This window comes from Thunnus thynnus, chromosome 23 (assembly GCF_963924715.1).
Source record: "Thunnus thynnus chromosome 23, fThuThy2.1, whole genome shotgun sequence".
Taxonomy (NCBI): domain Eukaryota; kingdom Metazoa; phylum Chordata; class Actinopteri; order Scombriformes; family Scombridae; genus Thunnus; species Thunnus thynnus.
The window spans coordinates 65,681-209,859 of NC_089539.1; the positions used below are offsets into that span (position 1 = coordinate 65,681).

The following is a 144,179-nucleotide window of genomic DNA, read 5'->3' on the forward strand; positions in this document are numbered from 1 at the left end:
TGAAATATTTCACAGTTTGAATGGCTATCGGTCAGACAGAGAGCTATCTGATTGGCTATCTATCAGACAGAGAGCCAATCAACTGTGAAATATTTCAAATGATGCTGCGGTGGATCGGATAATTCGTCATTCATTTGTAATTCAAAAATTAAAAAACGGTAAATCTGTTATTTGTTTCAAAACAAAAAACAAAAAACGTTTTTGGCGTCAGAATCAAATAACGAAAAATATATCAAAACCGGCCCGTTTTTGGTTTTGCCGATTCGTTTTATCGTTATTCCTTTTTGGATTGAGAATCGAACAGATCTGCGGACATCAAGATAGCGACTACTTTAGCCTACCCATGATCCTCAGCGACCGTTTCTATGGTGAAGACGCCAGCGACAGCCGCGCGTGTGTGTAAACGGGATGAAGACGAGGTTATAAAACTGAACTTTACATTTCACATCCCTCATTTAAGCCCTACATTTCATGAGCAGTTTCAGCACACACAGAATGGTAGTTTATGTTTCACCCTGGCTGTTTCCCACTTATTTTGCCTCAAAAAAGACTGTTTTCCGAGGAAAGGTACTTCCCATGTAATGGAGCAGAAATGAGTGTTTTTTTGGTGACAGCAGGTGGGGCTGTGGGTTAGAGTAAGGGTTAGTATCTGGATCTGTCATGTCTGGCCTTTTCCCACATATAAACAAAAAAGCTTAAAGTCTGGGATTTCAAATTCACTTCATCCCTGGGGCGCGTAAAATCTGTTTTTTTTTTCATTGAAAGAACATCATCAAACAGTTACAACTACGTGGTTTTATGATAGCAGCGTTCATAGCAACCACCATAGCAACGATAGAAAGCCTGCAAGAATCTCCGTAATAACTGACAAACTAAACATCATATACATTTATAATGATAATAATAATAATCTTTATCATAATATTAAAAATAATGAAATAAAATAGTATTAAAATTAAACTGAAATTTAAAATCTGTTTACAGAATAGCATAGCTTTGAAATGGGCTATAAAAGTTGAAATGAAATATTGACTGTACAAAGGAAATATGGACTGTGCTATGGACAAAGAAACGAAGTGTATGAAATATATGAAAGTGACAAGAGAATAAATTAAACATAAATGATTAATAAATAAAATTAATAAATAATTACATTATGTAACAATGGAGGTTGAATAAAATGCACAATCTAAAGTCCAGTTTGATGAATATTACGAAAGTGAAAGTGTAGGGCTTAAATGACAGATGTGAAACGTAAAGTTCAGTTTTATAACCCCGTCTTCATCCCGTTTACACGCGTGCGCGCACGCGCTCACGTATGCACAACGCTGGAGTGCTTTATAGGATGCCGTGAATATTAATTGACGATGACTTTTTTAAGAAAGATGATTTTATATTAAATATACTCAGCCACATATTCATGGCAATATATTATTAAATGAGAAACTTCACATTTTACAATCACAGGCTATAAAATACCTTTTCTTAACAGAGATAGTGGCGTTTGGATGCAGGTTGCGGTGGACCGCGGCAATTTGAAATGGAATGAAGCCCACTGACGGCAGACAGCCCAAAACAGTAGTCGAATGTGCCACATCCGCCCACAACACCATGCTCTTCCCTAGCCTTCCACTATGAAAAACCTGACAAAACTTTATTTCTCCGAATCGAAAGAGAAATAATTATGACTAATAGACTTAAGATAAACATTTTGTTTTGTTGAGTTACTAAGGACACATTGGTGTTTTTGTGTTGAGAAATGTTAAAGATATCATTAAGATATCATTAAGACCTTAACATGGTCACAGTGAGGAAAACACTTCCGGCCGGCGGGTATTCCGGTCAACCAATCGCAGAGCTTCAAATTCTGTTTACCGCACAGTTTATGGCTTATTGAATATACTGTACATACACACATTATTTTCCTTACAGTTCAATGTACAGTACAGGATGTTGATCCCGATCATGACCAATAATCTGCAGTACTACATAATGTTATACTGACTATATGTTAAGGCTGTTGCTGGCGTCTTCATCATAGCAACGGTCACTGAGGATCATGGGTAGGCAAATGTAGCCGCTTCCGCTATCGTACAAAACTGACAAAATACTTGATTTCTCAGAATCGAAGGTGAAACAAATAAAACGGATTTCCATAACCATATCAAGGAGACCTTCATGTTTTGTGTAAAGAAATGTCAAAGATATTAAAATCGACAGTGAGGAAAATACTCATATGTATCCTCTTCGGTCCGCCCACCGGACTGGTAAAATTAAAATAAATAAATAAAAACAAGGATAATATCTCATTACTTAGTGCTATTGTGCGTCCCAAATGAAAAATGAAAAATGGAATTTGCAAAAACCAAAATTGCACGATCATTTGTATTTGGATTACTGGATTTTGGGTTAGATTTTTCGTTATTTGATTCTGACATTAAAAACGTTTTTTTGTTTTTTGTTTTGAAACAAATAACAGCAGAAAAGGCACTTCAGATGTCATGGAGTGGAAATTAGTGGTTTTTCATCACATATGAGCCAGAATCATCCAAAATCACTCATTTCATGAGCAGTTTCATCATATACAGAATGGTATTTGGATCTGTCATTTCTGGCCTTTTCCCACGTACTGGGGCTCGAAAAGGAGTGTTTTGCCAGGATAACAACAGAAAAGGCACTTCCCATGTCATGCTGCAGAATTTAGTGGTTTTTCATCAGATCTGAACCTGAATCATCCAAAATCACTCATTTCATGAGCGTTTTCATCTTATGCAGACTGGTCATTCATAATCTCTCTTTTGGCTGTTTTCTACTTACTGTGCATCAAAAAAGAGTGTTTTGCACTTTTCATGAGCAGTTTCATCATGCACAGAATGGTATCTGGATCTGTCATTTCCTTGCCTTTTCGCACGTACAGAATAGTACTTCATAATCTCTCTTTTGGCTTTTTCCTACTTACTCTGCGTCAAAAAAGACTGTTTTGCGAGGATAACAACAGAATAGGCACTTCCCATGTCATGGTACAGAAATTAGTGGTTTTTCATCATATATGAGCCAGATCATCCAAAGTCACTCATTTCATGAGCAGTGTCATCATACACAGAATGGTATCTGGATCCATCATTTTTGGCTTTTCACACGTACTTGGGCTCCAAAAGGACTGTTTTGGTGGATAACAGCAGAAAAGGCACTTCCCAGCTCATCATGCAGAAATTAGTGGTTTTTCATCATATATGAGCGAGATTATCCAAAATCACTCATTCTACATCAAAGTGAGTGGTTTTTCATCAGATCTGAACCTGAATCATCCAAAATCACTAATTTCATGAGCATTTTCATCTTATGCAGAACAGTCATTCATAATCTCTCTTTTGGCTGTTTTCTACTTACTGTGCATCAAAAAAGAGTGTTTTGCACTTTTCATGAGCAGTTTCATCATGCACAGAATGGTATCTGGATCTGTCATTTCTGGCCTTTTCGCATGTACAGAATAGTAGTTCATAATCTCTTTTTTGGCTTTTTCCTACTCACTCTGCGTCAAGAAAGAGTGTTTTGTGAAGATAACAACAGAATAGGCACTTCCCATGTCATGGTACAGAAATTAGTGTTTTTTCATCATATATGAGCCAGATCATCCAAAGTCACTCATTTCATGAGCAGTGTCATCATACACAGAATGGTATCTGGATCCGTCATTTTTGGCCTTTTCACACGTACTTGGGCTCCAAAAGGACTGTTTTGGTGGATAACAGCAGAAAAGGCACTTCCCAGCTCATCATGCAGAAATTAGTGGTTTTTCATCAGATCTGAACCTGAATCATCCAAAATCACTCATTTCATGAGCACTTTCACCTTACGCAGAACAGTAGTTCATAATCTCTCTTGTGGCCGTTATCCACTTATTCTGCTTCAAAAGAAAGAGTGTTTTGCCAGGATAACAGCAGAAAAGGTACTTCCCATGTCATTGAGCAGAAATTAGTGGTTTTTCATCAGATCTGAACCTGAATCATCCAAAATCACTAATTTCATGAGCACTTTCACCTTACGCAGAATAGTAGTTCATAATCTCTCTTGTGGCCGTTTTCCACTTATTCTGCATCAAAAAAGAGTGTGTTGCGAGAATAACAACAGAAAAGGCACTTCCCATGTCATTGTGCAGAAATTAGTGGTTTTTCATCAGATCTGAACCTGAATCATCCAAAATCACTCATTTCATGAGCACTTTCATCATATACAGAATGGTATTTGGATCTGTCATTTCTGGCCTTTTCCCACGTACTGGGGCTCGAAAAGGAGTGTTTTGCCAGGATAACAACAGAAAAAGCAATTACATCTGATTGACAAGAGCCGTGACACTGTTTACATATGTCATCGTGCAGAAATTAGTGGTTTTTCATCAGATCTGAACCTGAATCATCCAAAATCACTCATTTCATGAGCACTTTCATCTTACGCAGAATGGTCATTCATAATCTCTCTTTTGGCTGTTTTCTACTTACTGTGCATCAAAAAAGACTGTTTTGCCAGAATGAGAGCAGCAAAGGTACTTCCCATGTCATGGTGCAGAAATTAGTGGTTTTTCAACATATATGATCCAGATTATCCAAAATCACTCATTCTGCATCAAAAAGAGTGTTTTGCCAGGATAACAGCAGAAAACGACTTCCCATGTCATTGAGCAGAAATTAGTGGTTTTTCATCAGATCTGAACCTGAATCATCCAAAATCACTCATTTCATGAGTAGTTTCATGAGGCACAGAATAGTAGTTCATAATCTCTCTTTTGGCTTTTTTCTACTTACTCTGCATCAAAAACAGTGTTTTGCCAGGATAACAGCAGAAAAGGTACTTCCCATGTCATGCTGCAGAATTTTGTGGCTTTTCATCAGATCTGAACCTGAATCATCCAAAATCACTCATTTCATGAGCACTTTCATCATACACAGAATGGTATTTGGATCTGTCATTTCTGGCCTTTTCCCACGTACTGGGACTCGAAAAGGAGTGTTTTGCCAGGATAACAACAGAAAAGGCACTTCCTATGTCATCGTGCAGAAATTAGTGGTTTTTCATCAGATCTGAACCTGAATCATCCAAAATCTTTAATTTCATGAGCGTTTTCATCTTATGCAGACTGGTCATTCATAATCTCTCTTTTGGCTGTTTTCTACTTACTCTGCATCAAAAAAGAGTGTTTTGCAGGGATAACAGCAGAAAAGGCACTTCCCATGTCATTGAGCAGAAATTACTGGTTTTTCATCAGATCTGAACCTGAATCATCCAAAATCACTCATTTCATGAGCACTTTCACCTTATGCAGAATAGTAGTTCATAATCTCTCTTGTGGCCGTTTTCCACTTATTCTGCATCAAAAAAGAGTGTGTTGCGAGGATAACAACAGAAAAGGCACTTCCCATGTCATTGTGCAGAAATTAGTGGTTTTTCATCAGATCTGAACCTGAATCATCCAAAATCACTCATTTCATGAGCACTTTCATCATATACAGAATGGTATTTGGATCTTTCATTTCTGGCCTTTTCCCACGTACTGGGACTTGAAAAGGAGTGTTTTGCCAGGATAACAACAGAAAAGGCACTTCCTATGTCATCGTGCAGAAATTAGTGGTTTTTCATCAGATCTGAACCTGAATCATCCAAAATCTTTAATTTCATGAGCGTTTTCATCTTATGCAGACTGGTCATTCATAATCTCTCTTTTGGCTGTTTTCTACTTACTCTGCATCAAAAAAGAGTGTTTTGCAGGAATAACAGCAGAAAAGGCACTTCCTATGTCATCGTGCAGAAATTAGTGGTTTTTCATCAGATCTGAACCTGAATCATCCAAAATCACTCATTTCATGAGCACTTTCATCATATACAGAATGGTATTTGGATCTGTCATTTCTGGCCTTTTCCCACGTACTGGGGCTCGAAAAGGAGTGTTTTGCCAGGATAACAACAGAAAAAGCAATAACATCTGATTGACAAGAGCCGTGACACTGTTTACATATGTCATCGTGCAGAAATTAGTGGTTTTTCATCAGATCTGAACCTGAATCATCCAAAATCACTCATTTCATGAGCACTTTCATCTTACGCAGAATGGTCATTCATAATCTCTCTTTTGGCTGTTTTCTACTTACTGTGCATCAAAAAAGACTGTTTTGCCAGAATGAGAGCAGCAAAGGTACTTCCCATGTCATGGTGCAGAAATTAGTGGTTTTTCAACATATATGATCCAGATTATCCAAAATCACTCATTCTGCATCAAAAAGAGTGTTTTGCCAGGATAACAGCAGAAAACGTACTTCCCATGTCATTGAGCAGAAATTAGTGGTTTTTCATCAGATCTGAACCTGAATCATCCAAAATCACTCATTTCATGAGTAGTTTCATGAGGCACAGAATAGTAGTTCATAATCTCTCTTTTGGCTTTTTTCTACTTACTCTGCATCAAAAACAGTGTTTTGCCAGGATAACAGCAGAAAAGGTACTTCCCATGTCATTGTGCAGAAATTAGTGGTTTTTCATCAGATCTGAACCTGAATCATCCAAAATCACTCATTTCATGAGCACTTTCATCATACACAGAATGGTATTTGGATCTGTCATTTCTGGCCTTTTCCCACGTACTGGGACTCGAAAAGGAGTGTTTTGCCAGGATACCAACAGAAAAGGCACTTCCTATGTCATCGTGCAGAAATTAGTGGTTTTTCATCAGATCTGAACCTGAATCATCCAAAATCACTCATTTCATGAGCACTTTCACCTTACGCAGAATAGTCATTCATAATCTCTCTTGTGGCCGTTTTCCACTTATTCTGCTTCAAACGAAAGAGTGTTTTGCCAGGATAACAGCAGAAAAGGTACTTCCCATTTCATTGAGCAGAAATTAGTGGTTTTTCATCAGATCTGAAGCTGAATCATCCAAAGTCACTCATTTCATGAGCAGTGTCATCATACACAGAATGGTATCTGGATCCGTCATTTTTGGCCTTTTCACACGTACTTGGGCTCCAAAAGGACTGTTTTGGTGGATAACAGCAGAAAAGGCACTTCCCAGCTCATCATGCAGAAATTAGTGGTTTTTCATCATATATGAGCGAGATTATCCAAAATCACTCATTCTACATCAAAGTGAGTGGTTTTTCATCAGATCTGAACCTGAATAATCCAAAATCACTAATTTCATGAGCATTTTCATCTTATGCAGAACAGTCATTCATAATCTCTCTTTTGGCTGTTTTCTACTTACTCTGCATTAAAAAAGAGTGTTTTGCAGGGATAACAACAGAAAAGGCACCTCCTATGTCATGGTGCAGAAATTAGTGTTTTTTCATCATATATGAGCCAGATTATCCAAAATCACTCATTCTGTATCAAAAAGAGTGTTTTGCCAGGATAACAGCAGAAAAGGTACTTTCCATGTCATGCTGCAGAATTTAGTGGTTTTTCATCAGATCTGAACCTGAATCATCCAAAATCACTCATTTCATGAGCACTTTCACCTTACGCAGAATAGTAGTTCATAATCTCTCTTGTGGCCGTTTTCCACTTATTCTGCATCAAAAAAGAGTGTGTTGCGAGGATAACAACAGAAAAGGCACTTCCCATGTCATTGTGCAGAAATTAGTGGTTTTTCATCAGATCTGAACCTGAATCATCCAAAATCACTCATTTCATGAGCACTTTCATCATATACAGAATGGTATTTGGATCTTTCATTTCTGGCCTTTTCCCACGTACTGGGACTTGAAAAGGAGTGTTTTGCCAGGATAACAACAGAAAAGGCACTTCCTATGTCATCGTGCAGAAATTAGTGGTTTTTCATCAGATCTGAACCTGAATCATCCAAAATCTTTAATTTCATGAGCGTTTTCATCTTATGCAGACTGGTCATTCATAATCTCTCTTTTGGCTGTTTTCTACTTACTCTGCATCAAAAAAGAGTGTTTTGCAGGGATAACAGCAGAAAAGGCACTTCCCATGTCATTGAGCAGAAATTACTGGTTTTTCATCAGATCTGAACCTGAATCATCCAAAATCACTCATTTCATGAGCACTTTCACCTTACGCAGAATAGTAGTTCATAATCTCTCTTGTGGCCGTTTTCCACTTATTCTGCATCAAAAAAGAGTGTGTTGCGAGGATAACAACAGAAAAGGCACTTCCCATGTCATTGTGCAGAAATTAGTGGTTTTTCATCAGATCTGAACCTGAATCATCCAAAATCACTCATTTCATGAGCACTTTCATCATATACAGAATGGTATTTGGATCTTTCATTTCTGGCCTTTTCCCACGTACTGGGACTTGAAAAGGAGTGTTTTGCCAGGATAACAACAGAAAAGGCACTTCCTATGTCATCGTGCAGAAATTAGTGGTTTTTCATCAGATCTGAACCTGAATCATCCAAAATCTTTAATTTCATGAGCGTTTTCATCTTATGCAGACTGGTCATTCATAATCTCTCTTTTGGCTGTTTTCTACTTACTCTGCATCAAAAAAGAGTGTTTTGCAGGGATAACAGCAGAAAAGGCACTTCCTATGTCATCGTGCAGAAATTAGTGGTTTTTCATCAGATCTGAACCTGAATCATCCAAAATCACTCATTTCATGAGCACTTTCATCATATACAGAATGGTATTTGGATCTGTCATTTCTGGCCTTTTCCCACGTACTGGGGCTCGAAAAGGAGTGTTTTGCCAGGATAACAACAGAAAAAGCAATAACATCTGATTGACAAGAGCCGTGACACTGTTTACATATGTCATCGTGCAGAAATTAGTGGTTTTTCATCAGATCTGAACCTGAATCATCCAAAATCACTCATTTCATGAGCACTTTCATCTTACGCAGAATGGTCATTCATAATCTCTCTTTTGGCTGTTTTCTACTTACTGTGCATCAAAAAAGACTGTTTTGCCAGAATGAGAGCAGCAAAGGTACTTCCCATGTCATGGTGCAGAAATTAGTGGTTTTTCAACATATATGATCCAGATTATCCAAAATCACTCATTCTGCATCAAAAAGAGTGTTTTGCCAGGATAACAGCAGAAAACGTACTTCCCATGTCATTGAGCAGAAATTAGTGGTTTTTCATCAGATCTGAACCTGAATCATCCAAAATCACTCATTTCATGAGTAGTTTCATGAGGCACAGAATAGTAGTTCATAATCTCTCTTTTGGCTTTTTTCTACTTACTCTGCATCAAAAACAGTGTTTTGCCAGGATAACAGCAGAAAAGGTACTTCCCATGTCATTGTGCAGAAATTAGTGGTTTTTCATCAGATCTGAACCTGAATCATCCAAAATCACTCATTTCATGAGCACTTTCATCATACACAGAATGGTATTTGGATCTGTCATTTCTGGCCTTTTCCCACGTACTGGGACTCGAAAAGGAGTGTTTTGCCAGGATACCAACAGAAAAGGCACTTCCTATGTCATCGTGCAGAAATTAGTGGTTTTTCATCAGATCTGAACCTGAATCATCCAAAATCACTCATTTCATGAGCACTTTCACCTTACGCAGAATAGTCATTCATAATCTCTCTTGTGGCCGTTTTCCACTTATTCTGCTTCAAACGAAAGAGTGTTTTGCCAGGATAACAGCAGAAAAGGTACTTCCCATGTCATTGAGCAGAAATTAGTGGTTTTTCATCAGATCTGAAGCTGAATCATCCAAAGTCACTCATTTCATGAGCAGTGTCATCATACACAGAATGGTATCTGGATCCGTCATTTTTGGCCTTTTCACACGTACTTGGGCTCCAAAAGGACTGTTTTGGTGGATAACAGCAGAAAAGGCACTTCCCAGCTCATCATGCAGAAATTAGTGGTTTTTCATCATATATGAGCGAGATTATCCAAAATCACTCATTCTACATCAAAGTGAGTGGTTTTTCATCAGATCTGAACCTGAATAATCCAAAATCACTAATTTCATGAGCATTTTCATCTTATGCAGAACAGTCATTCATAATCTCTCTTTTGGCTGTTTTCTACTTACTCTGCATTAAAAAAGAGTGTTTTGCAGGGATAACAACAGAAAAGGCACCTCCTATGTCATGGTGCAGAAATTAGTGTTTTTTCATCATATATGAGCCAGATTATCCAAAATCACTCATTCTGTATCAAAGAGAGTGTTTTGCCAGGATAACAGCAGAAAAGGTACTTTCCATGTCATGCTGCAGAATTTAGTGGTTTTTCATCAGATCTGAACCTGAATCATCCAAAATCACTCATTTCATGAGCACTTTCACCTTACGCAGAATAGTAGTTCATAATCTCTCTTGTGGCCGTTTTCCACTTATTCTGCATCAAAAAAGAGTGTGTTGCGAGGATAACAACAGAAAAGGCACTTCCCATGTCATTGTGCAGAAATTAGTGGTTTTTCATCAGATCTGAACCTGAATCATCCAAAATCACTCATTTCATGAGCACTTTCATCATATACAGAATGGTATTTGGATCTTTCATTTCTGGCCTTTTCCCACGTACTGGGACTTGAAAAGGAGTGTTTTGCCAGGATAACAACAGAAAAGGCACTTCCTATGTCATCGTGCAGAAATTAGTGGTTTTTCATCAGATCTGAACCTGAATCATCCAAAATCTTTAATTTCATGAGCGTTTTCATCTTATGCAGACTGGTCATTCATAATCTCTCTTTTGGCTGTTTTCTACTTACTCTGCATCAAAAAAGAGTGTTTTGCAGGGATAACAGCAGAAAAGGCACTTCCTATGTCATCGTGCAGAAATTAGTGGTTTTTCATCAGATCTGAACCTGAATCATCCAAAATCACTCATTTCATGAGCACTTTCATCATATACAGAATGGTATTTGGATCTGTCATTTCTGGCCTTTTCCCACGTACTGGGGCTCGAAAAGGAGTGTTTTGCCAGGATAACAACAGAAAAAGCAATTACATCTGATTGACAAGAGCCGTGACACTGTTTACATATGTCATCGTGCAGAAATTAGTGGTTTTTCATCAGATCTGAACCTGAATCATCCAAAATCACTCATTTCATGAGCACTTTCATCTTACGCAGAATGGTCATTCATAATCTCTCTTTTGGCTGTTTTCTACTTACTGTGCATCAAAAAAGACTGTTTTGCCAGAATGAGAGCAGCAAAGGTACTTCCCATGTCATGGTGCAGAAATTAGTGGTTTTTCATCAGATCTGAACCTGAATCATCCAAAATCACTCATTTCATGAGCACTTTCATCTTACGCAGAATAGTCATTCATAATCTCTCTTTTGGCTGTTTTCTACTTACTGTGCATCAAAAAAGAGTGTTTTGCAGGGATAACAACAGAAAAGGCACTTCCTATGTCATGGTGCAGAAATTAGTGTTTTTTAATCATATATGAGCGAGATTATCCAAAATCACTCATTCTACATCAAAGTGAGTGGTTTTTCATCAGATCTGAACCTGAATCATCCAAAATCACTAATTTCATGAGCATTTTCATCTTATGCAGAACAGTCATTCATAATCTCTCTTTTGGCTTTTTTCTACTTACTCTGCATCAAAAAGAGTGTTTTGCCAGGATAACAGCAGAAAAGGTACTTCCCATGTCATGCTGCAGAATTTAGTGGCTTTTCATCAGATCTGAACCTGAATCATCCAAAATCACTCATTTCATGAGCACTTTCATCATACACAGAATGGTATTTGGATCTGTCATTTCTGGCCTTTTCCCACGTACTGGGACTCGAAAAGGAGTGTTTTGCCAGGATAACAACAGAAAAGGCACTTCCTATGTCATCGTGTAGAAATTAGTGGTTTTTCATCAGAGCTGAACCTGAATCATCCAAAATCTTTAATTTCATGAGCGTTTTCATCTTATGCAGAATAGTCATTCATAATCTCTCTTTTGGCTGTTTTCATCATGGAGCTCTGCATCAAAAAAGAGTGTTTTGCACTTTTCATGAGCAGTTTCATCATACACAGAATGGTATCTGGATCTGTCATTTCTGGCCTTTTCGCACGTACTGGGGCTCCAAAAGGAGTGTTTTTTGAGGATAACAGCAGAAACGGTACTTCCCATGTCACTGAGTAGAAATTAGTGGTTTTTCAACAGGTCTGAACCAGAATCATCCAAAATCACTAATTTCACGAGCAGTTTCATCATACACAGAATGGTATCTGGCTCTGTCATTTTTGGCCTTTTCCCACGTTCTGGGGCTCGAAAAGGGGTGTTTTGCGAGGATAAAAGCAGAAAAGGCACTTCCCATGTCATGGTGCAGAAATAAATGATTTCTCATCACATATGAGCCAGAATCATCCAAAATCAGTCATTTCATGAGCAGTTTCATCATACACAAAATGGTTTCTGGCTCCGTCATTTCTGGCCTTTTCCCACGTACTGGGGCTCGAAAAGGAGTGTTTTGCGAGGATAATAGTAGAGAAGGCACTTCCCATGTCATCATGCAGAAATGAGTGTTTTTTTATCATACATGAGCCAGATCATCCAAAATCACTCATTTCATGAGCACTTTCACCTTACACCAAATAGTAGTTCATAATCTCTCTTTTGGCTGCTTTCTACTTACTCTGCATCAAAAAGAGTGTTTTGCGAGGATAACAGCAGCAAAGGCACTTCCAATGTCATCGTGCAGAAATCAGTGGTTTTTCATCATATATTAGCCAGAATAATCTAAAATCACTCATTCTGCATCAAAAAAGGGTTTTTTTTCCAGGATAACAGCAGAAAGACACTTCCCATGTCATGATGCAGAAATCAATGGTTCTTCATCAGGTCTGAACCAGAATCATCCAAAATCACTAATTTCACGAGCAGTTTCATCATACACAGAATGGTATCTGGATCCATCATTTCTGGCCTTTTCCCATGCACTGGGGCTGCAAAAGCAGTGTTTTGCAAGGATAACAGTAGAAAAGGTACTTCGATGTCATTAGTGGTTTTTCATCAGATCTGAATCCGAATCATCCAAAATCACTCATTTCATGAGAACTTTCACCTTACACAGAATAGTAGTTCATAATCTCTCTTGTGGCCGTTTTCCACTTATTCTGCATGAAAAGAGAGTGTTTTGCCAGGATAACAGCTGAAAAGGTACTTCCCATGTCACGGAGCAGAAATTAGTGGTTTTTCATGATATGTGAACCAGAATAATCTAAAATCACTCAGTCTGCATCAAAAAGGGGGTTTTGCCAGGATAACAGCAGAAAGACACCTCCCATATCATGGAGCAGAAATTAGTGGTTTTCTGTCATATTTGAGCCAGATCATCCAAAATTACTTATTCTGCATCCAAAAGAATCCAAAATCACTAATTTCATGAGCAGTTTCACCTTACACAGTTCATAATCTCCCTTTTGGCTGTTGTCCACTTTTTCTGCATCAACTTTGTCCACTTTGGACAAACCACAATAGAGTTGAGTTTAACAGCTTGCTCGGTATCTACATCCACAACAATGAAAACTTTCGAATATTATCATCTTATGAGAGATTACATCTCCAACGGTGTATTTCACCCCAGTCTTTCCAGGATAGAACGAAGTGAAATGCGCTGTGCCGCTTCCAACTTTATAATTAAAGGTTAAGCTCATTCAGCCAGGTTAAGGTTAAGTTAACAATTTCCCAGGCAAATTCATATATGGTGACCAGTGGCGTTTTTACATGTAAAAAATTGGTGGGGCACTAACTACTAGGCTATATACCAGGAAAACTACAGTACTTGCTCTTGCTACTGATGTGTTTTAGGTCCACAAAACACATTTGACAACAAAGTAGCTTCTAGCAGGTCTTGGACACATATACAGAGGAAGAGAGAGAGAGTGTGTGTGTGTGAGAGTGAGTCAGACAGAGTGAGTGAGTGAGTCAGAGAGAGAGAGAGAATGAGTGAGAGTGTGTGTGAGTGAGTCAGAGTGAGTGAGTGAGTGAGAACCCAGAGCAGAGTTTTGTCTTTCGTTTATGTTTGTGAAACTGGTGACACGGCGCAGCTAGCTTAAAAATGTTTGTGAGTTATTACTTATTTATTGAGTTTATTATATTACAGCAAAGGTATGACAGCTGGGAGGTAAAGTCAACTAAAGCAGTGATGAGACTTACATGGATGAATGAGTAAAAAACATATATTTTTTCTATGTGCCCATAGTGATTTAACTAATTGAAATGATTTGAGTCATGATTCTTACCTCTGTTCAGCTGCAGTTCAACTGATGGAGCACAGACTCAGAGAGAGAAGCTATTATTATTATTTTTTGTCATATCTATAATTTATTTCATGTGAATACAAAAGATGGGAGTCTTCATAGATATCTGTCCATGTGTGAGGCAGAACTCATTGCTGCAGAGAGGATGGAGTTGAAACTTATCTAAGAGTAAAGAAATACAATTAATACATTAAAGAGTGGATTCTTCCCACTGAGGGTATGTCATCTCACCTGCAAAATGCAATGAAGGCCATTGTCAATTAAAACCATTTGAACAGTACATAAGTCACATCATGGTCTTCTAAACACAACACTGAAGCCTCAAAGCTAAAGCTCAAACCACACAAATAGCCGCTCCAGAGGTACATATAACTGAGTAGCAATGTTACCATTTTATTAGCCAACATGGTTGTTTCATGGTGCTGTTTGACGTGCTACCAGCAGAGATTAGTTTATGTGCTATAAGAGCACCAATGTTAACTCTGTCATTGTAAATTTATTGAAGAGAATCCGTCCACTTTCACAGCTTCTATCTTCTCTTGGTTCCTCCAAAACCTAACAAAAAACAAAGATGTCATGCAGCCAACTGTTCTTACAGCATATCTGTGGATGCTAATACACAGTTGAGACATTCATTTTACCAACTACTGTAACATGAGTGAGACACTGTGTGAAAGGCCAACATGTTACTACTTAGGTGATGCCTGCTGTTTAATATGTGGCTGTTACGGCTGGCTCAAACACCGAACATAATAATGGAGACCACACCAGTAGTAAAGTGCTACATGTGAATTTATTACAGAAACTTAATGAAACATGAATGAATAAAGGAAGGCCGGATAAAAAAAGTGCTGCTGCAGCAGGATGGAGAGAGAGAAAGCTGAACAAAGAGGACCGGCTTATATAGACTCAGCCCCACTAATCAGCACAGGTGCCTGTCAAACAATGATCAACCTAGAGGGAACAGGAAACACCAAAATAAAACAGGATGTAATAGTGGTTGATGTAGTTTTGCTTCCAATTCAGACACTCCACTTCACACTTTCAGGTCCTTTATCATTGTGCGAAGTGGGTTCATTACATTAATAAAAGCTGCAAGCAGTGTTGAACTGGCCTTCGCGCCCTTGCGCACGTCAGGCCGCGGCGCAATTGAAGGGCTTCTGGGACGGGCATGTAGATGTCTTCAGATCTGGGCTGTTTTCAGACAGTGCAAGAAGGAGATAAACATCACTTCCTTTGTCCACTACCTTTGTCCACGCTGTTGGCGCTGCTTTACTGAAATTTCGTAGGGGGGCGCTATTCAGCCAGTTTGCATCACTGATGGAATATTGTCATGTACATGTGTTCAGGCCTGGAGTCTTATCAAACATGTAAAGTTTGGTGCAGACTGGAGCATTTACAAAAAAGTTATAGCAACTTCCTCTGTCATGGCGAAACATCAAATCTCAACAGTGTGAGGAAGAGAATTTTCTGCAGGGTGAGACATGGCTGCCTGCTCACACCTGTCATAAAAATCATGCAAGTTTTGTGCCCATTCACTTGAATTTCAATTAGTAAATTGAAAACCCTTGATGAGTTTGTGTGTAAAACAAATTCATTTCCTAATTTTCATCAAGTCTATTTTTAGGAATGTAAAGACTTTTAACTAGGGATGCACGACATTGGATTTTTGCCAATATCCAATATGTTGATATTTCCAACTCATTGTGGCCGATTGCCAATGCCAATATATGCACATTTTTTTACCAGCTGGCTGAGGAGGCTATTATGCACGTAAGCATAGATTATACTATGATCAAGAAAGACAATATATGAAGGAAGAACTTAGGAAGACTGAAGTTCAGTAGCTGAGCATTAGATTCCCTCATATTGGCTATGGTCTTTCTTGAGCATTAGTACAATATATGATTGCATGTGTAATAGTCTCCTCAGCCAAGTGGGAAAAAATATGTTCATATATGAACATCGGCAATTGGCAAAAATGACAGTCAAAAAGTAATCGTGTTAAATAATTGTGATCCAATATTGAACAAGATAATCGTGATTATGATTTTTGCCATAATCGAGCACCCCTAAAAACAACATAAATTGTGATTTACACACACACAGAGTTTAAATATGTATGTGATAAATTGTAAATATGTATGTAATTAATTGTTTTCTTTAAGAAACTGTTACTTGAACATTTTTCAGTGTGCCCCTAAAGTTATATGTGGGCTCCTAATTTTTTTCATTTAGGAGCACATGTACTCCTTGAAAAAAAAGTAAGGATTTAACACTGCTGTCGGATGTGTAGAAACACTAAGTAACTGGAGTGTGGCGCAGTCCAAGGGCTTCTGTCACAGGCATGTAGATGTTTTCAGACCTTGGCTGACAGGTCTTACTTTACCCATCCCATTCTCTCTCTCTCCTTCTCAGCTGGAGAGAAGGTTTCAGAGTACTCCTCTTGTGAAATATCCTCATAAAACCCATGACTTTGGCCAAATCATATATTAAAAATCACATTTTTTTGTAGGAATTTTCGTCGCAAATCCATTGATACAGGTTTGAAAGTGGTCAGACTTATAGTTTGGCACTAAGTCCATGTTTTGAGCATGTTTAGGGGGTCAAATTTAGGTGAGAAGTCCTGCACACGTCAGGCTGCAGCGCAATCGAAGGGTCACTGTCACAGGCATGTAGATGTCTTCAGACTCAGGCTGTTTTCAGACAGTGCAAGAAGGAGATAAACATCACTTCCTTTGTCCACTATTTTGCCTGCTGCTGGGGCTGCTTCGCTGAAATTTCGTAGGGAGCGCTATTCATCCAGTTTGCATCACCGATAGAATATTGTCATGTAGACGTGTTCAGGCCGGGACTCTTATCAAACATGTAAAGTTTGGTGTAGACTAGAGCATTTACAATAAAGTTATAGCAACTTCCTCTGTCATGGCGAAACATCAAATCTCAACGGTGTGAGTATGAGAATTTTCTGCAGGGTGAGACATGTCTGTCTTGCTCACACCTGCGTCATCAAAATCATGCAAGTTTTGTGCCCATTCACTTGAATTTCAATAAGTAAATTGAAAACCCTTGATGAGTTTGTGTGTAAAACAAATTAATTTCCTAATTTTCATCAAGTGTATTTTTAGAAAAAAAGACCTTTAACCCACATGAACTGGTCAAAGTTTGATTGAAATATGTACCGTCAAGTGTGTCGAGACAATAAGTAACTGCAGCTTGACACAGAAAAATACTCATATATTTGAATGGAGAGTGTGAGCAAACCGCTAGCTGCTTGTGCCTTAATAAAGGAAAAACTGCAGTACAGAGCTACAAATTTTAGTTTTGATGGTATTTTTCTACAGCACTTTATCACCAAACTGTCACCCTCACTCCATTTTTTTCCCTTCCCCTCATAGGTCATCCCCACTACTGAATTATAAATATAAGACCAGTAATTATTGTAAAATAAATGACAATAACACCAAACTTCAAACAAAGTTTGTATATAATGTACTGTATTTATATAGGCCTTTCTGCTGTATCCTACAAAAATGAGCTGCATTCAACCCCCACACCAATGGCGGCTGGTGATTCAAAAAACTGGGAAGGACAGGAGGAAAACCAACATGGAATCTTACAACAAACCACATCAAACTATATCATTGTCCCCCACCTGATGAAATCGGAGGAGTGGGGGGCAATTTTATGTGCCAATAAAACAATTTGCTTTTAAAAACAAAAACCCCTGGGTGGTGTAAAGGCTGCTTCTTTAAAGACATTTAGCATATACATATTGTTTCTAAACAAAGAAGAGCTCATTTTAGCCATGGAGTGGTTCAGATGTGTGATTTTACCAACAAAGTGAAGTTCAAATTTATAGTATTGTTCTATTGTGACAACAGATTTATGTTCTCATCAAAAATTGACAATATATCACATGATTTACATGTGTTTCCTGTGTATTTTTGTGGTATAGAGAAATATATAAAGTACCACAAAGCTTATAATCTGATATGGGTTCAGATCAGTACTGAATACTAGAACGATTGAACACTAAAAACATTCACAGATCTAAAAGTGTAGGTTCACATAAAAGTATTAATGCATGTATCAAATACATGACTTACACACTCTTATCTATATGCATGACATACAAAATATAGTCATTCAAAATATAAGCTGACATGTTAACACTTGTTATTCTAGTTACTTTAAGCTTATTACTCAATATACGGTTCAGCTTAAACACGAGCAATGAAGAAATTCTCACAAGCAAGCAGCCAGACCTCCTGCACACTCATTCACTAATCACACAACATCAACAGGTGACTGAACCACTCAATTAAAAACTGGATCAATTCCAAATGAATGAGTGAGTCCAAACAGTTCACTGTAACTTCAACAAGCAAACTACCTACAGCACATTATATGATCTCTGCTGCATTCTTGTTAAGGAGATGAATTCGCACAACAGCCACAGAGACATTTAACAATCAGAGATGAGATAGAGAAGCTGTATCTGACTCACGTTATCTGTTGTCTTCTTTCTTTCATGGAGATGAAGTATCCATGTCATAACACCTATTTGTGGCTGTTGGTCATCTTGTTTGTTATTTAACAGAACTTCATGGCTGCTGGTTAACCAGTCTGATATCATTAGCAACAATGACAAACAAACTAACTCTCCTGGTTGTTTCTCTGGTTGCTTCTCTCTCCACCCTCCTTGGGGGCGTCCTGCCGCTGCTGCACCACACAGTCCAAATCCATTCTCCTGTTAGTTTTACAACAGTCCTTAACAGTCCTTCCATGGATGTATAAAGAGTCCTTCAGGCTGCTACAACAAGCTAACTGTTGCGTTGGCTAACGCAAGCAACTATCTACTGCTCTTATCTACTGCTGCTACTCTGCTTTACAGTGGAGAGAATTGAAGATGAAATCTGGAAACTATCATTGGACCAACACGATGTCAATATTGCATTCTGGTTGTTGCTTGGTTAGGGAAGACGTCCTCACTTGGAGCGTCATTTTACGTCTTGGCCAATCATAGATTAGCATGAAAAAAAATGAAGTACATTAAATTGATCCATGAGGAGATCCCGCCCTGCGGAGGACAGCAGGAGCCTGTCCTTCTCTGTCCCCCACTCCCCCCCACTATCCCCCACTGCCCCCTACCACCACCTCACACACGCTGCCCATTCTCCTCCTGCCCTGCAGGTGTCGCTGTTGAAGCATTTTAACCAGAATTTCATATGGATTTTTTCCAAAGAAGAGAGAAAAAATATTTTATAAATACTACTGGGATTTGGTAATGGTTTATTTCAACCAAATATTCTTTTTTATATTTTGATCTTCCTCTTGCCTCTCAAAAAATAGAGGAGGAGCAACCTCCACTGCAATATACCATATCAAAATATCGATGGGGTGCTTCCTGACCAATGTCAACAGGCATGAGATATGTGTCCTGGAACATACAATGTTGCTGTCTATCACACAAAAGCTCATCTTCTGCAACCACCACTTTCTACATTAGTATCACTCATATTTCCTAAAACACCAGTATCTTGTTCCCTACAAAACTCATTTAGCCACGCTTCATTAAACTCTACATTTTTATAATGTACATTTGTGCACATCTGTTTTAAATATTGCAATGCTTGCTTTATGTGCATAGTGTCAACAAACTGATATTCATAATGCCCTTTATAAGTTAGTTTAGACTTCAATTTTAGATGCAACAAAGATCCTTCTATATTAAAACGGGGAAACAAATCGTTAGTCGGCACAATATTTGCTGGAACACGTCACCATTCCATGCACTCAATTTTGAAAAACTTTAGGTAATGATAACATTTTCATAAATGGTATATGTAAAGCAATCAAATTTTGTTCTAAGCTATTCAAACATGCCAATTCTGGTGGTATGGGATGAACTCTCAAATTGTTCGTTGCACATTCAGGTGGCAATTCACCTTTATTATATTATATTATTATTATATCTTATAATGATAGTGTAACAAATCATTAACATTTGGAGGATATGACTTCTGGCCAATTGGCATATCCTAGGCCCTGCAGTAAGTTATGTGAAGTGGACAGACTTGGTCGCCAAGGAGATAAACATCATATCTCTACACAATGTGTTGGGCTGAAATTTACAGCGGATGTTCCTGGAGACGCAGGGACAAACATGTTCAAATTTCAGCCCTCAAATCATTAGCATTTGGGAGATATGGCCTCTGTCCAATTGACAAAGAGCTGCTGCCTTCCTGTCCTAAGCCACACTGAGGAAAGCAAGGGTGGCAGCAGTTCTCCATAACTTATTCAACTGCTGTCAAAGCCACCATATATATACAGAAACCACACTGAGGGAAAAATGCAGGATCTAATATTATAGGTGTCTGAGTTACCTGAATTATACACTTCTTCAATGGCAGGGAACTAACATATCAATGATCTTGGATCAACATCAGCTTCAAAGTAACACCAGGAAACAGGAACATGCCAACACAGGCAGTAAAGAAGACTGATTGCAAGTTAACATGAATGTAAACAATGCAGGCATCAAATGTTTACACAAATGTCTTTGCAAATGTTTTATGTGGAAATGCATTCAACACATTTTTTAGTTAGGGATACACAGTGCACTTTGGTGAGTGGCACTGAATGACTGAATTTTAAGAAAAATGTACATTTTCAGGGAACCTTTAATCTTTAGATTATCATACAAAGAGACGCTAAGACACACAAAACATACAAACAAATAAAACTCCTGAAGGTGGAAAAATTGCAGCTAGATTTATTACACAATCCACAAGACAATATATGGTATACATTAATCAACTGAGGTGACAATACGTAGGTCCCAAAAATTTTGTAACTCAAAATTTATATAATGTTAATTCAATATTATCAACTTAAAATGAAAGATTGATGCTAATGACAAAACTTAAGAAGAAAAAAATTGTCAAGCACTGTTTGATCTAAATCCAGTGCACTCTCCACACCTACAAATATTACCTGGAGGAAATATTACTGTCCTGGCCAGGAGGCTCTGAGGTTGAGGAGAATCAACACATCGCAGGGAGCCAAGCAGTAAACCCCCAACTCATTCAATGCATATTCTGGTGGAGGATCCCCTCCTCCTGCCCAATCTCTCATTTCTTCCTCTGACTCTTTAAGGAAATTCCTTAGAAGAATAGCAGAGCCCACATTAAGACATAAGATGATACACGCCTCCTTAACACTGTGGACAGAAAGAGAGAGCAGATGGTGAAAAAATAATCATAATTCTTGTAGAAACATAGTTATCACTTTCACTTGGGCTATTAATCAAATTATCTGTCCTTTACTCCTCATAAAAAAATTTCAGTTGCTAAGTGTTTTGTTAGTATTTTTCCACTTCACTATTTTTCATTATTATGATCATTCCTATCTAATCCGTCATAGCAATAGCAAAAACTGTTACACACAAGCAAAAGATGGTTCTCCAACCACAAAATGTTGTGGAAAGCACATCCATTTGTAGCAGTGGTGCCACCAACCTAGTAATAGAGGTAAGATGCAACATAATATACACAGGAAAAGCAAAACACAGTAATATCTTTTATCTCCCCACCTTATTTCCTAATTACTCTAATTCTTATTCTAATTCTTATTCTAATCACACCCCCAAAACTCTTAAAATCACTCAAAAGTGTATTTTTCTTATTGATTCTTCACTGCGATGTTTGAGCTTCACTGTGCCGACTGATATATGTCTGGAGAGGTGGAGGTGTTGAAGGTGTGGGTATGTATAGCTGCATGTCATCATTCAACTGCTGGCTGTCAAGGTGGTGTCAAGCAAATGACGTGGGCTTCATAGAGAATTGAGCGAGCTTCTGCGTAAGAGCTGGTCTGATTAGGAGAGATGGCATACATGCCACATTGGATGGAACTGCTCTCATATCCAGAAATATTTATTGGTTTATTAGTAGACAACCCATGAAAACCCAGAGTTGAGACCAGGAGGCAGAGAAGCAGTCCTACACACTTTTCTGTGCTTCCATTTTAGTGCAGTTACCCACCCAAAGCCACATAGAAACTATGTCTGGCCCCGACCACTTAAATCAATTAAACTTAAAGTAAACAAAAGCAGAGTTATTCATAAAAATTTTATAAAAAACAACTCCACCTCTGCAATAGTACAACAACACAGGAGAATTAAATGTGGACTCTTAAACATTAGATCTCTGTCATTTAAAGCCGTATTAATAAATGATCTAATCTCAGATTATCGCATTGATTTATTTTGTCTTACTAAAACCTGGCTGTGTCATGAAGAATATGTTAGCCTGAAAGAATCCACTCCCCCCAGTCGTATTAAAAAAATTCTCAAAGCTCACATTCCTCGAGACACCGGCTGAGGAGGTGGAGTTGCAGCCATTTTCGACTCAAGCCTAATAATCAACCCTAGACCTAAACTAAATTATAACTCATCAGCCAGCCAGTTGTACTGCTTTCCATCAACACTGAATTCAATGCCATGTCTCAATACAGCAGAGGACTCTCATGCTAGTCTTAGCCCCTCCCAAATTGATCATCTTGTTGATAGTGCTGCAGGCTCACTGTGAATGACACTCGACTCCATCGCCCCTTTAAAAAGCCCTAGGTTCCTTTTCAGCAATTTGGCCAGGCTGACAAAGAGTCATAACTTTATTGATCTGTGTATTCCTATAGCTGTCAGTAGCAACGACTTCATGAGCTTCTTTAATGATAACATTCTAACTATTAGAGACAAAATTCATCACCTCCTGCCCTCAACAGGCACTGACCCCAAACACAGGAACCTTAGAAACAGCTGTAAAACCTTATATATATTTAGACTTTTTCTCCAATCAATCTTCCTGAACTAACTTCAACGATTTCTTCATGTAAGCCATCAACCTGTCTCTTACACCCCATCCCAACTAGGCTGCTTAAGGAAGTCTTACCCTTAGTTAGCACTAAGCACTAAAACTTACTAGATATGATCAATCTGTCTTTAGTAATAGGCTATGTACCATAGTCCTTTAAAGCAGCTGTAATTTAAACTCTTCTTGATTCAGGCATTTAAGCTGACTATAGACCTAAATCTAACCTTCCCTTTCTCTCTAAGATCCTTGAGAAAGTAGTCGTCGATCAGTTGTGCGACTTTCTACATGACAATAGTTTGAGGATTTTCAGTCAGGATTTAGAGCACATCATAGCACAGAGGCAGCACTGCTGTAAGTTACAATGACCTTCTAACTGCATCAATGACCTTCTAACTTCAATGCATGTGCATGGCATAAAAATATAAAGACAAGCCCACAGGCATGCGTGTGCTGCATGCCGCACATGCCGTTCAAGTAGCACTACAATATGCATGTGCACATGCACATGTACTAAAAGTACACCCACGTGATATTTCAATGACTCCTTTCATCCCCCACATAAGCACACATGTATACTTACTGCTTAAAGAAATTCTCAGGTCTTTTGCAGTAGTGACCAAATAGAGGAAATAGGTTTCTCGTCATGTCAAACTGAAGCTGAGTTGCCCCACCATCACTGAAATGATTAGACAGGATCACCTGACAGAGAGACACATGAATATATTGAGCCTATCTCATTGTAACTGCATTGCTGCAAACTGATGTCTAGCGAACATAGTGCATAGGTGAACAATGTTATTTAATAGCAGTTGCAAGATATAAATACATCTCTTGCATTCATTTTAAACCTCAATGTACAATAATGCACTAATAATAAGAACCTGATGGACAAACTACCAAATTTACAGTAAGAATCCTCTAATCACTTGTAAGACACTTTTGCAGGATTTTAATTTTAAACCACCTCATCCACAAACATTCAAAAGTCTGCTAGAGACAGAGCTTCTGACCAACTCACAGAGCTTATGCTAACTAGCTGGCTTACTACAGCTGACAAATTTTGCAGTTAACAATTATCATCACTGTTGCTGCAGTTGTCACCTGCTGAAATTGAGAAGCCTGCTTTTTTCTACTTCTGTGAGAAAGGAACCAAATGTTCCAAAAATGACTATGACTTTATAGTTGCCACTATTACCATTATACGCTGCATATGTGCAGTGCTAGATTGGACAGCTTGGCAGACATAGCAACCATTACTAGGGGGTGGGGCTTAGTAAATGGTCATTTGGCTCACTCATTCAGTCAATATCTGTGAATAAAATATTATTTGAAATAATCCTCGTAACACTGCATGTCCCAGATATTACCCAATTGTCAAATTTTGTTATCCTTAATTATCACCGCATGTAAACAAAAATGGATTAGCTAAAATATACACATAATTTGCAGTTAATTAATAATTTGTATCAAAATTTGTTATCAGTCCAGTTGTGTCACCTGTCTTAGTTTTTGGATTGACTGTCAATGAGTAGCATACTGCAGACTTATGAGAAGTAAATTGTTTGATCCTTTATGCTACTATTTCGCCATTCATATAGCAAGGCTACTCCCCAACACATTGCCACTCAGCCAGCATGACATCTTTTTTACATTAGCTATCCCTCACCTATACATGCAGACCCAGCTGCAGTTTCTCCAAAATCAAAATTTAGAGTCAAAATCTAGATTGAACAGTGCTGCTTGAAAGTTTGTGAAACCTTTAAAATTTTCTGTATTTCTGCATAAATATGACCTAAAATGTGATCAGATATTTACATGTCCTAAAACTAGATAAAGTGAACCAAATTAAACAAATGAGACAAAAAAAAAAAAAAAACTTTTTCATTTATTTTCAGTGACTGGTGTGACCCCCTTTTGCAGCAATAACTTCAACCAAACATTTACTGTAACTTTTTATCCGCCCTGCACATCAGCTTAGAGGAATTTTAGCCCATTCCTCTTTGTAGAACATTCTCAACTCAGGGATGTTGGTGGGCTTCTTTGCATGAACTGCCTGCTTCAGGTCCTTCCACAGCATTTTTATGGCATTAAGGTCAGGACTTTGACTTGGCGTTTCCAAAACATTAACTTTGACGCTCCTACAGTGAGGTGTCATCATAACTTATTGGGATATTTTGCAATCTATTCCTCTGTCCTGTGGTACGGACGAGCCCAGGTACTAGAGCAAATCACTGATCCAGTGGTACGTTTATCTGCCACCCTGTTTCGGACAATAGCAGGTCTCCTCTTCATGCTGCTCCTGCTCTCCAGAGATGTTCAGCTAAATCATGGACCAGTGACCCCTGAAGCGCTGCAGAACATCGGTGCTGATTTGTGCCTGAGAGTGTCTGGGACTCCTCTGGTGCCGGTGATGAATGAGCATCAACTTTCTGAGCCGGGCTTTCTCCTGGACTTTCTCTGTCTGACTGAAACATGGTTGAAACAAACAACTCCTGCGAGTGTGTTCATGGTGCCCGGATACCAATGTTTCAGAAGAGACAGGCCTGATGGAAGAGGAGGAGGGGTGCTTTTTTATGTGAGATAGAACATCAAACGTGAACATGTGGTTTACAATGCGGGTAACACGTTAGAATATGTTGGGATAAAAATAATGTTATCCCAACAAATGTCTTTTAACATCATAGATATCTATAGGCCCCCTTCTGCAGATGACACTATCTTCTATGATCAACTCACAGAAGTCTTGAAAGAGTGCAATTTTAACATAGGATTATTATTTATGGGTGATTTTAATGTGAACTGGGAGGATAAAACTAAGAGGAAAAAACTAAAAATGATCACAGAGAAATTCCAATTAGAACAACTAGTGAAAGGCTCAACTAGGATTGCAAAATGTTCCAATAAAAAAACTGATCTGATATTTACTAATAAACCAGAAAGAATAACTACAAGTTATAATTTAATCACTGGCTTATCAGATCATAACCTAACCCTATGTGTGAGAAGACTGACTAAAAATAGATTTAGGACCACGGCAACTAAGACAATGATCCCTCAATGCATACCCAGAGCTAAGCAAGAAGAATTTGTTAGTGAAATTAACAGCTTGAACTGGGATGATGTACTTTCCTCTGATGATCTGGACTATGGCTTAGATACTTTTAACTCACAGAATCAACTCTGTGAGGGAAAGATTTAATGTGAGGATACAGATAAAATCTAAAAATAAAAACAATTTGCCGTGGTTTAATGAAAATTTGTGGAAACTAATGAAATCTAGAGATGCTGCACTAAGGAAGGCAATTAAAACTAGAAGAGACACTGACATGCTGATTTATAAAGGTTTAAGTTACAAAGTTATCCAAGAGCTAAGAGAAACTAAATCTTGTTTTTATCTCAATATACTGAATGAGGCAAAAGGCAACAGTAAATTGATCTGGAAAAACATCAATAATCTCACAAGGAGGGACCCAAAATTTTTTAGGAGATTTTAAACTCAAAGTACATGGAAAGTTAATTGAAGATCATCTTACGGTTGCTTCTGTCTTTAATATTTTTTTTCTTGAGTCTGTATATGAATAAGAAAAAAATGTATGAAAAGGAAACTGGATGCTACAGGCCAGGTTTTCGTGCTGGTAGATACTAATGAGTTACAAATAAACAAAATCATCAGCTCCTTACAGAGCTCCAAAAATTTTGGTCCACATTGTATGCAATTTGGCTTTAGAGCAAATCATTCCACCGAAACTGCTACCTTGCACTTAGTAGAGCAAATTAAATCAAGACTTGATAAAAGATGAGTTAGTGCTGTATTTTTAGATCTGCTTAAAGCATTCGACACAGTCAATCATGATGTTTTAACATCTAGAGCACTGGCATGGATGTCTTCATATTTATCTAATAGGATACAACGTGTAAGGTTTGTGATGCACTGTCCAGTAACGTGAAGTGCACAATAGGTGTTCCACAAGGGTCAGTGTTAGTTCCCCTATTATTTAGCCTATACATTAATACTCTCCCTCAACAGTGTCATGATGTAGAAAAAAAACAGCTGAGTTAGCTGCTGCTAAGCTAACAATTGCATTGGAAGGGATCACACATTGGCTTGATCAATCATGTCTGAGTCTACCATGGTACAACCTCCTAACACTGATATTCTCATCAAAGATGAAAGGACTGACACAGTCACTGATTTTAAATATCTTGGTGTGACACTGGATCCAAATTTTGACTTTAAAACATGTTAAATAAAATGGTTAAAACTATTAATTGTACTTATTAAGTATGACTTAGCAAATTTTAGACATTAGAAACTGTCTCTCTTTGGAAGCAGCCAAGATATTTATCTATTTATGGGCAGGCTGGAGAAACAGCCATAAAACCTTTTGAGTCCTTGTACAAACAAGCTCTAAAAACTCTGGACAAAAAGCCAATGCATTTCCATCACTGTAGGGTACTAGAGAAATACAATTTACTGAGCTCTGAGAATTTCAGATTATTCTCAAATTTGTGCCTAGTTTATAAAATTTTAAATGGTTTAGCCCCTCATCCACTTTTTGTACTTTGTGTACACTTGCTCAGTGAGTTCTATTAGATCCTCCAGAATATCCTCTACACAAGATTGTACCATACCATTTTGTCGCACTGTATTTGGGCAGTCAGCTTTCTCTGTGAAAGCCACAACTCAGTGGAATGTCCTACCTGATGATGTGAAGAGCTGCAGTTCCATCAGTACGTTCAAAACCAAATTAAAAAATCTGCTAAAAACTACTCAGCTCTGTAACCACTGAATCTCATCTCATGGTCTTCTCATAAACACAAATAATTTTGCTTTTAATTTGAGAAGCTTACATTATTAATTTCTAGTTGACATTGTGGATTTATGTGATGTGCTATTGTGTGTAACTTTGTATTTTGTGTCCTGTGTTTTTTTTGGCTTTGTACTGTTTTTATATTGTGCTGTTACATGTTTTAATTGTAAGGGAAAGCAGATGAAAATTAGCTTTAAGCTAACTCTGGTGCAGTGCATCAAATGTTATCATGTATGTTATGTAAAACTGTACATTGTTCCAATAAATACAATACAACAAGTTTCTTCTGCTCTAACCATTCTTTGGAAGAATGACTTGTGTGTTTGGGGTTGTTGTTTTACTGCATGACCCACTTTCTGTTGAGCTTTAGTTCACAGACAGATACCTTGACATTTTCCTATAGAATATGCTGGTACAACTCAGAACTCATAGCTCCTTCAATGATTGCAAACCGTCCGTTCAGAGGCAGCAAAGCAGGCCCAAACCACGATGCTACCACCACCATGTTTCACAGATAGATGGGTTAAGGTTCTTATGCTGGAATGTAGCCTTTGCTCATCAAGCCAAAAAGTTTGATTTTGGTCTCATCCATCCACAGAACACTTTTTGAGTTATCTTCTGGTTTATCCACATGGTTTGAGCGAACTGTAGACAGCAGCAATGTTCTTTTTGGAGTGAAGTGGCTTTTTTCCTTGCAACTCTGCCATGCACACATTGATGTTCAATGTTCTCCTGATGGTGGACTCATGGAATATTGACTGTAGCCATTGCACGAGAGGCCTTTAGTGTCATAGACATTACCCTTGTGGCCTCCCAGAGTATCACATGCCTGCTCTTGATGTGATTTTTTGTTGTTTGACCATCCCTGGGGAGGGTAACAATAGTGTTGGATGTCCCCCATTTGTACACAATTTGCCTGACAGTCGACTGGTGGAGTCCAAACTCTTTAGAAATGATTTTGACACCCTTCCAAGCCTGGTGAGCATCAGCAACTCTTCTTTTAAGATCCTCAGAAATATCCTTTGTTTGAGCCATGACACACTTCCACAAACCTGTGTTAGGAAGCTCAGACTTTGATAGTGAAGACCCAGATTTCTCTTCTTTGCATAAGGCAGGGTCTCCGAGACTCACACTTGCTTGTCATCCCATTGATTGAAACACTCAACTCTAATTTCCTCTTCAAGTCAACTGATAATCCTAGAGGTTCACATATTTTTGCCATGCACAAATATTAACATTGGGTCATTTTCCTCAATAAATAAATGAACAAGTGTAAGGTTTTTGTCTCATTTGCTAAACTCTTTATCTAATTTTAGGACTTGAATGGAAATCTGATCATGTTTTAGGTCATATTTATGCAGAAATAGAGCAGATTCTAAAGAGTTCACATAAACTTTCAAGCAGCAGTGTATATATGTCACTATATAACATTTTAGTTATCTAAACTGTCTCTGAACAGCTTGACTATATGATCCCTGCTATGAAGTCTGTTTTTAGTACGGTCTACCTATATTTCATATTAATATGAAACACAAACAGTGTAGTTGATTAAGCAGGTACTAATCTCTTACATCCTGGTAGAGAAAGTTGTCAAGTCTCTCCGCAAGGCCCTGCCAAGCCTGCTGGAACAGGGAAAGACTCAGGATCTGCTGAAGGTTCAACAATCTGTCCCTGACACAAAGCATCATGGGACATGCTGAACTAGACAAGGACATGGTGGACTGGTCCTGCTGGGATGGTAGAGAAAACCACCTAAAGAAAAGACAGAGATGAGAACAAGCATGAAAGAGAAGAAATCCATATAATAATAAGATTAAATAAGATAAAATAAGATAATCTTTATATTCTTTGGTTGCTCTACTCAGTGAAATTAGTAAAACAAACACTATGTAAAGAGAAAATAATCAATCTTCAAAGCAATGTAGGAGACACAGACTGTTTCATATTTTCTTAATCTGCTATTTTAGATCTCCTCTACCTCTTACTGCTCCATTATACTGATCTTTCTGCATATTAAAAGAGCAACATGTCCTCTACAAGCTTTGCTGTGGTTTTAGGCAGTCAGCATCTGAGACTATATGTAGTTTCTTAAAGAGTTATGTTTTGTGCTTCAATCAGGGTTTGTACACAATTTGAAATGAATTACTATGACTTTTCAGGGATTCATTGTATGGAATTTGCCTTAGTTTTCATTCCGTGAATACCTGAAATATATGTATGTGTTATAACCACTGTATATATACAGGGTTAAGGTTACAAAACTTTCACTGTAATATTACATACATAAACCCATAGTTAATACCAAGCTATTACTTTACTTCATCATTACCTCTTCATTATTAAAATATCACCTCACTATTACCTTGTTATACCAAAGTGTAATGTAAAGCTATTATATTACATCCTGAGTGATCCTGTTAGCATGTTAATGAAGTTACCATTTATGTGCAGTGTGCTTAGAGGTGTAGTGAGAAGCGTAATGTGCATAGAGGCATAGAGTGAGGTGTAATGTGCATAGAGGTGTAGTGTGAGGTGTACTGTGCATAGAAGCATAGTGTGAGTGAAATGTGCACAGAGGTGTAGTGTGAAGTGTAATGTGCATAGAAGCATACTGTGAGTGACATGTGCACAGAGGCCTAGTGTGAGGCATAATGTGCATTGAAGTGTGTGAGCTGCCAGTGCTCTGTCTGTACAGCTACACGGGACGTGTTCTGACCCAATGTTGAGTGTAGGTCACCCAAGTAGCAGTGTGGAAATCATCACATTCCATTGTATGTCGACTCTCTGAGCTAATCAGCTATTCCGGGGCTCCTGCTAACTAGCCACATGCTGCTAGCTCTCTCCACCTACAGCAGCCCCACATTACACTGCATAGAAACACAAATGAAGTACTAGCTGCTGTCTTGCTAGCATGCTGCTCACCCCACCACTCCTTTTTAGTCACTATGTTAAACTAATCTATACAACACAGAATGGAAAGGATGTACAATGAATACAGAAATATCAATCACTAATTTCCTTCAAGTAATAAGGTGGTTGCCATAAGTTAACAAGACACTACTATGATGGTTAGGGTCAAAATGCCAAACTCGACACTTCAAAACAGGAATCCACAAACCAATGGGTGACATCACGGTGACTATGTCATTTTTTTACAGTCTATGGTTGGACCCACCTAGAGACTAAGACCCGCACCAGCTGACGAGCCTAGAAAATGGAACTGAAAATTTCATCAACCGCTGGATCAGCTCCACACTATTTGCCACACAAGGACACACACATCTGGGGCATGTACTACGAAGCAAGTTCAACATACCCGGGATATCTTTTCGTTAGCTGGCTTCACTGAATCTAACATTGGCCCTCCAGATAACCAGTGCTATGAAGCTGGCTATCAACTAGCTCAGTCAACTCTGGGTTTCCCTATCCAGCTACAAGCGCATTCATGTGAAAGAGACGGGGTTGTTAATTACAAGTGACATCATCAGAAGAAGTACTTCGTATTTTATGAGATGAAACAGTGATACCAAGTACCTGTGGAAAACTTCTGTCTTAGGGACAGCAAAGTCATATTGAATGAAATGAAATGTACACGATAGCCTGTAATCATACACCAGAATAACAGGATGTAGAAACACTAGGAATAATTTCCATATACTAGAGCTAGACTAAGCCCTAAAATACATGTAGGAATTATTATATATGACTTAAGTATAGAGTGAATATTTTTTGCTATTTAGTTGGATGATGAAGAAACCATTCTGAATATGTAGAAAAAAACAAAAGACACAAAAAACAAACAAACCAAAAAGTAATGCCAGACTGTTTCTGCTAACAAAGCAGTGTTGAGGTCTATCTTACCGAAATGTTTCATTTATAATCATGGGAGTCAATAATCAGTGTGTGGATTATTTTTTCTGATAAAAGATAATCTTTTGTTTTTAGTTCCAATTATCATCACACAGTTGTTTCATGTTATTCTGAGCTAGTGATGGAATCAGAGTGTAAAATCATCCACACTGTTAGCTATCACTCTGGAGATAAAATAAACTTTGCACAATTAAAATGCAGCTAAAATCATCATTATGTGTTTAGTGCCGTAAACTATCTCACCGTTTGCTGGAAACTCTGCTTTAAAACCAGAGTGGAAACAGAAAGCCTGGAATAATATAATGTTTGTACTGACCTATAAAAATATGTATTGCTCTTTTTTACTTGTCACTTTATTGTAAACTCATGTTGGAATCCTGTAGCAATGATGACATCTTTTTTCCATTGGTCTCATTGATCAGTGGTCAGGGTGTTGACATGTTGTGATCCGATCCTCTGAAGTTAACCTGTTCTGGAGCAGGTTAGCTGTTCAGCGTAAGTTACCGTTGCGATGTACCCCAGTATAAAGTGAACCACCGTCGTAATCCTGAAAACTCAGAGCAACACCTGAAGTAACCTTGCTAACCCCAAAACCTGCTTCATAGTACAGGCCTCTGGTAACTTGCAAGTGCAATCATAAAGTACAGCTGACATCTAGGCAGAGTTAGCTAATGGATTGTGTGTAAATTGATGCTGAATAATTATTTTAATGCTGGATGCTTGGTAGGACTTTGTTGTAAATTTATTTAGTTTTTAATCTAGTCTTTGACGAACTAGAGTTTGCTGCTCAATTTTTAAAGTTATGCTTTCTCTCACTTCCTCTACTAACATGCTGCATACATCCCCATTCCAATATTGGAATCTCAGTGTAAGTAGGGAGTTAGTATTGTAGTAACCACCAGTGGTTCAGACCAATCAGTGTTACGAATCCAGCTGCCTTGCAAGGTAAGACAGTGATAGATAGATGGTTCATCCAATCACCTGCCAAGTATTTTTTGAAAGTGCCTGTCCTTTTCCAAACAGTTTCTATGGATGACTTCTCAAATGGTTCCGTGTAACAAACCATCTGGTGTGTCCTTGATGGAAACTTAAACTTCCCACCTGGTGCTCATAATCCTTTGAGTTGTTATCTCTCAACCAACTCCAATTACCTTCATTACATTATTATTCTGTTATATATATACAAATTGCAGATCTGGTTGTAGTATAATTATAACTTAAATTCAAACACTAGTAATTTTAGTAGATTTTCCATTTATTTTGATAATTTTAATTACTGATTTAAATTCCAGCTTCTGCTGTTATTTAAGCAACAACTACTTAATATTTTAATCTGAGCAGCTCAAAGTTACCATTGGTTCACAGGCTTGTGTTGACAGTTTTTATGGTATTGATCAATGCTTTCATGTCAATTATACCACAATATACATTTTAGGCTACACTGTTCTTATCATACCCACTCCAGCTGCATATGAAAGGGCTTTCTTTGTTAAAATCACTCGGAGACCATTTAATATGGTACTCATCAATAGGCTGTTGTCTCACCTGTCTTGGTGGTATGGTTTGGCTTTTTCTGTGATTTCTCTCATAATCCCATCCAGCAGTCTTCCCATCATGTCTCCTTTCAGTCGCTCCAGTAACGCCAACAGACCTTCAAATAGAGAACCCTCCAGAGAAGCCAGACGACCCACCTCCATCACCCCCAGGCCTCCTAGTACCACTTCCTCACCGAGTGAAACTGCTGCCTGCTGCAGTTGTAGGAAAAACTGAGGAATAGAGAGAATAAAGGATGAACAGGATAAAGGGTAAAGATAGGTATGAATGAAGGGACTGGTAAACACAGGTTTTAGGTTTTAGGTGAAGCTTGTTCTCACATGAATGTTATGAGGTTATTAGTAACTCTGGCACAAAGTGTGTGGCACCAAAGCGTCAATAAAGTGCTCTGTGCACCTATTGCCCCTGGCAGCATGGCCATGTGTTCAATGAAACTTTGCACAAGGAACCTATTTGAAAACTAATTTCAATTGTGCTGAGAAATAGCACAGTTTAAAAAGCTAACTTTATAAGAATTTGTAACAATATACTCATGTGCTTTTCTCCATTTGTATAAAATTAGATGTAGTCTCAGATTTCTATAGACCTAACTGATAATTAAGTTAATAGTTTATCAATTAGTAAACGTGGTTGCTGGTAAAGTTAATCAGGATATTCAGGGTGAATATTGTGCACAGGTGAGCCAGTCTTTCCAGAACCCACAAGCCACCTGACACATCCTGGCATCATCCATGGCCTTTTAGCAGTGCTCCAAACTGAAGTAGACTGAGAGTGGACATGTATGGTACTTCTTCTCTGTACAAGGGTTTAGGAATGTTGTGATGAGCTGGGAGCTGATGGAGTCGCCAATTTCAGTTGTAGACTTCATAGTTCAATAATAAATCATAGATGTAAAGTAAGATTTAGTGTTGGAGCTATTCGTTTTTGTAATATTTAATAATTAAATATTTATTTATTTATTTTGTTGCAGTTTTGTTTTGAAGAATATGGTTGAATTAGTTTGATTATAACATTAGTATTATTATTTTAGTTAATTTGAGTACTTGTTAATGCTTTTGTTTTGAAAGCCCTGGGCAACTTGGGCACACCAGGTACATCTACATACATGGGAGGGCAAGTATAATACCAGCAGGCAGCAGGAAGGATTTATGTTTTTTTACCAGTGCAAGATAAGTGGCAGGCTCCATTGTTCTTTGTCTGTTTGCTTGCTGAAATGGTAAAATAAACCGCACAAAACATCATGCTTGCCTGGACAATGGACTTATTTTCCCTGTGTAAGACTCGCTCCTTAGGTGCCTCCGTGGCTGTTTTTGAGTATTTTGAGTTTGTTTTATTATCATTATTGTTATTATTTATTTATTTATTATTTAATTGAGGACAAATCACCACTACATTTGGGTTGTCTTGTATATCTAAAATAAAGGTACTTAAAGAATAATTGGGGCAGCATCATCTATTTCCCTTTCCCTACTTTTTTTCAAATGACATTTTAAATTTCATTTGAAAACAAGGGGCTGGTGACTTGTGCCTGAGTGACCCAAATGACAACTGTCCAGCCATGGCCATATCCAGCTGGTGCGGTGGTAAAAATGCCAAAAATATCAGATAAATAAATTTATCCACACACCACATTGTCTCCCCAGTCTCCCAGGATGGTGGAAATGTAGTTAACAGCATTAAGGATGGCACAATAACGGAGACCGAGTGGACAACGAGACTCCTCCTTCATCACCTGTAAAGAAAAAAATAACAACACCTCTGTCTCATTCATTTATGTCTTGTGCTTTTTGCCCATTGAAATTGATTTCAGTCTGTAAATAATTACGTGAATTTTGCAATTGAGACCATAAAGACTCATTGAAAAAACTGATTGACTTTGTATTTCTAGTTGTGGTTGTTGCCACTTGGCTATAATGTCTGTGTTTTACTCAAAGAGTGGAAGCTAGTTAGCCTATTTTTAATTCCTGCCTATGATCAAATTACAGTATTGTCAGTTGGAAGCAAAATTTCACAACCCCTTGATAACACTAATGTGGGGGGCACTATCACTGCATGGTTGGTGACATGACAGGGAGAAATGAGCAAAAATGCTGCATAGACTGCAGGGTATGTTTCAGATGCGGCAGTCACACACAAGAACTTGTTCTTGCCATTGTATACCCTAAAACATTACACAGATCAAATACCAGAAGCCATAAATCTGTTATTCAAATCTATTAATAAAATATTAATATAATATGTGAAACAGAGTCTATTTTTACTTTGATTTTCTATTTAAAAGAACCGAAATGCCTAAAAAGGCTCTTAATTACTGAATGATGCATACTTCTGACCCAGAAGTCAGACTTCAAACTTTCAACCAGAGAGTGCAGTGTAGTAATGCTTTTCCTCCTGTGGTTTAAATAACTGTTATTTGAATATTATTGTTCAATAAAAAGCATGAATGAAATGTCCACTGTGAAGATAATCAATTGCGACATGAATTCCACCCTATCCCTTGTGTCTCTCCTTTACTTTCATTACCTCTGTTTTCCTCATGATCACTGGCCTCTCTCTCCTTTAGAGATGCTTTGCGTCTTTAGTGACCTAAAAAAGCTCAATGTCTTCATTCATTATCTGTGTGTTTTCTTCATTAATACCAGAGCATTTTTGTCATCATTACCTGTGTGAGTCGTATACGGAAATCATCCACCAGTTCTCTCTGTAGCTCCAGAAACTTCAGTTGTGCAGAAGGACAAGGCAAGGCCCGGTAGCGCTCTGACAAAAACAGGATGATAAAACATACAGAACTTTTTCAAAATGTTTTATATTCTCTAACAGCATACAATACTACCAAGTACAGTGTTTTTTGAAAGTTTGTGAACCCTTTAGAATTTGCTCTATTTCTGCATAAATATTACCTAAAATGTGATCCAATTTTCATGCAAGTCTTAAAACTAGATAAAGATACATCAACGAAACAAAAACCTTGCACTTTTTCATTTATTTATTGAGGAAAATTTTTACATATTATCAATTCATTTGAAGGGAAAAATAGAGTCAGGTGTTTCATTCAATGGGGGGGGGGGGCAATCAGTTGTGAGTCTGGGAGGCTCTGTCTTATTTAAAGAAGAGAAATCTCGGTCTTCACTATCAAAGTCTGAGCTTCACAACACAGGTTTGTGGAAATGTGTGATGGCTTGAACAAAAGAGACTTCTGAGGACCTTAGAAGAAGAGTTGTTGATGCTCACCAGGCTGGAAAGGGTTACAAAGCCATGTCTAAAGAATTTGGACTCCACCAGTCGACTGTTAGGCAGATTGTGCACAAATGGAGGACATACAACACCATTGTTACCCTCCCAGGAGTTGTCAACCAACAAAGATCACACCAAGAGCAAGTCAAGGGGGTCACAAGAGACCCTAGGGTAACGTCTACGAAACTAAAGGCCTCTCTTGCAGTGGCTAATGTAAATGTTCATGAGTCCACCATCAGGAGAATGTTGAACATTAATAATGTGCAAGGAGAAGGCCACTACTCTCCAAAAAGAACATTTGCCTCACACAAATATGTAAGATTGGATCATTTTCCTCAATAAATAAATGAATAAGTTTAATGTTTTTGTCTCATTTAATTAATTGGGTTCCCTTTGTCTAGTTTTGACCTAGTTTAGTCTAGATGAAAATCTGATCACTTTTTAGGTTATATTTGTGCAGAAATAAAGAAAATTCTAAGGGGTTCACAAACTTTCAAGCACCAATGTATGGCTTAAAGGTACCCTGTGACGTTTTTGATTGCAAGCGTAACTATGAAGCAATTTTTGAATCTCATGCATGCACACAACATACACAAGCTTGCGGGTCACATGATTCACTGCCAACAGTTTCACACTATTCCACAAGTGGTGGTGACACAACCAGAAACACAGCAATGGCAGCCTCTGCCATCAGTGTATGAATGTGTGTGTAAATGTTGGCATGTATTGTAAAGCACTTTGAGTGGTTGATAAGACTATGTAAATAAAGTCAATTTACCATTTACCATATATACTGCTGGGCCCATGATTACAAACAGCCTTTTGATAACCAGCTTTGAAGATAGGTGTCACTATAGCTGTTTTCCATACAGTTGGAAATAGCCCCTGGGAAAATAATTACCTGGCAGATAGGGGGTGCTAGTAACTCTTTAACAGTTTTAAGCATTGAAGTGTCCATACCACATACACACCTGGGACACACAGCCTGTGTGAGCAAAGTATGTGTGTGTGCATTGCTGAACTGCTGCTTCTCGCATGTGTTGGGCCTCAAACCACAAGGTCACACAGAGAGGGCCTACATGTACCAGCTGAGGCCTGATCACAAGGTGCTTTTTCCCCTGAGACAAAGGAACAGCGCCAAAATGCTGCTTACAGACAATATGAGTCCATTACAAACTCCATATCCAGTGATGCTTTGCAGATTTCACACCTTGACAGGAAACAGTCAACATACAGTCTCTCATTGGCAGAGACGCTCCTGCACAGCGGAGCGTCATGACGACACAGCCACGACATCAGTGCCCCTTTAAAATCAGAGAACACCCTGAAAAATATGCACTCCATGTTGAACTGAACTCCTGTCCCCCTGTGAGTCAGCTTGACTAATGGAGGCAACACCGTGCACATGTTTTTCCCTCACTGAAGTCTTTCCCCTCGCTGGACGAGATGTGACTTCGCCCATGTTCACCCGAACACCATCCCTGGATCTGAGAGACACCGCTGCTGCAACCAGTGCTCTGAATTTCCCTTGCAGAAGGAAGAAACAGAGTTTCTTCAGGAAGACATGGAACTTCTCTGCCCTGCTCTTTCTACACTGGGTCAACTGCTGTTTTCATCCGCTGCGCCACCGAGGACCAGCTTGCCGTGAGATTCGCCAACAGCGTGAGGACAGCCACTGTCTGCATTTGAGCCGAGGACAGAGTTGGATATAGCCGGACAGAAAGACGGACTTCACACACACCCTGCTCACTTTCTGAAGCAACCAAGTAAGAGGTTTAAGTCTGGGCAGAGGCAGTGTTAGTTGTGTGTTCTTTTCAGCATCAGTGCTGTTGTTTAGCTTTCAGCTTTTAAGCTTTATTAGGGACCCAGCCCAAAAGGCAGGGTGAGGGCGAGGACCCTATTGTTTTTCATGTGTTTGTTTGTTTGTTTGTTTGTTTGTTTCTTTATTATTACGCCACTTAAACCCTAAATTTGACCCCCTAAACATGCTCAAAAACTCACCTCTGGTGAAAAATTTGATGAAATGTAAAAATTAACCCCCAAAGTGCCAAAATGTGCTCTCTAGTGCCACCTATGTAACTAAACTGGCCGCCACGGCCGTAGGAATGTCATAGAGAGATCAAACCAAAACTCAATTATTCGATCAAGACCTACAAATCATACACTGACACTCCTGACCTACATCCAACAGGAAGTCCGCAATTAGCCTTTCAAAATAAGACTTTGCTCCAATTTGGGCCCCCGAACAAACGCTATCTCCTCCGAGGGCGTTAATGGTATCGGCTTCAAACTTTAATAGGTAACTTATGACACTGTGCTGAAAAAAAGTTGTTAAAAACTTTGTAATAACTCAAACAGTTTGGATTTTATAAGCCCTCAAAGTTGCAGTGCCACATCACACCTTACAATGTAAAACAATGGGGAGGCAATCTATGGGCATGAACTTTGTGTCAAACAGAGGCTTCTGACATCTAAACTAAAAGTCTGACCACTTTCAAACCTGTGTCAATGGATTCACCATGAAATTTCCTACTAAAAAATATGAGTTTTAATGTAAGATTTGGCCAAAAAGTGTACTCTAAAATCCTCCTCTCCAACTCCTGGTGATATCACTCCCTCGGTGCTGTGAAACATTCTGCAATACACACTCATTATAAAATCACAGGAGGAGCAAGAAAAGACTTTAAAACTCACACTCTAATATCTCAAAAACAATAAAGGATAGAAAAAACATGTAAATTCAAGATTTGTAGGTCAAAGTCTCGTGACTCATTTAAAGTTCAAATGAAGTCTGTATCTAAAACTATGTGGAAGCAGTAAATGTTCAAAAAGGGGTGGGTTCACTCACACTCTCTATTCAAGTGTATGAGTATTTTTCTGTGTCCAGCTGCAGTTACTTATTGTCTCTACCCACCTGACAGTACACATTTCTATCAAACTTTGACTGGGTCATGTGGATTAAAATTCTTTACTTTTCTAAAAATAGACTTGATGAAAATTAGGAAACTAATTTGTTTTACACACAAACTCATCAGGAGTTTTCAATTTACTAATTGAAATTCAAGCGAATGGGCCCAAAACTTGCATGATTTTGATGACACAGGTGTGAGCAAGACAGACATGTCTCACCCTGCAGAAAATTCTCATCCTGTCAATCAAACTTCAAAATAAAATCACACACTTGTAAGAAATATTCCTCATTTTTAAAAAGCAAAATGATCTGCCAAGGATCCCGACGGGCCAGAGTGCGAGGTCCCGACCAACGCTGCTTGCAGCTTTAATTGCTATTGTTTTTTGTTGTGTGAATTGACGGACCGCTGTGTCCATTTGCTCTGCTTTACTCTGAGGAGAATTTAAAGTCTGCTGCCTGTTTAGTTGTGTTCACCATGCTAGACTGTTTTGTGTTTGTCCCGCTCAGGACTACTGCTGTGTTTGTGCCACCGTGAGTGAGTAAGTAAGTTGCTTTGTTGATCAGAAACCAGACAATGTGCGTTACAGACTGCCATCCATACAGACAAAGGAACTGCCTCTCTCCCTCTCACGATCACTTTCTCTCCTTCTTCCCTCTCTTGCGACTAACATGCACACACACACACACATACACACACTGACACCCTTTCACACATCTGATGGTCAGATAACGTCAGATAAAGTGCTGCTCTATTCGCTACTATCTGCCATCAGACACGATTGTTACACGGAATTTGGTGAGTGCAAGATGCCGACCACCTGGCGACGCCATCTTGCTATTGTCTAACCCAGACATCGCCATACTTCCGCCATTCAGTTCTTGTGTGACATGACTCCCTCCCATAGCCAGGTCTGCGTCGCTGACTGACGACGTCATCACATCAGGCCACGTCGTCATCTTGTCTCTCTCTCTCACACACACACACACACGCGCACACACGCACGCACACACGCACACACACACGCACGCACGCACGCACGCACGCACGCACATTCCCCTGCATGTGTTCAACCCTGTACATAGCTGTTTGTGTTTTGCTTTGGTAGATTAGATTTTAGAACAGTAGTTTATTGATCAATAACATATTGTTAAAAGTGGCTGATTGAAGGAGTCAGAGCTCGAATTCAACCCTTCTTTGTTCACCCTTGAATGTTGATATCTCTCAGATATTAACATTCTAGCTGAACTCCTTTTATGAGACTACCTTGTTCGGTTATTGGTCCCGGTTTCCGGGTGGTGCCCCGTATTTGTTAATTCATATTAATAATTCCATTAATTGTTATAATTAATTAATTATCATTGATAATTAATCATTATTGCAAATAATCAACTGTGCTCCCCACAGATCCAACAGTTGGTGCCCGAATTATTGATTGTTATTAATAATCTCTTGATTTAATAATTCATAATTATCTATGAAAATATGAATTATTACTAATAACCAAACGCACTCCTACCCGTCCAGACACATGCTTGCTGCGTCCACACAGACAGCATTGCTGATGCAGCACCTCTGCTGTGCTGCTACTGCCAGCCCTATCTTTCTACGTAGAGTTTGGCTTTGATAATGGCCATCAACAATAGCATGTTTCATATCATTTCATTATAAATTTCATTTATATTTAGTTCCGTCAGAAAAAGATTAAGAAGCATGTGCTCAATTGTTAAAAATAAATAAATAATATGTGAGGTGAAAGCGGCTTTCTTTCTGATGGGTATGGTGGGGTCTGGTTGGGGATACTTCTGCGTCAGCCACATACACTCCTCACAAAGGACAGGGTTTTTTTTTACTGATTATATTAATCATTCCACCAGTTAAACCCCTGCTGTCACCACTCCAAGTAAAGAAAATCACTCCAGACGACACCAAGTTCCCAAAACGAGTCAGACACACTCCGATAAACAAACCTCCAAACTGTCAGGAAGGAAACTTGACAACAAATAAGGGAAGTAACAACACCAAACCTCCAAGTGCTTTCCTTGTGGTCTTTCCCTGTTATGTTTTTAATGTTTCCTGATTAGTTTTGCATTGCCTCTTGCCTCACCAATAATATTTATGAAGAAGTTAGCCTTGGCCTTTCTCAATTCCTTAATTACCTTGTTTCTTAATTAAATGCATTTTCATTTATTATGTTCTATTTTAGATTTAAGAGCCTGTTTTAATGTATGGTCACGTTTTGTCATTAATCTCCATACATCTGAGTTCAACCAGGGCAGGCTACTCTCTTGTCTTTTCTTGATCTTGGCTTTTCTAGTAAATTCATCTATTGTGTTCTTAATTGTCGTTAGTAACATATCACTGTCTGAAGCTGCACTAAAGGAAACAGACTGGGGTAGATGCAGAGGCGAAGTTCTCCAGTTCACTGTTCAGTTCAATTCTTAACTAAAAATTAAACCATTTCTTTTGTTGCTACGTTGCCATAACTGTCAAGTTGTGATCAGATAGAACAGTTATCATATTAAAGTTCTTGATGATTCTTTGAGGTTTATTTCTGAAAATCAAATCAATCTGAGTTTTGAGGAATTACTTATTCTACTTGGACCTTTAACTAGCTGGGTTAAATCTAGGCTAGACAGGATCTGCTTTAAAATTTTCCTACTTGATTTATCATCCCAGTTGATGTTAAGATCTCCCATCAAAAGAATCTCTTTCCTTGAATCACATTCCTTGAGTATACTCTGCAATTGTTCATAACACATATTGGTAGAAAGAGGGTGGTATATTACAAAAAGGAGAAAGCACATTTGATGTTACAAGATTACATCTAGTCCAATACATTCCAGATTGTTACAAGATGACCACTGTATTCACTCTCACTTGAAAGTATTTCTAACATATATCATCACTCCACCGCCCTTTCCCTCAGGCCTATTGCTCCTAAAGATGTTAGCCAGGTATAGTTAATGCAGCAGATGGAGAGTTTTCATGCAGCTGTCAAGATTTGAATCTCTGATCAGGTAAGCTAAAACTGCAAGTAGAGATTAATATATTATCTATATTTTTGGCTGCACCAGCCACAGACCAGCCCTACAACTGTGGTTGACTGACTGACTAAGTCACTGAGTGATGAAGTTCCCCCATTGGCCATTGCTTTTTCAAAATGAATTGGGGCGAGATGATGGAAGTGGAGGACAGTGGCAAAATGCAGAGTGACAGTGTTTCCGGCTTAGAGCTCTGACACCCTCAGCTCTGGTTTTAAATGCAGTGAAGTAAACTAAACTCCTGTTTAAACAGATGCATACCAGCATCTCTGCCGTCTCCTCCTCTACTGTCTAGTGTGATTAACTCTTCAGCTAACAGCACTGTCAGCAGCTAGCAGGAGAGACGCTCTGTGCTGCACTTGCATTTTATAACTGAACTAATACCAGGACGCATTTTTTTTTATTTCTGAGACATTTTCACATCTCAAACAATGAACAAAAGCATTAAAACACGAGTCTTGCAGGTAAAACATGCAACTCATGTTGCTGTTATATCAGTTTAGTGTGGGGTGGCTGCTTTGCAGGTGTGCTTGATTTTACTGTAACTGCAGTAACTGGGTGGAGATGAACCTCCTGAATTTGCACCCAAAATGCTGTCAAAACTTTTACTGACAATTTCCACTGCACCCTCCATAATTCTGAACTGGGAAAGAAGCAGAAAAAAGGCACATAGAGGCATGAGAGAGAGCGGACAGTTAAAGCACCCCAAATAACAACAAATCTGACAAAACACTCAGTAGAGAGTGAAAAACGAGAGATATCCGCAGAGTGACACAGATGAAAGAGCCGGGGGCATTAACAGATAATTAGAATAGTTACAATTAAAATTAAAATAAGTTCTCTTTCAAATCAAACATCTTTAGATATGAGTGGATGGATATACACTCTTTGCAAAAAACCAAACAAACAAACAACACACCAGCTAGGCCCAGAGAAGAAACTACCAGTGCAGAGACTGAGTCAAGTGGTCCTGGGGCCTGGGCATATTTGTCAGGATGTGAAAATGCACCTGCTGGTACCTTGATTATTAATTTTAATGTAAACGAAGACTCTGTTATACACATTACATTTCCTCTAGATTTTTTTTTTGCGAACTCCAACCTTCAAGTTCAAACTGCACCTATGTGCACATGCCCCTGGCACCGGCAGGTAAGCAGTCCACCAAAGCTGCCTTGGATCCCTACCGGCACTGCACCGCACGACCCACCTCTCTGGCCAGGGGCAAACCAGAACAGTGCCCGGGAAGAAAGGGAGACTGTCTGCAGACAAGATTGAGATCAGCTGCTGGGAGTCTACATTTGGAGACAATGCTGTCTGCACTGGAGAAGCATGTGGGGCATTTGAATTGCTTGTGGTCAATTGTGGAGTGGGGCTGGGGTTTAGATGAACATCTCCTGACAGCAGCAGTAGGATACAATACAATCTTAGCAGTTTTCCAACCTGCCTGTTGCTGCTGTGTTCCCCGCCCAGATCCAGTGGCAAAAGCTTGGCCATCTTCAGCTGGAAGGAGAAAATAGCAATGTCGCTTTGTCCACAAAAGTTGATCCTTGATTTTTCAGATAGAAGGCCCATTGATCCTCAATGTAACACCAGGCATTGCAGCTGGGTTTTGTGCTCAGGCCCTCCAACGCATTGCAGATGGATTGCAGGGCGGCTGTGGCTCAGGAGGTAGAGCGGGTCATCCACTAATCGGAAGACTGGCGGTTCGATTCCCGGCTCCTCAGTCCGCATGTGTCCTTGGGCAAGATACTTAACCCCAAATTGCTCCAGATGGCTGTGCCATCAGTGTGTGAATGTGTATGAGTGATTAGATTTCCTCTGACAGGCAGGTTGGGACCTTGCATGGTAGACCCTGTACCCATTCAGTGTATAAATGTGTGTGAATGGGTGAATGCGATTTGTAGTGTAATAGCGCTTTGAGTGGTCAGAAGACTAGAAAGGCGCTATACGAGTACAGTCCATTTACCAAGGGAATCAACAATAATGGGCCACAGAGGAGGTATGTACAAACTCTGCCGTGTTTGTTTCACTGTATTGTTTTGGATCAAACAAGTTCTTGTTCATTTGATAAACATACAGATGGGTAACAAATAAAAATGAAAAACCAACATAAAGTGTTTTAGTAAGGTGTTGGGCCACCATGTGCCACCAGAACAGCTTCAGTGCACCTTGGCATTGATTCTACAGGTCTCTGAATTCTTTTGGAGGGATGAACACCATTCTTCCGAAACATATTCTCTCATTTGGTATTTTGATGACGGTGGTGGAGAGTGCTGTCTCAACACGTTGGTCCAAAATCTCCCATAGGTGTTCAACTGGGTTGAGATCTGGTGACTGTGAAGGCCATAGCCTATGATTTACATAATTTTCATACTCATCAAACCATTCAGTGTCCCCTCATGCCCTATGGATGGGGACATTGTCATCCTGGAAGAGATAACTGCTATCAGGATAGAAATGCTTGATCATAGGTTGAAGTTGATCACTCAGAACAACTTTGTATTGATTTGCAGTTCCCTTCCCTCTAAGCGGACAAGTGGACCCAAACCATGCCCAAATCATGTGGACCAAAATCACGCCCCCCAAGCATAACAGAGACACCAGATCCCCTCACTGTAGGGGTCAGGCATTCAGGCTTGTACTAGTTTTTCCATTAATTTGTAGTTGTTGTAGATGGGAATTAAATGGTTAAAAAGGCTAAAGGTTGGAGTTGAGTGAAGCCTGCCAAACCACTCACTCAGGTAAAAAAACTTGCTAAATCATCTTTCTTGTAGTTTTTAGGTGTGAAGGAAATACAATGCTAAACTACCTTGAAAATACAACCTGGTTGACATTAAATTGACATTACAGTGCAGGTAATGTTAGTCTGTTGGACACGCTAACAAGCACAAGATGTTATATCAGTGTCTTAAACAGTCTTTATATATGAAGATAAGTTTATATTTCCTCACAAATACTTGGACATTTAATTCCTTGTGTGGCTCTCTTAGATTTTTATTTGACTCATGGTATAATTTGTCCACAGAAGTTGCAGTGCTGTTATCCTCTCAATCTGAGTGAAAATGAGTTAAATTACCGATAAAAGTAGGCCTATTTGCTTTATACTTTTGTGGCAGAAAAATTAGTGACATGCCACAGAGACACACCTCATACCAGGGGACCCTACTTTCTTTGCAATGGCTCAAAGATCTTGGAACACATGAGACTTTGGCAGTCGCCCTTCCTCAGTGTGCAAACTGGCAACAGTGTTGAAGACTGCATGAAATGTCTGTTCAATGCATGCATAAACAATTCAAACAATCAAATCTGGAAATTAGTAGTCTTACCAGTGATGACCTGCAGCAGAGTCATGAAAGTCTCGGCACAATCTGGAGCCTTCAACTCATCCATATCACTGATATCTTTGTACTGAGAGCTCCATGCTCCCTCAGCCGACAGCATGGTATCCACCTTCTCCACTGCCACTGTATATACAGAGGAATACATGATGAGCAAGCTTACTGAGAGCATGACTACTGCATGTTTAAACGTGTAACTTGTATTACACTTATAAGAGATCATATGTTGTGTGATCTCAATACAAATAAATTATTGTGCAAATGTTGACATGCTGATCTTTTATTTTTGTTACATTTTGAGTGTTGTGGATATCAACTTGCAAGCTGTTGCTATAGAAGGATTAGCTCTCACTAGCTATCAAAATTCATAATTAATGCTGTGAGTAGGTATACTTAGGTATACACTAAAAAACGTTAATGAATATGTCATACATATGTTGCACATAGTAGGCCTGTACAATAATGCCCTTCTACCTGTGGTAAATAGGACACTGGTGCTATATATATATATATATAACTCCATTGCTATTAAAAGCTAGGCACAGTGACAGTGGAGTGTATAGCAAAAGTCATGTACAATGCGTATGTGATTTTAGCAACAATTTAGGTGTTGCTTTCACAAATGTGCATAGAGCGTCAGCCTTTTCAACACATAGTATGTCAGCATGTGCAACCATATGATGGCAAAGGTCTAAACAACTTTACAATTAAATACTAATAAAAATGTAGGAAGTTATAAATTATGCTAATTTATGATAAAAGATAATTTTGTTGTAAATTGGGGTCTGTAAGCAGTTCTTATTACAAAAAAAGAAAAAAAAGTTTCTGTGAACCTAGTGTGGTTTTATTTATATAAAATTTGCAGAAAAGTTGGGGCGATTTAAAGCAGAGATTTCATGCAACTACATAGTGTCCCAACCAGTTTATATCACATATTTTGTTCTATTACTTGAGGCTCAATTCATGTAAAAAATGCCCCAATCAGCATGCAATTGTACTGTCTCGTTCTGTTTTTTTCTGATTATCACTACAGTTCAACTGTATACATGCAGCATAAACAGAAATCTAGGTAGTATAACCTGCAATCCTATAACTTTACCAAATATTGCAGTGCCCGTTCGAAACGTGCATGTGTGAAACAGACCGACTGCTTATTATTTCTCGAGAACTGCATATGTATGTATCTATTGACAAAATTAAAACAATAAGGAATTAATCAATTAAGTGGTTTTAATCCAACCTAAAATGATGAGGTCGGTCTCCCTGTTACCTCTTTAACACAGCGGCTCGCTGTTCGCTTGTTTATTCAAAGTTCATTAATATTAATATTAATATGCACATCCTTGGGTCCTCAGCAATACACCAAATCGATCGTATGAACAGTTCTCAAGATATGAGAAAGACACACATACATACAGACAGACAGAGATTCCTTGCTTTTTAGTTAGATGAACCCCAGTGTCAGACATCCTGCAGTAGTCTTGAACGTACATGCCAAGTTTCATTCACAGTACACAGTTCAATAGTGGACCTTAAGTTTCTTAAACTTTTTCAAGTCATTATGATCACAGATGTAATCCCACCTCTGACCACAATGTGGGTTGAAATGGCAGGGTGGCGCTGTCCATATTTCTGCTTGTGGATGCCACAGACAGAAGAAGAAACAGAATCAACGTTGTTTATGGGGTATTTTTATATATTTCTCAAGAACTGCTGTCCAAACAGCTTCACACACGACTACACTTCCTTGGGTCATCAGCAGTACACCTGCCAAGTGTGAGGTGGACTGGATGACCTGTTGTCGAGATATGCGAAGGACACACATACATACAGACAGACAGAGATTTCTTCCTTAATAGTTAAGACTAGTGCAGTGCCCGTTCAAAACACGCCTGTTCAGAACAGGCGGATTGCTTATTATTTCTTGAGAACCGCATATGTATGTATCAATTAACAAACATATCAATTAAAATGATAAGGAATTAATAAATTAAATGGTTTAAATCCAGACAGAAACTTCACCAATGAGACTAAACTGAAGTTGAACCATAGGAGCAGTTTATGCCTTCCACTGGTTGATTCTGCTGCCAATCAAACATGTCTGTGCTCCTATTGGCAAGTCATAGCCCAGAAGCCCCACCCCGCTGTGATTTGACGGTGTTGATCAGCCCCTGCTGCACCCAAACACAGAGCTGAGCAGCTCGCTGTTCGCTTGTTTATTCAAAGTTAATTAAATGTGTCACAAGTCCAAACAACTTGACACTGCATTTCCTTGGGTCCTCAGCAGTACACTTGCTAACTGTGAAGTCAAATGAGAGCCCAGAAGCCCAGTGATGTCCAGCTCAGTGATGTGACAGTAATTATATCAAACAGCCCCCACTGCACTCAGACATGGATCTGAGTGTCTCACTGTTCGCTTGTTTACTCAAAGTTTATTAATATATAATGTGTCACATGTCAAAACTGCTCCAAATTCAACACAGCATGTCCTTGAGTCCCCAGTAATACACCCACTGAGTGTGAACTAGATCGAATGCACAGTTCTCGAGATATGCAAAGGACACACAGACAGACAGAGATTCCTTCCTTTAAAGAGACATCTTGCAGTATGTCTTGAACATACATGCCAAGTTTCTTTCGCAGTACATAATTCAATAGTAGAGCTTAAGTCTCTTAAACTTTTTCAAGTCATTAACACCACAAAGTGGGATGCAATGGGAGAGTGGCACTGTCCGTATTAACCCTCTTTGCGCAGGAAAAGGAAGAAAATTAACACTGTTCATGAGGTTTTTTTTTTTTTCTATTTATCTTTCAAGAGCCGCTCATCCAAACAACTTCACACTCAACACTGCACTTCCTTGGGTCCTCAGCAATACACCCATCAGGTATGAAGGAGACTGGATGAACGGTTTTCAAGATATGCGAAGGACAAACACACATACATACATACAGACCAAGTGGGTGGCTCCCAGTCTGAGAAGTGGCGCCAATGCAGAAGTGCCTTAAACCTGCATTCTTTCTAATGGCCATCAGGGGGCGACTCCACTGGCTCCAAGAAGTCTATGAGAAAATGACCCTACTTCTCACTTGATTTATTACCTCAGTAAACACTTTCCTAATCAATTTATGGTCTCAATCGCTAGTTTCAAGTCTTCTTCTATACATGATAATGTTCATTTTGTAAATTATGGCCCCATATTAGAGTTAAAATAGACGATAGTGTATAGCACGGTATGCTTTAGGGCATGGCTACATTGTGATTGACAAGTCGCTACCACGGTGACAATGTCAATTACATAACATAACCATGGCATATAGGCGTAGCTGCTGCCATTTCACAGTGTGTTTTCAGTTCATGAAAGTTAAAGCCTCTGGAAATGTGGCTTGAAATCATAAAAATACATATGTGATGTCAAAGTTGAGTGAAAATCTGACTCACCTAGCTCAGAAACAGCTCATTTGGCAGCTAAAACCATTTCTCAGGACTGTGTGGGTGTGTCCAGATCACGTTTGATTGACAGCTCACTTTCAGCTCAAGTACCATTTTATTTTCTATTCATTTACTAAAGGTTTTGCTAATATAGAATAAACTACCAAATCTATCAAATGGACCCTACTTGGTTAGAGGGCTTGATTAATCGACAAACTAGCAAAACAGGTTAAACCACCCAAATCTTTGTTTTTATTAAACTATACCTCCAAGAGTATGATTGTCTTAGCATCTTCACATACATGAAACAGTTAGCATAGCTTAAATGTTTTGCTATTAACTTCCAAATCTATCAAATGGACCCTACTTGGTTGAAAGCTTGAATAATCCACTAACTAACAAACTAGGTTAGACCACCTGAAATGTGTTTTTATTTAACTATACCCCCCGGAGTATGGCTTGAATCATTTTAGCATCTTCCATTCACTTAGATGAAATGGTTAGCATTAGCTTTTCTATTCATAACTTTTGAGCTTATTATCAACTACCCCTGAGGGGTGTACTACGAAGAAAGTTCAACATACACAGGCTTTTGTTGTGTGAGCTGGCTTGACAAACCCTAAACTCGAGATCAGAGATAATTGGTATCACGACGGTGGATATGAACTTTCTATGTTAATTCAGGCTTTCTGCGCGTCCCCATGAAAGGGGGCATTAGGTGTGTCATTTCACTCTTTTTCCGCACAAAATCGACCTATCGCGTGCCCCCGGCTTCAGTCAGGAGGAAGAGATCATTATAATGGAGAGCTATGAATAATATAAATACATTATCACAGCAAAAAGCAACGTTGTTGCTGCAAATAAGGTGAGAGAGGAATGCTAGCAAAAAATTGCTAATCGTGTAAATTTGTTAATTAAAAAAATAATTTATTTATTAATTACATAATTAGTTTATATACTTATTTTACCACTCATTGTACTCTGCGTGCCTCCCACATCCAGAGCTCTTACTTTAAACTTGATGCAGCAGTTGTAAACATTATACTAGGTAAAAGGATAAGTGGAAATCACTTAAGATTCTGGCCAAATCAAAGTGAAATTGATATTATAGATTGAATATTTTCTGTGATAAATACCAATAGATTAATCTTTTTTTTGTATTCCTTCATTTTAGTATTTCCTCATTAGTTTTTTTATTTATTTATTTGAAATACAATTTGATAATGATAAAAGACAAATCAATTTTCTAATCGGTGCTCTAATAGCTGCAGTACCAGCAGTGTTAAACAGACTTGGCAGCAAATCAGGTGGTTAGTGAAAGGGCAGCACTTTTTATTGCCGATTTAAGCCGAAACTCAGAACATAACCTGCTCAAGGCCAGGTTAAGTTTGAAGTATAAGTTACCATGGTGATCTAGCCAGGTTAAAAGAAAGCCACCTTCGTGACATTGAAAACCCTGGCTTTATGCTCAACATACCTCGCTAACCCACTAATCTCGCTTGGTAGTACACCCCTCAGTGGTCTTGACTACTCGGCTAACTAGCAGACTAGAATAGACCACACATATCTGTTTTTATTGAACCATACCTCCCAGACTACGAAGCTAAGTGTTTTAGCATCCTTCATTCGCTTGCATGAAATCCACTCTGTGATTAATACAGATTTAGATGGTGTGCCCAAGTCTGCTAGTTAGCTTAACACAGTAACTTTCAAACCATGTCAGGCTAATTTGAATTCTCAATCTAGCTAAAAGCAAAGAAAAGTGCAATGCATTGTTTTCTCACGGGGGAGACGTCAGTGTTGTGAAGTCAGCTTGGCCGGATGGCCACGTCAATCATCTTTCTCCTAAATATGATTGGGCATGTAATTATTATGTAATAAATTCCCTTGCTTAGCCCCACCTAACTGTAACCCAGTAACAAGGGAAGGGATAGATACTTTCTAAAGAATTACATAGGCTATGTCAAAGGCTATGTTCTCATACTTTTTAGGTGTTAACTATATGCACATTAGATCCCAAATTACATAATTAATAGCCAATCATGGATTTGCCTTTACAGGGGCTTTAATGGTAACATTTTGGTCACCTAAAAAAAGTATTGTTCAGTGTTTGGTTGTAATTAAAGACTCACCAATGAGTCAGATGTTCAGTTTTTCTGAGACTATCAAATCCAAGATGGTGATGGTCAAATCGCTACACTCGAGGCTTCAAAACGGCAGTTCACAAACCAATGGGTGACGTCACAGTGACTACGTCCATATTTTTTTACAGTCAGAGATACAGACTGATAGAGATTCTTTGCTTTATACTGAGATTTTTCTTACTTTTCTATAATTAATAATTGGGTGTAACATGTTGTAGATCTCAATGGTAAGCCAGTTTCACAGTGAAAAGAATCAAAACATCCAAGGAAAACTCACACTAGTCCCACAGCATTTTGTACGTTTGATCAGTCTTTTCACTGAGACTTTAGGACACTGTTAAGATCCACTTTAACCGTGACACAAACTAAATCAGTCACTGTGCTCCATGGAGAGTGATACATTTTTGTCTGCTTGGTAAGTGCAATAATGTAATACAATTACAATTAAAGCTGCAACCAGCAATGATTGGGCCCTCGCACCTTCACATATGTTGGGGTGCGCCGCAGTTGAAGGGCTTTTATTGTGGGCATGAGGACATGTTCAGGACCGAGCTCTTATTGGACGTTGCACCAACAAGTTAAATGTCACTTCCTGTGTGCACTATGTGGTGCTAGACAACACCCACTAATTATCATTAATATGCACACATTGCTAATGTTGACTGTGTGTGCCCTATGATGTGTGTGTGTGTGTGTGTGTGTGTGTGTGATGTGTGTGATGTATACGCTTATTAGATTTTGTTGGTTTTGTGTGGTAGGAGGAGTGCTGTCATGCACCCATATTCTGCTTAAGTGCACACAATTTGTCTGATGATGTGATTCTTTGTAAGGATTTGCATTTTGCTTAAGAAATTAGTCGTTTGTGTTGGTGATAACTCTCAGTCCCTCCGTGCTGTTACCTCATTGCATTGGCCAGACTAAGTAAGCGTCTTGTTTTTGTTTCAGAGCTGGAATTGTCATAGGTAACTTTTGCAGTACTATCGGACAGGACACAGTAAGTTAGGCTGGTAGTTTGTTTTTTTCTGACAAGGGAAGAGGGGTAAGAGGGCTTAAGAAGTTTAAGAGAAACGGTTCACTATTAAACATAATGGTTGGAAAAGGTCAGCCTTTGCTTTTTATTTTCTCCATTACTATCTACCTTTGGTGTGAATATAATAAAACATGGTTATTTACGGGATGAGGGAGGGTCATGCATTTTTCCCCAGTCACTCAGGGAGGCTCAAGGAAAAATATTTGTGGCTCTACGGAGGGTCAAGTTAAAAAAAAAAAAAAAAATTGAAGTCACACCCCAGCCACCCACCTCCCTCTAATAAATAATGAACACTCCCTAAATCAAATCCAATAATATGCATTTCCATGTGTTGTTTTCCAGTGGACCCAGAAGGAAAGCTAGCCACTGAAAAGAGCAAACTCTTATCTATTTGTCATCTTAAACACAGATTATCATAACTGCATTGTCATGTTTGCCACGCCACTGCCTTTCAGCTACCAGATGATAAAACTAGCCTATATGCTTATGTTCCAAAAGGTTTCATGACTGTAGGAGTAGAGAACACCTTCATTGTCAATGAGTTGGGAGAGGTGTATTAAAATTGTCAAGGGTTCATTTTAATACAAACATAAGTTGTAGTTGACCAAACAATACTGATGCAAAAAAGGGAAGACTGGTTAGGATATTGCAGCTAAGTACTGTTGTATGTCCTAACTTACTCTTCTTTTCCACAGTGAGCCACTTCTGAAGGGTTGTGTCCTCAAGCAAGAGGTGAAGCAGTCCAGGCAGCATTGCTGGGTATGACTGGTTACTTCGCAACTCCTTTTCAAACTGCAGTACTTCCTCCACCAAGTGACAGAAGAGTGCATCATCATACAGCAGCTTAGAAGCATCGTTGGCCACCTTTTCCTGGACAAGAGACAACAGGCCTCGACACAGCTCCACCTACAAGCACATACAAATACAATAATTAGTGTACCAAGCTGGCAAAAAACCAAAAAACCTTTGTATTGTTCATGTATTTACCAGTTTTATTTGTTGATTCTTGACATCACAAGATGTCATAAAAATATTCTAATTAAAACAGTGTCAACACAATGTCAAGAGTGCAGGGATTTTGAGTTATTCCATGTTCTTTTCAGTATGAAAAACTTGAGCACTGTATCCTGGGTCTGAATTAAATCAGATTGAGTCAGATTGAATAAAATACCTGTTTGGACTATACTTAACCACAGGAAATCAAATCACTCAAGTAGAGCCTTTGTAGAAGAGTAGCAGTAGAGCATTATGTAACAGCATACCCTGGCACTAATGGTGACCCCAGCTCGGTCCAGGATAGGTTGGATCTTCTCCTCCATGAAGGTCGAGCTGTTCCCCATCCACATCAGAACCTGTGTGAGGTACCACTCTGGCTGAAAATGCACATATAGAGGATGAGTCTGAGGTTCTAAAGACTCAAAGAGTTCTTTGACAATGACTTGAATCATTGATTATAGATGGTTTGTATCTGACCAAGGTCCACAAATGGAAAGTTCTTGTTCTTGAAGACTGATTGGTAAATTTAGATTAAATTTAGCTGGGTTACAAATACAAAACATGACCAAGTCCAAGAGGGGAGTGGGGGTTGCAAGAGCAGTTGCAAAAGCATCTAAAAAGGTATGTAATTGTTCTGTGAGACAGGAAAATAATTTTATCCAGTTACAACATCACAATAATGAAGCAATGGGACAAATAGGCTATTTTTTACATAAACTTGATTATTATTAATAATACACATTCTCTGCTTTACCACTGAGGTGCTAAGTAATGGTGCCATAGTAAGGGGAATAGTGGAACCAGACATGGGGAGGGCCCTCAAAAGATTTTATCTGCAATTTGGAAATTTCACAATGTTGGCATTATATTTAAGATATTGGCAATGGCTAATAAATAGTTTGACAGACTATTTCTTTTATCTGAAACATTATAAGAGTATCTGAGGGGCCCTCAACCCTCTGAAAGATGCACATGATTTAGTCCACCCTGCAGTAGGGTGGACTAAAAAAGTTCCAAACAGGTCTTCAGACACTGTAATAGTGCTAATGCTGAGGAGTTCAGGTGAAGCTGGAGTGGATCATGTCACTTTAACAAAGTAAAATCTGGCTATCAGAAGAGAAAAGAAAGAAAACAATCAGAGGTAAAGCGGCTGTTGACAAATCAACAAAAACAACAAATCAGGTGCAAATTAGGGTCATTTTCTCTACTTCTATACAAACAGACTTTGGAGCCAGTGAAGTCACCCCCTGCTGGCCATTAGAGAGAATGCAGATTCCCGGCACTTCCACATTGGCCTAACTTTTCAGACCCGGAGCCACCTGCTTGGTCAGGACAGTAATTTAGTCAGCAAACAGCGCGAAAAATGGGTAACAAAATAGGTGAGACGCCAGCAAAAAAACAAAACAAAAACAAAACAAAAACAAAAACAAAAACAAAAACAAAACAACAAAATATCTGTGTAAATATTTAAATACTTGGAAGACTATTTGCCCATTCCTGACAAAAAGTGTGTTAGGAAACAACCATGTGTTTTGCAAGGTGTGTAGGGTGGACTCCATTTACAGTAAAATTGTCATGGAGGGAAAATTATGTTAACCAGCAAGCTAAGTTGGTTAAACATAAGTGCACCCAAGAAACCATAAAGAACACATCAACCATCTGTTTACTCTTCATTTTGTTGATAAACTTTCATGCAAGTTCTGAATTGATGTCCTCTTTTTCTTTTCATCTTCATAATGCAGGGGTGCTCTATCCACCAGGCCATGTTACTTTCAGTCAGGGTTTTAACCAACTGATCATCTTTACCTTCCTTTGTTGAACTAGTTAATTTAATCTTTTTTTGCTCTGAGATTACAGCAGGGCAGGTAGTAAAGGCACCTGGTGATTAGATCTCTGTAGCCGAGAGAGGAACGTTGACCAACGTTGACAGGTATGCACATAGTGAGTATATTGAGAGGGCTAGCATATGTTGAGATTTCACATTGTGCATTTTTTTATGCCGGCCTTACACCTAACGACTTTTCAAACAATTTCACTTTTGCAGACAAATTCTGAATGTCGGAATATAATCATGAGAGTTTTGCTAGAGTTGTGGCGCACTCCCATCATCACCAACCAGCATGTATTTTAATGAGAAATTTAATTCTTAAAACAGTTCGCCTCTCATTCCCACCGTCTTCTCCCACTAAAACAGTGCAGCTAACCAACGGAGGCTGGGAGGAAGTTGAGGTGAAAAAAAGTGAAAATGTAAAGTTTGTATGGAAATACAGTTCATCTTTATGGATTGTATTGATGCTGAATTGACAAGAAGGCTGTCAACATATGACACCTTTTATCTTGTGTCTCTAGAGTTATGTGCTTTTGCGGACATGTAAGGAATTTTTAATGTTATATTTCTTAAAGGTAGTTTGGTGTAATATTTTCCCCGGAGAGTGCAGGAGCTTTGGTTTAATTCAAACTGGTAATATGTATATTTTTAGTCTTACACTACAGAAACACTAGGTAACTGCTAAAGTATGATAAGTATGTCTGACGTTGACTACTGTAAGTTATCGGTTTGACAGCCTAATAATGTTTGTTTGCCATTTCTAACGGTAGTATGCAGTAAATGGTTGCCCTTTGTACGTGGTTTTTTAAACTACTTTCCTAACATGATGTGCTTGATGGTGTTATTAATGACTCCTGATGACTCCTCATTGCCCTTCAACTATGAGGCTATAGCTAACATAACATTTATTCATCCAGAAAAAACTAATATTTCTCTGTATCATTTGACCTCCTCTTTCTGTCAGCTGCTGTGTTTGCAGTGTACTTACTGGTATTTCAAACATGATTTCAGGCCAGTTGGAGGAGTTAAGCCTGTGACTTTCTGCCTTTGTATAATTATCCAGGCTGCTGCTGTTTCTACTGTATTTCATGCAATTTGCAGGGTTTCCAAACAGAAATACTTCAACATCCAGCAGCTTAAACTTGTAAAAATACAGTACAGTACAGGATGACACCTTTTAAAATGTGATTGCTGATATAAGAAACATTAACCCAAATATATTTTCATTTGTAAAAATATAACAAAAAAAGTTGTTAAATGAAAAATAGTTAATAGCAGGAACAGCATGTAGTGTTTCTCTTCACAGTTGTTCAGTTATAACTGAATTAATTAATTAATTAATTTCCATTTTCTTTTGGCTGGTTTTTCAGAACAAACTGCTGCACACACAAGGGCAGCTGTGGCCAAAAGCAGCTTCTGTTTCTACTTCATTGTTCAACAGTTTCTCTTCTCGTAAATTTTCACCAGGAGCAGGATGGGAAATAATCCCGAATGGAATGTAGTTGTAGTCTTACAAATAGTGACCCCGCAAGATCTCCAGTTTTTGCAAAATCTTAGTCTGTGACTAAAAACTCAGTGACTTATGACACATTGTCTTTCGATGTGAGAGGGTATCAAACTTTAGTCTTTTGAATGTCTTTTTAAAGTCTTCTAGTGTATGGTAGGCATTAAATGTGTTATAAACACTCACTGACTATCCTACGGGGACTACGGGGTCCAGATTTTTGCACTAAGGGCTACTGGAGTTCCCTAGCAAACAAATGACTTACTGCTATCATATGTTTGCTATGGAACTCCAGTAGTAATTATATTTTGATTATCATTACAATGTATGTATGAATTATACTGCATGTGTTTATGTATCTAACCTTGCTAGGATTACACACATACAGTAACCTGCGGTGGCTTCATTTGTTTCCAATGATGTGTGTTTGCACAAGTACATATGTGATGTTTGTTTTGTGTGTGAGAGACCTTGCTGAGGGAGTTGGTCTGTCGATTCCCATAGAAGTGGTATCTGAACCTCCTGCTGAGCGGCAGCAGCATGATCTGGATGGGCAGACAGAGTGGAGGAGCTTGGGTTGAGGGTGTGACTGAAGAAACAGGCTGGGTAGACGGTCCACCTTGACTGGAGGCCAACGCCCTCTGAGATATGAGGTCATCACTAGCAAGAGACGTTAAAGAAACCAAACGCTAGCATATCTGGGGTGTTAGGAACCCACAACGTCCTCAGTTTGAATCCTGCTGAGGACCTGTTTCATGTCATTGTCTTGTCATTCTACTGTCATCAGTCTTGATGACATACACTTGTATGTCATCAATATGTGTAAGATGATAAGATCTTAAAAGTCGTAAGATGTTACTATGTCAAATCCTCATTCAAAAACATGAGGGCAAAGTCTTTTCATTCCATCTTATTTTATTACATCTATTATCAGACAAACTGTCAAAACTGTTCTTGGAACCAGGAGAAAGCTGCAGTGTTGATTTGATTTGTGTATTTGAAGGTCTTCATGTTCTTCTGTGAGGGGAGAATGTTGTTAAACCAACAGCCGAATGAAATCCTATGAAACTACTAAATCCACACAATACAGAAGGCACTATTGTCATGAAGGCATAACTCCACCAGTTTGGCATTTTCCTGACCTTGAAATTCTCTTTACCTGCCTGTGTGGTATTTTGATGCTAGTGCACAGTGCACAGGTGGGAGCAGATACACAAACACTTGTGAGGCTCATTTAAATGTGTCAGTGCACAGCAAGTTGTTGTTTTTTTGGTGGAAAGAGTAGAAGTCTCAGAACTAGGGTTGCAAATTTCATGCATCTTCCTTTACCAATCACAGAACACATCGTCAATACTCAATTAATTATTAACATTTCATTAAAAAAAGCATGTTTTTTTTTTTTTATAGATAAACAGTTTTTGCAGCACCATACATGTTGGATCTGGACCTTTTTTCTTCTTCGCCTCGTGTACATGTGTCGTCTGTTCTCTTTCTAGGTTTTCATCTCAGGTCCTATCTGTTTTGCTCTTCCTGCAGCTTCTTCCTTAATTTCCCTGTTAAAGTTGTTTTTGGGTGAGATTGCTTACCTGAATCGGAGGACTAAGGATAAGACCTTGTAAAACCCCTTCATGCAAATTTGTGATTTTGGGCTATATAAATAAAACTGACTTGACTTGAGACAGAGTCATTGTTGTATGTTTGGAGACAATGAAGGTGATCATTGAAACAAATGATTCACGTGTACAGAACACAGATGGGAATAAGCCCAAACTGAAGGATACGAGGTCTGCAGGGCCAGCAGCTGTATGACAAGCAGTTCCAGCTGGCTGGTGATCTCATGAGAATTGACAGTGGGTGTCAGTGACTGGGTAGGAGGGGAGATGATCGGCCAATGAAGTTGAGACAACACTTTCTCAAAATCACTATGAAAGAATTGAAGAGGATTAAGCTCATTCAGTGAACATAGGAGAACAACACAGTAATAGAGTATGCACAGTATCTTTGCATTGCTGAACATAAACAAACATTGTGTACAGGGATTAGGTGGAAGTATACCTGGCCAGTCTGTCTTTGATGATCTTGTGCCAAAAATTAAGGGTTTCTCGGAGGAAGTCCTGGAGGTGAGAACATCCAGACTGGTTTAGTCCGGTGTCTAGCACAGCCATGCGCTCCACTGCCTTTATGGCATCCCAGACACTGCTGGTCATTAGACACTGCTGGACTTCAGCGCTGTAGGCACACAACACTTATATCAATGCTTCGATTACTGCTTTGTCATGTTAAATCTCAGCATATCCAAAGGAGTTGGGGTGACGTGGGTAAAATTTTCACATGTAGGTAAATGGTAACAAGAATATTGAGACCAATAATGAATCTCCATTGTTTAGATACTTAACTTTGTGAGTAAGTGTATCTAATTTGTACATGTATTCCTTATTCTTTATTTTGCTCAGCTTTAATCAAGAAACAAGCTTATTTGTAGACCAACTTCAAGAACTAACTTGGCACCAGTCCAAGTAAAAGCTCACTAGAAAGCAATTCAGAGAGTATCTTCAATTCCTTTTGATTGCTGCAGTGCTGTACACATTGAGTGCATAATGCACATTCACATTTTCTCTCAATGCCAGGATTCTACTAAAAGAACCACCTACTATGTACTGTACCATAACTTGCCTCAGGATGCCTTCTTAAATACCTTCTGTTTTTTCTAAAAATAAGTAGTAGTAATAGTCAGCACATATCTATTCTGATTTCAACATTTATCGTAATTCTAGATTGGACACCTCAGCCCAGCCAAATTTGGAACCAATGGTTTTATCATTGGTACAGTTAATGCCTCGGATCATTAATATTTCAGCTTGTGCTAGTATGTTATCTGTTTACATCTATGTTACCTCTTTCTCTGGTCACATATTTCTGAAATGTCACTCTCCATCTGTCTTTGATTACTAATCAGTGACTTCATCCATCCTTAACCTTGTTTACAGTACCTGAGTTCCTCTATGTGTTGAAGGCACTGCAGGTATTTCATATGTCTCTCTATAGTGTTGACTTGGTTAAGCGTCTGGCCAAGATTATCCATCCAAGGCTGGGCCCCCTGTAGGTGCTAGAAGAAGGAATAATTAAAGAATAATTACATCTCCTAGAATGGCATTAGTCAGGGGACTGCCTTTGTCAGACATGTAACCTGTAATATTGCTTGCTTATCTCTTCCTTAAAGTAACAGTATGGGAAAATTCCTTTGTGACTTTTGTTATACATAGAGGAACTGTTACAGAGTTGCAATGCTTACAACTCAGGAGAGGGAGCTCTTAAGGCCTTTTTTAGTCACAGTGGTAGTAATGCTGGGGAACAGCAGTATATTGCAAAAAATAATATTAAGAATTTTGAGTTGTGTACAATACAGTATAATCGTGAATATTAAAACTAATTTTGCAGTTGAATGTGGCTTTATTGACAACTGACGCCGGTGGATGGAGGCTCACCCAGATGTCCCAATAGATGTTCACATAAACTTCATCAATTATCAGAAATTACACAGAATTCTGTAGTGTGGTTAAATATTAGAAATTAAGTTGACATTTAATTCCTGTGTTTGTGAATATGCATGTATGTAACATATTAAAATCATGCTGAAAGAAGCTGTTGGGTGTAATGTGATTTTTTGTTTTCTTTTGCCCTGTACTGCAAGGGGAGAAAAATAGAAATAACACTTAAAATAAGCTAATACAACATCTCCATTTCAATGAAAAATTAATTAAAGAAATTAATCTTAATTCCCAGCATTTTATTGTTCATTAAACAGCTTTATTTGTTTTGTATTAGAAATCATAGGGGTGGGGAGGGGGGTTGGTGGGAGGGGTGAGACACGCGAGTGACAGACGTCCAAAATGCTTCTACAAACGCTTTCTATGTGGATTGGTCATAACAACTATAATATTAGTGAGTAACCACACACCGCTAGATATTCAAAACAATATCTACTCTGCTGTCGTGGTGGTCTCTCTACCTGGTGCAGCACGTTGGAGATAAGTTGCTCTCTCTGCAGCAGGTCCTCCAAAGAACATCTAGACTCCTCAGCAGCAGACAGAGCTGCAGACACTTTAGGAGGCACAGAACTGGATTCAGTCAGAACCTGAATGACACAAATGAAAGAGTCACTGCTCATGTTTAATACAGTAATGGAAATAAACTGCATATGTCTTGTGGTCAGTTGATAGCTAGAACAGTAAATATTCTTCACTTCCCTAGTATCAGACAACAAAACCTGCAGAGGCTGGTAAATCTAATGAACTTCTCTGCAGCAGATGTAACTCTTGGTCTTCCTTTCCCAGGGTGGTCCTCATGAGAACCAGTTTCATCATAGTGTTTGATGGTTTTTGCAACTGTGCTTGAACAAACTTTCAAAGTTCTTGAAATTTTCAAGATTGATTCACCTTCATGTCTTAAAGTAATGATGGACTGTCATTTCTCTTTACTTAGTTGAGTGGTTCTTGCCATAATAAAGATTATTACAGTAGTCGAATGTGGCTATACACTTCATATAACACTTCCTTGGCACAACACAACTGATAGTCTCATACGCATTAAGAAGGCAAGAAATTCCATCAATTAACTTTTGACAAAGCACACCTGTTCATTGAAAACCACTCCAAGTGACTACCTCATGAAGCAGGTTAAGATATTGCCAATAGTGTGCAAAGCTGTCATCGAGGCAAACAGTAGCTACTTTGAGGAATCTAAAATATAAAACATATTTGCGCAAAATGTATCTATTTCCAGTTGTTGGGTAATTAGTATGTATTATTATTATTATTATCATTATTATTATAATTATTATTTATTCTTGTCTTTGAACTAGCCAAAAGAGAAAAGCTTCAGACTGAAGGCAATGACTGAAGAGCATCTACTGAAACTTCCTGGGAGGCTAAACTTAAATGAACAGTCTCTGCACCTGGTTGTAACTAGTTCTTTCGAGAGCGCTGTTTGTATTGATGTATCAATGCATATTCATCACCTCACCACTTCATCTTTGCAAGCTCCCACTTCTCCTCTAGTGCTGCTGATACATTGTGTATGTGTATTACAGGAATTAATGGGACTCTAATGGGATATTACATTGCTACAAATGAGGTACAGTGTGTGTGAAATGTAAGACCAAATAGTGTCCCCCAATCAGATTTGTAAAGATGCATTTTCTTGCTAAGTGTGAATGACGTCTGTGTATGGACTATTACTGTACTGATTTGCTTGCTTGAATGTAAGCCAGATGTATTTGCAATATTTGTTTTGACTTGTATGTTGTATATAGTGTATGTGTTGTGTAAATTTGTATGTGTGAAATTAATGTTTCTTTTCAACTGAAGTAAAGTTACAAGAAATGATGTGCCTGTGCTGCTCTTATAAATTAAAGTCATGTAACCAGTCTATAAAATTCTAACTTTTTATAATTAAACCATTAACAGTAATTCTGAAGATTCTGAGTAGCATACCTGGGTAATAAGCTTTGCTATAGACCATATCTAGTGTTAATTTTGTCAGCTATTTTTTATTTAGTCTTAGTCTTAGTCCTCTGTCAAATGTCCTTGTTAGTATTATTCATATTTAGTCGACCTCATCCTGATTTTGGGCATTTTAGTCTTATCTTAGTCAAAGAAATCTGTAACTATTTTAGTATAGTTTTAGTCAATTAAAACATTTCTGTCTTTTTTAACCATCAGATTATATTGAACATTTCAGTCAATCTAGTCTAGCCAAAACCAATATTTTTTGTCATTTTAGTCAAACTTATTTCAAATAAGACTTTAACCTTATCATTATCTCATGAAAAACACATGATAAAGAATGCAGCTTTTCAGAAAATGTCTGGTCTGATGGTATCAATTTAAAGAATACATCCAGACATGGAACATGTTCTGATTTGCATATGTATTTTGAACCAACATGATTAAACAACCCAATATTCTCTTTAATACATTTATAAAAAAATGAAAACTGTACAGACAATAAAACAAACCTACCTTTCTGTTATGAACAATGGAAATAAAAGTAGTTAGCCTAATAAAACTGAAAAGAATACTGTACACACACCAACTGCAATCTGCTTGCATTAAAAAATAAAATAAATAGATCTAAGATCAGTGTTAACAAGAAACTTAATAAGTATAGTTAAGGTTAATAAGCCTAGCAAGCTAGTTCATGGCATCAATATTAAAGGTTTACCAAGGCAAGATTTGGTAGAAAAACAACAACAGCGATAAGGAAAGGTAACGTTATACATTGCTATTATAATCAATACAGCTGTCTGGGCCGTGTAATGGCTTGTGTTTCACTTGCACTATATACACTCATTGTGTATTGGGCCCTGAATGCTTCCAAAACGTGGGTGACCTACACCCAACACTAGGGATGCATGATATTGGATTTTTTGCCGATATCCAATAAGCTGATATTTCCAACTCATTGTGGCCAATTGCCGATGTCAATACTGATATATAGGCTACACATATTTTTTTCCAGTTGGCTGAGGCGAATATTATGCATACAAGCATAGATTGTACTAAATATGATCAAGAAAGACAATATATGAAGTGTGGCAGGTGGAATCGAGTGGAAAAAGGGAAGGTGCACCAATTAGTATGTTCAAGATATAAGGCTACCTGAAGGAGGAATGGAGGTTTTTGCTACTGTTGGTCAGTTAATAAATGCTGCAGCTTGTCAAGACCATGAAAAGTCACGTCTGTTGTTTCCCCAACTGCTGGAAAAGTGAAGGGTTTAGCTCCAAAGTTAGCAACAATGGGTTAGTCTAGCCTGACGACACTAAACAGATAAATAGAAAAGATAAATAGGAAATGGAGAAATGTGTAGCTGCCAGCTAACCCCAAGACCAAGTGGTCTTGAGCGAACTGTAGACGGCAGCAAGGTTCTTTTTGGAGAAAAGTGGCTTTTTTCCTTGTAACTCTGCCATGCACACCATTGATGTTCAATGTTCTCCTGATGGTGGACTCATGAACATTGACTGTAGCCAGGACAAGAGTCCTTTAGTGTCCTAGATGTTACCCTGGGGTCCCTTGTGGTCACCCGGGGTATTACATGCCTGCTCTTGGTGTGATTTTTGTTGTTTGACCATTTCTGGGGAGGGTAATAATGGTGTTGAATGTCTTCAATTTGGACATGATCTGCCTGAAAATCGACTGGTGAAATCCAAACTCTTCAGAAATGTTTTTTTTTTGCCCTTTCCAGCTTGGTAAGCATCAGCAACTCTTCTTCTAAGGTCCTCAGAAATATCCTTTGTTTGAGCCATAAAACACTTCAACAAACATGTGTTGTGAAGACAGACTTTGATAGTGAAGACCAAGATTTCTCTTAATTAAATTACACTTGATTTTCATCCCATTGTTTGAAACACCTGACTCTAATTTCCCCTTCAAATGAACTGATAATCCTAGAGGTTAACATACTTTTGCTACACACAAATATGTAACACTGGATCATTTTCCTCAATAAATAAACAAACAAGTAAAGTTTTTGTCTCATTTATTTAACCAATGTCTCTTTATCTAGTTTTAGGACTTGAATGGAAATCTGATCACATTTTAGGTCATATTTATGCAGAAATAGACCAAATTCTGAAAGTTTCACAAACTTTCAAGCAGCACCGTATATTCCCTCTTTGTGGAGCCCATAATGACCTACTAGAGACATCAATGAGTAACTATTATTGATCAATTGCCATTAATAATTTAATCGATTAAAAATATATTATCCGATAATGCAGAGGACTTGGGACGAGCAGTGTAACTGTGATTTGCTGTAGTACTCAGTTGTTTCCTCTTAGTGTTTAATGAGGTGGAGTTACAGGTGTGTTTGCTGACCATCCATAAGGGCCGCACAAATTGTAAAACAAACGCACCTCCCTGCCACCCAAGGAAGAAATAAGTGGCAGCATGCCTTGCTTTGCTCACTGTGGCGATCGTGTTAATGGACACTGCAGCATAAAGTTATGAAAATTCCACAGAGTAGTTGTCTGGTGGCTGTCCGGTTTAGCTAGCTATCTGAGACTTATGTTAATGCTTTACTAGCATATTTAACAGAAGCACCTGCTTGGTTAATGCAGAGAGCAGAGAGTATTGTTGTGTCTGCAGTGCTAATCAGGACAAGGAGGATTTAGATGGGCTTGCAACAAAATCTGCACTGTGTTAAAGGTAACACCTCCTGCTTTGAGTATAATGCACTGTATTTTAGCAATGGTAGTACATGTTGAAAGATTTCCTGACAGTAATTGTGTATACCCGGGTCATCTGTTCCGGCTGAGTAGCTGTTTCCAGCAGCTGGACTAACTTTAGCTACAGTGAACAACACACATCACTCCAACCATGTAGATCAGGTATGCATAATATTTTATATAAAACTAGTAAGACTGAAGTCCAGTGTAGGGAGATTGGGGTAACCTGTTTTACATTTATTTGATAACATTACGGGTTATTTACTGTTGAAAGCTACAGCACTTATGGAAAAATGGGTCACATATGTTTTAATTCTTACATATGTCCAACACATCTAGTCTTTTGTCTAATTTATGCCCTCCAATGCAGCCTGGAAGTTGTGCAACACTTTGTCTTCTGTCTGGCCAATCGTTGAGTAGCGACAGACAGGAGCTTGGGAGCTTTGCAGTTTTAAATTAAGTCATTATTTTGTGTTATTTCATTTGTGTTTATTTCACTTTATTTATTTAACTTTTCATGACAAAGGTCTTAAGATGGCACCAACCAAATTTTAAGTTTGACAGGTTAAATCTCTAGGAGGAGTTCATTAAAATACAACGCCTGCAAATGGCAAAATCTGTGTAAAAATTGAAAATTAAATTCAAAATTGCTGACTTCTTGTTGGATTTAGGGTATGGCTCCAAGAGGTTTTTTTGTGCGTCTGGACATGATAAGTGCCTACCAAATTTCATTCATCTACGTCAACTTTAAGGGTGGGTACGTTTAATTTGAAATTTTGTAAGGGGCGCCCTCGAGCCATTTTGCCACGCTCATGCTCCAGATCAATAAAATATTAAATTTTTCACCACTTCTGACACATGTCACAAGTTTTCGAGCACATTTAAGCCCTCAAAAATGTGTTTCTTTTGGAAGAAGAAGAAGAAAAAGAAGAAGAATTAAAGCTGCAATGATTGTGCCCACGCACCTTCGCGCATGTTGGGGGTGTGCCACAGTCAGAGGGCTTTTATTGCAGGTACACAGATGTTTTCAGGACCGAGCTCTCATCAGACATTGCACAAACAAGTTCAATATCACTTCCTGTGTGCTCTGTGTGGTGCTAGACAACACCCACCAATTATACATCATGTTAGTGTATATCAAGTGTAGACCACACCTTGAAAATGTCATGTGAATCAGATGATGTTTGTCACATAAGGCTGAATTTCCTGTTGCCAGTAGGTGGTGCTACTCGAGAGGGTCATTAATGCAGAAGCATATTTGTTGGAGGTTGACTGAAATGCATATGCATTTTCATGAATATCGGACATTGCGCAAAAGAGTTAAAGATGTTGCTGTATATCATGTGTAGATCACACCATGTAAATTCTGTGTAAATTGGACAATGTTTGTCATATAAGGCTAACTTACTGTTGTCAGTAGGTGGTGCTATGACTATGAGTCAGTATTGACATGTAGATGTGTTCAGGCCAGGACTCTTATCAAGCATGAGAAATTATGGTGTAGGTTAGACAATGTACATTCAAGTTGTTGCTTAACGGCGAAACAATGAAGTTTGCCACATCACAACAGCAACGGAGTTCAATGCAAAGTAAGGATTTTGATAACTTTTCATCACAAAGGTTTTTAGATGACACTGACCACATCTGTAGTCATTCGGATCAAATCTCTTGGAGGAGTTTGTTAAAATATAAGGCCTGGGTGACAACGAAAACTCACAAGCTTCACAATATGGCATCATCAAGGTCTTAAGGCTTTTCTGACGAAATGTGAGGTGGATCAGCAATACATGCTAGATAAGGTCATAAAAGTGCAGCACCTGTAACTTCCTGTTGCCAGTAGGTGGCACTATGACTATAACTCAATAATGACATGAAGATGTCGACTCTCAACACAGAGGGGGTGAAGCATTCTCAAGGGGCCCCTAGAAAAAAGTCATTTTAAAATTCACAGCTGTAAAATAGCTGATATATCCTATCTATAATCACAAATTGTTATTGAGCCATGCAACCCTATGTCCAAGGAAACATACAGTGAAGCCACGGTGAGACAAGCTTGTTCTGAAGAACAAAAAAGAAAAAAGGTTGCCAGCCGCATTTAAATGTTTCAGCACTGAGGACTGCATGTGGTGCCCTACATACCTGAAGCCCACAGTTCACCACCGACCAGTTCATGTTTCTAACAGGTTCTCCCCCCTCAGTAACACACCTGCTGAGAAACCAACTCTGATTATTGAGCTCCATAGTCAGAAACGTGAAGTTAGCGACACCAGCAGCCATAGTTAAATGTATTCCTGGGGCCAGAGCGGGTGACATAGAATCAAATTTAAAACTGCTGGCTAAGGAAAGCGTAAATATGGTATGACTGTCATCCATGTCGGCGGTAACGACTCCAGATTACGCCAATCGCAGGTCACCAAAATTAATGTTGAGTCAGTGTGTACATATGCAAAAACAATGTCGGACTCTGTAGTTTTCTCTGGGCCCCTGCCAAACCTGACCAGTGATGACATGTATAGCCACATGTCACAATTCAACCGCTGGCTGTCGAGGTGGTGTCCAGCAAACAATGTGGGCTTCATAGATAATTGGCAGACTTTCTGGGAAAGGCCTGGTCTGATTAGGAGAGACGGCATACATCCCACTTTGGATGGAACTGCTCTCATATCTAGAAATATGGCTGAGTTTATTAGTAGACCAAAACCATGAAAACCCAGAGTTGAGACCAGGAAGCAGAGCTGCAGTCCTACACACTTCTCTGCGCTTCCATTAGAGCAGTTACCCACCCAAAACCACATAGAGACTGTCTGTCCCCCGACCACTTAAATCAATGAAATCCAAAGTAAACAAAAGAAGAGTCATTCATAAAAATCTAATAAAAATTAAAACCACTACTGCAATAGGACAACAAAATAAGAGAATTAAATGTGGACTCTTGAACATTAGATCTCTGTCATCTAAAGCCGTATTAGTAAACAATTTAATCTCAGATCATCATATTGAACACAGGCACCTTAGAAACAGCTGTAAATCCTGACATATATTTGGACTGTTTTTCTCCAGTCGACTTTTCCGAAATAACTTCAATGATTTGTTCAGCTAAACCATCAATCTGTCTCTTATACCCCATCCCAACTAGGTTGCGTAAGGAAGCCTTACCCTAAGTTAGCGCTTCTTTACTAGACATGATCAATCTGTCTTTAGTAACAGGCTATGTACCACAGTCCTTTAAAGTAGCTGTAATTAAACCTTTTCTTAAGAAGCCTACTCTTGATTCAGGCATGTTAGCCAATTATAGACCTAAATCTAACCCTCCATTTCTCTCTAAGATCCTTGAGAAAGCAGTCTCTAGTCAGTTATGTGACTTTCTACATAACAATAGTTTATTTGAGGATTTTCAGTCAGGATTTAGAGCGCATCATAGCACAGAGACAGCACTGATGAAAGTCACAAATGACCTCCTAACTGCATCGGACAAAGGATTTGTCTCCATACTTGTCCTTTTAGATCTTAGTGCCACATTCAACACAATTGACCATCAAATGCTTTTGCAGAGACTGGAACATTTAATTGGCATTAAAGGAACTGCATTAAGCTGGTTTCAGTCCTATTTATCAGACCAGTTTCAGTTTGTACATGTTAATGATGAATCCTCCATGAAGGCAAAAGTTAGACACGAAATTCCACAAAGTTCTGTACTTGGACCAATTCTATTCACCTTGTATATGCTTCCTTTAGGTAATATTATTAGGAAACACTCCATAAATTTTCATTGTTATGCAGATGATACCCAATTATATTTATCAATGAAGCCTCAGGCTGCCCTAACAAGTCTCTAAAGACTCTCCAGCTGGTCCAGAATGCAGCTGCATGTGTACTGACTAAAACTAGGAAAAGAGATAACATTTCTCCCATTTTTGCTTCGCTACATTGGCTTCCTGTAAAATCTAGAATAGAATTTAAAATCCTTCTCTTAACTTACAAAGCCCTTAATGGTCAGGCACCATCATATCTTGAAGAGCTAATAGTACCGTATTATCCCACTAGAACACTGCACTCCCAGAATGCAGGCTTACTGGTGGTTCTTTCAGTCTTTAAAAGTAGAATGGGAGGCAGAGCCTTCAGCTATCAGGCTCCTCTCTTGTGGAACCATCTTCCAGATTCGGTCTGGGACACCCTCTCTATATTTAAGAGTAGGCTTAAAGGCCTTCGCAGTCCTGTTGGCATCCTTCCCTGGCTATTGCTACTGCTATTGCTGCTGCTATTGTTATTGTTATTATTGTTGTTATTCTGTCCCCCCCCCCCCCCCCCCCTCCCCCTTTCCCTCTTTCTCTCTCAACCCAACCGGTCAAAGCAGATGGCTGCCCACCAAGAGCCGGGTTCTGCTTGAGGTTTCTACCCGTTAAAGGGGAGTTTTTCCTTACCGCTGTCGCCAAGTGCTTGCTCATGGGGGAATTGTTGGGTCTTTGTAAATTAAAGAGTATGGTCTTGACCTGTTCTATGTGAAAAGTGCCCTGAGATGACTTTTGTTGTGATTTGGCGCTATATAAATAAAAATTGATTGATTGATTGATACACCAATTGACAAATGGCTCAGCACCACTGCCAATAGACAGTGACAAGCCAGGTGCACAGTCTCAGTACCATGTCTTTCTTACATGGGAACAACATAGACATAAAATAGACACAGCAGTCTACAACACTACGAGGCCTACTCAAATACAAAGTGGACAGTTTATGACACCACAGGCAGTGACAGGTGCTGAGATGCGGTAAGCATGGAGCTAAACAACAGATACATCTAATATTCTGACTGATTTCTTCATAACCAAAATTTAAACTATACTATAATAAAGACTAATTATGGATGTTTCACCCACCAGTTGTTGTCCCTGCTTAGACTGCTGTAGTTTCATGTAACGTTAGTCCATTTGTGTTTTTCTCCATCCTCCACAGAACAAAATAATCAAAACAGTTTGACAAACTTTGTACATTTCACGGTCCCTTTTAAAAACTACATCCTCCTCTCTTTCATGGTGGCAAATCTGCCAACCATTTTGTCCTTATTAGTGTTTATGTCCCGCAACACACAGCAAAGTGAGGTTGGATAGTTTGGTCTCAGCCACGCACGAATGCAAATAGCTCTTAATGGGCCTCAGATGGCTGAAACTTTGTCTGGCAAGTTTCACTCACTATGAACATAAAAAGATGCAAATATCTCATATTTTGGTTTAAGTTTTCAACGAAGTTAGTCATAAACTTTGAATTGCTGCTTCTGCAGCCTTCACTTCCCGCAGTCAACGAGCAGAAATTCGGATAGCGCCACTCTGCCATTGCAACCCACACTGTGGTCGGAGGGGGGATTACACCCATAGTGATAAGAACTACCATAGAGGACTACCATAGAGAATGAATAGAAGAAGCCGAGAGATTTAAGTTCTCCTATTCCTGCTGCACTCGTGGGGCTGTGTGCTACGTCCCCAGAGGGGCCTCTACTGAGCGTGGGCCCTGGGGCGGCGGCCGCCCCCTCTGCCCCTGCGGTCGCTCCACTTATACCCATAAAATATTAAATCTTTCACCACTTCTGACAAAATGTGCAACGTTTCATAAGTTTTCAAGCACGTTTAGTCCCTCAAAATGCGTTTCTTTTGGAGGAATTCCTTCAGTTTCAATGGGGCATTTGCACCACTAGGTGCTCGGGCCTAATAATAATTCCTTCAGATACAATAGCACTGCTAGGTGCTCGAGCTCTAGCAGTGCCCTAGTAAATAGACAGGGAAAATGGCCTGTTGACAGTCATATTGACATCATACTAGTAACATCACACCTTTCACTTTGGTTTCAATGTCCATATCTGTAGTATTACTTCAAACTGGGCTTCCTGCCTGTTGTTTCACCTGCTTCCAGACAGAGATTTGGTGATGTTTTTTTCTTAATTTGTTGTCAGTTTCCCTCCTAACAGTTAGTTTGGAGGTTTGTTTGTTGGGGTGTGTTTGGCTCGTTTGGGGAACTTGGTGTCTTCAGTTGGAACAGAGTCAGCCAGGCTTTAACTGGCAGAATAATCAGTATAATCAATAAAAAACCCATCCTGTGTGAGGAGAGTATGTGGCTGACACAGAAGTAGCCTCAACCAGACCCCACCATGCTCGTCAGAAAGAAAGCTGCTTTCACCTCACATATTTAGAGATGCACAATATTATCGACATGTTATCAGTATTGGACGATAAAAGCTCTAAAATGAAATATCGGCATCGGCCATTTGTGCCAATTATGAGAGGCCGATTTGTTGCCATCTCCTCTGCTGCAACAAATCTGCTGCTCCACGGAGTGTTTCACCCTGACGGCTCTGGTGTTTCCTTCCCAGGCTCCACTTCACTTAAGCTGCCCGTCAGACCCGCTGCTTCTTCCCACTTTAACTTGAATAACAAACCGTTGCTCAGTGCACTGGTTGGATACACATGCAGAACCGGGGCTAACATTAGCCAGGAGGCTAGCAGAGGCTAGCTGGCTGTGCTTCCCTCCAGCCATGCTGTGGCTAACGCTCCACTAGCCTCTCAGCTAACGTTAGCCCCGGCTCTCCATGTGGATCCAACCAGAGCACCGGGCCCTGGTTTGTTATTCAGGTTAAAGTGGGAAGAAGCAGCGGGTCTGATGGGCAGCTTGAGTGAAGCAAAGCCTGCGGAGAAAGCACCGGGACCGTCAGGGAGAAACAGTTCATCGAGGAGCTGCTAAGTTCAGATGCACACCAGGAAACACCTCGGCTGACAGGATGTACCACTCTGTTTGGAAAAAACATCTTTTTGGTTTATAACGGCAGTTGGCAACCAGTGTATTAGGTGCATTACCGTCACCTTCTGCTCCGGAGTGCGGACCAGAGATTAAAGCCTGCACATTAATCCTGTCTGTTTAATGAACTCAATGAAAACTCTACTGCTCCACCCACTTGGCAGGTTCATTCAAGTTTTAAGGCTTCCTAAATTCTTCCTTCATATATTGTCTTTCTTGATCATGCTTAGTACAATCTATGCTTGCATGTCTCCTCAGCCATCTGGAAAAAAATATGTGCATATGTTGATATCGGCGCATATATCAGTATCGGCATCGGCAATTGGCCACAGTGAGTTGGAAATATTAGCATATCAGATATCAGCAAAAAATCCAATATCGTGCATCCCTACACATATTATTTATTTATTTTGGACTAATTGAGCACATGGTTCTTAATCCTATTCTGACAAAACTAAATTTAAATGAAATTTATGATGAAATGATATGAAACATTCCATTATTGATGGCCATTATCAAAATCAAACTCTATGTGGAAAGATAGAGCTGGCAGTGGCAGTGCCGCCGCAGCAACGCTGTCTGTGTGGACACTGGAGGTCTGCGAGACGCAGGCGCTCTGCGACGCACACGCGGTGCTCACTTTGAGGTAGGCTGTGTGACCCAGGCGTAATCTGTTAACATGGGCGCCGACATGAAAACCAAGAGGTTCCCCGTAGCACACGCAAGCTGTGTGTCCCAGGCGTTATAATACATCCATGACTCCAAGGCATCAATAAACGCTAAAGAGCTGTTAACACCTAACAGCTGTTCATCTGCATAGCCTCTTCAGAAACTGACGTCGCCTCAGATGACGGTTCAGAAGAATGGTAGTCTCATTTCTCTAAATGCGCGTTTCCTCAACTTCTCTTCCCTCACATCTTTTCCTTGCATCTCTCCCTCGTTCACTCAAATTCAAAAAGCATTATTGTGTAAGAAACACAGTAATAAACAGCTGTCAGGTGTTATACTATGCGTTTTAAGCTGCACATGAAAAAATGTCGACGTTTTTAATTCACCTGTTTCTCTAGTACGTTGTTTTCCTCTCTCAGTTTTCCAAGCAGATCGCCAACAGCCTTCAATGATTTCAGGTCGCTTCCAATCTCTTTCTCCAGGAAATCCACTACATACTCCTGTAGTTCCCCCGAATCTGCCAGAACAGATTCGCTATCTCTGGTGGTTGTATAACCGGGATTTAATTCATGATCTGTCAGTTTGTTCTCTACTGCTGTGGTCGCCGCCATCTTCTCTTTCCAATGATGTCAACAAACTTCCTTGGTATGGTGTGTGGATAGTGCCCTATAATACATCCATGGTAGTGCCACGGATGGTACTATAGGGGGGCGCTCGTTTATCGTCTGCGTGTGGCTCACGAGCAGCCATACTGCCTTGGTGAATGGTGACGTGGCACTGTATGTCCAAGTTTTTATTTACTCGTCGTCCATGTGTGATGTCACATACAGAGAAGCTGATGCTTGCGTCTTGCTAATGCTAGTCCAATATACAAACAAGGCAACAGTGCCATCAAGTGATGACACTGGAAAACAAAACAGCAACTTGAAGAATAATGACTAAGAGAAGACATAAATGGGGGGAAAAAGTATTAATATATCAATTAATTATTAATTAAAAGAAAAAAAAATGAATTTAGATAAGGTTGTGCAAAGAAGTACATATTTCTTTTTTTTTTTTTTTTTTTTAAATATAATTGTCATTATTTAAATTCATGCTTTCCACCACGAGATTTTGGTTACAATCTCTTACTAACCAACATATATAATAATACCTTGATATATAAGATAGCATATACTGTATATATCCTGGGATGGTGTCAGGCTAACATGAAACATCAATACATTCACATACACAAGACATAAGACACAAGATACATACATTCATATATCCAAGTATTTTCACAATCGTTTATCTTACACATAACACATACCCCTCTCATCCTGACCATTTACCCTCTGCAAACATAACACATGCATGCACACGCACACACACACACTTCACATTAGTTCTCAGTCCTGTTCCCCGCCAGAGTCCCCCCTTCTCTTTCCAGCATGTCACAAGTTCTTTTTAAGTCTTATAGGGCATCAAAACTTCCATATCTCCTTGAATTGTTCAGTTTTATTATCTCCAGACAAGGTCTTTTCTATAGTCAAATCATATCTCATCAATTCTTTCCATATCTGTAAAGTAGGAGCCATTGTTTTTTTCTCCCAGTGTACAGGTTGTTCAACCATAGTATATAGTTCCAGATCATGCCAAAAGTGTCAATGGCAGGAACACAGTATTGCCAGTATTGGTTTTCAGCAATCCCAATGCAGCAGATCTTATCATTGGCTTTAATATCATAGAGGAGGTGATCAATGAACTTAAACAATAGCAGGGCGTTACAGCCAGTAACTGTGCCACAGAAATTATAAGTGGTGCTTTTGACATTGACTCTTGTGCTGCAAAAACTTTGATCCGAGTCATGCACTCTCACCAGTTGACAAAGGACCCCGGCCTATCATCGCAAAATTCGAACACTTCAAACAAAAAGAACTGGTCAGAAGCAGAGGAAGGGAACTCAAAGGAACATCATTTGGACTCAACGAACAATACCCACATGAAATAAACGAACGCCGGAAAGTACTATACCCCATTCTCAAAGAAAACAGACAAAACAATAGACGTGCATCAATCGTAGTGGACAAACTGTATATCGACGGACAATTATTTCGCAACTCCAAAATCACGCCATGGCTCTTCTGAAAATACAATAATAAACTCATACATCTAACTATAAAAACCCTGATTATCTGACCGAAAGCCTCACTCCCGACCTCGCTCCTCTGTAATAAGGAAACCGCCTGCGTTACCCTACAGAGGAGTAAAAAAAAAATCTACCTCTCTCTCGTAATTTTCATTTTTTTTGTGTGCGTTTGTGTGTGTGCGTATGTGTGTGTGTGTGTGTTAATGTTCACATGTTATGTTATTGTCACCATTCACAGTTATGTCTAGACAGTCTAAGGCAGTTATAGCAACCAGCTCGAAACTCGACTCCCCCCACCCTCCTCCTCCCCCCTCCTTCACTGGCTTCTTCTTTATGCTTCATTCAAAACAAGATAAACCAAACACATAACCATGCAGACACTCAACCTGGTAACGTGGAATGTACGTGGCTTTCGTACACAGACTAAAAGAATCAAAATCATCAATCATCTCATAAAATTAAAGGCTGATATATGCTTTATACAAGAAACCCACCTTACAAACTCTGAATTACAATATATTAGACTCAAACAATTTGATAAAATATTCTCATCCACACTCAACACAAAACAAAGAGGAGTTTCGATCTTAGTCAATAAAAACATCCCATTCATCCATAACTCATCCATCACTGACCCACAAGGAAGATTCATCATTGTTAATGCATCTATTAATCAGACAACATACACATTTGCAAACATTTACGGCCCTAACAATGATGACCCATCCTTTTTCCATAATTTTTTCTCCTTACTATACAATTCAGCAAACATCATAATAGCCGGAGATTTCAACACAGTTATCAATCCTACAACCGACCGCTCTAGCACACCCGGTAACACAAGAACCTGGCACTCAACTGAAGTTATTAAACAATACATGAAGGAACTTGGACTTGGCGATAGTTGGAGAATGAAAAATCCATCATCCAGACAATATTCATATTTTTCCTCTCTCCATCAGTCTTCCTCCAGAATTGACTTCTTTCTTGTAAGTAATTCACTCTCCCAGCACATCCAAGGAAACACAATCCATCCAATCATAATCAGTGATCACGCTCCAGTTTCCTTATCAATAAAAACTCAAACACATATCAAGTCTCCCACAAGATGGCGTTTCAATACATCACTCTTGGAGGATCCAGATTTCATCACATTAATTCAGAAAGAGTGGGCATCCTTTCTGGAGATGAATGACTCTCCAGAGATCTCACCATCACTCTTATGGGAAACAGGAAAAACAGTCATCAGAGGAATAATCATTTCATATTCATCACATAAGAAACGACAGCAACAGGAACAAGAAACTAGCTTAGAGACAAAAATCAAACACCTAACACACCAACTAACCAGCAATCCCTGTGAACAAAAACAAAATGAATTAGCCCAACTTAAAACCCAATTGGAAAGCATCATATACAAGAAAGCACAATTCATTATCCAACAGCTCAAATATGAAAACTTTCAGTACAGTAATAAATCAAGTAAATATTTGGCTAATCTATTACAACTCAAAAAAGAAAAAGCAATAATCCCATCCATACTCAATTCCGCAGGTACAGTCACACATAATCCACAAGAAATCAATGACATATTTCATAAATTTTATAGCAACCTTTACTCCTCAAATTACAAACCCAGTCAATCAGAAATAGACACTTTTTTAAGTAATCTGGACCTACCAACCGTACCATCAGATTTAGCCCACCTTTTAGATTCACCACTCAGCCTCGAAGAATTACATAAAGCTCTACTCAAAATGCCAAACAATAAATCACCTGGACCAGACAGTTTTCCTGCAGAATTCTACAAACATTTCTGGAATATATTATCACCACTATTCTTCAGAGTAACTACAGAAATTAAAACTACCTCCATTATACCCACCCACATGAACACCGCCGTAATGAGATTACTCTTAAAACCCAATAAGGACCCAACCCACCCCTCCAGTTATCGCCCCCTACCACTAATTAACACAGACCTCAAAATCATTACAAAAACATTGGCAACCAGAATAGAAACGGTCATTCCACTTATAATCCATCCCGACCAGACAGGCTTCATCAAGAGTAGACACGCTTCAGACAATATCAATACATCACAGCAAAAACACAACAAAACCATAATTGTATCACTGGACGCAGAAAAAGCATTCGACAGAGTAAACTGGACTTTTCTATTTTCCACCCTCCACAGGTTTGGCTTCGGAGAGTCATTCATCCACTGGATTAAAACGCTATACACTTCACCTAGGGCCACAGTTACCACAAACGGGATCACTTCACCAAGCTTCACACTCCACCAGGGAACCAGACAAGGATGTCCACCCTCACCATCTCTATTTGCAGTTTTCATTGAACCACTTGCCACAGCCATACGACAAAACAATAAAATCAAAGGAATACAATATACTACTTCAGAACATAAGCTTAGCTTATATGCAGATGATTAATTACTACACCTACAAGATCCTTTCACATCATTACAAGAAACATTCAAAATAATCAACAACTTCTCCTCAATCTCACACTATAAAATAAACTGGAACAAATCCACTATTCTACCTTTGACCGCAAATGCCTGGGATTCTGCAGCCCAAGATCCCTCTCTCCCACTCCACACTGGTAATATCAAATACTTAGGCATTAATATTTCCTCCAGGCTGTCAGAGTTGTTTAACCTCAACTACACCCCTCTGCTGAAAAACATAGAAGATGATTTTAAACGCTGGACCAAGTTACCACTTACTCTTATTGGACGCATTGCAACAGTTAAAATGAAAACCCTTCCACAAATCAACTACCTATTTTCATTACTTCCCATTACCCCCACTGACAACTGGTTTCAAACTTTAAATTCTTTAACAACTCAAAATCACAGGGTGGCCTAGAAGCACCAAACTTCCTTTATTACTTCTTATCAAATCGACTACAATATTTATTCAAATGGATCCATAAAGATAATCACAGTACACCATGGTTACAGATAGAACAAAATCAATGTAAAACCACCTCACTTACAGACCTCCCATTCCTACCACAATCAATCAAGAAACAAGATTACTACAAGAACATCACAATCTCCTCAACTCTGACAGCCTGGTGGAAAGCCCACAAAATCACCAAATCATCACTGGCACCATGTAGGTTCACCCCGATTTGGTACAATCCGGATTTCCAACTGTACAACACTTCTGTTCACTTTCCATCATGGCACCAAAAAGGAATCACTCACCTCCACCACTTATTTGAAAATAACCAGTTCATATCATTCAATACACTTATCCAGAGGTATGGGGTTGGGAGAGACCAATTCCTGCAATATCAACAACTAAACTCCATTATTAAATCCAAAATCAACATATCCAATAACACATTACAACCTTCCAAATTAAGCGAAGAAATCCTTAAAATTACAAACCCTAAAAGAATAATTTCAAAAATTTACAAACTTCTTTCATTGACAGACACCTCCATAACACTCCCAACCTCAAAATGGGAAAAGGACCTGGCTCTATCTCCCAACCCCGATTTCTGGATACAAATCAATAAAAACATCTTCTCCATGACTACCAATACAAATTTACAACTAATACAATATAAAACCATCCACAGAATACACATCACTCAAGGAAAAATGTTTAAAATGGGATTGATCGATACAGATATCTGTTCACAATGCACCTTGGGTCACATAGATGATTATTTTCATGCCACTTGGTCTTGCCAGCCAGTTTTTTCATTTTGGATAACAGTCACAGAAAAACTCTCGAGTATCTTGGGCTGCAGAATCCCAGCATCCCCATCGCTCTGCTTGCTGGGAGACTTGACACATATCACAATCCCAACTAAACACAAAAACCCGTTATTGATTTCTCTAACTATCGCCAAGAAAATAATATTTCAGAACTGGAAATCCAAACATTCCTGCCATATCACTCACTGGACCAATCTAGTCACAGAACACATCTCAATAGAAAAAATAACAGCGTGCAAAACAAACAATAAATCAGCATTTGAGGAAACATGGACCACATTCATTAATCATCTAAAACTCCACCCAGAATCCAATCAAAATCAATTACCAAAACCAGAGCCACGTACATGACCACATATCAGACCACATACCCAACCAATAATAGACACATTTTTTTATTATTATTATTATTATTATTACTATAATAATTTTTTTTAACTTATTTTATTATTATTATTTTTAAATTTAATTCACTTTTCCTTTCCATCCTTGTTTTTTTGTTGTTGTTGTTGTTGTTTTGTTTGTTCGTTTTTGTTTTTATTTCTTTGTTTGACTTTTTCCCTCCCTCATCCCAGTTATACATATATATCACCAACATGTATAGGTATGTAATATGTATAATATTACTATTATTATTATTATTATTATTATTATTATTATTATTATTATTATTATTATTATTATTATTGCTATCACTACTATAGTCATTTATGCCACATACTATGAATTATACAATTATTATTATTATCACTACTATTGTTATTCCAGATATGATCAACTACACTATTATTATTATGGTTGTTGCTGTTGATGTTATCATTATTATCATATTCATTATTATTTTATAATCATTATTATTATTATTATTATTACTGCTGTTGTTCTAGCCCTTGAGTGTGGTGGCGGTGGAGGTAGAGGCAGTCGTAAGTCGGGGTAAAGTCTTATCTGCAGGGCGGTGGGGGGTGGAGCCATGCGGGGCGTGGGGCGGGGGGCGCCTGCCTCTCCCGACTCCTTCCCCTCCGGTGGTATGGCCGCGGTCCTTGGCGAGAACGGCGGGAGGTAACTGGCTGTGGTACCTCTACCCCTACCTCTCTTATAGCAAAAAAAAAAAAAAAAAAAAAATCTATGGTCACCTCCCACTGGACAAACTCTCTCCCAAAGGGTCTGAGAGTGGTCCAGCTGGACTAGGTTTGGACCACCTCCAAAACAGGACGGCAAACAAACAAACAACAAAAGACAGAGAAGGGGAAAAGGGGAAAGGAGGAATACCCCTTGGCTGGTCTCAGCTGGTCTGGTCCCTGGGCTGTGGCTGTGTTGCTGGGGGGGCTGGCTGTCGTGTGGGAGGGTGATGGTGGCCTCCCCTCCTTGGGCGCTGTGTGTTTGGCTCCACCCCCCATAGCCATATTAAATTAATTTAATTGATATACGCTCAAATAGAAATAAATTGATATAAATTAATATAAATAGCTAATTATTTAACCCATTTCACTGTTATGGTGGCTGCCTCTGCCGCTGCCGCCGCCACAGTACACTATCAAACAAGACTATTATCATTATTACATTATATTGCTGTATTGTTATTATTATCATTATTATTATAATAATTATTGACGCTCTCACTTTTTCTTTCTCCCCCTCCTCTCTCTCTCCTCTTTTCTCACTTTCATTCACTCACCCCCCCTTCCCCTTTCCCACAATCAACCCATATTCCTTAGTTGCTTTCTACATTTTACTATCTTTTTCATTGTAATATGATGTTGTCATTGTTGTTGTTTGTCATTATTTTTGTTTGTTTGTCTATTTGCTTGATTTGTCTTTTATTTATTTATTTTTTCCTTCCCACTATGTCTTGTCAACAATATCACCAATAAAAAAAAAAATTTTAAAAAAAGTTGACAAGTGTGGGGACCATGTGTTCCTGCCAGTGACACTTCTGGCATGATTGAAACTGTATACTATAACCATAGTATACAACCTGTACATGTTTGCAACTTTCTGTCTGAGCTTGCTTCCTGTAGACAGGAAGCTGGCGGTTGTTGCTGGATCACTGCTCGTTCCTCTGCATCAACCCTCTTGTTAACCATTCCTGCTGATGGAAGCCATGTACCACATTCACAAACATTAAACTGCATTAAATACTAAATTATGAATACTTCAACCGTGAAAACACGTTACATCAGTACATCTTGAACTATAAACATTACCCGAATACAAATGAATAGTGGTGCATATGCATATTAGCTTGTTGTCAAAGAGACATAGACCATTTAGACACAACTTGTCAAACCAACAGCACTAGTGAGGCTTGAGATGCCCCGTAGCATTAGATCACCTACCCAAGAGAAATGCTTGGGGAAGGATGTAAAGCCTTTGCTCGAGATGAAAATAATTATAGGTGGTGCCAGGGCATCATGCTTGGTGAGGCTATGTCAAGCCATTTCAACAATTAATGGCTAGACTGGATATATATTTCAGATATCCACAATGACATTCTTCCTATCCACAATTGTCATTTCAGATATCCACACACAACATCATTCTTTCTAGGACAAATGTCACTTTTGCCATTCATGTGTATTGGGCTTTCAATTTCAGATATCCACAGTTGCATTTTTGACATCTAGAATGAGCATTCTGGATATCTGCAATAAAATTATTAGGAAAAACTCTCATTTCAGATATCTACAATCTAATTTCTAACTAGCTGTCAAATGTTATTGTCAAATGTTAAACTTATACCTTTTAAGAATTAGATGTTACATTTATTTTTAACTAGTACAATCAAAGTTGTAGATATTTTGAAATATATTGTCTACTAATGAGAATGTTATTGTGGATATCTTTAAGTACCATTCTGACTAGTGAGAATACAATTTTGATTGGAGAAATGCTGTTATGGATATATTAAATATAATTAATGAGTGTGGTTCGATTAAATATTAAAACAGTTTGCCATAGGAGGCTATGTAATTCAGTAATCGAACATAATGGGCTGGTGTGCAATATGATCTCTGGCTGACGTGCTGCGGTCTCATTTCCAGTTGCGGGCTGTGTTATTGATAGCGTTGAGAGGAAGGGTGGGGCAGAGAGGGAAAGAGAGAAAAAAAGTAAATAAACGTGCTAGCTAGCTAACATAGCTAATGTTACCGCTGCATCATCATCGTCCCCTGTCAATGTTAAAGCAGCCAAGAAACTGGACAATCATTAATAAAAGTTCCCTTTCTAATTTCCCCAATAACATTGATGGCATAATTGGCATATCTAGTCTAGTTAATGTGGTCAATATTATTTGAAATATCTTCTGTCACGCTATTCAGGCTACTGTAATTTCTTGAAACTTAAAGGCAACTGTTAGTGTATATCAGTAAACTGAGTAGGGTATCGTGCTCTTTCTCTGTTCATTGAATAGGTGGAGAGAGTTGTTAACTGTATTATTTGGTACATTAAAAGATATGGTGTGCTGCGCTATTGTTTTTGTCTTTTTGAAGGTGGAGAGAGTAGCATTGGTGCCACACAGAAGCCCACTACTTCAGAGCCACCTGTCAGCCCATTCTCACTCCCGACTTGTCACATACCAAGGCTTGGTCAGGACCCCGTGGCGTCACTTTTTAATGCTCTGGGTACCCCTTTAGCACCATTTTTCAACGTGCAGGGTAGTCCGATAGACTTCTGTTGAACTACCACAACGTCTAAAATAGACACCATGAGACCGATTATGTCTATAAAAAACTAGTCTCTAACACCACCTCTCGTCCATAAATGTATTCATGGAACTTTTCACACCCAAATACAGCTCCTAATGTCTCCTTCTCAAGCACCTTCTGTGCGTAGTTGCGCTCTGCTGCGTTCATCGCCCTTGATGCATAAGCTACTGGGGACCATGTTCCGTCATGTTCTTGAAGCAAAACTGCTCCTAATCCGTCCTTAGAAGCATCGGTGGACACTTTCACTGGAAGTGCTGGGTCGTAGAACTTTAACACTGGATCTTGAATGAGACATATCTTAAGGTATTCCCATTCCATCTCATGCTTGTGCTCCCACTGCCACATATTTTTATGTTCAGTTAGACTGTGCAGTGCCCTTGTGTTTGCTGTTAGGTTGGTTATAAATTTCCCCATAATTAATTAACCCTAGGGCACGTTTTAGTTCTTTAGTTTTGTCTTTTGGTGTTGGCATTTCTTTTATTGCTCTTATCTTTTATGGGTCTGCGTGTATCCCTGCTGCAAATAGCTTGTCTCCCAAGTAAGTTATTTCATGCACCCCAAACAGACACTTTTGTTGATTCAGCTTTAGCCCCGACTCTTTTGCCTGTCCCAACACTTTTCTTAGCCTCTCATCATGCTGAGATTTTGAATTTCCCCACACAAGAATGTCATCCAAAAACACACCTACTCCCTCCATGCCATCAAACAGCTGCTGGATTGTCCTGTGGAATCTCTCTGGAGCAGAGGTTATACCAAAGTGCATGCGGAGGACACAGTGCCTACCAAAAGGCGTGTTAAATGTGCACAACTTTGCGCTTTCCTCATCTAGCTTAATCTGGTAGAAGCCTGAGGATATATCAAGTTTAGAGAAATACTGTGCACCTGCCATTGTGCTTGTGATATCTGACTATGTTGGTACTTTAAAGTGCTCTCTCTCGATCCATTTGTTTAGATCTTCTCTGGTATTATGCTATGGGGTCTGGATACAGGACTGTCTCTTATCTCTTCGGGATAAGCACAGCAACTGTAAGCCAGGGAGTCTACCATGTCACTAAAGCACTATGGTCTGTGTTTGGCCACTGTATTGAACTGCCCAAGGGACAAAGGCTTCAAGAGGTTATGACTGGCTTTGAGGAGTGTTGGAGGTTCCCTTGGTGTGTTGACGAGACACACATACCTATCATAGCCCCAGAGCACAACATGACTGCCTATTTCAACAGAAAAGGTTGCCACTCAGTTGTGCTTTAAGCTGTTGTTGACCACCAGTATAAGTGAATATTATATGTCTCTTCTATAGATAAATAGCACCCAACATAGTATATAACACAGCTATTTTTATAACCTAAACAAATCCATATAGAATGCACACACGCAACTCCTGCCACTGCCTGATCAATGCACTAGAAACGATGATCCGTGAACCTACAGATTTCAGAGAATTAAGGGAAAGTTGGGAGTCAAAGGGGTAAATATCAATATCTGCTATCTTTTCAGCACCATGCTGGTGCTGGAAAGATATTGATATTGATCCTTTTGACCACTGACTTTCCCCCTTTTCTTTACTAGAGCCCCTGCCAACATGGTTCTTAGTTAGAAGAAACATGTGTTGTTGCAATGCTTCATTGAAATTACATCATGTTTATATTATGTGAAATATTCAAAGAAAAAATGCATGGATGCAACATTACATTACATAGAAAATATTTCGGCAAGATCTTGTGCAGCATTTCCATGTAATTCAACAGGACATATTCAGTACCTTTGGAATCTCCACTAGTTTTAAGTTCTATGGGTTTGAAAAAAGCAGCATATATGTATGTATGTGGCAGGTTCACCAGCACATATGTTGGCTGGCCAGGAAGTGTGCATGATGCAAGAGTGCTGAGAAATTCCACACTTTACGATCTGGCTGAGAACAACAAGCTATTTCAACAGGTAAACCCAGTCCACAGTAATCCTGTGCTTTTAATGAAGAGTAAAACCTTCACAAAAGCAAGAGTTTAGTTGGTAACTCAAAGATATGAGATAGGTGTGTGTGTGTTTGTTGTACATCAGTCCCCGTCATGCTTCTGGGAGATGCACCATACCCCTTTCTAAGTTGGCTCATGAAGCCTTATCCTGACAATGGCCACCTAACACACAATCAGGATTACTTGAACTACTGCCACAGCCAAGCTCGTATGGCTGTGGAGTGTGCTTTCAGTTGGCTCAAAGGACAGTGGAGATGCCTTCTGAAAAGAATGGATGTTCAGATCCACAGAGCTCCACATGTTGTAACAGCTGGCTGCATTATGCACAATCTCTGTGAAATTCATGCATAATGTTTTGATGAAACCTGGATGGAACCAGCCTGTGAACATACACCAAAAGCTTCTGATCTCCCTCAACCAAGAGAGGCTGGGCCACATACTGTAAGAGATGCACTGACAAGGCTGTTTTCTCGAGGAAATAAATAAGTACAGCCTTAAAATGCAGAAGATGTGGGGCTAGATGGACTCCATGAAAAGATATGACTGCAAGTCATTTGTGCATATAATCTAATGCTTTAAATGTTAACACAGATCTAGCCACTATCAATTCGTTATTATTACTAACTTAACGTTGAAACTTTGTTGGATAATTTTCAATTTTGCTATTTTGTTAAATTATATTTAAGTTTTGTACAGTCCATTTTCAGTCCAATTTTCCATTTGAAAATTGAATATAGTTACATTATTGAACGGATTAATTTTGTAATAAACTTTATTATCCATTGAAAGTGCAAATGATCAATAGTACACTTGGAAATAAACTACTGGTATACTCTTACACTCGATAGAAAACAAACCTTTATAAATGGGAGAAAAACATTTTAACATACATGCTGAATTTTCATCTAAAGTGCAAAACTGTTTTGAACATACCATAAAAGAATATTAATATCAAAATATTGCAAATATTGAACAATCAAAATTTTATTAAAAGAGCAAGACATTTAAACCAATTTGTCCCTCTTCAAAAAGAACACCATCAAAACTCCTTGTGTTAACTTTGATCACTTGTCAACCAGACCTTGTACATTCCTTTCCTTTTCTCCTCTTTTTCCTCCTGTGGCTTTGGGTTGTGCTGAGAAGGTGGAGGCATAGGTGCTGGCACGGGGGGTTCAAACTGCCCCAGAAGCTGGAGGAAGGACCGTTCGGTGATCCATGATCTTGGGAGGGAGGTTGCTGGGAAAATGGCATCCTATTATCATATGGTGAACAAGGTTGTTGGTATGGTTGTCCATGGTGCATGTACGGATGCAGAAAAGGAAGTTGGCTTCTGATGTGTGGAGATGTCTTGCTGTGGATGCTGTGGATTTTGTAATTGTGTAGTTATACACTGCATTAACATTCCAAACAAAGCTATCTCATGTTCATGTTGTGCTGCCTGTAGTTTACGCTGATGGTCATTGTCAGTTTTTGAAATGGATGTGAAAGCCTTTGCAAATGTTTCAAGTGATGAGTCAAAATTTGGATTTTTTTCTCCGGTTGCATCCAGCACTGCCACCTATTAATTGGAGACACACCCACACACACATACACACACACACAGTGATTTACATTGATGATTGGAATCCCTTTGAAAGTAGTATTTGCTGCTGATATTATTGGCATAAGGTATGATGATGATTAGTTACAAAAACTGTTTAAGTAAAAGTAAAAATAAAAAGAACACAGAATTCAAGATCATGGCTTTACTGATCTAGAGCATTAACCTGATTAGACCTTCACCGCAGCCATTATTTACTGTAACAAAATGCCTATATGGTATATTACTTAGTTCACAAGCTAACCATATAGGCTATTAAGATAAAAGACAATAACAATAAACAGCACAAACTAGTCTGAGTGAGAGGAGTGTATGAGAAGGGCTGGATAGGAGAGGGGAATAAGGAGGGATAGAGATGAAGAGGTGGCATATCCTGCCTAGAGTCCAACAGGTAAATAGATGACTATTTACCTGTTTCCTTTGCAGGGGGTCTCTTGCCTTTGCTACAGCATGGCATATCATCTGGACTGAATGTGGGCTGAGTGGAAGGGTGGTTGACAGGAGTTGTGGATGGACCATTGTCCTCTTCCTCCTGATGTTGTGTTCAGAGAATCCTCTAAGTAATGATAATAAGTGTCACATAACGTTAATCTCAAAACCTTCTTTCAAGTTCAAAGCATTTGTTAACCAGCTATTCATTTATCTTGTTAGCTAAAGCTAGATATGATGTTGTTAGCAATATGATCTTGTTATGACTATAGCACCATTACAGTTTAACGTTAGCATTAGCAGGATTACTCACCTTTATTGTTTGAAATTGAGTTTGTGTCACTGTCGGTGGCTGGCTCCGCACTGTGTAGTGTTAAAGTAGGCTGCAACGTTGGGCGGTTGTAGAGTATCTCGTCCAACTCCTCAAAAAATAGGCAAGTTGTGCTTGACTGCCCATTTTTGTTATTATTGTCTTTAGCTTTATGATAAGCCACTTTTAGATGTTTTAATTTCCGTTGGCATTGCAGCCAGGTCTGCATCCAACCTTATTCTTCCATTTGTTTTGAGATGTCTTCATAAATTGATCTATTTCTGTAGGAACTGTCCAGTTTTGCTTGGACAGTGCTGTCACCCCAAAACGCCAATAAACATCTTGTTTCCTGATGGCTCCAGGGATGTGAATCTTCCATTTCTACATTAAATTCAATAAGTTTTCTTCTGATGTGAGGAGGGGAGTGCTCAGTGGTATTCAGAGTGCAGTCAGAGTGGGTCAGAGGTCAGGGTGGGAATGATGACGTTGCCTAGGTATGGATGCCCACACATTGTATGTATTGCGTTTACACTTACCTAAGGTCCAAACACAATGCGAGCCAGACTATCTCCAGATGTGGTCAGACAGTTTTTGATATGGTGACTAGGCGGACAGCGGAGCAGCAGACAGATGGGATTACGGCCCAGGTATTGGTTTTAATCACCGCAGAGATTGCTGCTTTCATAATTACAGTAGATTATTTTCTGATCAAGTTTGTTGTTAAAAGTTTCTAAAAGTTTCTGATGCCATGAAATGTATGCGTTTGTTGTTTTATAGCTAAGGCTTAGTTTATAGCCTACCAATGCACAGGCAGCTGTGGCTCAGGCGGTAGAGCGGGTCGTCCGTCAACCGGAAGATCGGCAGTTCGATTCCCGGCTCCTCCAGTCCGCATGTTGATGTGTCCTTGGGCAAGATACTTAACCCCAAATTGCTCCTGATCATCAGTGTGTGAATGTGTGTGGATGATTAGATTTCCTCTGATGGGCAGGTTGGGACCTTGCATGGTAGCCCCTGTACCCATTCAACGTATGAATGTGTGTGAATGTGATTCGTAGTGTAAAAGCGTTTTGAGTGGTTGGACGACTAGAAAGGTGCAGTCCATTTACCATTAATAATCAGAGGAGGTGTGTAAACATTTCATTTGAATACCTGATATTCCCATAACATTAGCTATTACTATCCCCGTCAATCATCAAAAAGCAGCCTTGGATCGCAATAAAAGGAAGAGAGAAGGAATGAAGAATACAAATTTTGTTAATAATATTTATCTATCCTAAACTCAATATTTTCAAGGGACACTTCACTTTTTTATTTGCCACGGTGAGCATTTTAATTTGACTCGCCATGAGCCCTGTAAATTATGCCTATAATCATCTTTGGATACTATTTGGAGACCAAATGAATGACTGGGCACATTTGGAAAAATCAGTATTCTCTTAGGTGTGTTCTTTCATTTGGTAGGTACTGTGATGACGACACAGTGGCTTCCTCAATCAGAATGTCTTAATCAATGCACACTCTGTGGCGAACAAGGCTCCTGTAATGACTTGTTAACAAGGGAAAATTTGGCTGTCTTATTCCTGACTGAAACCCAACAACTGAATATAGAATTTATCCATGTAAATAAATTGTGACCTACACCACTTGAACGGATGAGCTGTATCAGACAGCCAACAGCTATGGTGGACGGCTACTGGCTGGATGGGGTAGGCCATGCAGGATGGCTCCATTGCCTTGTGGATATCTTTGGGAGAAGGAAAGGCTACAGGAGTAAACCCAGACAGAAAGAGATAGAAGATAGAAAATCCAGAGTGGAGCCCCTAAAGCAGTTGGATGCGATCGCTGACTTCTTGCTGGCAGCTCCTGCAGCTGAGCTGATGCCAAATGTATCACCCTGCTTTTCTTTAGACTACATCAGTGAGGCTGAGAGGGATGACGACTGGGCATCCCAGAATCTCCTTATGCTTCCCCAGGCTTGTGCCCTGGAGAGGTCACTCTAGTGCCATTGTTCCACAGCATCAGAAACAACATGGGAGACCTATAGATTGTTCATATGTTTGGACTCCATGTCAAAAAGAAAACCTAAGTTCGACACTTTTTGATTTATTGAACAGGACAGTGTGCAGTATTAAGCATAAATGATGCACTACACCAGAGTTAGCTTGAAGCTAATTTGCATCTGTAGTTCATTACAATCAAAACATACAACAGCACAACAACAAACAGTACAAAGCAAAAAAAAAAAACCCAAAAAACCAAACCCACACCATACTAAATACAGAGCTACACACAACAGCACATCACATACACCCACAATGTCAATTGAAAATTAATAATGTAAACTAGGCTCAGTGGTCACACCGCTGATTCGTCTTTAGTTGATTTTTTAATTTGGCCTTGAATGTATTGATCGAACTACAGTTCTTCATATAATCAGGTAGGGCATTCCACTGAGTGGTGGCTTTCACACAGGAAGCTGACTGCCCAAATGCAGTGTGACAAAATGGTATGGTACAATCTTGTATCTTTCTACCCTAATTACTTTTGTGCTAGGAGTGCTCAAAAACTCACAAAACTTTGCACATTCATCAGGAGTGGGTGGCTCAAGGGTGCCCTCTAGAAAATTTCAAATCAAAAGCTCCCACCTTTAAATTTGACGTAGATGAACCAAATCTGGTAGGCACATGTATCATGTCCAGACGCACAAAAAGCCTCTTGCAGCCATACCATTGTTGGCTATTTTGAATATACTGTGCAATTTTTGTGCAGTTTTTGCTGTTTGCAGGTGTTGTATTTCAATGAACTCCTAGAGTTTTAACTTGACTAACTCAACTAACAAATTTGGTCAGTGTCATCTAAAGACCTTTGTGATGATTTCATGTTTTGCCATGAATCAGGATGTTGTTATAACTTAAATGTACATTGTCCAATCTGCCCAAGATTTCTCATACTTGATAAGGGTCCTGACCTGAACACATCTATTTGTTAATATTGAGTCATAGTCATAGCGCCACTTGATGACAACAGGAAGTCAGTGGCCATTTAGGGACAAAGTTGCTTTGATTTTCATGAAATTCAGTGGGATCATTTCTTTTATCATCCTACCCAGAAATATTTATTTTGGAATTTTTTTTTGCTAGACAGGAAGTCAGCCATTTTGGATTTTGTGCATAAATGTTCATTTTACGAACACGTTTGAGGCCTTTAGGATGCATAAAAACTCATAAAAATGTGCAAGTATGTTTGTACTAGTAAGTATTTTGATTTGATTTGATATCACAAATGGGCGTGACACGTTGGCTCTATAGCGCCCCCTAATTACTTTTAGCATTTTTGAGGTGCTAGGGGTGCTTGAAAACAAAAGTTTGCACATTCATCAGAACTGGTGTGACTTGACAAATGACATGGGTCTTGGGCTGAGAGGTGGCAACATAGCTATATAGTGCCCCCTACAAAATTTCAAAGTCAAAGCCCCCATTTTTAAATATGACGCAGATTAAAAAAAATTTGGTGGGGACATATGTCATGTCTGTCACTTTTAAAAGAAAAGCCTCTTGGAGACATACCCTTAGTTCAAAAGGAAGTTAGCCATCTTGAATTTACTTTGCAATTTTTAAAGTTTTTGCCATTTGCAGGCGTTGTATTTTTAACTCCTCCCAGAGATTTGACCTGACCAACTTCAAATTTGGTCAGTGTTGACTTCATGGAATGCCATCAGCATGGTGTATTGGTAAATTTGCATGTTTTGCCATAACAAAGGAAGTTGTTGTAACTCCACGGGACTTTGTCCATTCTGCTCTTAAATTTCACATGCTTGATTGGAGTCCAGGCCAGAACACAGTTACATGTCAATACTGAGTCATAATCATAATGCCACCTACTGGTAACAGGAAGTCAGCTTTATGTGACAAACATCATCCAATTTACATGAAATTTACATGGTTTGATCTACACGATATACAGCAATGTGACGTATAATTAGTGGGTGTTCTCTAGCGCCACATTGTGGACACAAGAAGTGGTATTTAACTTGTTCATGCAACGTCCATTAAGAGCTCAGGCCTGAAGACATTTACATTCCCACAATAAAGGCCCTTCGACTGCAATGTACCCCGACATGCAAGGCGGTGCGAGGGCCTGATCATCGCTGCTTGCAGCTTTAATTTGTATTAATTTTCTTTTGTTGTCCTGCTCTCTTTCATTCTCTGAAGGATGTAATTTTTGTAAATGTGTTTGACTCCTTGGGATACCTAAGGGATTTTAAATATCTAATGAGTATAAAAAAAACAAAAAATTACCAGCGCTTTACACCATTGTGAGTATACATTTGATGTCTAGGAAATAAACCAGCTGCTAATGAACAAAACTATATACATTTCTGTATGGTAGCTTCAGTTGCCAGTCAGTCCTCACAGGAGTTCTTGTGCTGTAAAAATGAAGTGAAAGGCCAAAGTCTGTGAAGGTGCTGGCTTAAGGGCATGTACGTCTGTAAGAATCACCCTGTTCCTCTGCAGGTCAGTCTGAATACGCCAACATGAGACCATCTGCCCAACAACACTATTCCTTGTGTATATGTGAGTGTTTGTAAACGTGCAGTAAAATCACATGGAGCATCAGCTTCCAGTCATCACTGTAACTTTCATTGAGTGAAACATGACTGTACAACTATGGCAATGTACTGCTGCCACAGCACCATATATATATATATATATATACACACACACACACACACACACACACACATATATACATACATACATATACATATATATGGGCTGGAGGCTCTGAGACACATCTCAAACCCTCATCGATAAATGCCACCAACAGTAATTGGGAAAATCATTTGTTTTGGTAATGCATTAAATTACAGCCTGCCAATTATGGTATAATTATAGAGTACATATGGTATCAATAAATTACTTATTACATAGCTATACCAAGTGAAATAAGAGCAAGGAGTTGAGGAGCAAAGAGGCTGCCTGAAGGAGGTTTCAGTGAGGATACAAGATTCCTTATCCCTCACAGAGGATAGACGAGAGGATAAGATGCAAGTTAGGGTAATGATGAGAAATTTAAGACTAATGAGGAGCTCCCCTATGTCTCCCCCTCTCATAAAATTCAGCATGCATTGCATTAAAGTTAAAATTCTCCATAAATCACTTCTTTTTACACATATTTCAATCTTGCCCCCAACTTGGTACGTACCATATTTAGATGACCCCCCCCCCCCCAAAAAAAAATGTATGCATTCGGTTTTGCATATCACTTACCATTAATCTGTTATTGGTTATGGACATTTTGAAGGTATGGCCTAATGTACGTAATAAGCCGTAACTCTTGAATGCATCATGCAATTGTAACCAAATCTAGGAAGACTGAACATACAGGGGTATTGAACAGTTTGTACAATTTAATGTAATTCCATCAATAGGGGGCACAACTGTAAAAATATAAAATGATTTCTACAATTCCGCTGTCAGAAATAAAATCAAATTTGGTACACAGGTTCCCCCAGAGCAAGTGTACAAGATGGAGCAATTGGTGTCATGCTTCAATATGTTTATTGAAGCATGCATGCAAGCATACAATCTATAATGCATGCATAATAGTCTCCTCAGCCATCTGGAAAAAAATATGTGCATATATTGGTATCGGCATCAGCAATCGGCCACAACGAGTTGGAAATATCGGCATATCGGATATCGGTAAGAAATCCAACATCATGCATCCCTACCTCAAAGGGATTGTTTTTCTTTGCAGATTTAATAGCTGGAGTATTTTTGCACTTGCGTCTGTGGATAATAAGACATGGAATACTCAATTTCTCCTAGTAATAATGAATTCAACCTCTATCCCATGTTGTGCCAAGCTGCACCCAGTTTGTAGCAATGCCTATGGCCACAAAAATTGCACAAATTTGCTGGCCACACCCATGTCTTACCTTAACACATAAAGTTATTTTGCTAAAATTTGTTATTACAATTATTAAATACTGAAAACATTCTATATAATAAATATAGTAGTTTTAAATATAATACTTTTATCAACTGCTTTGAACATCTTGCCAAAGGACTGCAGCTGAAATTTTGCTAGCTAGCAAACAACTTTTTTTTTCTCGACTTATGAACTTTGGAACATTGTCTCTCTCAATGCATAAATGCATAAAACACTGTCTCTCTCAATGCATAAATCTCCATTTTCTGATAACCCCACAAGTTAATGTCAAATGATGTAGGTCTTACTTCTGACTCACAGGAAAGTAGCTAATAGTCATAGTAAATGTTTTACCCTTCTCTGCTCCCTCTCTCCCTCCCTGTCTCTCTCTCTCTCTTTGATATTTAAGTGTAAGAGGGAAGTGGTCAGTGAGCGACTCTCACATTAAGCTGCGGTCTTTGAATACAAAAGCTCCTGCACCCTCTCCTCTGAGACAGGAGTTCTTCCACACCCTGCAGGATGCCTGAGAACATCAGATCAGGTAGCTATTTCAGAACAGAACTTTGCATGAAGGGCCTGAGAGGAAGCAATGTCTGTCTTCTTTCTTTATTTTATCTCTTTATTCCATTCAGTTATTATTCTTTTAAATTTTAAAAAAACAAAACAAAAAACACATACATACACTTACTTTTTTGAGGACATGACCTTACCGTAGTTTTACCAGTTTCTTTAGAACACAATGTAATTCAGGTTGAGACTTGTTCTGTCTTTTGGATATATATATATATTTTTGTCTGTGCAGCAATGTTTTGTTTTAGTTTCTCTGTTCTTCCTGTCATCTTTGGTCTCTCCTAGTGTCTGTTGTGTGGGTGGTGTTGGTCTGTCTGTTGTTCTGCAGCAGACTGACCAGCGTGGGTGCAGCACCGATCTGTACCAATGCCCAAGCTGGGTGCCATGTCCTCTCCCTGGCCAACCTGTTTGACCGGGTCATCCAACACTCAGCCAGGATGCACGGCATTTCAAATGACCTTCACTCCGAGTTTGTAAGTCTCTTTACGCAATTTGTCTGAGGATGCTTTTCTAAACAAAGTTTCAAGAAAATAAGTTTGATTTCGTAATTGGTATATTTACTTTTGGTCAAACATATTGCTAAATGTGTTACGTGGACTATGAAGGAATTGTAGCTTAAACTAGAAAGATTTTGAGATATTTAAAATCACCCAACATGTTATGTGTGCAGGAAACATACTTTCTGTCGTAAATATATTTTGTCATACACAGTTTATATATGTATATATATATGCACATACATATACAGATGTATATGTGTATGCATGTATGTACACGCACACGCACACACACACACACACACATACACACACACACATATATATATACACACACACACACACACACACACACACACACACACACACACACACACACACACATATATATATATATATATATATATTTATTTATTTATACTTCTCTAGATGTGTTCCATTTTTTCTTTTATTTTTTTTGCCAAAAATTGGATTGGTTGATTGGATTGATTAGAAAAATCTTAATTAGTTATAGCTGGGTAACAAATTGTCACTGAATAATGAGTAACTTGGGCATTTGTTGGTGCTCATTCACTGAATTTGCAGAAAATGCAGCTTCTGGTTGAGCAGTTTGTATAAAAATGTTCCTTTTCTAATGAATTAAATGTAGAACAGACATATCATGCTTAGCCATTTGAGATTACTTGAAACAGCAGGCAATTCTAGTTCATTCATCACCTCTGTACTCTATCCTCCGTTGACATTTAGATGACACCTGACCTCTGACATTCTTGCATTCATGTTTGTCATATCAGGAGCAGTACTTCCTGCCCAGTAAGAATCAAATTGGCCGGGTCAGTCGCAACTGTCACACCTCCACCATCCTTACTCCAAATGGCAAGGAGAATGCTCAGAGAATGGCGGTGAATTAACCTTTATAAAAGCTATTTCCTGTCATTGGTGCACTGTCCACATCATGTTTACAATAAAAATACAGTGTTTTCTCATTCTTTTAAATTTCCCTTAACTTGTTTTTACGATGGTTCAACTAGTTCATATCGGTACATATTGTGTACTGACAAGTGTTTCGAATTCATAGTTATATTTTTAAATCTCCAAATGTTTATGTGCATTATTTACATTACTTCATGAGTATATTTCTTTTGTGTGCCTTTTTATTTTTACATTCCAAATTTCCAAAACTATCAATGGTACAAAGTTCATCACACATTTTATGGATAGGTTTCGTATTGCTTAAGTTTGAACTGACTTTTAAATGTATTGTGGGTCGAACTGTCCTATACTCACTGTAGAGAGAGGAGCTGACTGAGGTGATTCTGAAGCTCCTGGTGGCTTGGAGGGATCCTCTTTGGCATTTCCACCAGAGCATGACTCACCACCATGACTTCAACAACTTCAGCTCCAATAAAGCTCTCGAGATGAGTGACATGGTGCATGAGCTACGCAAAGGCGTAGAGAAAGTGGCTGAGAAGGTATTTTATGTCTTATATGCCAAATGCCGAAATGAAATTCAGTGGGAAGTTTTTTACTTGAGCCCTGTAGCTCCACAAGACTATTAAGACCCGTAGATGCAACATAATTCTGTGACACTGCGTCCTATCTCAAACATAATGGTAATCAAAATTGGGCAACATGGGAGATAGATGCTCAGAGCTGCTGTGTAATTTAGTTTCCAGGGATGCAGTTTCTTGTCAGGTTGCATATTCATAGTAAATGAGAATGAAATGCAGAGGACCAAGTTCTTATGTCACAGTACAAATCCTGCATCATTCTCCCTCAGATGACCTATTGCTCAGATGCAGTGCCAACATTCAGCCTCAGTCCAGAAAGAAAGGAAGAAACCACACTTGGCACACTGCTTGTAATTGATTTCTTTCTTTCATTTTTTTTTTAGTGCAGAGCAACAGACAACACACAGAAATACAAACATGAGACAATAAGTAACAACAACACAGAACATAACATAAAACTACCTTAGCTGAAGTTGAGAAGAGAATCATGCACTAATTACAGTAAATGTTCATAACCATTTTTAACATGTCTCACCATAGATGGTATGAAATATGATGTAAACTTGATGAGTAACGTACAGTCAACTGTCACTGAGAGTATGAATGGCCTTTTGCTGCAATCTCTCTTTTTTGTAGCAAGAGGATACTTATTATATTTTTACAAATAGTTGGAGTTATATTTTATTTTTAATTTGTGTTTAAGAAAAGGGTGGGGGTAAGAATAGGGTCATGAAGTGTGCATCAGTTAGTTAGGTTATAGTGTATATGTTGTGTGAATTCTGGTTTGGAATTGCACACTAACATGGATGAAATAATACAAAAGCAAAAATAATTTCTCAAAACATTTGAGATGAGATTGCAGGTTGTGTTTGTACGTACCCATTAATCTTCAGGATTTGCATGTACTCAAATACACTGTTATGGCTTCTTTACTGTAAATGGGTTTATTGTTATTGTGCAAAGCTGATATGTGTATGTCTGCCCTCTCTGCCCCAGATGCAGATGTTGGGGATAATAAGTAACTCTGTCAGCAGCCTGGCTTCTCCTGAGGCTTTATTGCCATCTGACAGTGCTGAGTGGCGCCAGATGAAAGACTATGACCTCCTCTACTGCTTTCGCCGAGACTCAAACAAGGTCCAGAACTATCTGAAGATTCTTAAGTGTCGCATTGTTCCAGAGCATGGATGCTAAAGGGAGCCTGTCTTCGAGAAATATCAACACGTTGGAATGGAAATGATTCAGATAGAAACTACATGGATAAAGCTGTAGTTTTTGTTGTTTTCTCTATCTGCAGGGTATGGGATTTTAACTGACACACACACACATGTTCACTCCTACCATGAATGAAGTGCTACTGAAACCCAAAGACTCAGTCCACTTTCATGCCTGATATTATATAGTGTGGACAATGTATTGCCTTGAAAAACAAACATGAGTTGAGTTTGAACAGGATGGAATGAGTGTACTACATGTTATAATAGACTCCTGTTTAATGTATATCATGTTTAAATATAGTAATACCATTAAAACATAAAACATTTCAAGAAACATGGATGCAATGTTTTTTGTCATTTCTACAGATAAGATATATGATATTGTGGGAAGAGTAAACTCCATGTAAACAGTGCTGCTGCAATACATGGCACTTTTCAACTGGTCATAATCAGAGCATCATGACTGATGAAACAATCACACATGATGCTCTGTTGATGCCCTGAGGCCCAGCTATTACAGGGTAGTATAACATTTTTTCAAGTCTGTCCTAATGCAGTACTCACTTGTTCATGTGTACATTGAGGGAGTTACACTGAGAGGTGTAGTTGTAGTTTAATGTAGTTGTGTTACAAAGGATCACGTCACAGCCAGTATGGACAGCAGGAACAATCAAAACCACCAATTACTCTTTCAGTATACATATGGAGTAGGGTTGGGCCAGCCATGGCTGACAGTCGTCAACATCTACCATTGTAACATTGTGATTTACAAATGTATATGTGAAGATTTTTTATTTTTTTTATTGATCACTCTCCTTTTGCACCTGCCAAGAGAGTTATTTTGAATTCTAGACTTACAGACAAGATCCTTGAAGTGTGCTTTAGAAAAAAATCAAGTGCTTCATGAGCAGAAATCTATTTAAATGGTACATTTTACTTCAAATACTTGTGGTGTGTGTGTCCGTATGTGCATATTGCCACTACCTAAGCTGCAGCTATATGAACACCTCAGTTGAAAATTAGCTAACCCTTTAGTGTCAAAATTCTTACTAATCAGTTTTTACAACAATCAGTCATACTCCTCCAGGTCCAATTAATAAGATGACAAATCAATGTCTATTCATTGCCAAGTGGCAACCTCTGGGGCTGAAAAATGGAGCCAATAAGTCCAGAAAGTTCCTTGAATGGCCACTTGAGGCAGGCTCCAAAAGCCAGTCAATCCCCATAGACCCTCATGTTAAAATGCCCAACTTTACAGCAGAAATAAACATGTTTACAGCCTTGTACATAAAACACTTTTGGTCTCTAGCTAATTTCCCCTTTCATGACAACAGTACAGGGGGGGGGGGCTGAAATTTTATACAACTCACCCGTTTAAATTTGTAAAGCTGTAAAGTTATGCATAATTAAGAACGTGGCCACTTTGAGTGACAGGTCGCTTGCCACTAGGTTTCAGCAAACAGGCTTCATTCGGCCTGCCTCAGCTCCACCTCTGCCCATTTTGGATTAGCAGGGAGTTTAGGCACTGCCAAGATGGTGACGGCTGGAGCTGGAGCCCTTCACTTTGAGCTTCAAAACCGCTCTTCAGAAACCAATGGGCATCGTCACGGTGGCTACATCCATATTTTTTACAGTCTATGTTCATTGCAAGGGTAACGTGAAAGCTTACCATGTGTTTCTACTAAACAGCAATTTTACTGAACTTTGGTGCAAATACTAAAAACCCAGATAGTTTAATGATCAACGTGATTCAGAGCAGCATTAAAAGTTTTTGGTTAAAAGGATTATAAATTGGTATCTAAAGTGGCAATCTTGAAGATCTCCATTTCATTTTCTTTGGTGGCACCATATAGTGATAAGCGGTAATTGCAGTGTGTTGTTTTGCATGGATAACATTAATAAAATTACTCTTATTGGCTTTTTACTTGCAAAGCTTTTATTGCACTTAGAGTGACATAAGGAGTGTGGTTGTCAGCAACTCCAGTACTTCATCTGGTTCACTGTCCTCTGCTCCACTGTGTGTGCTGCACACACACACACAAGAAGCCCTTGCTGAATCACAAGAGTGGAGAAGAGAGGATACAGCCCGACCATAAATGACAGCAAAATGCAAGAGATTTTTAAATTTTTTTAAAATGGTATTTACCTAACTTATATGTGATTGTTTCATTTCAGCTCAGTGTGAGTCTACAGCATTTTGCTGCCATAATCTTGCTTTTAATTTGACAAGCCTACATTAGTCATTTCTAGTTGACATTGTGAGTGTATGTGATATGCTATTGTGTGTAGCTTTGTATTTTGTATTATGTGTCCTGTGTGTTTTTGCTTTGTACTGTTTGTTATTGTGCTGTTATGTTTTAATTGCGTCCTGCCTAAGGGACTGCAGATGAAAATTAGCTATAAGCTAACTCTGGTACGGTAACATTTATGTTGTACATGGTCCCAATAAATATAGCCGCACTACTTTGTCTCATCTCCTCTACTCTGAGGAGCACCGAGGGGCAGGACTCAGCCCTCTGTGTGTGTACAGAACACACAGTGCAGCACAGGAGAGACAGTTACTATACGTGCAATAAGAGCTTTGCGAGTAAAAAGCCAATAGGAGTAAGCTTTTAAAAAAATAAGCCACTTTACACACAAGTGAATGAAGAGCGACTCTGTTGCGTCAGCTCCGCTGATTTGAATGCATGGTGGGAAAGACGCCACTGACACCCGATTCATAATAATCATACACTTTGATAATACTGCAAATTCAAGGACTTTCATCAGTGGGCCATAAGCCCAATCACAATTGTGTTTCCTCATTCAGCGATACATATTGACATTTCTTTAAATAAAAATCTTCAGTAATCTTCAAGATTGTTACTTTACAAGGCAGCTTTTAAAGATTATGGATTCTCCTCTAAACCTGTTTTTTTTTTTTAGAAATCTTGGCAGTAATAAAACTGAGCACTTATAGTTTAGATTAGATTATGTTTATTGAGTGAAGAGTAGAAAAAAGCAACCTAAAAACCATTGCACTAACAGTGTGTGCTGGTTTGTGATTTGAACTGCAGATCAGTGGTTTCATGATGCAGCTACTATGGTGATGACCTCTGACCTTCCGGTACTCTGCTCTACACAGGAAACATGGACCGTGCCATCCCTGCAACATACAGAAATAATCAGAAATAATGGTAAACAAGCTGTCACATCAAGTCAAGCCATGCACTGATCACAGAAGGGCAGATACCTTTTCATGGTCACCACAGTGTCAATGTTATGGTTCTCCTCTCTGGGCTGCAGGTCTCGCAAGATAATCTGTACATTGTAAAAACACACACACACACACACACACATACATACATACACATACACACACATGCATATAAATGGTTACATTTTTTTTCTCTTGCATTATTTCCCCAGAGACTGAGCAGTTAAAGGGGCCATATCATGCAGATTTCCAGGTCTATATTTTTATTTTGGGGCTTGGTAAACATCCCCAAGGTCTAACTATCACAGCACAGATCATACTAGTAAAATGATCTGTTTTAGGTCTAAGGGATTCAGTCACCACTGAGCTTTATAGCTGTATCAGCTACTAACACGCCATTGCATACACTAATTGCCTTCAGTGGCCATAAGAAGAAAAAGATGAAGGAAGCAAAGCTCATGACCCCCAGTGACCTTTAGCTTCAGCTGCTTCACTTGCTTATATAACCCGCCTTCTCAAAGCTTGGTAACCAATCAAAAATGATAAAGTGTGACTGTGACATCTCTGCCCATGTTTCTCAACAGCATCCCCTCCAAAAAGGTAAACATAATGTGACTATTATGTGTCCACTGTTGAAGTCAAACTGTTTAAAGACGTTTCTTTAAAGTTTACAAAGAACAGTCCAGGCAGTGAAATACACAACAAAAGTAAAACACAGTTGTCATAGGTGAAAATATGCAAAACATCTGTCAAACTGAATCAATGATTCTGTTTTGAAATCCTTGTTTTGAGGACTAATACTACGTAGGATGAATGATGTGCATTCTCGATTGGTTTTATACAGGGGAGTTTTTAACATTTGAACACAGTTATCAGGTTGGTATAATGTGCGGATCATGTCAACCACCGAATACCATGGGTTGAAATCACCTGCATATTGTACCATTGTACCTTTACAGTAAAAAAATAACATCAACATGTCTTTTAAATATACTGATAATACTTTTGTATTTATCAAAATTAAGAAAAAAGGGTTTTGGGGAAATATCAGAAATACTACTTTAATTCTCGGCCAGCTAGAGGGGAGTGTCATGTACTGTATGTTGAAGGATGTTCAACAACTGATGTAATGTTAGTACTTTTCTGTACCTTAGCTAGCTTTTCTGGCTGCTCAGTGACAAATCTCTGGTAAATTTCCAGACAGAGGGAGGTTAGTTTCCCCAATCCACTCAGAATGTGATGTCTGCGGGCAGGGAGGGGCGTCCCTGATGGAAGCACAACAGTGAACACCTCAGCTCCGGATTCATCCACCTCCTGCAACACCCACACACCATCAAGCCAGACAGAACACATTAGGGGTTATTTAACTCTTTAGATCTATTAATAGAATTAAAACATTAACAATCAAGTACATGCTGAAAATGGTATACTACATACAGACCAGTATACCTTCACTAGTATGTCAGAGGCAGAAACATCCACTGTGACTGACTCTTCCTCAGGGGCTAGTCTATCTCTGCCAACCAATAAGCCTGCCTCCAAGGCTGCTCCCACAGCAATGACCTCATCAGGAGGCGCTGAGCTGAGAAGTTCCACATCAGGAAACATTTCACGGATCATTTGCTGTAAACGAGGGATTCTGGCTGAGCCACCACAAAGAACCACCTGAAACGCATCAATCACATCAAATGCTGCTGGATTTCAAGGTTCATGCTGTGTTTCTTGCTCATCCCCATCATTACAACAACTATAATTACAGTTGGATTCATTTCAAACACTGGGCCATCAATGAAAGCACATGTGGCTGTAAAAAGATCTTACATGCCATACCTTGTTAATGTCGCTGGTGGAGAGTCCTGCCTCCTCCAGCAGTAGCCTGATTGGTTGGATGTTCTTGTTGAAGAGTGAGGAGCAGAGCAGCTCAAATCGAGCTCTGAGGGAACACCACACTGAGATTGTCATGTTGGTAATAACTATTTATCCATCCTGACTTTGTCCACAAATTAGCCCCAAACATATTAATAAAAGCAGATTTATGCATATCAATTTCATTCCATGTCTCTGAACGCTTGATAAACAGCAATCTCCCATCATTGGATTAATCACTATTACTTGTACACTTAATTTATGCCCCCCTTCCTATTATGTTACTGTAGAGTTTTGTGCCATATATACATGAACTAGAGCCAATGTAATAGGGTTGGGCAGTGTCTACAGAATTGGCATATGACAATGTTTCACTGTGGACACTGGGGGGGGGTGGCGTAACTCCTTTTAAGAAATTGGGCAGTACGTAACTGAGTGAGTGGTCAAGCGAGAGAGCGAGCGTCAGAAAAGTGACGGTAAATGTGAGCAGAGCAGAGGAAAAGGTTAACAGTAAGGCCATATTCAGACCAAATCAGGCGCTGCAGCGTTCAGCTTGAGTGGAGGTGTGTGCCGGTATGGGTGTGTTTATTTGTCCTCCGGAACGTAACCGCTGTGAATAAATCAAAAAATAACATTTTTTGATCTGATTCACCAGCATTCTCGCTATCAGCGCTCCCTCTCTTGATTCACTCTCTAGCTTGCTTGACCACACTGCTCTCTCTCTCTCTCTATCCCTGGTGCTTTCTACAGACTACAGTGTGTCAGTCAATAAATGCTGCAGCTTGGAGGTTAGCTCCAAAGTTAGCAACAATAGGTTAGCCTAACCTGACGACGCTAAACAGAGACATAGAGAACGGAGAAATGTGTGGCTGCTAATCATGTTTGTCATGTGCACTGTATAAAATAACTTTAAAGATAGGTTGGGTTTTTTCAAATTGTTTTAAAACAATGCTGATGTGCCCATATGTACGTGGAAATTGGTCTAGGCTGCTGCAACAATTTCTAGTCTCCATACTGACAATGAACGCAACTACACTGTCAGAAATGGGGGGCAAAACTTGACAGCCCGTGTTCTGTGTAAAAATGCATGTCAAAGTTGAGCTGAAGCTAATATGATGCTTATGCAGCAGTCTGAGTTGGCTAAATGGAATCAGTATCTTCTAAAGTTAAAGTTTGTTTAGTACAAACTTCCTTCTTTTTGTTTCCATGGAATAAAGTTCCACTGTAGTGGAGGGTTTCATTGTGGTAGTCACATGTTTGTTGGTGTTACCTGTGCTCAGAGAAAAGTCTGAAGTTAATTTTACAGTATTTTTGGAGTCTGTGTTATTAGACACAAATATTTCAGTAACTGAGTATTTGGAGTGTGTGTGATGTCTCAGAGCTAATCTCCAGCTGTTCTTGTTGTCGTCCAGACCCCCTGGATTTACTCCCGCCTCTGCCCCTAATAAGACATGGAATACGGTTCATGTACGTGTTTATCTGGTGTGTTCTGAAAGAAACAAGGGTTGGTCTAATTCACTCCAGAGATTTCTAGGGATACCCCCCGAAAGCACCTAGAAGTACCAGTATCTACTTGGATCCTAAATGAGGCTGCAGTGACTGGTGAATACATCTTACAGCTCTTTAAGACCCAAGTCTTGCTTGTTTCTGCCAAAAACAAGCACCGAGACCTGCGGAGACATGAGTGCAGCTGCTTGCTGACAGTTACATGTGTTTACAGTGAATAGCAGGAGGGAGAACAGATGTTTCATTCTGCTACTCTGTGCTGAGACTCTGTTGCGGCTGTGGCTGCAGATGGTCATGGAGCACACACTTTCAGTTTATAATTGTAGCATCCCTCATCCCACTAAGTATTGATAACACACACTTAGTATTTTACAAAGTGTAGTTTTTCATTTGATGAATGTGGGCGCTGATTAGCGAAATTGAACTAAATGGGTTTTATCTTTTCTGGCAGAAAACCTATACCTGTGAAAACCAGTATTTATTACTATTCCTCTTTAAACTCTTTTTAATGCACAAATTGAAGGAACTGGCAGGATTATATTTCACTGTGATTGTACCTTATATGATTACCTGTGACAAATAAACTTGATTGATTGATTGAAACCTGGTTCTGAATTGGAACCAGTTATAAAATTTATAGTTATAAAACCCCCAGGGTATTATTAAGGTTGGCTGTTTTATCAGTACTTTTTACGTTTCGGTGTAACTTATGGCCGTGCTGCAGCTTCTCCTCTCTGTCCTCTCCTCTGCTCTGTGTTTGACCAATGGTGGGGCTTCTACACACACACACACACACACACACACACACACACACACACACACACACACACACACACACACACACACACACACACAGCTGACAGCAGAGCAGAAAGGTCGTGGTAGAGAAAGATAACATACTTGAGTTGACAGCAACTATGCTCTTTACTCTAAGTGCAATGAAACCTTTCTGAGTAAAAAGCCAACGACAGTAATTTATTGAAACACCTGTTCAACAAGCATAAAGATGTAGAAAAGTGATATTTTTATCTGCTTTGTTCGCAGATTAAACCATTCACCACTAGTATGTTTTACACACCCAAAACGTGCTGGGTAGGCTAATAGTGAATTGTTGTGAACAAGCTAAAAATGAAAGCTGTTCATATATATCTGTTTAGCTTTGTTTTCCACAAATCTTAAAATTTGGCAAATTCTTGTAAACTTAACTACTGACTGAGATGGCAGCTCCCCCTCCCAAACCAGTTCCTCCTCCAATAACCAGCGGTACCTGCAGGCAGGTCTCAATATTCTCACTCAATATTTTGATATCAGGAATATCATTTATGTTGTTGACATTTCAGATTAGAGACCAGTGACATATTATTTAGTTTATATAGTGTCTTTGCTGTTGTAAACATTACTTTTGCTGCTCTAGAAACAACGTTTAGTTATATTTAAAATATAAATCATTAATAATCCTGTTCGAAATTTAAATTGTATAAATTCTTTAGTAATGAAAAAGAACCGATAAGAGTATCGATAAAGAACTGAACCAATAAGGATAATCGATAAGAGTAGTAGTAATGATAAAATCAGGGATGCACAATATTATTGGCAGGTTATCGGTACTGGCCGATAAAAGCTCTAAAACGAAATATCGGTATCAGCCATCTCTGCCGATTATGAGAGGCCGATTTGTTGCATTCTCCTCCGCCGCCTGACTGTGCTTCCCTCCACGGACTGCTTCACCCTGACGGTCCCGGTGCTTCCTCCACAGGCTCCACTTCACTCAAGCTGCCCGTCAGAACCGCTACTTCTTCCCACTTTAACCTGAATAACAAACCGGGGCTCAGTACTCCACATGGAGAACTGGGGCTAACGTTAGCTGGGAGGCTAGCGAAGGCTAGCTGGCTGTGCTTCCCTCCGGTCATGCTGCGGCTAACGCTCCACTAGTCTCCCAGCTAATGTTAGCCCCGGCTCTCTATGTGGATCCAACCGGAGCACCAAGCCCTGGTTTGTTATTCAGGTTAAAGTGGGAAGAAGCAGCGGGTCTGACGGGCAGCTTGAGTGAAGTGGGGCCTGCGGAGGGAACACCGGAACCGTCGAGGTGCTGCAGTGTTCGGCTGCACAGATAGGAAATCCCTCGGCTGACAGGATATACCACTCTGTTTGAAAAAAAAAAAAAAAAACTTCTTCTTTTTGGTTTATAACGGCAGTTGGCAACCAGCATATTGGGTGCATTATCGCCACCCTCTGCTCCGGAGTGTGGACCAGAGATTAAATCCTACACATTAATCCTGTCTGTCTAATGAACTCAAAGAAAACTCTACTGCTCCACCCACTTGGAAGGTTCATTAAAGTTTTAATGCTGAGCTCCTGAACTCCAGTTTTCCTATGTTCTTCCTTCACATATTGTCTTTCTTGATCATACTTCGCACAATCTATGCTTGCATGCATAATAGTCTCCTCAGCCAGCTGGAAAACAATATGTGCATATATCGGTATCGGCAATCAGCCACAATGAGTTGGAAATATCGGCATATCGGATATCGGCAAAAAATCCAATATCGTGCATCCCTAGATAAAATCCTAACAATACCCATCCCTAGATATTTCCTTGGAGAAATCCTGAAAGTACTGATGCTGTCAAAATGGACATAAAGCATTTTCAAGGCTCAATAGAAGAGGGGCCGTGAGAAGCACATGGTCATCACGACTATGAACAAAGATAAGCTGATAACAGCTGACGAGGAGATAAGGTAATAAATACATAGCATGTGAGTCACTCTGTGTGAAATATGTGATTAAAAAGCATGTACCAGCAACAAATCTACATGCAATTACTAGAATGTATCCCTCCACCACAGCTTGGCAAGTAACGTTCCATGCAAACAAAAGGAGGGAATTCCAGGTTCAGTATGGCGAGTAGGAATTGTTACAGCATGAGCAGCATATATGTGGCTCTTCTATTCACATCCTGTTATCTTTTTATCATATTTGAAATCAAAATTTTATTTACATTATATTCAGTGTGTAAATTCATACCTTGAAGGCCAATCTCTTCAGGTAACAGAATGGCTCTTCCTCCTCTCCCATCAGCATGTTATTTGCAACATCTTCCTCATTTTGGAGGCTGCATTTGTGTTATCAGCTAATAAGTTATTTTCTTACTTTTTAAAAACTTGTGATCTTCCCACTCTCATCCCTGTTATCTGTGGTTTCCGAATTGCCAGTTCTCTGAGAATTTTTAACACCAATTGTAACAAATATCAGAAGTATGCTTTAATTCCATGGAGCAGCCTCTTTCTGAACACATTTAGTATTTCTAATATTCAATTCAATTTCAATAATATCTCATCATATTCTTATTTCCTGTGTTTTGGATCTACTTGTCTCTTAGTTGCAACATACTTTGTGTGAGCTTACCTTGAGACACTGCATTCAAAGTCAATGCCATCGTGCAGGGAATCAACAAAGCAGTTGGCTGACCCCAGTGAGGACAGGGAGTGTTTGGCCATGTCTGCTCCGTTCATCAGCTTCAGCATCGCCCGAGCATTACTGCTTACATCATGTTTAAAGGTGCTGCACAACAAACACAAACAATAAACATGAGGATTGCTGGTAGGACCCAAATATAAACAGTGTATGTGTCATATAAGTGAAGGTGTGTGTGTTTGTGTGTGTGAGAGAAAGAGGATCAGTCATATACAGATAATGTGGGTAATCAGCCAAAACTGTTAGCCAAACAAATGTGTGTAAGCACACTTTCCTAGTAGATCACTGTGTAACACAAACAGCGTGTTGTAAAAAAACAAAACAAAACAAAACAAAAAACTACAATTCACTGTGCAACCTTGTGGCTTATGACTATATTCAAATTGATGGATGAATTTCTGAATCCCGCCTTCCTGAGTTGAAGTTCACTTGTAGCAAAAATTGAAGTGAAAAAGGAGCCCAGCAGCAGTGTTGCATCTTGTGCTCTGCAAAAAACACAGAAACTGGGGGACTCTGTCATGAAGCAGGAAAAGTAGGGGGGTAGCCAGCTAAATATAGACCTTAATAATTTATACATACAACATTTTGGTCATACAGCCTCATGAAGCCTTTGAAACTTTGAATATCATTTTCTACACATTTGCATGATGTGCTGTATTCCGCATCAACAGCATAAAGAGTACTACTGTTAGCATGTTTGATGTTATATAATCAGCTATGTACATTTGTTGCCTTATAAAGAGATGGACTTGTAGATCAACTGGATATAAACAATTTGTCATTAATACCACATAAATGTATAGCTACAGTACTATGCAAAAGCTTTAGGCACTTCAGATGCTGAGATTCTTATCCATAATGCAGTAACATCAGGGAGGTGTCTGATCAGTCCCAAATTCTGCAGCATGACGAGCCCAAACATCCAGCTAGAGTCATGTTGGCTTACGTGCAGCAATACATTTACCAGAGGGCAACTAACATGAATATACATTTTCATGAATATTGGACATTGCATGTCGGAAATATCACTTCCTGTGTCCACTGTGTAGTACTTGAAAACATGCACTAAATGTACAATTTGTTGTTGCATATCAAATGTAGACCACACACTTTTTACATTTCATGTAAACACAGCACAAAAATAAAGGAAATTTGTGTTTGGTAGATTGTAACAATGCTTCTTGGCAATAAATCTTATACCGTTGGAAAGCCTGTTTATTTCGCTTTTAAATGGTGCCACATTTGTAAGTTACATGCATTTGTGGGATGAACAGCAGAGCTGAGTATGTGGGTTGCGCCCATGAAAAATATGCCAAATCTTCTCTGCCAATGGCAAACAGCTTATTCTGCCATTGACTCTTGTTTAGTGTTTGGTGGATTGGATGATTGAAGTTTGAAGAAACAAGACATATTGGCAATTTAACAATTTATTCATTTAACAAACAGGAATGTGATGAAGAACCATACACAGCCACAACAGCCTGGCACCTCCTTCTCATGCTGGTCACCAGCCTGGTCACAGACTGCTGTGGGATGGCATCCCATTCTTCAACCAGCATTTGTCGCAAGTCAGCCAACGTGGTTGTGTTGGTCACTCTAGCATGAACAGCACGCCCAAGCTGATCCCACAAGTGTTCAATGGGGTTGAGGTCATGGCTGCTGGCAGGCCATTCCATCCTCTCCACTCCCAAATTCTGGAGGTAGTCTCTGATAAACCCCTCAAACCGACAAATGCTGGTTGAAGAATGGAATGTCATCCCACAACAGTGTGTGACCAGGCTGGTAACCAGCATGAGGAGGCATCCAAAATCGCCAAAATTGACCATTAAATTCAAAATGGCCAACTTCCTGTTCGGTTTAAGCTATGGGTCCAAGAGACTTTTTTGTGCACCCTGGCATGACACGTGTGTCCTGAAATTCATACATGTAGGCTTAACGTGGCTCGGGGGCTGCTTCATTGAAATATTGTAGGGGGCACTGTCGAGCCATTCTGCCACACCCATGCCTGCCACCTATGAAGTATTACAGAATTTAAGACCTGTCGTGTGTGCAAAGTTTTGAGTTTTCAAGCATTTCTAGCCCCTTAAAAACAGCTTCGTACTTTGTGGTGAAGAATGTGTCGCCATGGCAATGGCATTTGATTATGTACCTTTATTCAATTTCAATATTTTATGGGTTCAGCACCCGGCCTTTTTGATAGTGAGTTGAGCGCCTTGTACTATATAATTTTTTATGAAAGGTCTTTAAATGACACTGACCAAATTTGAAGTCGGTCGAGTTAAATTTCTTGGAGGATCTCATTAAAATACAATGGCTGCAAACTGCAAAAACTGAGCTAAAATTGCAAAGTACATTCAAAATGGCTGACTTCCTGTTGGACTGAGAGTATGGCTCCAAGAGGCCTTTCTCTGTGTCTGGACAGGATTCATGGGCCTACCAAATTTCGTTCATGTACGTCAAATCTAAAGGTGGGGGCTCTGACTTTGAAATATTCCAGGGGCTGCCCTTGAGTCATTTTGCCACACCCAAGTCCAACAACCATATCAGACAACTAAATACCCCCCCTCTGATGCGTGTGCCAAATTTTGTGAGTTTTTGAGCACCCCTAGTCACTCAAACACAGCTTCCAGGTGAATAATGCATCGCCATGGCAACAGCTTTTTTTGAAAACTTAAAAGCTTAACCATTTAGCATCATCAACGTCTTACAACTTAGCTGACCAAATTTTAGATGCATCTGTTTAGCCTGCTAGGAGTAATGAGTAAAAGTATGGGGGCTATAACTTCCTGGTGCCAGTAGGTGGTGCTATTACTATGATTCAATATGGGCCTATACATGTCTTCAGACCGGGACTCTTGAAACATGTGATATTTGGGAAAGATCTGACCATGTGGAGTCAAGTTACAACAGTTTGTTATGCAATGGCGAAACATCGAAATTTGCTGCGACGTTACGGCATTGGTGTTCAATGAAAACTCACAATCTTCACCATATAACATCATCAAGGCTCAAGGCTTTTCTGACCAAATCTGAAGGTCATGTGTTCAACCTGTTAGGTAAATGTCGTAAAAGTACAGCACCTATAACTTCCTGTTGCCAGTAGGTGGCACTGTGAGTATGACTCAATATTGACAGATAGATGTATTCAGGTGAAGACCCTCATCAAGCTTAAGAAATTTGGTGCAGATTGGACAATATAATTTCGTGTTACAACAACTTCCTGTTTCATGGCAAAATATCGAAATTCGACGCATTACCACGTCAAGAGCATTCAGCAAAAACTCAAGATTTTGGTAACTTCTCATCGCAAAGGTCTTTAGCTGACACTCCCAAAATTTCAAGTCGGTCGGGTTACATCTCTTGGAAGAGTTTGTTAAATTACACTGCCTGACAATGGCAAAAAATGCACAAAATTCGCAAATTTAATTAAAAATGTCTCCAAGTGTATTTTTGGGTGTCTGGACATGATACATGTGCCCACCAAATTTTGTTAATCTACATCAAATTTAAAGGTGAGGGCTTTTAATTTGAAATTTTGTAGGGGGCGGCCTTGAGCCATTTTGGAACACCCAAGCCAAAGACCGATATCAAATATGAAGCTTGGCCACTTTTGGATGAATGTGCAATGTTTCATGAGTTTTTGAGCATTCCTAGCACCTGAAAATGCCAAAAGTAATTAGGTGCTCCGGCCCTAATAACAGAGAATAATAATAATTCCCTCAGTTACAGTACAGTGGCCTTTGCACCACTTGGTGTCCGGGCCCTAATAATTCCTTCAAATACAATAGAGCCTTGGGACCTAACAAGGAGTTCTATAACAGATATTATTAGGGTTGGGCGATGTCTACTGTATTGGCATATGACGATGTCCACAATGAAACCTTTTTTTTTTTGGGGGGGGGGGGGGGGGGGGAGTTACTTGCAAGCTTTAACGTTACTGTAAGCTACACTTACAGTAACGTTAAAAGTGTAGTTGTCGTCAAGTATTTCACATTGTTCATTTTCTCTCCTCTGCTATGCTCAGAGAACACAGACACACACAGAACGCATAGCCCCACCCGTGGTGAAACAGAGGAGGGGAACTTAGGGTGGCCATAAATGACATCAAATGCAGTTGACACTCTTTATTTATGTTATTTACCTTATTTATGTGTACTTGTTTCATTTTAGCTGCATTTTGCTGTCATTTATGGTTACGCTTAATTTTTCTTCTCTCTTCTGTTTCACCGCAGGCAGGGCTTTTAAATCATAATGTTATGATGGTAGAGGCCGTCAACCATTGGCAATTGACAATGGCATCTCCCATCTGCCCAACTCTAGATGGTGTGGCCCCCACAGAGCCCTGATCTCAACATCATACAGTCAACATGAAGAGACAGAAGCAACTCAGACAGCCTAAATCAACAGAAGAACTGTGGCAGCTTCTCCAAGATGCTTGGGACAACATACCTGCAAGTACCTTGAAAAACCATGTGTAGGTGCACTGAGGAGAACTGGTGTTTTAAATGCAAAGCATGCTTGCACCAAATATTGATTGATGGTTTGTTGCTTTCTGAACTTTGTATCAGGTTAATTGATGAATAAAAACTATTCATCCTCACTGTTAGTGCCTTTTGAACAGTATTGTGTAAAAGTCAAAATGAACTCCTCCCTTAACTGAAACACTTGAACATGAAGTTACTAAATGTAAGGAGAGCTTTAAAGAGGCAGCAGTGAACAGAGTAGCTACCGTTTGAACTCGGCGGCGAGGTGCTGGGCCAAGGCCTGTGTGAAGCTCTCTCCTCCGATGCTGTGGTCAGTGTGGGTGTTGAGAACCCGGAACATTCCTCCATTGACCTGCAGCACTGTCACACTCAGAGATGTCCCGCCCAGTTTATACACCAGGACATGGCTGTCAACACATTGCAGATCAGTATAATAAATTTGATGTCACTATGAATCCATTAAACAAAAAGGTGTACACCAAAAGTACACCAAAAACATGAGGCCACAGCTCACACTTGAATCATATAACTAATTGTATCATGTTGGGATGGATAAAAGGTGCAGACTATCAACAACCATAGAGATGATTACAGATGTTGATGGGGGAAGATCTATTTATGTATTGTATAAAACTTGGGTATTGTATGTTTTACTTTTAGAACCAAAACGTAATCTAATACACTGCTCCCTGCAGTGTAATCTGCAGTCTTGAGTTTTTTAGGGTGATCTTGAAAGAGTACTCCACAGATTTAGTATGTGAATTTAAAACTGATGGACTCACGAATGAGTTAAAAAAAAAGACTAAAAAAAAAATGATGCAGAACCAGAGATATTGGGCCTCATGCAAGAACATTGTCGCATTCTTATCCTAGATCTCTGAACTTTTTCTGTGAGGTTTGCTCGTAAGCGTGTTCTAAGTCGGATTCAACAAACTCTCTCAATTACCTGAACCTGTAAATCACTCATTTCAGCCTGATTGTCTTTTTTATTCCACCTTGTCAAACCTGGCACCTACATTACCCACAATGCAATGCAACTGCTGACAGTTGCAGATGAGATTGGGGTGTGTTACTGTAATAGCAGCTAAATTAACCTGGAGCTGCCAGCCTCAAGTAGAGATGAGGAGCGGATCCAGCAACCTCACTTTTTTTTCTTACTCCACACCCTGCGATCTTTTTCATCCTCAAACAACACTGATTCAATTTATCACTCATTTCACACGGCTCCTTCTGGGGCCATAGCTTCATACAACTTCTTTCACATATATGCAGTCGTACTCCCCAACCCCTGAAAACACATCTTGATATGTTCCCCTGTAATACAACACTCATTAGCCAGTTGGGTAAAATCCCATCTATCCCACCATTATATCAGAGCACATTACTCTTCATTTTCTTCAGCATGCAGCAGCAGTGTTAAAGCTTCTAAAGAAGATTGGTGCTGTACCTCTTTCCAGAAGAACAGTCCTGTCCAATGTTATAGGCTAATAGAGCAGCAGCAGGCTCATGGATCAGCCTCAGGACATGGAACCCCGCAGCTTCAGCTGCTGCCCTGCACAAAAAGGCACAGAAGTAGACATAACTAAAAGGTGCAAGTGGAATGATTTCCCTGTCTCAAAATAAAATGGTACAGTTGTTGTGGTAGGAAATGGCCTACCTCAGCACACGCTTCTGAGCATTTGCAAACTCAAAGGGGACAGTAATGACAGCGTCAGTGACATCGGAGCCCAGAGCTGACTGAGCCGTTTCTGTGAAAACAGGAATGATCACTCAACTTACTGTTTATTTATGCAATGTGCATCAGTGTGTGTGTGTTTTCCACAGACTACCTTTCATTTTGTGGAAGATGAGTTTTGCAACATCCTCTGGAGCAACATACTCTGGTTGTTCTCCTGCCGTGATCTCATAATACATCTTCTCTCCTCTGTTAACCACCTGAACACACCAATCACTGCTCAGATGTAGGATTCACTGCTTTACCGGTAGAGACGGTCACTTTGGGTTCAGTATTTTTAAAAAAGAAACTAGGAGACAAAACTAACAAGTCATCATGTTTCTGAGTACAGATAAGTGACAAACCTCTACTATATCAACAGCATGAGAAAAATGAATATAAATGAAGGAAAACAAAGGAGACACATTTAAGATGTTTAAAGAACTACAGACAACAAAGTTTTAGATTTGTTAACAAAAACAAATTCACCTGACACTTGGTCTCTGTTTTGTGAGTTTGTGTCTCTGGATCACCAAAGCTGCCCATTGAGAAAAAGAAAGAGAAAACTTATAAGTCACTCTGAACAACTCATTTAGTAGTATACTGAATGTCTGTCTGACAGGGTTGGTTGATAGGATGATTACATTTTCAATTGACTTTGACGTCCTTTTGTTGTCAAGATTTGTATGACTGCCTCCTCAACATTCAAGTCAAGAGTCAGGCAAATTATTATTCTCTAACAGCACAAATTTGTGGTAAATACAGTGCAATTTCTAAACACAGAAGTGATTAATTAGTCGTTAACTAATTTAAAAAATAATTAACTTTAAATATAAAGCAAGAAGAACAAAAGTATATTAAACTTATTACATGGGGAATTTCAGTAGCAGACTTATTGCAAAGTAGTACCCCCCCCCCTCAAATCTCTATACTGACACATTGCTTAGTGGGCCAAGATAATAAGATAAAGTGTCTCCTTTGGCTTTAAGATATGCAAGCAAGACAGTATAAAATATGTCACCTTCTTCCCAGCACTTGTTTCACTTTGACAACTGTGTTGGCAGCATTGCGGACCCGTCCTTGCTTTGCTGCAATACCTACAATCTGCAGAAGATAAAAATCAGTCAATAGCAGACTGCAAATAAACAGCTATAAGCCTATTGAAAAATGTTAGCCACAGTGTAAATGACCTACAGACAAATGTACAATTGCATCACACATCTGTCAATAACCTAAAAGGGTTCAACAGAACAAATCACATCTACAAGTGTCTACATATGAAAGGCTAGAGGGACACTCAGTACACAATTAATGTACAGTAGGTAGTGATAGTAATACTTAATGGCTACAACATTACATTACATTTAGATATGTTAACACCCATCCTAAGCAGAACAACCAGTAACCATCTTGAACTTGTAGATATGTTAAAGTGGCAATCTGGAAGATCTCCCAAGATTTTTGTTTGAAGGTTCTATATGGCGGAATCAGAAATTCCTTCTCATTGTGACATCTGTTACGTGAGCTGCAGCCAATATCCTGGTACTTGCAGCATGAGACTATTGCAGGTGATGTCTTTTTCCTCGCTTACACTTCCCATAATTACATAAAAGAATTCTAACGTTGTGTTTTGCATCACATATGTCACTCCCAGTCAGCCAGTCCCCCAGATAAAGGAAATGGCCTTCCTGGTATGATTTTTCTGTACTATAGCTACATATTTGCACTATGTTTTTTTTTATCGTTTGAATAAATCATATATATATGTCCTTCTCTGTTTTTTCTACATGTTTATTTTATGTAGTGTTCTGGCCAGCCTGAACAGTGAAGAGTGGATGGGGAATGTGGGGGGGGGGTTGTTTTTGTTTTGCTCCTTGATGTCTTTTCAGTTTAACCTTTCTAAGGAAAAATGTTAATGAAAAGATTTATAGGAAATGTTCAATGGCTGAGCAGACCTTTTCAAGTCAGCCATCTATTTAGTCTTCTTGGTGTAAGTGAATGCTACTCCTCATATAATCCTGAAAGATTGGCTGGTTTAGTAGTGCCTGTTTGAGGTTTCTGTTTATGATTGCTTCATCTTAAAGTTTCTTAGGGAAATGACCAGTAAATTAGTGAAGCAAGCAGACTACAGACAGTCTAAGTCCACCACCAGAAGAGAAGTGAAGTGAATATGTTGCACCTGTTCAGTGTCTCTGTACGCCACCACAGCTGGAGTCACTCTGTCTCCTGCATCGTTAGCCACCACATCAGCCCGGCCATCCTGCACAAAATACACATTTAAGTTTGAGAAGATTTATGTAAACCATTTTTTGCTTTTGCATGTAGAGCTGTGCATTATTCTTGTTAGAGCTGTAGTAGATAAAATGATTAGTTGATCTACAGAAAATTGAACCTGCAACAATTTTGATAATTGATTCACTGTTTAAGTCATTTATCAAGCAAAAATTACAAACATTCATTTGTCTCAATTTTGTTTCCTTCTTTTTCCCCATCAAGTCAACATGGACTTAGAGAGCGGTTATGATCATGTCCTATGGGATGTCTGTGGGAGTATGGGGCATTGAGGTTGTTACTGCCAGCCATTTGGTCCTTCAGTGAATTATGTCGCCAATATGTAACTTACATTGTTATCAACATAACTAAGATACATACTAGCAACATCTTTCGGCTGTATGTGAAGATGATGTGGATTGTCAAAGAACATTGTATTTGAAAGACATCAGTTCTGGGCACATACCATGGCTGACTCAAGTACCATAGATAAATTTGTGGCCAGCCTGTAGTTAGAGGGCTTCACACATACTAATAGAACTGGAGTTACATCCAGGTAACTACTATTTCTATTTCGTACATGCTACACCCTCTTGTGGGCTCCGCTATTGGTTATCACTGAAGGCAAAGGACGTTGGAGCCAAATGGGCTTGTGCTCAGTTTAGGAAATTTAAAAAATATCTGGGGGGCAACTTTTGCCCTCATTGTCTAAAAAATTGGGGCATTTACAAAATTTTGGGGCAACTTTTAAAAAATAGTAATTAGTGCATAAAGGTTCAGTTTTTAATGTGAAATGAGGCCAGATTAAAATGCATACAGTAAACACCACCTTGTGTACCCACAACCACCTCAGTGAACACTGTCTCACTTGTAATAATTGTCTACATTTTCTAACTACAATAATAAGCACATGAAAAGTAAAACAATGCAGGCCTATTCCATTTCAACAACTAAGATTTTATTTAGGAGGAGCCTTCAGTATAAATCACTAGATAGCAGTATAGGATAACGAACATGAGATCATGACACTATTTATTGGATTTGATCTAATTAGATTTACCAAAAGTTCTGGTTGGGGGGATAAAACTTTCCTTTTTGATAAAGCTTGTAGTTAGGATTTGGCGCTCTACAAATAAAATTAAACTTCTCAATTTTTTCACTTCAATTTATTTATATAGTGCCAAATCACAACAAAAGTCATCTCAGGGCACTTTTCACATAGAGCAGGTCTACACCGTACTCTTTAATTTACAGATTTACAGAGACCCAACAATTCCCCTATGAGCAAGCACTTAGGGACAGCGGTTTCTTCCCTTAACAGAAAGAAACCTCAAGCAGGACCCGGCTCTAGGTGGGAGCCATCTGCCTTGACCGGTTGGGTTGATATAATAACAATTGCAACAATAATTAAAGCTGCAAGCAGTGACGATCGGGCCCTTGCACCCTTGTTCACATCGGGGTGTGGCGCAGTTGAAGGGTTTTTTGAACATTGCACGAAAGAGTTAAATATCATTTCCTGTGTCCACTATGTGGTGCTAGAGAACACCCATTAAGCATACATCATGTTGCTGTTTATCATCTGTAGACCACACCTTGAAAGTTTCATGTGAGTCAGATGATGTTTGTCATGGCTGCCTGTTGTCAAAGGTGGCGCTATGACTATGCCTCAATATTGACATATAGATGTGTTCAGGACAGGATTCTTATCAAGCATGAGAAATTTGGTGCAGGTTGGAGCATTTACACTGAAGTTATAGCAATTTCCTCTGTCATGGCGAAACATCAAAACTCAACGTCACGCCATGGCCACACGCTTCAATGATAGTTAAATCTTTTAATTTGATCACAAGCTAGTCTAGATGACACACACTGATTTTGAAGTCGTTATGATGAATTGTGTGGGAGGAGTTCTTTAAAATACAAGACATGCAAAATCGCCAAAATTGACCACTGAATTCAAAATGGCCGACTTCCTGTTGGGTTTAAGCTATGGGTCCAGGTGACTTTTTTGTGTGCCCTGGCATGATACATGTGTGTACTGATTTTCGTACATGTAGGTTTAATGTGGTGCAGGGGCTGTTGAAATATTGTAGGGGGCGCTGTTGAGCCATTCTGCCACACCCATGCCCGCCACCTACACAATATTTAAGACTTTAAGATCTGTCATGTGTGTGCAAAGTTTTGTGAGTTTTCAAGCATGTCTAGCACCCTAAAAACAGCTTCGTACTTTGTGGCAAAGAATGTTGCCATGGCAACGGCGTTTGATTATGGGTCATGAGCTGCAAAATGTATGTCAATTTCAGGTGCATCAGCCAAATTTACTAGGACTAATTACACAAAGTATGATGCATGTTACTTCATGTCGACAGTGGGTGGCGCTATGACCATCACTAAATGTGGGCCTGTACATGCTACCATACATGCTACACACCATGCTACCCACAGGGTGTCAAAGTGTAAAACATGTAACTTCTTGTTACCAATAGGTGGCGCTATGACTCAGATCCAGTATTGATGCATGGATCTGTTCAGGGCAGGATTCTTAACAAGCAAAAAAGGTTTGGGTCTCATAGGATCATGTCCACCGGACTTATGGCCATTCCAATTTTCATGGCGAAGGATCAAAATTCTGCCATCAGAGTCGCAGTTTCTCATTTCTCCAGTTTGTGTGCGTACGCATGGGTCAGAGTTTCCGTGGAGGACTGCAGCTTGTCCTGTCAGGTTTGTTTTTCATAAATCCCAAAGATTGCTTAGAAAGTGGCATACGCCTTCTTTTGTGCATACACAACGTTTATAAATTAAGCCCAAGGTGACCACCTTCTGTAGCTGGTTAAGACATTGCGAGGAGTGTGCAAAGCTGTCATCAAAGCTACTTTGAGGAATCTAAAATATGAAACATATTTAAGTTTAACATTTTTTGTTCACTACATGATTCCATATGTGTTATTTCATAGTTTTGATGTCTTCAGTATTGTTCTACAATGTAGAAAATAGTAAAAATAAAGAAAACCCTCCAATGGGTAGGTGTGTCCAAACCTTTCACTGGCCCACTTGGTCTAGAGTATATCAACGTACAGTGTCACCTAGTGAAATTATGGTGCAGTGTGGCCCTTCTAAAGTGTGTCAGTCATGTAAATGAGTTGCCAGTCATGAAGTTCGCTGAGACATTCAGATGACAGCCTCTTGTCGATAATGAGAAAAGCAGCAAATCCTCAGTTTGGAGAGGCTATAAAAAGCAAATGTTTAGCATTTTTTGACATTTAACTTAAATGATTAACCATTTATTAAAATTGTTGGTGATTATGTTCTGTTTATTAAGCACTAGTGAATAATAAATAAAATCTCAATACAGCCGTTTCAATTAATAGCAAGCATCAGAAGTGTCCATCTCTGCAGTATTTTGTGCTGTTGTCCAAAACTATATATCAGCTTGGGTAATTTACTGTATAATTCATCATGCTCGTTAATGGCAGGCTGCCCAACTCCTGTCCAAGGCACAATCCACAATGACCTGTTAAACACTATGGAACAGTATGCAAAATATTACAAGGAACCATCAAAGGAAAGCTTTGCTGCAGGTATTATTATATGTTGTTTTGAAACATTGAATGTATGCCTACATCTCTTTAAGTATGTACTGCGCAGTTGTAGGGCAAACTAAAAAATACATAATTAACGTCATCAGCTAGCGCGTTGTTTGTAGTTGTGGGTATCCAAAAAGAAATCTACAACTGTATTTCGACTATGGAGCGATCATATACCAACTGACTCGACCCCTTTTCATTGTAAGTAGGGTAATTAGCAGCTAACAACCAGCACCATTTCTGTTGCATTTGGGAGTTAAGATCACATTCATCACTGTCCTATTAATCAGACAACTGAAGTGGGCCAAACTCACCTTAAATATCGCCACACAGGCGCATGTATAGCCGAAGTGAACTCCAATCGCGGCCATGCTGGAAGAGCACTGGGCAGTTCCTCGCACCACGCGGTTCGTGTTCCGCTCAGGTTCCGCTGGTTCCGCTCTCAAGAACATCTTCCGGTACAGTATTTTCAGAACAAAAGCATGCTTGTGGCCATGCAGTTCTTCCACCATAATAGTACGTTGTTAAATATAATGACTTGAGTCAGAATATAGATGCGAATTTATGAGATGAATGTTCATCTAAAATGACAGACATACGGAATAAAGCTTACCTAGCTGTAGACACAGGGGATGTATTTGGTCAGCATGCCTGCCACTTGGTCACCGGTAATAGTGAGTGTGTCTGTGTGGGGGTGTGTGTGGGGGTGTGTCTGTGTGTCACCCGGGTGGGGCGGTAGTAATTAAGGTCATCCTCTGCACCTGCTTGTCATTCACCTTTGTTTGTAACAGAGTGGGTGAGTATAGGGGCCGATAATTTCCGATGGCCGCTGTCGTTATATTGTTGTCCACCTTGCAATATCTATGGGGAGCATACAAGTCATCAAAGTGTTTTTTTCTTAATCATCGGGTCAAATAAACACCCTTAAACGCAGCAACAGACTCATGCCTCTTGCTTGGACACAGTGCATCGGACAGATCTCCCTACATTACCCTCTCAGCGGGCAATGGTTAAGTTTTTTGATACTCGGTGGTCGCAGCTACATTGTCAACAGAAAATTGGCCATGTATCTCACATGTGTAACCAACTATCTTCTGATGCTTCGCTCGACTTCTGCACTTTAAACCATGGACCACTCAGCCACTTTGGAAGCGGACTGAGTAAAACTTGTGAATGAATGAATGAATGAATGGATGGACCGCATCGCATAGCAGCTACGGTGTGTGTAACTCAGTTTGTTCATACAGTGAGTTTCATCTTGCTTGGATTTTGGACACAGTTTGAATATAATTATATATATTCAAATATATTCAAATATATTCAAATATATATATATATATATATATATATATATATATATATATATATATATATATATATATATATATATATATTGCCATCGCTCAAGTCTGAAATTGACCTGTGGAAAAAGAGTGGATCGCTCGTTTGTGCATATTAAGTGACGAAGTTGGATGTGGATGATTTATGTGGAATTGGATTGTGACGTCTGCTCTCTGATGTTTTACTGGATGTGCACCGCTGCTGGTTGATGTCATTATGAGCGGATCAAAGGCTGGTTCAATTGTAAATGATGGAAATGTCAAACAAATGTCATTCTCGCTGAAAAGGGCTTGGCGTGTAAAATTGAGAGACTTCAGAAAGAACGCCAGTCCAGAGTGAATAAAATCTAAGGTGTCATCACTGCATTGAAAAATCTGATGGAAAATGACACCAGTGTATCACAAGTGTGTAATCAGCTGGTAGTTTTGATGCAACTACGGGAGGATGCAATGCCACTGGACGAGTCATTGATGCCTTTAACATCTCAGGGGGAGCAGCAGAAACAAACGAGTGGGTCACAAGTGTCAACAAGTATAATCAAGGGTTTATTGTGGATGCGAAACAATGGCTATCTGAAAATGACAGACTGGTCTCAAGACAGGAGAACTTGGAGGGACTGCCTAGCAAGGGTTTTGAAACTCTTCCAAGCCTGCTGCTGGATGAGCCACAAATTCATAATAAAATTCCCTCAGATGAGGAACAGGATACCGTACCTGGAATGACAAAGAATGCTTTTCTGATGCTTTTAAGTTCAAGATAACAGTTCAAGATCGACCTTTGACTCATAGAGGGATCCTGTCTATGGTCAATTCAATCTATGACCCACTTGGAGTGCTGGTGTCAGTGGTCCTAAAAGCCAAACTCATCTTGCAAGATCTGTGCAGGAAAGGCCTTGGGTGGGATCACACCATACCTGCACCCATCGCAATGGAGTGGACAAAATGGATACAGGAGCTCCTCCTATTGGAACATTTTGAGGTCAGCATATGTTTTAAGCCTGTGGACGTTGGAACTGTGGTTTCTGCCCAATTATACCATTTTGCAGATGCAAGCAAAGTTGGTTATGGGACAGTCACCTACTTGCTGTTATGCAACACAAATGCACAGCCATGCAGTGTCCTTATCATGGGAAAGGCAAGGGTGGCTAAAGCCTATTACCATTCCTAGACCAGAGCTAACAGCAACAGTGGTTGCATTACGCATTGGCCAGGTTGTGGAGGAAGGAATTGCAGATGCACCGCTTGACTCTGCACATCAAAAATGAAACCTCAAGATTCCAAGCATTTGTGGCCAACAGAGTCTCTGTAATCCTTGAAACACCTCACGCAGCTCAGTGGAGATTTGTAGATTTGATTTATTGATTGGGACAGTGTGCAGTTTTAAACATTAAAGATGCACTGTACCTTAGTTAGCTTGCAGCTAATTTGCATCCGTAGTCCCCCACAATCAAAACATACAACAGCACAACAACAAACAATACAAAGCAAAGAAAACCCCCAAAACACACAGAACACACCGTACAAAGTATAAAATACAAAGCTACACACAACAGCACATCACATACACCCATAATGTCAATTAGAAATTAATAATGTAAACTTGTCAAATTAAAAGCAAGACTGCCTGCGCTAATGAAAAGAGTATAGATGGAGTTTAGACTCAGTGGTCACACAGCTGATTCGTCTTTAGTAGATTTTTTAATTTAGCCTTGAATGTATTGATTGAACTACAGTTCTTCATATCATCAGGTAGGGCATTCCACTAAGTTGTGGCTTTCACAGAGAAAGCTGACTGCCCAAATGCAGTGCGACAAAATGGTATGGTACAATCTTGTATGGAGGATATTCTGCAGGATCTAATAGAACTTACTGAGCAAGTGTACACAAAATCACATAGCGGAGGAGGGGCCAAACCATTTGAAATTTTATAAACTAGGCACAAATTTGAGAGTAATCTAAAATTCTCAAAGCTCAGTAAATTGTATTTCTCCAGTACCCTACAGTGATGGAAATGCATTGGCTTTTTGTCCCGAGTTTTTAGTTTGTTTGTATAAGGACTCAAGAGGTTTTATGTCTGTTTCTCCAGCCTGCCCCCAACATGACATAATAACATAAGACATATGGGAAAGAATCATAGCATGCATAAATATCTTGGCTGCATCCAAAGAGAGACAGTTTCTAATATGTCTCAAATTTGCTAAGTTGTACTTTATGGTTTTAACCATTTTTAAACATGTTTCTTAAAGTTCAACTTTGGATCCAGTGTCACACCAAGATATTTAATTTATCAGTACCTATGTCCATTTTTTCACATAAAATATCAGCGTTAGGAGGTTGTACCATAATTTCAGAGAAAAACATACCTTTTGTCTTGTTTACATTTAGACTCAGACATGATTGATCAAGCCAATGTATGATTCTTTCCAATGCAATTGTTAGCTTAGCAGCAGCTAACTCAACTGTTTTTGCATGTATGTACACTACGATGTTATCTGCATACATTTGTAGTTCTACATCATGACACTGTTGAGGGAGATCATTAATATATAGACTAAATAATATGGGACCAAACACTGACCCTTGTGGAACACCCTTTGTGCATTTCATGATACTGGACAGTGTGTCACCAACTTAAAACTTTGATATTAAAACATCATGATTGACTGTATCAAATGACTGACTACTCCTCCTTTGTCAAGTCTTGATTTAATTTGCTCTATTAAGTGCAAGGTAGCAGTTTTGGTGGAATGATTTGCTCTAAAGCCGAATTGCATACAATGTAGACCAAAATTGCTGGTATTAAGAAATGTTGTCTCAGCAACCTTTGAGAGTGCTGGCAGTGTACTTATTGGTCTGTAGTTACTGGCTTCAAGGCGGAAAGGAGCTGTGTTTAAAAGACAAGTTAATTAAATGAGCAATAGGGGGAGTTAAAATATCTTTGTGTGATTTTGGAGCTTTTTAAAGAGCTGATGATTTTGTATACTTGTAACTCATTGGTCTCTACCAGCTCGAAAACCTGACCTGACCTGCGAAAAGCATCTATAGGAACAATATCCAGTTTCCTTTTTGTAATATACATATACAGACTCAAGAAAAAATATTAAAGACAGAAGCAATAGTAAGATGATCTTCAATTAACTTTCCATGTACTTTGAGTTTAAAATCTCCTAAAAATTTTGGGTCCCTCCTTGTGAGATCATCAATGTTTTTCCAATTTACTGTTGCTTTTTGCCTCATTCAAAATATTGAGATAAAAACGAGATTTAGCTTCTCTTAGCTCTTGGATAACTTTGTTCCTTAAACCTTTATAAATCAGCATGTCAGTGTCTCTTCTAGGTTTATTTGCCTTCCTTTGTGCAGCATCTCTAGATTTCATTAGTTTCCACAAATTTTCATTAAACCACGGTAAATTGTTTTTATTTTTAGATTTTATCTGTATCCTCACATTATATATTTCCCTCACAGAGTTGATTCTGCGAGTAAAAGTATCACAGCCATAGTCCAGATCATCAGAGGACAGTATATCATCCCAGTTCAAGCTGTTAATTTCATTGATAAATTCTTCTTGCTTAGCTCTGGGTATGCATCAAAGGATTATTGTCTTAGTTGCCGTGGTCCTAAATCTACTCATAGTCAGTTTTCTCACACATAGGGTTAGGTTATGATCTGATAAGCCAGTGATTAAATTATAACTTTTTGTTATTCTTTCTGGTTTTTTAGTAAATATCAGATCCATCTGTGTACCGGAGCATTTTACAATTCTATTTGGGCCCTTTACTAGTTGTTCTAGTTGGAATTTCTCTGTGATAGTCTGTCATTTTTAGTTTTTTCCTCTTAGTTTTATCCTCCCAGTTCACCTTAAAATCACTGAAAAGTAATAATTCTTTGTGGAGATTAAGCTATTTCAAGAATTCTGTGAGTTGATCATAGAAAGTGTCATCTGCAGAAGGGGGCTTATAGACACCTATGATGTTAAAAGACATTTGTTGAGATAACATTATTTTTATCCCAACATATTCTAATGTGTTATAATAATGTTATATAATTATAAACCACGTTTTCACATTTAATGTTGTCTCTCACATAAAAGAGCACCCCTCCTCCTCTTCCATCAGGTCTGTCTCTTCTGAAACATTGGTATCCGGGCACCGTGTACACACTTGCAGGAGTTGTTTGTTTCAACCATGTTTCAGTCAGACAGAGAAAGTCTAGATTTGAGTGAGACACAAGATGAGTTAGCTGATTGCTCTTTGCAGCAATGCTTCTGATGTTAAAATTTCCACCGAATAGCTTCAGGTCCCATAAGACTTTTGCATGATTGACAGTTTGGAAGGTTTTGAATAACCTCTTGCCTCCTCACTGCAGGGTTTCGATACACAGTGGTGTCAGCAGCAGGTTTTGTGAGAGAGACACTGGACTTATCAAGGTTTCCACAGCCCAGTAGCGAAAAGTTATTCATTGAGACATCATGCCTCGTGTTAACAACGTTTAGTCTGTTAAGGGAGAAGCCAGGCTCAGAAAGTTGATGCTCAATCATCACGGGCACCAGAGGAGTCCCAGACACGCTCAGGCACAAATCAGCACCGATGTTCTGCAACACTCCAGGGGTCACTAGTCAAGACATCTCCAGAGAGCAGGATCAGCATGAAGAGGACACCTACTATTCTCCAAAATGGAGTGGCAGATGACCAGTCCACTGGATCGGTACCTGGGCTCATCCGTGCCGCAGGACAGAGGAATAGATTGCAAAATATCCCAGTAAGTTATGATGAAAACTCACTGTAGGAGCGTCAACTGGCCATGAGCCAGCATGTGAGCACCTTATGCAACCCTGCAGATCTTGCTTCCAGGGGACTTGGAGTGAAGTCATTCCTCAAGGATGCAAAATGGATATCTGGCCCACAATTTCTGATGCTGCCAGAGGAGCAATGGCCTACAAATCCAGATGCTTTGAAATTACTACCAGAACAAGATGATCCTGAGGTCAAAACAAGCATCTTGGCTAATGCTGTTTGTGCCAAACAAGAGCGTGACTCAGTGTCTCAGTTGATCAATCATACCTCATCCTAGAACCATCTAAAAAGGGTGATGTGTTGGATCTTATGATTCAAGAACAGACTCCTAAGTCTCTAAAAGAAGAAGAAAGAGGTCAATTAATTTCTGACTCACCCAAGTGCAGATGAGAGAAACCAGAAGTATATTCTGAGGAAAGAGCTGCGGGGTGTCAAGGATTTATTCCATGTTTCTCTCACTGTGGAGGAGCTAAAGGAGGCTGAGCTGGAAATCATCAGAACCTGTCAAAAGAAAAGATTCCCAGAGGAGTTTTCTAGCCTGCAAAAGGGACAGAATGTGAGACGGACAAGCCACATATACAAACTAAACCCAGTGCTTGATGATGGTGTTCTGAGAGTTGGCAGATGGCTCAGTTGGGCAGCCATGCCAGAGGAGTCAAAGCATCCGGTCATATTGACCAAAGAGCTACATATCTCTGACATCATCCTAAGACAAGTGCATGAGGAAGTTGGCAGTGGCAGAACCCACATGTTGGCGAGGCTACTCCAGAAGTATTGGATTACTGGCACCAGTGTGGCAAGAAAGACTGGCAAAATATGTTGTGTGCTGACGGGTACAAGGAGTTCCTGACAGCCAATAGATGGCAGATTTGCCACACAACAGGATATCTCCAGATATCCCACCTTTCACCTCAGGAGTGAATTGTTTTGGTCCATTTGATGTAAAACATGGAAGATGTCATGGAGTTATATTCACCTGCTTAGCTTTAAGAGCTGTGCATATCGAAGTAGCAACATCAATGGATACCGATTCCTTCATCAATGCTTTACGTCGCTTTATAGCAAGACGAGGCCAAGTCAAAGAGCTCTGCTCAGACAACGGTACCAACTTTGTTGGCACTGATCGAGAGTTGAAAAGATCTATCGAACAATGGAATCTTTCTCAGATCCATGAGGAACTCCTACAGAGAGGTATTAAATGGATATTTAATCTTCCAACTGGCTCCCATCATGGAGGAGCATAGGAGAGACTACTTCACTCCAAGGAGGAAAGTCTCCACACAGTCCTCTGTGAAGTTGAAGCTATTCTTAATAGCAGACCAATAACAAAAGCATCCACAGATCCTAACGACCTAGAGGCTCTGACTCCCAACCACCTTCTGCTCCTCAAAGGTCAGCCATCTTAGCCACGTGGTGTCTTTGAAAGGCAGGACTTGTATGTGCTGCTCAGATGGAAACAAGTACAGTATATGTCCAATTTGTTTTGGCAAAGATGGACAACGGAATATCTGCTGCAGCTTCAGGAATGTCAAGTGGAACTTTTGTTTGTGACAGACTGGATGAGGTCTTATTGTGTGTGTGTGTGTGTGACAAAATGGCGACATGACCTGACGTGATGGGTCGTGACGTTGTGGGTCTGGGACGTGGATGTGACTATGGGAGGAAGTCATGTCACGCGAAAACCAAATGGCGGAAGTACAGCGGTGTCTTGGATAGACAATAGCAAGATGGCGCCGCCTGGTGGCGTCTGGCACTCACCCAATTCCGTGTAAAACATGTGTATGATGGTGGATAAGGAAAGACAGAGCAACGCTTTGTCCGACCATCAGATGTGTGTATATGTGTGCGTGCACGCGTGTGTGTGCATGTTAGTTGCAAGAGAGGGAAGAAAGAGGAGAGAAAGCAACCGTGAGGGGGAGAGAAGCGGTTCCTTTGTTCACAGAGAGCGCATGTACGGATGGCAGTCTGTAATGCTCTGGTTTCTGATGGACAAAGCAACTTACTTTCTTATTCAAAGTGGCTCAAACACAGCAGTAGTCCCAAGCGGGACAAACACAAAACAGTCTAGCATGGTGAACACAGCTAAACAGTCAGTGAACTTTAAATACTCCTCAAAGTAAAGCAGAACAAATGGACTCGGCGGTCCGTCAACTCACACAACAAAGAAAATGATAGCAATAAAGCTTAAAAAGCTAAAAGCTAACAACAGCACTGAAGCTGAAACTAACACACTATATCATTGCCTCTGCCCAGACTTAAGCCTCTAACTTGGTCACTTCAGAAAGTGAGCAGGGTGTGTTAAGTCTGTCTTTCAGTCCGGCTTGGTTCCTTGGCTCGGATACAGCAAGTTGGTCAGCAGAGTTGACTCAGTTGAGGAAGAGCGGGGCAGAGAAGTTCTGCGTCTTCTTGAAGAAAATCCTTTTTTTCCTTCTGCAGGGAAAATGAGAGCGCTGGTTGCAGCAGCGGTCTCTCAGTAATGGTGTTCGGTTGAACACAGGTGAAGTCTTGTCTCGTTGGGTCACACAAAGAATGCACATGTATGTGCATTCTTTGTGTGACCCCATGGTTGAGGACCAACATAAGTTAACCAATAAAGCTCAATTTGATTTGATGGCAATAAAAACGAGTTTAACTTATTTGATAAAGAATACAGATGGTTATCTATAGTTACCTTATTCAATTAAAATTCCACAGGTTTCTAATTGACAAACAGGTGCACAGCAAAGACAGCTTCCTGCCAGTCTGCCCCTCTAGCACAGGCCACATATTAGCTGTCTAAAAGTTGAGCTCTCGGGCAGTCCATAGAGGAGTGGTTTGTGTGGCTGCGGTCGACTGATATTTCCAACCAAACCAAACCAAAACAAACCAAATTGCTGAAAGAAAAGTAACAGCTGTTCCTCACCCAGTCCCTGACATGTGAACCTGTCATCTCCGCTGTCCATGATTTTACAGAATTTTTGATGACAAACAGAGAGACATCGAAGAGAAAGGTTTAGGAGTCAATCTGAACATCCACTCTCCCTCACACACACTGCTGCAACTACCACAGAGCTGTAGTTCTGTTTTGCTTAAGTACAGAACGTCCTTATACCCCTATCCCTAAATATACAATGCATTATTTTGTTTTTCCCACAAAGCACGACAGGCCCAGTACAGGGCAGAGGGAAATAACTGCCTGTAAAAAGTTCATAAAATGCTGAGGTGGACATTTTTTTCCGAATGTTTCTAAAAGACAAGGCCTTAACGCTACCAAAACAACACTCCAAGTGTATTTAGTCCAAACAATGTTTGTTTGGCAATAATTTCAATACTCTAGTTATGAAATAAAAGCCCTATGAAGGGACAGTTCTCTTTCCAGTGATAACAAGCATGACATAGACTGAGTTAACCAGCTCATGTCAGCCCCACAGCAAACACACAGCCAAACTTCACATTTTACAGTCAACATGTCAAATTTTGTGTGTCAAGTTTCAAGATTCAAGATTTTTTTTTTGTTATTTTACAACACAATGTTGTACAAAGAAATGTAGTCTGTAGTCCCCCAATCCAATGCCACTCACAAAAACAGAAACCACACAAAAGGACCAACAAACAACAAGTCACAAAAACAAAACTATTTTTTATGCTGTAGTGCAGAAGATGGATTGAGGAGTCTCACAGCCTGAGGAAAGACGCTGTTCTGTTGTCTGGTGGTACGACAGCTGATACTTCTGTATCTCTTGCCAGATGGCAGCATGGTGAACAGGCTGTGGCTGGGGTGGGTACTGTCTTTTAGTATCCTTTGGACTCTATGCAGGCTCCTCGCCTCACCGATATCACTGATGCTCGGTAGATGGGTACCGATGATGTTCTGGGCAGTTTTAATCACCCGTTGCAGAGCCTTCCTGTCTTGGGCCGAGCATTTCCCATGCCAATTTGTGATGTTTCCAGTCAGGATGCTTTCTATTGCTCCTCTGTAAAAGTTAACAAGAACTTGAGATGGGAATCTTGCCTTCTTAAGTTTCCTCAAGAAGTACAGTTGTTTCTGAGCTTTTTTTTCTAGAGTGGAGATGTGTGATGTCCATGACAGGTTCACTGTGATGCTGATACCCAGGAACTTAAAACTGTTCACCTGCTCCACCTCAGCTCCATTGATGTAGACAGGGGTGTGTGTCTTTGCCTCCTTTTTTCTAAAATCAACAATCAGCTCCCTGGTTATGTTGACATTGAGCAGTGGGTCTTTCTCTGTGCACCATTCTGCAAGATTGTTGATTTCCTCCCGCTTTGAACTCTCATTGTTTGAAATCCATCCGATGATTGTGGTGTCGTCTGCAAACTTCACAACAGATTCCTCTCCATGTCTGTGGTTGCAGTCATGAGTGTACAGCGTAGATAGGAGGGGTCTGAGCACACAACCCTTGGGGGCTCCGGTGTTGAGCACTAGAGTGGAGGAGATGTGACCACCAATCTGAACTGTCTGGGGTCTGTTTGTGAGGAAGTCCAATATCCAGTTGTAGAGTGTGGTACTTAAGCCCAGAGTGCTAAGTTTTACAATCAGTTGCATGGAGGAGATTGTATTAAAATGCTGAGCTGAAATCAACAAACAGCATTCTGATGTAGGTGTTGTTATTTTTAAGGTGTGAAAAAACTGAGTGGAGGACAGTGAAGATGGCATCCTCTGTGGATCTGTGGGTTCTGTAAGCAAACTGATGAGGGTCCAGGCTGTCTGGGATGTTGTCTTTGATGTGCTTGAGAACCAGTTTTTCAAAATACTTCATCAGAATACAAGTTGCCACAGGGCGGTAGTTATTTAGACTAGACATAGACACAGACTTTTTCGGTACAGGGATGATGGTGGCTGTCTTGAAGCAGGTGGGAACACTCTCCTGTGACAGTGATATGTAAAAAATGTCAGTTATAACATCAACTAGATGGTTGGCACATGTTTTTAGTACACAGCCAGGGATGTTATCAGGCCCAGCAGCTTTATCCATATTCACTCTCAGCCGGAGTCTTCTCACATCCGCTGTGGATACTGACAGTGGCAGGTCTTCTGGAGGCAGGGTGGACCTTACAGCTGACTTTGTTGAGGATATCAAAGTGAGCGTAGAATGTGTTAAGCTCATCTGGCAATGTGGCCTCCCACATTATGGGACTGTAGCCTGTGGATTGCCTGCCACATATCTTTGGTATTGGTGTGCTGTGGTAAGTGTATTGTGTCATTTCCAGTTGCCGGCTGTGTTTACTGATAGCGTTTTTGCTGCTCTTAACTCAGTTAATTCTGCTATATTCCTCATTACTTTGGATAAATACCTGCTGTACATTTAACCTTATGCTAGTTCTACTCAAGCACTCTTAGCTCTCCTTATAAAAGAAGGAGAGAGCTAAGAGTGTAAGGTCGGCCCTAACTATAAGCTTTATCAAAAAGGAAAGTTTTAAGCCTATGCTTAAACATAGAGAGGGTGTCTGCACCCTGGACCAAATCTGGAGGATGGTTCCACAGGAGAGGAGCCTGATAGCTGAAGGCTCTGCCTCCCATTCTACTTTTAAAGACTGTAGGAACCACCAGTAAGCCTGGGAGTGCAGTGTTCTAGTGGGATAATACGGTACTATGAGCTCTTCAAGATATGATGGTGCCTGACCATTAAGGGCTTTGTAAGTTAGGAGAAGGATTTTAAATTCTATTCTAGATTTTACAGGAAGCCAATGTAGCGAAGCTAGTATGAGAGAAATGTGATCTCTTTTTCTAGTTCTAGTCAGTACATGTGCAGCTGCATTCTGGAACAGCTGGAGAGTCTTTAGAGACTTGTTAGGGCAGCCTGATAAAAAGGAATTGCAATAATCCAGCCTAGAAGTAACAAATGCATGGACTAGTTTTTCTGCATCTTTTTGGGACAGGATGTGCCTGATTTTTGCAATATTACGTAAGTGAAAAAAGGCAGTCTTTGAAATTTGATTTATGTGGGAGTTAAATAACATATCTTGATCAAAGAGAACTCCCAGATTCCTTATGGTGGTGCTGAAGGTAAGGGTAATGCCATCCAGTGTAGCTATATCATTAGATAATGTGTTTCTAAGGTATTTAGGACCAAGCACAATAACTTCAGTTTTATTTGAGGTTAGTGGTAGAAAATTGCAGGTCATCCAGATCTTTATGTCCTTAAGGCATGCTTGGAGTTTGTTTAACTGATTGATTTCATCAGGGTTCATTGATAAATATCCAGTCTCTGCAAAAGGATTTGATGGTCAATTGTGTCGAATGCGGCACTAAGATCTAACAGGACAAGTATGGAGACAAATCCTTTGTCCGATGCAGTTAGGAGGTCATTTGTGACTTTCACCAGTGCTGTCTCTGTGCTATGATGCGCTCTAAATCCTGACTGAAAATCCTCAAATAAACATTTGTTATGTAGAAAGTCACAAAACTGATTAGAGACTGTTTTCTAAAGGATCTTAGAGAGAAATGGAAGGTTACGCTAAAATGTCAGAATCAAGAGTAGGCTTCTTAAGAAGAGGTTTAATGACAGCGACTTTAAAGTACAATAAAAACACATTTTAAGTTTAAGATAAATAAGATAAATGTAAACTTTAAGTATAAAGTAAAAAAGTATACAAATATATAAAAAATATAAATAGCATATGCAAATTAATTAAAAACTAACTCTTTAAAAAGGTCTTTCTCTTTGGGAACAAACCCCACATCATGAGATCCGTGCTCATCAACATCTAGCCTAAACATTTTTCATACTAATGTTAGATGGTGGAAGTTGATGGACCTGCTAAGAAAAAATAGTGTGGAACATATTGTCATGATGATTTTAGAGGACATGGCATATCTCATCAATACCATTAGGATGCAATGAATTCACATTCATCAGTATCAGGACCTGATACTTCCTGTGGAGAGATAAGAAATAGTTACTCTATGATACTAAGCAGCAATAGCTGCTTACAAATTACATTCAGAGTATATTCAGTCCTTATTAATTTATATTATTATATCATCTTTTTAAAAAATGTATTCCATTTGATTTACTTAACTTTAATCAGTTTCACAGGCTGGGTGGGGGGTTTCCTAGTACTGGTTGTTGCTGCAATGGTACCGCAGTTAAGGGGGATTCACACATTTTGAGACAGTAATAGTGTGAGTCCCCTCGTGCCTCTGTCTCTCTCATGGATGTATAATAAGAGCTGGATAGGGCGCCACCGCTCAGCCTTGCAGCCAATGTTCCCCAGTGGCCACTCGTGGTGTTGCAGCGAAAAATCCCCCTGCGGCCCAAAAAGGATTTTCCCCATAGACCATCATTGTAAAACAGACGTCTGTAAAACTGTTGACAGGACACCTCGAACTGCAAACAACGTCAATTATGACTCTTTCTATTATGAACTTTTGATTCATGAAGGTTTTATATCTATAAAACTTTCCTCAAGCCGAGAAAAGCGATTTAAAAATCAGTGACGTCATCACAATGTAAAGTCTATGGGCCGAGCGGGAGCTCGCGGGCGGGGCCAGCGGGGGAAACACTACTACACAAATTCAGTGGGCCTTACAACGCGGAAGCAAACCCGGAAGCTAGAAACTTTTTTGGCGTATGCACCAGGCGCATCGATGTCTAAAGTGAATTGGATACAGCGTCGGAGACGGGGCCCCGTTCATTCCGATGAAAGTTGCTCAGTGACGCATGAAGCAATAAAAAATCGACATGAAATTACCCGGATCCTCCGCATTGTTCGGCCCATACAGCATGCGCACTAGTAACTTTCGCTGGCCGAGTCGGCTACTTCCGGTTTAGCCCTCCGGCTAACTTGAATGGGGATAAAACAATTCAATCATGCGGCTCTTCTAGGCTTTTGAAGTGTGATCGGACCGAACGGATTTAATTCTGATAGTGAGAGCCAGTCATTTGACGCGGGTTCTGACGCTCAGAAAAATTTATCTGCTGATTTACAGACGTCTCTTTCACAATGTAGGTCTATGGGAAAAAGTCTTTTTGGGCCAGTGTGCGTCACATGACGTTGTAATTACACGGTTTGGCCACTATGTCAAATTTGCTTCAAAGCCTGGCGCTCTTCCTGTATCCGGTTCTCTTTATACATCCATGGCATACGCCAAAAAGTTTCTATTGGATACAGGATATTATCTATTTTTATACAGTCTATGGTATCAAGTTCCCTTAATACATCCATGGCCAGGCGAGCAATTACTCTAGGACTGAATGGGCGCTATTTTTAGTCCGATATCCAGCCCTTATAATACATTCATGGTATCTCTAGTGTCTTGGTAGAAATAAACATATCTTTTTTTTAAAAGGCCTTTAATTCATGTTAGCCCAAGTTTTATGTTTCCAGTTACACTATTTTGAATGTAATTTTATATTTTATTTATTTTACTCTATTGCATTCTCAGTACCTGTAATTGTGGTGCTGATTTGTTGTCATTTTGTTTTTCCTATATGTAAAGCACTTTGTAACAGTTTAAAAAAGTGCTAAATACTATAAATGAAGTTAATTACTTATTAACACACCACCAATGTCAGTCACATCACCTCAATGTTCCCACGCTGATCCTCAACTCTGTAGATTATTTAGTGTTTTATTTCTAGTGCCATTTAAAAGTGTGAAATGTAGTATATATACATTTGGGACATTTTTCATGAAGTGGAATAGTAGTTTTCATGTTCCATGTTCACTTTCATACAATCTGTGTGAAATGAACATTTCATAAGGCAGCTACGGAATCAGCATTAGACTGCCCAGTGAAGCACACCATATACTGTAGTCTATATGTACAGCATATGTATAAAAAATATATCATGTCTGGGGGTTCTTTGTCTACCCATAATGGGTCCAGGGAGTGTTACCAATTTCTATTACATGAAACCATATCAATATCCCTATGATACATATTTGAAATGAAGAGAGTTGTGTTTTTAAAAAATGAAACATGTAGCAATTATTAAGAAGCCTTTATTTAGTAGAAGGCATTAAAAATACAGTCAAAATTGTAGAATACACTTCTATCTAGTCCTGAAAGAACAACCCATTCATATATTATTTACCTGACCAGATATCAATTAGTTAGAAAATACAATTTAAGTCATTATAAGAAATTGGTGGCAAGCAATCTAGGCAACACACAGCTAAATTACAAGTGACTAAACAACCTGAAGCCCATGCATACTTTCATGAAAACAGTCAATTAAAATTTACAATCCCCTTAATATGATATTGCTATTTGGTTCTGTGAAAAGAAAAGTGAGAATGTCAGGGAGAAACTGTGATCCTTTTGATTGAAGATATGAGGAGTAAATGCTGCTGTAGCTGAGCTCATCTGACATTGCTGTGGACGGAGAAAATGACATCACAGTATCATACAGCAGACAACAACAAATCAACATCTGCTGTGACAATCAAATGTGACATTCCTGGTGGAGAGTGATGGAGTAGCTTCAGTGAAAGCAATGAAGAGGTGAACTCACCAAGCTTGGGCTCCACTGAGTTACATGTTTGGCTCTGTTAAAGAAAGAAAATAGCATACAGTAGTTTTTAGACACAAGCTGGTAAAGAAACATTTGCATTTACCACTGAATCTTATCTCTCTGTGCATTAATATGCTTCATGATGCATTTGATTACGTTATCTCATGCATTTTTAGTTTATAAAGGACAAACAACCTGATGCATTATGTATAATTGTCTCCCATTATATGCATTTTTGCTTCAGATGTGCATCAACATGCATATTTTAAAACATGTACTTCTTCTGTATTAATAAAATAATACAATTTTAAATTCTCTCAAAGTAACAGTATAGATAACTTTCCAGACTTGGCAAAGGTATGTGTTCTGATTTTGTAGTTTATCCTTATTATGTTAAATCATTTCTCTCTTAATGTCTCTTTTTATTGCCTACTTTGTTGACTATATCACAAGTTGTTATATTATTTTTCCTGTTTTGAATCTTTCTACTGCTGTTGTTGTTGCATGGAGCTTATTCATGACAGAGGGAGTGTGATAATACATACATTACAAGACAAGGTTAAGGCAAACTGCATCAATGAAAGTAGTAAGTAACTGCAAACCACACATTTATTTAATAATTTTCCGATCCTAGTTGGATATCCTTCAACATAAAGTGGTTTCACTTCCGACCAGCCATTCCTTCTTTACCCACATTGCTTTCAGTTTATTCCTGCCTTTTGCCTGTCACCTGACTCTGTACTTGCGTCCCAGCCTTCCACTTCTGTTTGCCTGCCTCATCCTGTTCATTATCTATTGTTTAAATATATTTGCCTGCCTGTTTCAGGTCATTTGTCTTAACTGACTGTTGCTGAAAGGTATCCTGCCTATTAACCAGATAAACCTCCTTAATTCTTCTAAATCGTAGTTACGAGAACTTAACACACACATTTTGGCTGATCATAACTCACCCCAGGCATAGTCTTTAGTGCTTGCTCCATGAGTGACCTTGCAGCTGTACTTGTCTTCTCTCAGGGGGCTGAAGGCCACGCTCTTGGTCAGATGGAAGTGCCAGTCCTGTTTGAAGGCCAGGTCAGTCTGCTTGGCATCAGGGAGTTCCACTCCATTCTTCATCAGCTGGATGCTGATGTCAGGGGGGTGGAAGCCACTCACATGGCAGATCAGGGTGTTTTCCATCCCGAACTCTCCTGGTTTACTGCTGTACACCTGAACCTTGGGTGGACCTAGAGGTAACATGGAGAAGGAAATTATGTAAATCTATCATGAACCACAGATTGCCATGTCACCTGATGCAAGACACATGAAAACACTGATCAGTATTTCTATGGGCAACAATCAGAGATGGGTGCTGTACATTGGAAGAATTTATTTTACTGAGAATTTAGAAATTCATATTTTTTATATACACATTCATTATACTAATATCTTTATCATTTTTATTATTATTATTATTATTGTTGCTGTTGTTATTGTTATCATCATTATCATTATTATTGTCATAATCATTATTATTATCATAATCATTATTATTATTATTATCATTACTATTGTCATTATTATTATTATTGCCGTTGTTGTGGTTCTTGAGGGTGGTGGCCGTAGCGGTGGAGGCAGTCGTAAGTCCGGGTAATATTATATTTGCAAGGCGGTGGGGGTGGGGGATGGAGCAGGGCGTGGGGTTGGGGGGCGCCGGCCTCTCCCGACTCTTTGCCCTCTGGTGGTGTGGCCGTGGTCTTTGGCGAGGGCAGTGGGAAGTAGCTGGCTTAGGTACCTCCACTCCTACCTCTCATATAGTAAAAATTAATTAATTAATTAATAATTAATTAATTAATTAACAAAAATTGTCTCTTCCCACTGGACAGACTCTCTCCAAAATGGCCTGAAAGTGGTCAAACTATGGAGTAGACTAAATTTGGGGCATCTCCAAAACAAACAAACAAACAAAAACAAAAACAACAACAACAACAAAAGACAGAGAGGGAGAAGGGGGAAAGAAGGAAAACAACAAACAATATAGGACGAATACCCCTTAGCTGGTCTTAGCTGGTCTGGTCTCTGGGCTGTGGCTGTGTTACTGGGGGGGCTGGCTGTCATATGAGAAAGTAATGGTGTCCACCCCTCCTTGGGCTCTGTGTGTTTGGCTCCACCCCCCATAGCCATATTAATTTATATTAATTAATATAAACTCAAATTGATATTAATTGATATAAATTCATATAAATATCTAATTATTTAACCCATTTTACTGTTATTGTGGCTGCCTCTGCCGCCGCCACAGTAATACTAACAAACAAGACTATTATCATTATTACTATATATTGTTGTATTGTTGTTATTATCATTTTTATAATAATTATTTGCTCTCTCACGTATTCTTTCTCACCCCCCCTCCCTTTCTCACTTTCATTAATCCCCCCCCCCCTTCCCTTTTCCCTATCGCCCCTGATCACTCCATATTGCTTAGTTACTCTTTACATTTATTATCTTTTTCATTGTAATATGATGTTGTTGTTTGTCATTATTTTTGTTTGTTTGTTTGTTTGTTTGCTTGATTTGTCTTGTTTATTTGTTTTTTTTTCTTTTCACTATGTCTCGTTAACTGTATCACTAATAAAAAAAAAAAGAGAATTTAGCAATTCACACTCTGGAGTTTGGGCTGATTGAGTAAACCTGAAGACAGTATATGTGTACCTTACAGAGGCCACTGGAGGGAGTTATCACAGCACAGTTGATATTACAGGAAATCGAAACCAAGTCTAGATTGTTGAGGGGAATTCCACTGAGATTAAAATATGACGGACATAATTTATAATGTTCCTCTTTCATTCTTAAATTACCTCTTACGTTTGCATCTTGGGCTTTCTAACAGGTCATAAACAGTTTATTACAGATGGATTATCTTATTGCCGGCCTTAGTTTCTATATGTTATATATATTATCTATATGTTAGCTATTAAAAACAAACAACAAACGTACAATTAATCTGTGATGTGGTTTACTGGTAATCATCATTAATAAAGGACATTTTACCCGAGATGCTGCTTCTGGTTTTCTTCAGTGAAATGGCATAGTTTATATTGCAGCAGGTAGATCAAAAACATGACTTACTGTGTTTGGAATCCACTGCGCAGTAGACTGCCGCCAGAGCTGCGAGACACAAAAAAACCTTCATGTTTGATCAGTTCTTCTTTTGTAGTTTACAGGAGGTCTGAGCGTGCGTCTGTCCGCCTTGTTCAGAGAGCTAAAATGAAGTGAAAGTGTAGAGCAGGGCAGCATAATCCAGTGCTCTAAGACTGCCCACTACATCACACCAGCCAATCATTAATTTCCATCACACTGTTACTGGGTAAAATATGACCGAACAGGTTTGGTTTATTATGAACGGGAATGTTTGTGGAAACTCCCTGAAAACCCATGTTCAACACCCTCATAAGACTACTTAAATGCTTGGTCATAAGATATAACTTGGCCCCAATTCTGATCATTTACTTAAATATAAGAATGTTACAAGTTACAAGTATAAAATCTGTAATCTACTTGTATGGTAGTGCCTCACATTTATATAATGCATCATTTTTTTTCTACACAATTGTTATGTATTTTGTTGCATGTTGATTATTGCCTGTTTTGTCTGTCTGTATTCGTTTTATCTATTAGAGTATGGCTTGCTGTTTTCACTTTCCTTTTTGTGTGAACTGTGAAAGTTCCATCATATTGTCACAAAATGGACTAAAACATTTGATAACAATAATCTAATAGCAATCCTAAATGCAGCATGAGTAACCTACTCTGTGGCACAAATCAACAGTGCTCCCTAAGTCACACTCATGGAACCCTCACTAACTTTAAATGGTGTGCATGATTAAGAGAAGGAGGGTGTGAGGGATCCGGAGTCTGTATGAGGAGTGGGACAACACTTTGCTCTGAGCATGTAAACTTGTTACACTTGTGTGTCTTAGTCAGAATACTTTGATGGCAGTCAGGTACAGTCACATCTTTAACTGTGTGCACACTTAAGGCTGGACACCCATTTGATGATGATATGAAGGAAACCATTGCCAATGTGGTAAGTGAAATTGTTCACTTAACAGTACATTAACTGGTGAGACAGTCTATGTGTAGACAGTGTACGTATGTGTTGGTCCAGACATGATGAATAAGTCTTATTACCTGGTTAGAAAACAGGCGAGATACAGAGAGAGAGAGTGTGTACACAATAGAGAGAGTGGGGGAGAATTAAAACAAAACTGAAACCAAAACATAGCTCTGTATTTTATTGAGATTACTTACTAAATTAAAGAAGACAAATATAATTCTCAGCAACAGATTTTATACAACTATAAAGCAAGGACTCTCTGTCTGTCTGTTACAATCCAAAATATGTACTCTTCACTCCTAGGTCTCCACAGAGAAACTGGTTGGCTGCAGTATGACGCAGAGGTGGTTTTGCCTTTCATCTGAGAAAGGAGGGGATGCAGCTCTTGGCAGGTAATAAGATACACCTCTGCTGAATAATGCATCCACACCGTAACTTTATTTCTGGTGAAATGAATCAACTGGTTTTACCAACACATATTTTGGGCTGATTTGGCTTGGCAGTTTGAATTTCATAAATGTGAGTCTTCCTGGCTGAAAAAACATGAGGATGCAATTCTTGGCAGGCAGGGGTGCCACTCGAGATTTATGGATAGAAGGGCTAAGCCCTTACCAAGGCGGTCTCTGGGGGGGAATTTTTTTGTTTAAATGGCCCCAAAATGTGTTTGTCATGAATTTTTAGAGTAGCAATAGGTGTAAAATCAACACAATAGATCTGTCTCTTCATAGTTTATATTAGGCACGGATCTAATATGACTTAAATGCTATCCATCCACTTACAACAGGCACAGATCAAGCAAAGGTATTGAAGTCAAGAAATGATATCTCCTCTCTCTTGGATAAGTTGCAGGTCCTGGGTATGTTATTCATACACAGACTGATGTTTGATGTGTGAACCTCTAAAACTAAAAATGCCATAAAATCATTTAGACTAGTTTATGCCTAGTAACATAAGTAATAGGCCTATGTCATATAATTCAGTATTAATTTTAACTGAAAGCTTAAACAACTCCCACTCGCTTTCTTCTTGATCACTAACCTCCATCAGACCTGCTCCTTCAGTCCTGTCAGTCTCCTCCATCTTCCTCCTCTCCCTCTCTTTGCCCGTTTTTAGTAACACGTTATTTTATTAAACTCAGATTTACAAGAACTCAAGGCTTATTGAGTCAACCAGTTTAAATTTGTTTTTGTCTGAACTGGCAAAATCTTCTCACCTGACCGGCCCTCAGTGGAGCCGCCACCTTTTTTGAAGAAATTTCCTATATCCATCTACAGGTTGAGGAATTTAGGGATATAAAATTGTGTTACGATCAACACAATGTGACCTTTTCACTGACATTAACTGATTATAAACAATAATCTATGCCTACTGATATGATTGTTTCAAAATAATTAAGGGGCATATAAAAGCAAAGTATGTAAAGAGATGTCAATAACATTATTTCTATCTCTGTTGCTCGTTCATACTTTGTCTAGTTGGCTCGTCAGCTATTTAGTACAGTGGAAAATGCTTATAGCGATCACGTGTGTCTGCGTCAAATTAATCACTATAAGAGGATGATTATTATAACCGATTTTCTTTCGTTTTCTTTATTTCTCAGGCAGATTACCATCTTATTGGCGTTTGTATATTTATTACATGAATAAAAAAGTAATGAAATGGCCAACTTTGCTATTTGCTGTAGCTATTTCAAAATACAGTACAGCTGTTTCAAACGCTTGTTTTGCTGCTGACGACTTCCTGACTCATTTTTAGATGAGAGAAAGAGAGTGTGAGCTGAGAGAGAGAGTGAGAGAAAGAAGCAGCGGTCAAGTGAGCTAGAGAGCAGATGAGGACAATGAGCAGTAGTAGCGTGAAAGCCGGTCAATGAGAGGAAGAAAACGTTATTTTCTGATTGTTTCACAGCGGTTACAAATAAACACACGAACACCCCGCACCTCTGCACGCTGATAATGGTGCCACAGCCGCTAATAACAATACCATGTGTATCATGGGAGTAAGGTAAAAAAAAAAAAAAAATAGAATTACCGTAACTTTAATTTTTCCCCCCATGTTTTCATGTATGAAAAGACCCAAAATGAACACTGTAAGCAGACTACTTGATTACCATAAGCGAATTATTTAAACAGCATTTGTATAGAAATGATTCTGTCCTGAGCTTTTTGATCCACATAAGTGGATGATAAGCTGTTTCCACTGTATAATGTTAGTGTTATATAGCCTATCCTCTGGTCTTTTCCTGATTTAAACCATAAGTTTGCTAAAGTTAAGCAAGTAACATACGAGTAACAACTTCATGGCTAGCTACATTGACTATCATTTGCCACAAATTCATATTGGAGCTAGATATCTTCACTCTGTAACTACTTACTATTTCACTGTATATTATGTTTATCTTGGTAAAGCTTTAGCCAACATCATGTCACAACGTCAGTGGTTTCCGAATGCCATTCATGGATGTATCATAAGAGCTGGATACCGGACTAAAAATGGCGCCCATTCAGTCCTATAGGAATTGCTCGCCTGGCGCATACGCCAAAAAGAGTTTCTAGCTTCCACGTTCACAGGTAATAAGACACACCTCTGCCGAATAATGCATCCACACCAACTTAATTTCATAGTAATCTATGAATCAGATGGTTCGACCAACATATATTTTGAGCTGTTTTGGCTTGGCAGTTTGCATTTCATACGTTTAATAATGACCTAAGGTTAAATAATAGGGGATGCATTACTCAGCAGCAACAATCAGTTCTGCTGAATGATGGATGCACCCCTTAACACTCAGTAATGACACTTCAAATCAAAGTCTGATAGGACTCAAATGGTTTTATCAGCGCATACTTTTTTGACAGACTTTGACAGAGTGAATATGATACCCCACATTTCCAATTTCAAATTTAAAAAATACATTTTAGTGTAACCATCTGAATTCCTGTGCTTAAAAAGACAAGAAAAGTTCACCCTAAGAAATATTGAAAGATTAATCAAGGAAACCTTGTAAATTTCAGACCAATTGTGTCAAAGAAATGCTACTACTGAGTCCAATGAAACACTGATTACTCTAAATGTTCAAAAACTATAGACTTCATATCATTTGTCATCACTGATGAACCTGATAAAGAACATTAAATCGTTTTTAAACAGTACTTTGCCTTAAAAATCATTACACTGTCTGGTAGGCTAGTTTTCCCTTTAGCTCCAGCAAGGTGCATGCAATTCTTGGCGGGCAGGCAGAACTCGGCATAACACTGGAAATAAAACGCTGTACAGCAAGTCAGAGAAAAGTATTTTCACATGGTTTGCTCTAAAATGTGACAAGGAGACAGTAAAAACATGTTTGGACATGTAACACGTTTAATTTTAATAAAGTTTGAACAAACAAGCGATCTGCTCAGCTCTATGTCTGAGCGTGGAGTATGATGTCCAGCGGCCTTTTCCAAAGTAGCCCCTACTCCCTCTCCCTACTCACTTCCACTCTGTTTGCGTGTTCATGTGGAATGCTACAGTGACATTTCTAATATGATAGGAACTAAGAAGGCCTCCTACTGGGTCTGGAGCAGCAGACCAAGGGGAGGAAACCCCTTTCACAAGACCATTTTATCTTGACATGCATGAGGCAATGAGGTGTAAGCCATCTGTTACTCCTCCCTGTACTCACTGCCTCATGCATGTCAAGCCCCACCATACTCCAAGGTCCCTCAGGAATTTCTCATTCCAGCCCCAGTGACACCCAAACTCCATCAGATCCTGTTTCCCTCCCAAGCGCATCCATTACAGCCTCAACATCCTCTCCTAAACATGCCCTGTCAACACCTGTTGAAGTCTACCTATATGTTTGAAAGTAGAGTCATTTTATATATATACATAACTGGTTTGGACAGGAACTTCTGTAAGTTGTTTAATTTATTTGCAATGGAAAATGAATAAATTTTAAAAATGTTTGACAGTCCCTTTGTATATCCTTCATATCTCCAGAGACGAGGATGTTCACAACCTCTGGTTGTTATATCCCAATTAGTGGCATGAGCTAACTATACTTCTGACAACAAATTTATAAAGGAAAAATTAAGCACATGAATTGTGTCAGGGGGAAAACATTCATTAATGTTTTTACACACATGTAATTACCACAGATAATTCTATAAATTCACAACAGGCTTTCAGTAGTACTTACAGTGTTACTATGCCATGGTATTGCCATTTACTGTTATAACAGTTCAATTTAGGACCCAAATGCACACACAGACAAGGAGACATAAGAATGGTTAAGGGCAGTTTATTGTAGCTTGAGTTGAAGATGGATCTGATGGCTTAGCTGATTATTCTTTGGTTTTGGACGTGGCAAAGGGGCTGGGAATGGCAGAGTGGAGCAAGCAGTGATGCAGGGCGAAGGACTAAAGCAGGCAGGCAGAGAGGCAGAGTGAGAGAAACAAACAAGTAGCTTACAAGAAGCTTGGCCGTAGTGTCTGTACCTCATTGGTGACTGAACAAGCTGGCAGAGTCTGGAGAGATGAACTGTGGCTTTATACTGCTGTGCTCAGGTTGAATGAGAGAGGGAAACCTGGAGGCCACACCCAGCATATGCCCACATACAAACAAAGAGAGAGACAGACTGGAGACAAACATGAAACACTAGGAAAGGAAAACCATGAGAAAACACAGGGAAGGGGGAAGTATAGCTGACCTCCTAACATTTACATGTGAAATTTAGCAAGTGACAATATAACCCATGATATTTGATGTGAAGTGAAGCTAGAAGGAAAACTCTTTTGAATTGCAGCATAACAAGTGGTCTTTAAAAATGGATCTTTTCAATGGCATGTCTGAAAAATGGCTCATCTCTACTTGTTCAAAAGGATCACTATGCAAGGAGTGTACTGTGGTCTATACCCAAAAATGTATTTTTTGATAATAAAAAGATTTAAAAAACAAAACAAAACATCTACTCCTGCCAGAAGATCTCCTTCTCTCATCTTGTAACAGCTGGTGGATGATGGCAACCATTGCCGCCCCCAACCCTTGACTGTATATAAAGATTTATTATAAGTATATAAATATTTATGTACAATCAGTGCACTCGACAGATGCTGATTGGAAACCATGATGACGAAAAGTTATGACACTACCTGTTTCCGCTGGAGAGAGTGGAGTTCGTCCCAAAGCTTGTTGCAGTATTTATACCCTACACCTTAATGAAGGGAACTTCATTCAGCTGTGAGTGTGACTACAAACAGAGTGCACTCTGTGAAGAAGTGGGAGTGGGGAGGGTCAGCTTTGGAAAGGCGGATTACAAACAACAGAGTGTTGTAATGGTGACCATCCTCTGCTGCTGGAGTGGAGCATTTCTCTGAATCTGGAAATGAATTTGGATTAGTGTGAGAAGATATTCTTACTTAGGATAAAATTTGATGATTTTGAAATTGCATAGGGCCTAACTGAAAATGGGTAAATGATGTGCGTGATAGTCAAATAACGAAAAAACTAGTGAAAATATTGAGTGTGAGCATTTATTAAACCCATAAGTCCCTGCGTGAGTTGTTTTCACCAAAAAATATTTGTTTCTGATTTTTTGTACTCCATAATAATAAAACCACAGGCACAGCCAGCGATCAGAGCTGTACAGCGTTTCTTAGAAAAGTTTTTTCACCTGGTGTGCTCTAAAAAGAGAAAAGTAGACAGCAAAAACACAGCTTTTAATCAAGAATAGATAGACTCTTAGGCTACTTCCCACAGGCAGCTCAAAACCAGTATGTCTCATATAAGCACAAATCTTTTGAGCAAATATACCCACTGTTGGGCATTGGTTACAGGTTTAGCTATCAGCAATAATTAATGGTTATCAAAGATAATTATTAATATATATATATATATATATATATATACATATATATATATATATATATATATATATATATATATATATATATATATATATATATATGTATAATAAGAGGAATTAATAATAACGGGACACCACCCTGGGGTCAGGGAAAAAGATCCTAAGATCAATTCGGAACTCTGATTAATAATTAACTTTATAACTATAACCAAAATTACCATATCAATAGATAGTTAGGGTTGAAGGATTTTGGAGTTCTTTGCAGAGCAGATGTTGGCAAAATTCACTCTTGTGCAACATTAAACTGACAGCCTGTATATCCACAAGCATTTATTTAAAAAAAGGTAAAAGAGCAAAACACACAATATTAATCTAGCTAAATGCATCACAACAATAAAACTTAGTGGACAATGTTAAACCAAAATCAGTACATGTACATTGACAAAGTTAACAGTCTATGCTTAGGCATGCTATGCTATATTCTGCTAGGCTATG

At 39.2% G+C, this 144,179-nt stretch overlaps 4 protein-coding genes and 2 long non-coding RNA genes across 6 annotated transcripts; 1 reads left to right on the plus strand and 5 right to left on the minus strand.

Moving 5' to 3' along the window:
* Positions 1-20,950: 20,950 nt before the first annotated feature.
* On the minus strand, positions 20,951-73,230 carry rint1 (RAD50 interactor 1). The gene is made up of 15 exons (XM_067581424.1): positions 72,820-73,230; positions 60,767-60,892; positions 59,748-59,863; positions 58,813-58,986; positions 58,539-58,679; positions 57,228-57,417; positions 53,692-53,802; positions 53,110-53,335; positions 45,814-45,951; positions 35,963-36,057; positions 34,928-35,032; positions 33,292-33,512; positions 29,448-29,628; positions 23,646-23,764; positions 20,951-21,417 (listed from the first exon to the last, which is right to left on the minus strand). Exons 1-15 carry the CDS (start codon positions 73,042-73,044, stop codon positions 21,204-21,206), a joined length of 2,382 nt encoding a protein of 793 aa, XP_067437525.1. The 5' UTR covers positions 73,045-73,230; the 3' UTR covers positions 20,951-21,203.
* Positions 73,231-84,812: 11,582 nt separating this feature from the next.
* Positions 84,813-86,762, minus strand: LOC137175982 (uncharacterized). The gene is made up of 3 exons (XR_010925764.1): positions 86,338-86,762; positions 86,007-86,151; positions 84,813-85,553 (listed from the first exon to the last, which is right to left on the minus strand). It is a non-coding gene; the product is annotated as an uncharacterized lncRNA (long non-coding RNA).
* Positions 86,763-90,812: 4,050 nt separating this feature from the next.
* prl2 (prolactin 2) lies at positions 90,813-96,037 on the plus strand. The gene is made up of 5 exons (XM_067582439.1): positions 90,813-90,848; positions 93,087-93,311; positions 94,136-94,237; positions 94,628-94,807; positions 95,843-96,037. Exons 1-5 carry the CDS (start codon positions 90,813-90,815, stop codon positions 96,035-96,037), a joined length of 738 nt encoding a protein of 245 aa, XP_067438540.1.
* Positions 96,038-99,019: 2,982 nt separating this feature from the next.
* hspa14 (heat shock protein 14) lies at positions 99,020-118,607 on the minus strand. Its single transcript, XM_067581340.1, has 14 exons — positions 118,470-118,607; positions 114,480-114,560; positions 113,322-113,404; positions 112,790-112,838; positions 112,416-112,521; positions 112,244-112,334; positions 112,034-112,138; positions 110,832-110,993; positions 106,034-106,189; positions 101,087-101,189; positions 100,706-100,921; positions 100,406-100,570; positions 99,293-99,360; positions 99,020-99,205 (listed from the first exon to the last, which is right to left on the minus strand). Exons 1-14 carry the CDS (start codon positions 118,605-118,607, stop codon positions 99,127-99,129), a joined length of 1,602 nt encoding a protein of 533 aa, XP_067437441.1. The 3' UTR covers positions 99,020-99,126.
* LOC137175586 (uncharacterized) lies at positions 102,916-106,027 on the minus strand. The gene is made up of 2 exons (XR_010925644.1): positions 103,457-106,027; positions 102,916-103,404 (listed from the first exon to the last, which is right to left on the minus strand). It is a non-coding gene; the product is annotated as an uncharacterized lncRNA (long non-coding RNA).
* Positions 118,608-133,218: 14,611 nt separating the features above from the next.
* On the minus strand, positions 133,219-137,007 carry b2m (beta-2-microglobulin). Its single transcript, XM_067582325.1, has 4 exons — positions 136,855-137,007; positions 134,697-134,969; positions 133,747-133,780; positions 133,219-133,607 (listed from the first exon to the last, which is right to left on the minus strand). Exons 1-3 carry the CDS (start codon positions 136,916-136,918, stop codon positions 133,767-133,769), a joined length of 351 nt encoding a protein of 116 aa, XP_067438426.1. The 5' UTR covers positions 136,919-137,007; the 3' UTR covers positions 133,219-133,607; positions 133,747-133,766.
* Between the last annotated feature and the right edge of the window lie 7,172 nt (positions 137,008-144,179).

Coding starts and splice junctions, on each gene's coding strand:
- rint1 (XM_067581424.1), bottom strand. CDS start 73,044: ATGGCGGCGACCACAGCAGTAGAGAACAAACTGACAGATCATGAATTA. Junction 29,629..33,291: donor AAACCATACCACCAAGACAG/GTGAGACAACAG, acceptor TCTTTTCTTTAG/GTGGTTTTCTCTACCATCCC. Junction 21,418..23,645: donor CCTGAGAATTTCTTTAAGCA/GTAAGTATACAT, acceptor TTCTGTCCACAG/TGTTAAGGAGGCGTGTATCA.
- prl2 (XM_067582439.1), top strand. CDS start 90,813: ATGTACGTCTGTAAGAATCACCCTGTTCCTCTGCAG. Junction 90,849..93,086: donor ATCACCCTGTTCCTCTGCAG/GTCAGTCTGAAT, acceptor GTTTTGTTTTAG/TTTCTCTGTTCTTCCTGTCA. Junction 94,238..94,627: donor AGAATGCTCAGAGAATGGCG/GTGAATTAACCT, acceptor TACTCACTGTAG/AGAGAGGAGCTGACTGAGGT.
- hspa14 (XM_067581340.1), bottom strand. CDS start 118,607: ATGTTCTTGAGAGCGGAACCAGCGGAACCTGAGCGGAACACGAACCGC. Junction 113,405..114,479: donor CGTACAGAGACACTGAACAG/GTGCAACATATT, acceptor TATCTTCTGCAG/ATTGTAGGTATTGCAGCAAA. Junction 112,335..112,415: donor CATCTTCCACAAAATGAAAG/GTAGTCTGTGGA, acceptor CTGTTTTCACAG/AAACGGCTCAGTCAGCTCTG.
- b2m (XM_067582325.1), bottom strand. CDS start 136,918: ATGAAGGTTTTTTTGTGTCTCGCAGCTCTGGCGGCAGTCTACTGCGCA. Junction 134,970..136,854: donor CGCAGTGGATTCCAAACACA/GTAAGTCATGTT, acceptor TGTTACCTCTAG/GTCCACCCAAGGTTCAGGTG.